General features: G+C 40.2%; 2 protein-coding genes and 1 long non-coding RNA gene across 7 annotated transcripts; 2 read left to right on the top strand and 1 right to left on the bottom strand.

Moving 5' to 3' along the window:
- Positions 1-13,896: 13,896 nt before the first annotated feature.
- GABRB1 (gamma-aminobutyric acid (GABA) A receptor, beta 1) lies at positions 13,897-92,963 on the top strand. 3 transcript variants are annotated; one of them, XR_001413374.1, is made up of 9 exons: positions 13,901-14,111; positions 44,417-44,499; positions 73,024-73,161; positions 73,268-73,420; positions 74,398-74,648; positions 75,823-76,099; positions 76,190-76,333; positions 76,588-76,754; positions 76,877-78,368. XR_001413374.1 is itself a non-coding variant. In XM_014954349.1 (6 exons), exons 1-6 carry the CDS (start codon positions 13,906-13,908, stop codon positions 88,758-88,760), a joined length of 1,164 nt encoding a protein of 387 aa, XP_014809835.1. In that variant the 5' UTR covers positions 13,897-13,905; the 3' UTR covers positions 88,761-92,963. The 3 variants fall into 3 exon arrangements, 1 of the variants encoding a protein (XP_014809835.1); XR_001413373.1 differs by having other exon boundaries at positions 76,190-76,754; XM_014954349.1 differs by lacking the exons at positions 75,823-76,099; positions 76,190-76,333; positions 76,588-76,754; positions 76,877-78,368 and adding an exon at positions 88,428-92,963 and having other exon boundaries at positions 13,897-14,111.
- LOC106895175 lies at positions 81,866-84,270 on the top strand. 2 transcript variants are annotated; one of them, XR_001413379.1, is made up of 4 exons: positions 81,866-83,119; positions 83,210-83,353; positions 83,608-83,774; positions 83,897-84,270. It is a non-coding gene; the product is annotated as an uncharacterized LOC106895175 (long non-coding RNA). The 2 variants fall into 2 exon arrangements; XR_001413378.1 differs by having other exon boundaries at positions 83,210-83,774.
- Positions 92,964-105,000: 12,037 nt separating the features above from the next.
- On the bottom strand, positions 105,001-111,816 carry COMMD8 (COMM domain containing 8). 2 transcript variants are annotated; one of them, XM_014954262.1, is made up of 5 exons: positions 111,743-111,816; positions 111,191-111,346; positions 108,913-109,065; positions 107,161-107,316; positions 105,001-105,482 (listed from the first exon to the last, which is right to left on the bottom strand). In XM_014954262.1, exons 1-5 carry the CDS (start codon positions 111,785-111,787, stop codon positions 105,462-105,464), a joined length of 531 nt encoding a protein of 176 aa, XP_014809748.1. In that variant the 5' UTR covers positions 111,788-111,816; the 3' UTR covers positions 105,001-105,461. The 2 variants fall into 2 exon arrangements, with proteins under 2 accessions (XP_014809748.1, XP_014809740.1); XM_014954254.1 differs by lacking the exon at positions 105,001-105,482 and having other exon boundaries at positions 107,113-107,316.
- Between the last annotated feature and the right edge of the window lie 8,661 nt (positions 111,817-120,477).

The raw sequence follows: 120,477 nt of genomic DNA, 5'->3' as shown, positions 1-120,477 counted from the left end.
TGGAATACTATTTCCAGTTCTGTGCTCCCCATTTGAAACGTGACAGGGATCTACTAGAAAGAGTCGAGCGTATGGCTACAAAGATGATTCAGGGATTGGAGCATCTCCCTTATGAGGAGAGACTGAGAGAGCTGGGACTCTTTAGTCTGGAGAAGAGAAGGCTGAGGGTAGACCTTATCAATGCCTACAAGTATCTCAAGGGAGGGTTGAAGGAGGAGGGAGCCAGACTCTTTTCAGTGGTTCCCAGTGAGAGGACGAGGGGCAATGGGCACAAGTTGGAACATAAGAGGTTCCACTCAAATATGAGGAGAAACTTCTTCACGGTGAGGGTGACGGAACCCTGGAACAGGCTGCCCAGGGAGGTTGTGGAGTCCCCTTCTTTGGAGATTTTCAAAACCCGCCTGGATGCAGTCCTGAGTAACATGCTCTAGCTCTGGGCAATCCTGCTTCAGCAGGGGAGTTGGACTAGATGATCTCTATGGTCCCTTCCAACTCTAGAAATTCAGTGAAATTCAGTGAAATTCAGTGAATGAAATAGTAGGGTGAGAGTTAGCAAAGAGAGGCAGAGCTGTCCCTAGTAGTTTCCTAAACACCATTCTCTACTCCATTCATTAGCTTTATGATTATTGTCTGTGAAGAGTCAATCTCCAGGGAACAGATGTTCGTATTATCCTGAGACACCTAGAGATGTTGTAATCAGCCGAAAGCAAGCAGGAAAATATATTATTTGGTAGTTCAGTAAATTTATTGTTGTACTCTAACAGATACAAAAGCTATTCCTGCTATAAATAAATGAAAAACTGAACATCTACCCAGATACAACAGATCCATCTGGAAAGTCCTGTGACTAGCCAGAATGTTTGTCTCTAAGCGTTCAGTGTCTACTGATGCAAACCCACTAATTCTGCAACTATTCAATCAAGCTTTATGCAGTTGGGTAAGGCAAATAACAGGCAATATATGGAAAAGGTTCATTCCACTAAAGCCGTACTTGACTACGTTTACGCCATATAATCAGGAACCCTAACTGAAGCCATTTGCTGTATTGCTTCAAAGCTTCTGTTCCTGCATGGCATGGTACTGTCTCCTACTTTATACTGGAGCATCACTTACCTGACCACCTTTATCTCTATCTAGAAGTGACCAGGCAGAGCCATTTTATCATACTGAAGGATAGTGAGACTCACCACCATTACCACAAAGAAGAAAAACCTCCCCATCACAGAATCATAGAATTGTCTAGGTTGGAAGGGACCTTTAAGATCATCTAGTCCAACCATCAACCAAACTATGATAGAAACCATCATCTCCATCATTGTTCATGTCATGGACAATGGCATGACTTAGTCATCTCTGCCATACACCAAAACTGCCAAACAGCTGGTCTTCTGCCCAAACTCATTTTCTTACTATCATCCCCTCCTTGCCACAGACCAGCTTTGTAGGTACAGTAGAGCTACAGGCATCCTATAACTTACTGCTGTGTAGCCAGGCTGCTTCACTGACATTAGTTTCCATTCATGTCCACAAACACCCCTTTTATCAACATTATCTTCAGAAAAGCCCAGCCTTCTGGACCTCTATATTTCATACACCTCCAACACCAACCCCTTTGATTGGCTCTGTAATAAGCTAAGCCAGTTGGGAAAATGTTACATTTTAGCTTGAAACTAGGCTTCACATAGCTTTGCCATCTGTACGGAGAACCTTTCTGGCTGAAAAAAAGTGGATTTCAGTGGAAAACAAGTTTTTCTACTCAGTGGAAACATTAAGGAAAAGAAACAGAAAAGCAGCCGTATTTGTAAGAAGAGGAATAAAAGCATTGGCACAATTTGAAATGCTCGTTTCACTCCTGAAAACACACTGGATTTCCATTCCACTATGGGATGGAAATTGTCTAATTTGCAAAGCAGTGAAAACTTACCAGTAACAAGCAGTTGTTTTCTTGTTTTGAAAAGGAAAAAAATCATGAGGACTTTTAGTTCACATGCTTAAGGCACTGCAATGATTCCAGGAATTAAAGCCCCAGAAGTAAACCATCACCTGGCCAACAGCCCATGGATTTAGGATCCCTCAGTCCTCAATAGCCCCTCTGGCCTGTATAATGTCAAGCTCAATAAATGAAGAACACACCAAATCTCTGCCTTCTCTGTCAGTAATCATTACATATAAGTCCCTGTGAGGTGTTTAAACTTCACCCTTCGCACTGTGTCCCTAATGTAATTTTCAAGAACACACTTTCCAAAATTTTCAGTATATTGGCACCAATCCTAACTTTCTGCACTTAGCTGCTCAGTTCTCCAAATAATTTCTATTCCTATGTTCTCCCTAGTTACTTATTTTGCAGGAAAGACAGCCTACACTTCCATATCCCAGTCAGTACTCAGGAGTATTATCCCCATGCCTTCAAACTGACTGATGAGTTATTATTTGCTCTTGCTTGTTTGTCTCTCTCCTAAAACGCCTACACATACTATAAAATGCTTTGAAATGTGGATTCCCCTGAAAGGGACAATGGAACTGGATTTGTAGGGTTTTAATCAGATTAATCACATTAAATTGGCGGACTAAACTAGTTATCCAATTGGTTATGCTACTAGTAAGATAGAAATAAAAGCGTCCTTTATTATCAACACTGTAAAAATACCCTGGATTCTGCTCTGAGGATTTAGTGTTGATGATACATGTATCCAAAGGCAAAGTGATTCCCTGCAAAAGCCAAAAGCAAGTTTTCCACAGAAAATTTGCATCGGTGGTGTAAAATCATCAACTATGATGTTAGATTATCATGTAAACAGATTAATATTTAAAATACGCAGCTCATGAGAAATCACATAGGGAAGCCTTTTCCTCAAGCTTGCTTTTGTAGAAACATCTCAGACACAAAGCAACTATTTACAGCACGCTTGGTTTGTAGTGACCACAAGATGGACCACAAGAGCAGCAGAGCTAGGACTCCGGGCTCTAGGACAGTAGATCTAGTTTCACTTGTTCAGGTAATTGCTAAGTAAAATTCCCCAGCAAGCAGTCATCAAGTGGAAATGGTGGAGGCTGACTTTTAAAGAAAAGCAGGAACAATCCACTCCATCCATGCAGGAAGGCAAGAATTTCAGCAGAAGGGCTGCCTGGCTAAGACAGGAGCTTCCCAATGAACTAAAACACAGAAGGAAGTGTACAGGAGATGGAAGCAAGGCAACAGAACTGGCAAGAAAATCAACAATTAAGAATTATTTGTTGTTGAACAGGCTGGGAAGGTGACGAGGGAAAGTTTTCCTCTATGTAAGAAAGCTCAAATGCATCCAGCTCTGCCTTGGGATGGGTCAGGAGTCAGTCAAGAGATTAGCAGGCAGATCAACATGGGTGCTGTTGGCCACTACAGACCTCCTGGCCAGGAAGATGTAGATGAGGCCTTCTTCCACCAGCTGGAAAAGCCTCATGTTCACAGGTCCTGGTCCTCATGGCAGACTTTAACCACCCTGATATTTGTGAGGTATCAGCAGGGTTCAGGTAACCTAGAAGGCTTCTTGAACACATTAATGACAACTTCCTAGCACGGGCAACTGAGAAGCCAACGAGAAAAGGTGCTCTGCTGGACTTCATAGTTACAAGCAAAGAACTTGTCTGAGATGTGAAAGTCAGAGGCAGCCTTAGTTGCAGTGACTGTGAGATGGTGTAGCTCAGCCCTGGATTTCCAGAGAGCACATAAGGCTACCTCAAGTCCTTCCAATCTAAAAGCATTGTTTCAAAGCCCACAGTATCCTGTATCTTCCCTCCCCTCAGGGACTGTGAGAAACTGGAAAGGGTCCGGTGGAGGGTTCTTGACGTAGTTGAGGTCTAGAGGACATAACCTATCAGGAGAGACAGAGGAGCTGGGCTTGCTTAGTCTGGCAGAGAGAAGAGCCAGGAGAAAATTTCATTGCAGCTTACTACTGCCTGAAGTGAAGAAGACAGTAAAACCACTCCCAGTAGGGGCAGATGATACAATGAAAGGCAACAGCTACTAATTGCACCTTGGGAGGTTCAGGGTAGGTGTCAGGAAAGACTTTTTTCACCAGAAAGGCAGTGCAATGCTGGAGGAGGCTGCCCAGAGATGTTGTGGGATTCCCATCCTTCAGGATCTTCAAGGTTTGCTAGAGAAAGTGATGTCTGACCCAAGACAGGGTGGGTGACAGTCCTGCTTCAAACAGGAGATTGGACTAGAAACTCCTTGAAGACCTTCCAACCAGCATGTCAGTAGTTTTATCATACTATGACAGCATCTAATACCCTTAGTGTTATCAAATCCAAATGCAAAAATACCTTCACTTTGAGAGACATTATAAAGCCAAAATGTCACGATGCTCCTCTATCCCCAGTTTCCAGAAGCAGCACAAAACATTACCATCCTTCATTTGAATGCATCAGGGAGACAGCCTGACCTTATGATTTATGGATTAGAATCTGTAAAGCAGTCAGGATGCCAACAACATACCAGGATGCCAATGGAAAAATTTCTCCAGCTACATAACAGTCTTCATTATCATCACCATTTTACACAATACGATTCAAGCATAAGCATCATGAACAATGAAACAAAATAGCAATTTAGAACAAAAAACCTCCCAAACCCTCAACCAAAAATAAAAAAAAACAACAAACAAACAAAACACCACACCCCAAACCTGAAACAATAGTTACATATAAAGCAAAAATCCAAACAAAACAAACAAGAAAAACACCAAAAAACCACAATAATGTACATACAAATCTAAAGATCTGGCAGCTAATAATTACAGTTTCTGTTCCAGGTAGAGCCACTGCCTCACTTCATGTCACTTCAACCTCCACCTGCTTCTCTTGAAGCCAAAGAAAATTCATACATTAGAATGACAACTGAGAACCAGCCAGGAAGAATCAAATAGATTTCAATCATCAGACCCACAGAATTAGAAATAACTCCTACCTAATCAGTATAGAATTAAATTGGTTAAAAAAAGTGTATTACATATATATGTATTGAAAGGCATTAAAGAAAAAAAAAATAATCAGTAGCTGTTGTTACAAAGGTAGCCCAACCTCATATGTCTAATTTTCCTACTCCATTGTCCAGCACCTTTTGGAGCCAAGGAGTCTGGCCATGGTTTGCTGTCTTCATTACTGATTTCTAACACAATCTTTGCCTAACACAAGTCCCTGCACAGCACAGAATTAAAGGTTGTAGGGCTTTTTCTTTTACTGTATATGCTCAGCTGGCTCGTCCTGTGACTCCAATTTATTTTTGACATTGCTGACATCCTCATGCTTGTGTTCTCTTCAACTTCTGTCCAGTGCTTATAAGGTTTCTGGTACTGTTACCGCTTACACAATAGCATTCAAGACAAAACTCAGCAGACCTCTCCCATCTGCTCCTAAGCGAGCAATCAGTTCAGCTTCGCCTGCAGTGCTGTGCACTGAGACCACAAGGAATTCTTCTGAGCTCTTAGCGCTCTGCCATCCTCCTTAGACATTCAGTGCTCTTCATGATGGTCTCACAGTTCACCCCTGCTGAGCTAGCTGGAAATTACAAAGAAAAAAAAAATAAAAATCAAGTGCTTCAGAAACAGCTACTGTTAGAAAAAAGCCTGCTTTCCAATTATCTTGCTTATAGGTAGCAAGGGAAGTCTGCTTTAATTAATTCTCCACTCTTCCACAATGTTTTGCCTTTATGGGAACTTTAAAGCACTGCAACCTTCCAACATATCTTTGATTTACTCCTCACACCGCATTCCATGTTGTAGACCCTCAGAGCTGATCTATGCCCATCTCATTAGGATTCCAGTCAGTAAGGAGCCATCTCCACATAGTCCACACAAGAACCTGGTAAGTACAGTTTCCTCCCAAATGCCTAGTGTCACTCCTGTGTAGTGGTGCTTCCAGTCCAAGCCAGCTGAAATGTTTTGGAATTGTATGTTAAAGCTTGAAACTTCTTTTCCTTGGAGTGCTTGCTCCACCTGCTTTGCAGAGAGAATGAAAAGAGCACTACTTGGGCACAACACCGCAGTCCTCAAGTATCATCCCACCATTCCCTCTCATATCTACATAGGAACAGACAGGTTTTTGTACAGATCACAGGAGAAGAATCCTAGAACATTCTTGTCTTCAGCATAAAGCACCATGTAATACCTAGAACATCTTTGCACCGTAGTTGCTAATACCTGGACTTGAACACTAACTGGAGTCCTCAGATACAGACAGACAGATGGGTATAGACCACTTGGACAAGTTTGGTTTGATTTGGATTGGTTTTTTTGTCAAAAACTTCCTTTCTGCTGACTCACAGAGGGAATTGCCTAAGAAAATATATTTGTCTCTTATTGCTCTCTACATTTGCTCTCACAAGATGTCTTTAGACATGGATTAACATATATTGGTCAAGAAGCTTTTCTATTACTTTGTTTTCCCTCCAATATTTTTTTATTCAACCTCAGGGGCATTCACTGGAGCCAAAATATAAAGGACATTATTGTTTGCTGCCCATAAAAACCTGTGTACACGTAGAATACAGTTACTCTGTATGCATGTACACTTGTAGTTGTTTTCTCAGCATTCATTACAATGCCATCTTACTTAAGGAGATGTGTCTTCTGTGCCATATTTTTCCAGTTCTCCACCCCTCCCCTCAAGCATCTTTATGGCAGTATTACCCTCTATATAGAAAAGATTAACAGCTTTAAAAGAAAAATAGAATAATGTGGGAATGTCATTGTCTCCTACAGGTACTAAAAGCAGTTCATTGATCATTGGACATGTTCTGATTCATAATGCCAGCAATTAGCATAACCACTTAAGACAGAGAGAGGAGCCCACACTGGAGCAAGGTTGCTGGCAGGACTTGTGACCCCACGTAGGACCCACACTGGGACAGTTCATGGTTGCTGGCAGGACTTGTGACCCCACGTAGGGCCCACGCTGGGGCAGTTCATGAAGAACTACAGACTGTGGGAAGGACTCACATTGGAGAAGTTTGTGAAAGACTGTCTGCCGTGGGAGGGACCCCAGGGAAGAACACGAGGAGTCCTCCCCATGAGGAGGAAGGGGCAGCAGAGATGATGCGTGATGAACTGACCATAACCCCCATTTCCCATCCCTCTGCACTGCTCTGGGGGAGGACACAGAGAAAACTGGGAGTCAAGTTGAGCCCAGGAAGAAGGGAGGGGTGGGAGGAGTGTGTTTTAAGATTTAGTTTTATTTCTCATTACCCTACTCTAAGTGTGGGAAGGACTCACATTGGAGAAGTTTGTGAAAGACTGTCTGCCGTGGGAGGGACCCCAGGGAAGAACACGAGGAGTCCTCCCCATGAGGAGGAAGGGGCAGCAGAGATGATGCGTGATGAACTGACCATAACCCCCATTTCCCATCCCTCTGCACTGCTCTGGGGGAGGACACAGAGAAAACTGGGAGTCAAGTTGAGCCCAGGAAGAAGGGAGGGGTGGGAGGAGGGTGTTTTAAGATTTAGCTTTATTTCTCATTACCCTACTCTAAGTTCTAATTTGCAATAAATTAAACCTGATTTGCCCGTGATGATAACTGGTGACTGATCTCCCTGTCCTTATCTCAACCCACAAGCCTTTTGTCACATTTCCTCTCTCCTGTGTCCAGCTGTGGAGGGGAACGATAGAGTGGCTTTGGTGGGCACCTGGCACCCAGACAGGGTCAACCCACCACGACAAGAAACGTTTTGCCTTTTGCTTTGCTTTTTGAGTAATGATTGAAGACACTGGGTGTAATTCCAATCCCATTGCAGTTAAGGGGACTTCTGCCTTGACTGCAAAGAATAATACTGGATCCCAATACAGTGATGATGAGTGCCTTCATTTCCAACATGCTACTCTTGTAATGAGTCTAATCTTGTTCCTGGCTGTGCTTTGAGCAATGAAGAGCATCATTATTACAGCTATGCGGACTCCTGCCAGATCTCTGCTTCTTTCTGTAAGACACAACTGTGATGCCACGTACTTAATTTAATTGTGAAGTTATAAGTGCCAACAAGGTTTATGAAACATTTCTCTGGATAATTATCAGCACATCTGAAAAACAGAAATGCAAGGCACTTCACTAGCAACTAGAGCTACCAGTTGGTTCAAACAAAATAACAATACCTTGCACAATTTCTTCCTCCTACAGAAATCTCATATCTACAGATTATTTGAATTTTCTGAAAACGTGCTTTCTGCAGAGCTGAAGCTTGCTGTGGCAAAATTCTTATCCTGCTAAAAAACCAAACAGCTTCTCTCAGGAAAATAGAAGGATTTTATTTAGAGTCCTGGAGTCAATGGAGCTTTCTATCTTGTTTCCCCTGACAGAAGTCCAGCCCACAAGAACCACAGCCTTCTGTGAACCAGGCCAGTGCACTGAATAATTTGAGTACATGCTGCTTCCCCCCTCCTCCTGCTGAATTGGACAGAGGAGCGAGCTGGATAACATATGCTGCATCAGTCCTCACTGAAAACAAAACCAAAAGGAACGCTGAACTATTTTGTTAAAAAGGAAGGCAAATAAAACTCATACACTAGCATGAGCATCCCTAACTCCCCGGCTTCCTTGCTTGGCTGGACCGCAAAATTAATAAAGAGATATAGCTGTCTGCAATTTTTAGAGAAGAGCATTAGTAGAATCAGTATTTTCTTCCTCCATAATTTGGGTTAAAATATTTTTCCCTAACTTCTGTACAGTATCTGGAATTGAGCACTGAGTATATATGGGAAATTACCCAGGTTTTAAAAACAAACAAAAAACCCCACAAAAAACAACCCCACAGCCCCCCAAAAAACACACATCATGATTTGCATTCCCTTCTCTTAAAACAACTCTTTTGCAGGTGAGGGTGTAGGCCTTCCCTAGGAGTTCCAAGTTAGGACAGCTAAGTGTTGCTAAACAAACGTTAACAGCTTTTTCTGATGCATTAACATACCTACAACATATGAGCGATTAAGCTTTTTTTCCGATTCACAGATTGAGCATTTACCATTGTCTCAACACTCTGCCCTTCCCATTCTTGTTGGTATCAGATTATCATGAAAAATATTCTTCTCTGATTAATGACAGTTTGCAGTCACAACAGATTTTACATGCATTGCTTTTCTACATTTATGGCCTTATTGCAGTCAATTCTGGTAATCACTCCATATTTAATTTTGAATTGCAATTTCAGTTATGTTTGTCTTGATTAAGTTACAGTATATTTGAATTGCATTACATCTCATTTTCTGTGATGCTGCCAGATATTTAATTATTTGATGGTTCCTGAAGATATCATTTAAATGTAAGATCCTTTGAGCGTACATTATGCATCCCACAGCTGGCAATATACGCTATTATCTATTAAAAGTATGACATTGATGTGTTTCGTGTATTTGTTTTGCTGCACAGTGCCTTCATGTGCAAACTCATCTAGAGATTCAACATTTGATATTGATTTGACCTAGAAAAAAACCTAAATATTCACAAAATATTCTTCCATTTACTAACTTTTGCTAAGATCTACATCTATATTGTTAATTTTTATCCGGTAAGACTTTCAAAGTGTGCTTTGATACTTGGTTATTATTTAAATATATCACAATATGCTATGCTGTTTTTCAGTACATGAAATAATAACAGAATTTATATTGGGTCCACCTTGGAAAGAGCATAAACACAAAAGGTCTCTTAGATCACAAAGCTGAACACTGCAAGTTAAAAGATTCCTTATTTTCCCCTTAAAATGCGTACGTTTGCAATTTGTGAAAGACGAAGTAACTGCCAGTACAGCAGACATGTCAACTCATCTTTTATTCTGCCAGTCCATAATTCAAGGGATAAGCATGGTGAAGTACCAATTCTTTTTCTCCCAGAAGGTTAGATTATAACATAACAATGTATTCCACTTTATATTCTGCTGTGCTGAACTGGTAAACCACACCGTGGAAATTACCAGCAAGTCCAAATTACCCAGCTATTTTAATGCATCTCTACTGGTTTCAGAGAGCTACTGAGGTTTATCAGGAAAGAAAAATCCCATTATTGCCCATGTCCCATCATCAATGCATATTGCACAAAAAAGAGAGATTAGGGAAACAAAAAAATAGAAATAAAAAGTAAATTTAGTGTTGTATGAAAACTCTCCAGTCTGTTACTTATTGGAACTATACATTTTTCTTCTAACTTCAAGTACAATATGGATCAGAGGTCCATTCATTTTCTTGACTACTAGAAATGTACATTACCCAAGATAACTGTGAGGCTTGGTGCCAATATTTATGAGGCTGCTTAAATTCAGAGTAAAGAATAATTTACCATTTTTAATAAAACAGGCCAGTTTCTCTTACTCCTATTTTCACAGAACCTCTCTGACCTAGGACAAGCATGTAAGTATTTGTCTTAGTAACCTAATGCACGTTATTAAAACACTTTTTGATACACAGATGGACTTACATGTTATAGTACACGCCTATACGCACTCATTTACTCTTTTCCAGTTTGATACAAAGAAATAAGAAATTTACACAATTACTAAGGGAGGAACAAAATCCATCTCATTCTAACTAATCAAAAATCATCACAAAAAACCCAATACACGTCAAAATACACTTTACCACTGGTGCTCAGACATTTACCACTAGGAAGGTTGACTGTGCCCTGGAAAAGCAGGGAGGCACTTATGGAAAGCCTAGACAGCTCAATTAAATCTACAGCAATATCATGATTTTTCAGCAGCATTTCAGCTTTTTCTTTTATTATAGGAAGTACAGTTAGGCAAAAAATATTCAGTGTGCTTCCAAAAACAAGTCGTTCAAATGAACAGTTATCCACAGAAACATATTTTCTTTTTTAATTTTCCCTTGGGCTCTGCTTTTTTAACTCATGATTAGAAATTCTTAAATACAAAAGTTAAACATAGCCTGATTTAATTTCATATCTAGACTGATGCTTGAGATCTTGGGAAGCTGTCATAAGAAGCCAAAAAAATTCTGCAGCCAATTACTACTATAGATATGAAAAATTCAGATATTATTCATAAACTCTAGAGCTTGAAACCACAAAATCCCCAGCAAATTCTACAGTGTAGAAGGCAAGTAGTCATTGAATTCTCACTTCACTCACACCACTGTAAAATCTAAAAAATAATACAAAAACTTCCAAGATGTGGCTAGCCATATGGCTTGCCAGCTTTCTTTCTTCACTGATGAAATATGGGAAAGGTAAGGCTGCATTACATTTAAAGAATTAGAAAATATTTAAAGACTTAATTTTTTTTAATTATAGCTCAAATACAATTTGCTTTTCATTAAGCTAAACTTGAATTATGCTTTTAAAGTAAGAACTTAGAGCAACAGGAACTCTCACAATCACGACATACAACTCTTCATTTTCTTCATTAAAATATTGAATGAGTAACAACCTCACATTTTGGGGAATGGAAAAAATAAATAGTTTTTTCTGAGTTAAGAAACACTGAGATTTCTTTAGGATTAAGATCCGATTTTTTTCTCCCTATTAGCACTTGTTGGCTTGCCACATACTTCTACATAGTATAGCACAATTGCAGGGCAGAGGATCACTCTACGGTAGCATTACCAACAGCAGCATTCTGTATACAGTAGCACAGCTGGATGAAATATGATTTCTAAAACAGACTATGTTGCTAAAAATAGAAACTCATTTTCTTCTAGTAGCCAGAGCCAAGAGACAGATTTTTAATTTATTTTACTTTTTTAAATTTATCACACCCCTTAAGATCTCTTGTAGCTTATCTTGCTGTTTTTCTCTCTTGGTTGAGCTTTGAGAACCATCACATCAGCACCACTCTCAATTGTTAGTTTTTTTTTTTCCAAGGATGGCATGATGACAGTTCTACAAAAGCACTTTGAGACCAAGTGAAAACATAAAGGAAAGCAGGAAAGGAAAAAAGATAATTATATACAACTGGAATTCCTATTCCATCTGTGCTGTAGGCTGCATAGAAGCTGCTGAATCAGGCAGAAGATGTAGAGGGTACCAAGTGAAGTACTGTGTGCTGAGGATTTAACTTGTATCAGCCATTTATAAAATCTTTTCTACCTAAAGCTTCTTGAAATAAGACAGGCTGGAAAGTATATACAACATCAGAAAACGGCATCAGAATAGAGATTTTACTTTTTTATTGGTTTGTTGTTATTTTTTCCTCATCCAATTCCCATCTGGTCTCTGGGTCTGTATACGCATAAAAGGAATAAAGGGCAGGGATTTAATTTCTGAAGTGTCTGCTTCTAACCCAACTCTATTCAAATCATACATTCAAAAACTTGCCTCCTTGGGATTCATGCTTCTCCATACCACTATTTAAATTGGAAATCACTAATTCATTAGAGCACAGCATACACCCCACTGCAAGTCAAGTTCCAGGCTTGACCAGCACAGTCTGAAAAACAAAGGAAACTGTCCTGACCTCTTCCTAGTTACCTGAGCCAGGATAAAAACCTATGCCTTCAGCTTATCACCTCTTGGCTCTGCCATGGGTAACCCTCATCTTGCAGACCTGGAAAAGGGCACGTGTATGAAATCCTTGCAAATGGGTGCTCAGAATGGATGTAATTGTCCTACTGTACATGACCCCTGATCACCAAGTCATGGCATTTCCTCCATACAAAACAACTACTACAGGCCCAGGGTAAGCAACAACAGTATTTTCATTAACTTCTTTTTCTGACGATAAGTCCGTAGTTTATACCACTGCTAGATGAAATATTTCAGGCAGAAAGTCTTTTCAAAAGGTAACAACTCTGCTTTGATTTCATGACAATGGTACAGTCTTAAGAAGACACTGAAGTTGAAGTGAGCAAATCACATCAGACTGCTTTTATGCTCTGTATTTCTTCAAAAATTATAGTCTAGGCTGGTATTTGTGACAATGACAGAGGTAAGGCTTTCCCAAACATAAAAGAAAATCTTACCCCTGACCATTTTTTTCAATAATATCTATAATTTTCCTGCATTTCTGCCATAAAAGCGTGTGACAAAATGACCTGCCACTTGAAAAGGGGCTGGGGGAGGAAATAAGGAAGAGAAAACTAATAGTCCACACACAGTCATTCCAGTCATCTTTAAAGAGCTCCATCAGATACAAAGTGCATGGGCTTTTCCACTTCAAAAATTTGACTACCTTTAAAATCACTAAATTCCCAGAAAGATAGACACAAGAGAATAAATCAGACCAGAAGCCTTTTAGAATAATTTCTTTTCAGACTAAGGGTAAAACTGAAGGACTGCATAAACGGTATTTCACCTAAGCCACAACGTGACAGTCAAGAAATGATGTTCATTTTCTCTGTGGTAATACTTGATTGCCAAGGACAGAAAAGACCGCTTTCCCCAGGCTGAGCTGAGAAGTGCCCAGCTATCTAAGGTCATTACATCTGGCAACTTCAGCAGGCACAGAAAGGGACATTGCCCATTATGCATTCTGAGGTCACATTTGCTCTTTTCCGGGAGGTCTAGGGACTTTCTGGATTGTGAGGGGAATAATCTTTCGCAACAAAGACAGGGAACACCAAAATGAGTGTCCTTAGTGGTATGTAATGCTATTTGGCTGAGGTCAGCTAAACCCTGCTCTTTTCACAATAGAGGAAACCTATCAAAAAACATGCAAGTGTGATCCAAATGCACTATGTATGTCCTCTCCCCCAGGAGGTTTTGAAAGCCCATAGCTGGGGGTGGTCACTGCCGTTGGTGAGTAGTGTGAAGGTCAACATTAAAACAGACAGGCCAAGACTTATTATCGTGGTTAATGACAATATCTTAAAGATCCTTAAACTTCCTATTGCTATTGATAGTCTGTTACTGAGAGTTGTCTAAAAATAAACTTCTGTTAATTGATACGCAAAACTCAAAAAGCCCTTTTTATTTCTTCTCTAGGACTACACCCTGACCATGTACTTCCAGCAGTCCTGGAGGGATAAAAGGCTCTCTTATTCTGGAATACCTTTGAACCTAACTCTGGACAACAGAGTGGCTGACCAGCTCTGGGTGCCGGACACGTATTTCCAAAATGACAAGAAGTCATTCGTCCACGGGGTGACAGTGAAAAACCGAATGATTCGACTCCATCCAGACGGGACAGTCCTCTATGGCCTACGGTACGTTGTGGTTTTTAATTGGATGTATGGCTGTCCTGGCAGAATGCGAGATCGGTAAGTGCAGGTAGTACCAATGCTGTTCTCCTTCCCCTTCTCTTGGTTTCTCAGTGCAGCTGTACGAGCCAGCACATACTCCATCTAGACCACCACAATACAGCCAAGAATTTTCCACAAGGCTTCAAAACTACCCTAAATAACTAACAAAGAGTAATGCTTCTGTGTTTTTCAGCTCCCCTGAGCATATTAACATTACTGACGAGCTTTTATTGTGGTTCCCACCTGATAATCAATCATAGCTTAGATAAACCCTTCCTTCTGAAGTTTCTCCAGCAGTTCTTTAGGACAATGTAAAATATAAAGTTGGAGTCATCTAAAGAAATGCTACCAGCATCTGTGGTAGGGAAGAAAGAGAACATTTGTAGATTTACATGAATTATTTAAGGATTATCCATACATCTGACTACAGGTTTTCTTTAACCTGCTTTGGTTTATGAAACCAGTGGCCTCTTCATACCACAACTGCTTCTTCCTACAGTGTAACCTATATTCCCACCTGCAGATAAAAATATATTCTGAAATCTGCACAGGCACACTCTAATGATAAGGCACACAAGTGAAAAATTAAAACTAAACCAGGTTATTTGTTATGTTGAGATTGCTGGAGAGCCTGAATAGGCTTAGCATTATTTTTGAAGTTAAGGTAGCTTTGCTTGGAAAGAAACCATTGCCTGCTTGAAATAACTTTTGATTGCTGTTATCATTCAACAGTGAAAATAGTGTCCAGAGAACATAAACGTGAAAGTAGACTTCAGTTAATCAGAAAAAAAGTCATAAAGCATAAAACCTAGCTGAAATACCTCAAAATTGTACTTAAGATCAGATTGAAAAAAGACAAACTGCTGCAGCAATTCAAAATGAAAATAATATTTGGGGAAATGACATCTTATCCTATAAAAACTTAACCTTTTGAAACACAACACTACCCATGCACTCAGAGGCAGCCTTCCAACCCATCAATTCCAGCTTCACAAGAAACAAAAAAGATCATTTAAAAATTATTACTTTGGTTCATCATAAGTTTTCTTTTGACCTTGTCAGATTTGCAGGTGGTACATCAGTTGCTACTAATGACCTCACAGGCACTTTGATACATCCAGATCTGTTCTGGTACAAACTGCTGCTGCAGTTTGGAAAAAGAAAACAAGGAACCCATGAGGAAATAGCTGATAGACTGCAGGCTGTCATCATCGTCTGCTAAACAGCATTTGAAAAATACATCTCTCGCATTGCATTCAGACCTCCTACAGTTCCTTTACAATCAAACTGGCTCCTGAAAACTGCAGAGCAGCTATCGTTAGAGAACTTTTTGGCCTGAGAACTTTTCAAAATTTTTTTTTTTTTTTTTTTTTTTTTTAACCTTTTAAGGTCAGGAACTACATTATTTTACATTCCAGGAGCTTCACAGTGGCAACAATGTCCACTAGAGTGAAGCAGTCCCTCCCAAGCAGTTGTACACAATACAAACTACACGTAGAAATCTATGCCGTGCACGTAGTTCTATACACTTGCTATAGATCTGGCATCAGTAACTGTCTTCTGCAGAAATAGCAAAAGAAGCTGTGACATCTGGTCAACCTGCTGCAAGTCCTCTCACGTGCTTCGTCCACAAAGCACCAGCCTGGCCAAGAAGCTGTGACCTTGCCCAAGCACAATGCCTGTGCTCTTCCCCTCAGAGGTGCTCGGGCAAACCTCCAGCACAACAGCAGAGATGGTCACCTTCACATAACGAGGTTGCTAGTTGATATATTAGGATATATTAGCTATATACCACACATTGGGCGACTTCCTTCTCCTCCCTCACCCCTGACTCGTTCATGCCCTTAATGCACACTGGCACAAGGGAAGCTGGGGCTGTCCCGGATTTTTGGGCTTCCCCACCTTCTCACAGCAGAGAAGGCAGGAGGGTCTCAGGGTGCAGCAGGGCCAGGTGTTGCCAGATGTGCCCATATCCACCACCACCATCGCCTGCACCAACCACGTGCAGAAAGAGATGCTCGGCTGTCAGGTCTTTTTCACAGCTCAAGCTGATGTGCCGTGTTTCCTCCGAGGACAAGGCAGCTACTTAGGCATATGTGGTGAGCAGACTTGGGTCTGCCAGCTGCCAGTGAAAACACGTGTAACGTCCCCATCCCACAAGAAAGATCTGATCCAAGACAAAGAAAACAAATGAGCAGAAGAAAGAACGAAGCTAAGAGACACCAAAACAGGTTTCATACAACAGATGGCAATTACTGCACTGTTTGCATCTATTAGCGGTCAGTTTTCTCATGGTAATAAATGTGCTTCTGTCAGCCTATAGATTACCTTCAGATCATACAAGCAGCAATTTCTTCACGTAGCAGATGACAGATACGCCTCATAAGAAATTAAACAGGAGAAAATGCCACAGAAGATGTTCTTAGGTAGAATTCAAAGCTGCCTGTTAGAAAATTGAGCAGTGCTACAATCTTAGTCTCACAGATAGAGAAGAAACTTTACAACACATTATCCTGCATTTAGTTTCTACACTATAGAGTGCATGGAGACAATACCACCAAACCTCTCACAGAGGAGCTGTGACCTGTGAGTTTCGCTTTCATTACAGAAGATGGAGCATTGGCCTGGCACGACTTGAACAAGACAGACAACACCAATTACACAGCAGACCAGGGTCTGAGTTCCCAGAAAATTAGGCAGGGCATTAAACCATCTCTCAAGGATGATTAAAAGGCCTGCTTTTCCCCATGCCTCCTATTCCCCACACAAATTTCCTGTTTTCAGTCCAGAGTTAAATGTTTCTTGCAGGCTCAGATATGAAATTTTACTGGCTTCTTTAAACAGGAATTGGAACAATCACAAAAGCTCTAAATAACCTGCTTCGCTTGCATCCATGTACTTGGCAGTTTGGCATTGATGCAATGTTCAGTCTCAACAGAGTTGAGGAAAAATAAAACAAGGTTAATTGTCTGGCTTTACAGATGAATAAACAAGGGAAATATGCACTGAATGCTCTGCTCTGGTTTTAGATCATATAGCAAAGGATTATCATTTCAGTATGTCTCCATTATAGTGTTATTTCTATGATGAAACAGAGTCCCTTTAGCTATTTTGTCCAGTAACTTTTAGCTGCTGTATCCCCACAGTTCAAAGAATGTTGTGTGCATATAAACTTGTACAGACACAGAATACTCCTAAACCTTCTGCCCTCTAAAATCGTGCATTATGTCTTTTATTGGAAATGCTACTTCTGCTAATTATTCACAGCAGTGAGTAATGCATGCCACTACTAACCAAATAACTCTTTCATCCTATTGCCCAAGCAAGTAAGCACACACAAACGTATTTAACTCCACGTTAATATTGCCACTAAATTCCACTTCAAATACACCAGGGATGTTGAGTGTCACTGTTAAGTATGATGTACCTGCAGCGCATGATTTTTCAGTTTCTATCACGTACTCCCACCAGAGGCTATTATTATTTTCTGTGATGTAGCCACCTGCTTCCTAAGAGAAATTAAAAAGATCCCGTTGAGTCAATATGCAAACCTGCAGCACTGTGAGGCTCCTGTCTGAAACAGCTCCAGCCTGGTCCCAGTACAGCTGGTAAAATACTGGATTCTTCTTAATTTTTTTTCCCCATTTTTATAAGTCATCAGATCCATTAGCTATAATCTTTTTGGCACTAGCAGAGTCTCTTATTACTTTTATTGCCTTTTCAAGTAAAATGCTCTAGAAATCTCTCCCAAAGCTCTAGATCATCAAACCACTATGTGCTGGTGTTTCTTTTGCCTGTCCTTTCTCCCTGTTTCCTGGGTAAGATGTTAGAGATGTAATCCATCTTTAAGATATTTAAGGAAACATAAGTAATTTATTGTTCTGAATTCTACATTCAGATTCTTATCTCACAATGTCAAGGATGGAAGCTCCGATTTAAACCATCCTTTCCTAGTATTTTTTTGCCACTTCTTAATTCTCAGCATTTCACTAACAAAACAATGACACCTTATTGCTTCCAAGACATCTGTTCTCTTATCATGGCATTGCCTCAAAATAAGCATCAGCAGAATTTAATCTGGTGTAGTGAAAGAAGCACATCCTTCAGAAGTGTTGATGGTCAAGAAATGCAACATACCTTCAGTGATACCTTTACACAGATTTCCCTCCCTTCTGATGTTCAGACACAAACCAGCCTTTCATTAGAGCAGGTCTTGATTTATTTCAAGGAAGGGGAGTGAGAGCATTGCCACAAGCATCTGAAGGTCTGGCTTGGAGCACCAACAACCTTCAGTTTTAGTGGGACCACCCGTTTTTATACTGCTGCAGCAGAGGTAGCTGCTTTGCTTGGGCACTGCTGGCACTGCAGGGGGGCAGGGCAGAAGGATGATCTTTGCCTTCAACATAAGGACTTATTTCACCACTTCTTACACAAATAAATTCCTCTGTGGTGTAAACACTATCAGACATACCCATCTACCTCCAGCCAATTCACAAGCGTGAACTAATCCATATAACATTGGATTTACCAACAACTTATTCATGCAATATCCATGGAGGCCCATCTAGAATATCCTGAAGGTAGTATACAATAAAAGATCCATCTAAATGCAGAATGCTTTGCTTTTAAATATAATCTTAAAAGCAAACTGGAGTGTAAACTTCCCTTCTTGACCTTCTCTATTTTGCTGACATATCTGAGAGTGTTACTAAAGAAACTTGCTAGCCAGGAGCTTTCATCTTGTAGTTCAGTGAAATTTCACTGCTTTTTTGGATTGATGTTGTATTGCCATCATTGGGGACTATGGAGTTCTGTTTTTTCTCCACACATCTTCATGGATTTTATTAGAGAGTCAGTTATTGGATCCTTTTGAGAACATCCCATCATAGCAACAAGCAGCCTACTTACACTGGTACTCAACAGGCTGTCCTCACCTGTGTTACTGAACAGCTCCAGCCAAAAGAGAGACTGCAGCCATTCTAAATGATAAAAACTGCTGTCATCAAACTGAAATAAACTACTTTTTATTTCACTCTACAGAAAAATACATAACAACTTATAAAACATTCATTTATCAGGTGATAGAGTAATTTTGAAAAGGATATAAAAAGCTAATTCTTCCATGTATCAATGCCAAAATATTTAGCAGCAGACATCTTTAAAAAAAAAAAAAAAAAGGAAATAAAAAGGAGTGTTATGCTGGGATAAAGAACCCAAGGAAGAGAAAAACATTGGATCACAGCTGATGCAGGAAACTTGACTTTCTCCTTCTTAGTGTTTTCATATGCAGTTACCTGGTATTAAGGCTCATGAGAACCAATTGGGACTTCCTCTGCATTTTTGAAACCCGAAGATATACAAGAACTTGGAAAAAAAAAAAAGTCAGTCAAATATTTGTCATTTGTTCCACCTCCCAAAGCTTTTCAGTCTCTGAGTTCATAGAATCATAGAATCATCTGGGTCGGAAGGGACCTTCAAGATCATCTAGTCCGACCCCCCTGCAGTTTTCAGGGTTCACAGGCAAATGAATATATTCCTCAACGCACAGCTTTTAGGAAGGGGTGGGGGCGAGGGGGCAGTTCACATGTGTGTTGTGGATGCCAGTTCAGGCTGCCACAGATCATGCTGGACCTGCCACAGATCACGCTGGACCTGCTGCAAACTTTCTTCCAACAGACTACCCTTAAACAAGGAAACGTGCCTGATGGGCAGCCAGCGTGGCCCCTAATCACAGGAGATGCACTGCTAGGAACATTTGTTTACCTATGAAGGAAAAAAGGAGACGAAAAGGATAGAGCAGATTGATCCTGAGGCAGATGGATTTTCCTCCTCGTCCCTCCTGCTGCTTGCAGACTGTTCAAACTGTCTGTGCTCCTCTATCAAACCTACTGTCATCTCCTCTTCCTAGTCTGTAGCCCAGTCCTTGGGCACAACCCAGTCCTTGGGCATGGCATAGCAGGTGCAAGGAGATGAGTGAGCAATGACCAGTCCCTAAACCCATGGGGAAAAAGCAGTTGGCACCAAGTCTGTGCACGGGAGACAGCAGGCATGGCCAAAATACAGCTAAATTTATTAACCAGGCTTCAGTAGCTGTAGGAGAAAGAGCTACTCCTCACCTTTGACAGTGACCAGAGAGCTTACGCTCTCTCATGCTTGGGCAAAGACTCCTCCAGCCTGGGTGTTTATAAAGTCATAACAGAAAACATCTGTATTTGCCTGGGAACTGCAGCACCATCAATATGTGACATTGCCATAAGCTAAAAAGGTATTTTCAGGATCGTTCTTACCATGTGCAAAACTGGTTAATTTGACACATTCAGACCTGGGTCACTTCCCACACACTGCAGTTAATTTGATAGAGATGGCAAACTGGTTTGTATAATACATACTGAGGAAAACAATTTTTTTTTTTTTTTTATCATTTCAATACAGCTACAGCCTACAATTTACTGCATGAAGCACAGTAGCACTCAAGCAGGCACCGGTGTACCAAGATATAGCTTATTTTTCACACAGAAGCTGAGGGATGTGCTTGTCTAAATACTGCTGAAATCACGAGGAGGCAGTACAGGTGTAGTCTGTCTCGTAGCTCTAGGCAAGAGTGGTGAAGGAGCGCCAGGGAATGAGACACTTCAGCATCACTCATTTTTAGTGAGGAAATCTAACTGAAGAATAGCTATATGTTCTAGCTGAGGGAAAAAATGGAACAGAACAAGAGTATCCTACCGAAATTGTGTTTGCTCGTTTTGTTTTTAAGATGCAAAAAGAGATTTAATTATATTTAGACACCAAACAGAAAATAGCAAGAATAAAATAACTGTAACCTAGCCCTACAAGCAACCACTGTACCACTCTAGTTCAAATAAAAAGTACTGTCTGATTTTATTTTTTTTAATGGTTGTCCCCTGCAGCCTCCTGCCCTGCTAGGAGCAGGCAACGCGGCAGGAGCAGCACAAAGCTCTGCTTCCCCACTGGGCCTATTGCATTTCAGAAACATTTTTTCAGGTCCAGCCAGACTTTTCTCCAGCTTAGATGTTGAAACCTGCATTTACACTCCCCACCAGCTTAACTGCACTCTCCTCTCCGGGGGTGAGCACTTCTCCCCAGACCTGCCTCCCCCGGCTGCTCCCAGCACTCTTCGTGCCCAGCCCGAGGATTCTTATTCCCCTACTTAATGTACAAAGATTGGAAAGGACAGAGTGCTACAGGATGATAAGGATGATAAATCAGTGGGGGACCAGCAGATTTAGCCCATTTGCCGCGTGAAGCTCAATTCATCATTGTTTAACTTCTCCAGTATTTGGTTGGGCACCGGTGGGAAACTCTATGTACCACATTGTTCTGTACCCATCCCCAGAGGCTGCTGTGCTCTTCACTGCTTAATGCCACAGCTGGAAATCAAAGAGACAACCTCAGATCAGGCACCTCCTTGTTCTGGAGTGTTTTGATTTGTAATGTTTATGCTATGTCCACGTAATGCTATATATACAGTGAAATGCGATCTCACCACTACTTTAGTCACGCCTTTACTTATTTACTTTACTTACTCATGTTATATATAAAGTAACATGCCAATCAACCTTAAGGTAACATGCCAATCAACACAGGGTTTTATCATTTCTTTAACACCATTTGCTGAAGAATACCTAAGACCAAGATCACTGTAAAAGTTTATCACTAAAAGCACACAGCCTAAACTGATGAAATTTAAGACAAAAGGTGAATACAGCCCTTAAAGCTTACGAAGCGTGGTTTATGGAAACCTTTACTACTGCGGGTAAACCAGAAAGCCTGTAACTGCTTATGGGCTTCTACATGCAAATCAAAAATATTGCTTCTGAAACACTGGGGTTTTATTCAGTGTCAGGCACAAACTGGAGCCCGCAGGCTTGATGAAGTTCAGTTGTAAATTGGTAGTTATTAAATAGGAAAAATGAAAATGGGAGACTGAAAACTATAAGAAAAAGGAAGAAAGCTAGGGTCCTAGGCAGGGTAAGGAGTTGCAAGTGTAACTGAGAGACAGCCTTGTTGTCTTCCTTTAGCACAAATGGCCTCACATACAGCAAGGAAGAAGCCACTGGTCGCACCAATCCCAAAAACCTTCACCACCTCAAGCACGCAGACTGGAACCCCTCCAGTGCTGTGCAAGGCTAATCTCCCCCCTCCTTTGCCCCCAGTAATCAGCAGATGGGGAAAAAACACTCAGCTCTAGGGGGAGCAACTATTCATGAACTCCTACTGAACTGTAAAATAATTGCCTGCATTTGATTTGGAACAATTTCAGGCAACTTAATTTTTATTCCATTTTCATGCAGCATTTTTTTAATGTGAAAATAACCTGGGGAAGGTGGGGAAACACTTCAGATTGAATGAGTCCTATAGACAGTATGCAATAAACCCCCCCAAAAAAATAATACCACAAATACTTAACATGGACTTAGCATTAAATATGTGAGCAGTGGCTCTTGCAATCAGTGGTTCTGTACATAAGCAGTCTGGTGGAGTCACAACAGGCTCCCAGGCTTGAATTTAAACACAAGCTTTAGATGCTGTAATTGATTGTGGCTATCAAGTACAGCACTTTGAAGAACTGAATTATAAGCATTTTGTAGAGCGAAGCCCACTAGGCTTTATTCAAAGACCACTTAATTCAAGCAGATTCTAGATCAAACTCAGATTACTGAAATTATATGTCACCTATTAAGTATATTAATATTGCTAAAATACTATTTAACCATAGTAATACTATCCAAAGAGCAATCAAAAAAGAAATTGGACAACATTTAACAAATGTTTAATTTTAAAGCTGAAGGGCACAGCAAGGTATGGATTTTCTATTTTCTATGCAGCACATCATCTCTTGCTGTCTTGGTATAAATTAGTTTGGGATGATTTTCTTATCCTCTATTTTACAGACTATGTTCTGCCTGCTAAATCTGAGCAAGTCCTCCCTTTCTCTCGTATCAGAAGTGCAAATGTCTTCCAATACTTTGGAATTATTACTCTGCCACTGTCAACCCAATCTGTATCAAAATTGTACTTCTAAATATAATGGTCTTTAACTATTTTTACTATTTATTTTTAAAAGAGCTCCACTCACACCAAAGCTCAGCTCCAGTGTGTATAAATAATGCTATTATTTATAGTTGTCTCAAACAGATTGGGAGACAGAAATTAAGTAAAAATAAATTTAATGGCAGAGATTAACACTGATGTACCTTTGATCAAGAAGAATTTCAAATAAATTTATATAAACTCTAAGAATCACTTCATCCAATAATAGCACAGGCATTTCTTTTTATGAGTGTTTCTTTCTTTACTTGCTTTTAGGGGTTAGGTATCAGATGAGAAAGGAACTTTTGTATATTTACCACCTCAGCTTTCTCCTCTCACACACCATAAAAGCTCATGCCTGGTATCCTGTTAGGTGCACAGATCTCATAATTGAGCATCCAGAAAGAAAATCCCCACAAGCTTTTCACAAGTGAACCATGGAACTCCTACTATATAAGCTTGGGCAGTTGCATACATACCCCTGCGGTAGCACGTTTCATCTTCATACTCTAGAAGTCAGTGCTTATAACTTTATATTTGCTTTTTCCCTGAAATGCTAAATTTTTAATACATTTCTTGCTGCTGATACTTTGCAACGCCAAAAGGACATTAAAGTTAAAGCACTTGTATTTTTGAAAGAAAAAGGACAAAGCTTTTCTACAAACCATTGCTATTTAACTTACAGAGCTGGTGTGTATTGTTAGCAGCACAGACTTTTTAGTATATGTTTTTATATAATGCTATATAAAGCTACATAACAATACAGATCTGTGCTGAATCCTAATATGCTGCCATACTTTAAGTAGCATATTTCATATAAGCATATGTGATATTTACCACAGTATGTGTGTTTTCCACATCTTAAAGTTGATTAAAAACATATTTACTAATGTAACAAACATTGGTAATGTAACAAACAAATTCTTTTGCCTCTAATAATAAAAAAGGAACAGTAGTTAAAGTTGTACTTTGCTGCAGATTTCCAATTTTCATGCTATTAATTTCAAGCATGCTGAGAACAATTATTATTTAGGGAGAAAACATCAGTTCTTAGCTGCTCAAAACCAACCTCGCTCTGATTTCATTTCTGTTGATGTTGATCAGTGACATCAGTGAAGTACCAGTTCAACCAAAGCCAGAGGGGTGGGGAATGAGAGATAAATCTGTACCTTTTCCAAGCAATAAAAGTATCAGGCAGGTAAATTAAGGTCCTAGGGGAGGCAGCAAATATTTTAGCAGACCTGCACCAGGTTGATGGATGCACCTAGATCCAAACGAGCAAGGAGTCTTCATTTAGGTATTTTCCCTCAGAGACAAGAACTCTCCTAACAAACACTATCCTAAAACTGCTGAAATCCTAAGCAAATGCTGGGACAGCCCATTCACTAACAACACAAAGTGGAAAATTGATAAACGGTGCCAGGTTGTGGGGGCTGCCGCTTCCCAGAGACACCCCCTTGGCTCACAAAGCTCACAGCCATCAGGCTGCTCCTGCTCTGCACCACACAGAAGGTTGGCTTGTGCCATACCAAGTTTAAAGGTGTCAGTATCAAGAGCAACCCTGCCTTGATTAATTCACTAAGGCAATCAAACACAGTGGTTTTAAGTAATTTTAACACAGATTAAGAACTGGGTTTTGAGTACAATGCTAAGACGCAAATAATCACGCATAGAAAAAATGTTTTCAGGCAATGTATTTTCTCCTTAACCCTCACTCTTCTACAAATATCTTAATTTAAAAGAAAAAAGATTAGCCTTTCTTCTCAAATATCATTGGCCTAATTTAGAAGTAGCTGCAAGAGGATTTACAATCTAGAAAATAGCCAAGTCCTTGAGTAGAATAAAATGTAAAATGAATTACTCTATAAAATACAATAGCACATTGCTTTATTCAGCACTTTTGCTGTAGTATCAACATACGTGGTCTCATAACTGCCAGGCCAGGCCAAAAAGTGCTCATTTTAGGAGGCAGAATGTGTGACAAGTAGAACATTTTAATTTATAAATCCATTAATAAAGTGAGATTACCAAGTTTTGCTATAGCATTAGTAATAAATACAATCCCACCTTAAACTGCATGCCTGACCTCTTTTTGTTAGACTGAGAAGTCAACCTGAGCAGACACGAGGAGGCAGGTGCTTCAAATGCAATCCACATAGTTTTGGGTGACATATTTGACTGCATTACAAATATAATTAGACATAATCTTTCAGGGAAGAATCTAGAAGCATCATAAGTACTGGAGCTACTCAGAGCCTAAAGCAGGAGTCAAAAGCACAGACAAAACAACTTGAAATTCACTCATCAGTTAAACCTACAGTAGGTAGATTCACATGGGAGTGACCTACACGAGAGTCTGAGCTGACTGCAGACTATTTCTTGATCTCTGGGTAAATCATCAGGCAGCAACATCAGCCTTGGCTCCCCCAGCCCAGGTACTGTATTGTCTACACCCAACATGGCTGGTTTCACCTTAGCTGAGATACCTGCTCACAAGCCAGAGTAACACAGCAGTCACAGCCTCCAACCTCAGTACCATAGAACCATTGAGGTCAGAAGGAACCTTTAAGATTATCAAGTCCAAGCATCAAACTAACACTGCCAAAGCCACCACTAAACCATGTTGCTAAACACCATGTCTACCTGTCGTTTAAATACTTCCAGGGATGGCAACTCCACCACTTCCCTAGGCAGCCTGTTCTGATGTTTGACAAGCCATTCAGTGAAGAAGTTTTTCCTAATATCCAATCTAAACCTTGCCTGGTGCAACTTGAGGCCATTTCCTCTTGTCCTATCGCCTGTTACCTGGGAAAAGAGACCAACCCCCACCTCTCTACAACCTCCTTTCAGATAGCTGTAGAGTGAGAAGGTCTCCCTCCCCTCAGCCTCCTTTTCTCTAGACTAAACAACCCCAGCTCCCTCAGCTGCTCCTCATAAGGCTTGTGCTCTAGATTCCTCACCAGCTTCGTTGCTCTTCTCTGAACATGCCATGAACAACATGTCCCGCTGACAGAGGCATTGGCTCCAATTCTTGACGTTCCAAACATAAAAAACAACCAAAACTCAAAAACAACAACAACAAAAAAAAAAAAAACAAAAAAAAACAAAAAAAAAAAAAAAACCCAACCCTGAAACATATATACATGAACAAAAACACCCCACACAGGTCCTTCCTAGTCAGGCCAGTAAGAGAATACACTTAGCATCTCTTTGGAAAGAACAGCTGAAAACAAAACAAAACCAGTAGAAATTATTTGTGCTTACTTTTTGCAAAACTGCATGTTTCAACACATGAAAAGTGTCCAGATCCTCACATTCAAGAAAAACATGCCAAAGACCAATTTTTCATAGCCAAATGCATAAAATAGGCCTGGTCCAACAAGACACTAATCGTCTTCCAAAAAGATAGATACATACCCTCTTATATTACCATCATTTCTACAGATCAGACAGAGAAGTTTATCATCTGAGAAGATAAGTTACGTACAAAGGGTAAGCTGACATCTCCCATGCATCATGGCACAGGCAGAAGAAATTTGGGAAAGTTTAGACCCCTTGGCACTTCTCAGGCCTGGGAAATTCAACTATCTGATGCTCTGATATCTGCTGCTGATGTCTCTTTTAGCAGAGCCACTCCAGCCATCTCACAAGAGACTGCAAATGCAGCATTTTTCATAATCTTTAGATAGATGGATTTGTAAACCATGTAAGACAGTGTGATCAAGTGGTTATATTGGAAGCATAAATCTACTTCCAGTCCTTTTCCCAATATATTTGTGCAAATTAAGAACCTGGAAAGTAAATCTGGTATGGAAATCTTAATATTTTTGGGTTTATTAGGTTATGTGGGATGTCTTAGACTCGCTCTAAGGTTTGATGATAAACCCTTTTACAAAGGAAGGGCCATATCTCTTAAAGATATGCATCTTTTGGTAAAATGGGAGATAATATTTAAGAGTTTTTCAAAGATACAACAGTTATCCAAGCAAATCACCTATATGTTCATAATGCTGTATTTATATAGTTTTAGTATGTTCTAACTGATCAAGGGACAAAAAGAAAAACATTGCACAGATTTATTTTATTGGTAAGGATTTAGTTCAAATAATGTCTTAACTCATTTCCCATTATTTCCTCCTTTCAGAAGGTATCCATGGAACACAGTTTTGGAGTCTAATAAAAAAAAAAACCAACAAACACTCAATTTCTATTTTATTAGCTCATAAACTATTCTACGAGATATTTCAATACCTGAAGAAGTACTTTTGATGAATCTCTAGTCAAACATTTTTCAAGTAGGAGGAGGGGAGAGAAGAAAAAATTGTCAAATTATTGCCTAAGAATTATTCCATTGACCCCAGCTGGCATCATTTGAAATACAGTTAGCTACTGGCCTACTTGTCTTGTTAGGTCTCCAAGTGTTGAGTCTTTCACTGAAATAAATAAGTGAAACAGCTATAAATTAGCTCTTAATTTTTTTTTTGTCAGGATTTTTTGTCAGTATAATATATCAACTTTTCATTTTTTTAAATTATTTCTTTACAAGTGACAGATAATTCTGCTCTTAATACAATTAATGCTGCTGCTTCTTCATATTCGGTATACACTTAAGCTGTTTGCAGAAAATTGCTAAAATGTAAAAGAATTCCAAGCTCTATCTGAGATGTTAGATGGTGTTAAGTCTAAATTGACAAAAGATCTGTACCAGCCAGATTTTTAAAAGATCTAGGGCAAAAATTTTGGCTTTTCACCATCTACATTTGGATCCAAGGAACAGTAATTTCCACTGAAACACTTTAAGATGAGCCAAAAGAGTTTAGCAAACAAAATGTTCCTTAAGTAAAATGCTTTAAAAAATTATTAAGCACTCTAAATAGTAATTTAACTCAAATTCTAGGAAGTTTTTAAATACACAGCTATCATCCAAGTGTGGGCAACTAGTGTGCATTAAGTCTACTAAAGATTTCTCGGTGTTACCTGGGAGCCCCCTGCTGGGACTCTGCCTTCAGAAAACAAGCAAAAAAAAGTTTTGTTTTGAAGGTATGTCACAGATGTTTCAGTAATATTTAATTACCCTACATATGGTATATTATCAACTTTAGAGTCACAGAATGCTTAATTTCTCATAAGCAAATCACAGCACAGGAGAAAAATAAATAATTTTTCCCTGCATAACAAATGCATTTGGTTGGCATAAGTTAAATACGTAAAATATTTTAAAATATTCCTAATTCTGGGAAATGCACAAAGATTCAAATGGACAGCCTGTGTACCAGATATAAAGAATCCAAACCAGCAGATGAGCTCTGTGGCTATCGTTAAAGGTACCATAAACAGAATTAGGTTTATTCAGCTTGATTTAAAAACAAAACACCAAGACAAAAATCAAACACACACAACAAGCAGCAACAGCCCAGAGAGAACAACAACAACAAAAAAACCCTACTAAAACACTTTTAGGACTGCAGGAAAAGAACAATGCCAAAATTCATCTTTGTCTTTTATGGAAGAATAGTATTTTTATTGCACCACTTGATTTAACTGCAAGAAAATAGACAAATTCACAGGAAGGTTTTCATAGAGTCATAGAATGGTTAGAGTTGGAAGGGACCATAAAGATCATCGAGTTCCCGCCCCCCTGCCCTGGGCAGGGACACCTCCCACTAGACGGGGTTGCTCAAAGCCCCATCCAGCCCGGTCTGATTCCACTTCAAGGGATGGGGCATCCACAAATTCTCTGGGCAACCTGTTCCAGTGCCTCACCACCCCCACAGTAAAGAATTTCCTTCTAGTATCTAATCTAAATCTCCCTTCTTTCAGTACAAAGCCATCACCCTTCATCCTATCACTGCACTCCCTAAATTTAGAGTCCCTCCCCAAAGGGAGGGAAAGGCACAGAAGTTCCTCTTCAGGCCAAAGCAAAGCAACAAATTTCAGGTTAAGTAAAGGTTAGAACAATTGCTCTGAACTCACAGATCCATCAGTATTTTCGTTCCTGAAAAAAACTCATAAAATATTTCAGCCCATACTGCAGTCGCTCCCTCCTCTGTTCCACCAAGTTCAGCCATTGGGAGCACTGTGCAGTTAAACTACGCGGGGTTATAAGCAGCAGCTTTTTCCACAGGTATTTTGTGCCCATATCATTTCACTCTTCTGGTTGTGAAGGGTACAGTCATAGAGCTTAGTTTCCAGATTAGTCTTTGAGGAAGTTTTGTCGGTCTCCCTATAATCTCAAGACGTCAATGGTAGAGTGCCTGCTTCACTGGAAATGTTTTCTCCATGGCAATGGGAGCTTCTGCCTTTTATGAGCAATGAGCTGATGGCTGTTTGATATGTATATGAGCTTTCATTCACTAGTGATCTTTTATTCCATTTCTAATTCCTTTTTCCTATTATTTCTTAATGGTAAAATGTCAGGCTTATTTTTAAGATGCCAGTGAAAATATCAAAGCATTTTCTTGAAAAAAATTCAAAGGCCTGCCCGGCCGCAAGATTATAAGTAAAGCTGCCTGAATACTGCACAGCATGGTCCATGAATTTTCACTCACATGGGTAATAACTCAATCTTCTGCCCTACTCAGTCACCTGTAGGATATTTTATCAGTATAAGTGAGGTATTATTTGCCAAATTGAGGAGCTATTAGCATACTCAAAGAGACAGCCCTGGCCATAGCAAGAAGAGTTAAATGTTCAAAGGAGGAAAAAAAAAACACCTTATCATAGTTCTTCCCACTATGCCAGGTATGCACTTACTTTGTGTAAATGTAACAAAAAGTAAAATTTATATGTAAACATTCCTCCTTCCAAATAAGCCTTAAATTACACCCAGGAAGAATGTATTAAACTGGTAGACACTTCAATATATAAAGTTTAAAATTTTCAAACCCATTTTTAGACCCCACTCCTGGAAAAGCTCCCAACTCCTTCCATCAATACGAAAATAAGGTGTCCATTGAAGGGAAAGAAATCTAACTGCGAAATCATAGGGTAACCAGTATGGAATTTAAGCAAAGTTTAATAGCTCCTTACAGCAAACCATTTGCAAAGTATAAGAGGCAGGGAAAAAAAAAAAAAAGAAAGAAAAAAAAAGTAAGCCTGTTCACCTGAGGAACACATGCTCTCCCAGCAGATTTTGAAACAGCAAAAAAAGGGGCAAACCCAGACTGCAAATCATTCCCTGTAAATTACATATTCCTTTTGCATCTTGATCTGCTTGGGGTAAGAGAGAAACTGTCTCTTCACTTAGCTCTGAAGTAAGACATCTTGCTCTTTGAAAATCTAGAGTTTATGAGCAGTCATCAAGGCCGTAGATGAGCACCTAGAGGACCTTTTCTTTAGTCTTACCTGAACACCAAGTCTTAATAATTACATGTTATTTCGCTAGTAAACATGAGAATAATAGCAAAAAGATTATACAGGATGGAATTTCTCTCTTGTCCCAGGAGAAAAAACAAGTAAAATTACCCAACCACTCTCGGGGCTCCAAGAACCCATGCAACAGACCAAGGTTGTGTTGTTTTGTCACAAAGTGAGAATTAAACACCATAAACAACCTGATTTTATCTGAAAAAGTCTCCTTAATGAGTCAGACAATTTGATCAGAAAGTAATTTGTCTGATTATATAAACCTCAATCTTAATTCGGTGTTTCAATATTATAGTAAAGAGCATCTCTATCATCTACAGAGGTTTTTGCTTATTATTCTGTCCTGGTGAACACTGCATGAATAAAAGGCACAGTCGCATTAAACAGGGTCTATCATACTGTGTTCTTAAAGCTAAAGATGGAAGAAGGTGCAAAAATAGATATTGACTGTGAGGAATTGTGTCTCGACTATTAGTAAAAAATCAAATGCAGATGTGTTGCTAAGAGAGAAAAAAAAGCCTGCAGAGTTTGAGCTTGCGAAACACTAAAGCTTATTTGAGGCAGGAGGAAAAAAGGTGAGAAGGCAGCCTGATATGGAGCAACACCAGAGCCTGAGCCAGGAAACTCTTAAAAGTACATGAATATTATCGGTCCTGATACTTAAGGAGCTGAGGAAGACAAGTCTTGCCTTCATTCAGCCATAGTTTGGGTTCATAAAATGTGCTCATTCTGTTCCTTTCATCAAGACTTTGATTGTCTCTGCTGGAAGAGCCAACAGGTAATACCCCCACACAGTCACACAGCATCCAGCTTCCTCACATTTCACAGGTATGTGCCATCTTGTCCAATGTATTCCCACCACCATTCAGAACGTAACTAACCTTCATGATTTTAGTGAAAAATCAGGTGTTTTCTATGAGAATACCCCTAAATGCAGCTCCGTAGACAAAATGAATACAGAAAAAGGTACCGTGAAATTCCATTCAAAACTCTTCTCGGATTTCAGATACAAATTGCCACAATTTTAGTTACAACTTGCCAGCCCTATGAAATGCTAAGTATCAAAAAGTATGTCTATACTGCACAATGAAGCTCGTAGCAGACAAACTGAACTTTAACACGTAGATGGACCTTTTACTGTCCTACTTGGACAGACCCACCCCTCTGGCTGTTCTGTATTTCATCCATTTGAAAAGTGTTCTCTGCCAAGGAGAAATCAGAATAGTTAGTGCATTTTGAGTACCTAGCTTGGATGACCAGGCAATCTTTTTATGAAACTTTTGAGACTTATGTATATGTTTGGGGGGGAAAAAAAAAAAAACAACAAAAAACAACAAACTTAAAAAAAATTAGAAAAAGCAAACAGAAAAAATAAGGTCTTCCAAGATATCATGGGGAAAGGATCTATACAAGTATATTATCTATAGGACAAACACACTTCTTTAGATTATGAAAAATATATGTAATTCCTGAAATAACACCCTTTATAACAAGCCTGTGTGCTCTGTTTATGAGAGATGTTCAGTTTACAGCCAAGCAGTGACAGATGTTGTGCATTCAAGATGCTACACAACTACATATCAGTCTGCTGGATCACTGGTGCATGCTGCAGTCTGTGAATATAAGAGAGCACTCGGAGTATTATTGTTTAAAAGTAAAAATAAATTACTTTTTTAATATAAAGGAAGTCTAAAACCAAATAAATCAAGAAAAAGCTTCAACAGCAGAGCAAGTTGTTCTCACCCCTATTAAAATATAAATAAAGTTAAATAAGTAAACAAACAAACATGTTCTGCTCTAGAACTGCCTACAATTTTTGTACATCTTTCTTCCCCCTGACTTTTTTGGTATACACAGCTGCTATGCACCTTGTAAAACAACTGTCACTGCTGAAAGAAAAGAAACAGTGAAGATATCCTCCCTTAACACATCCAAATACAAGATATCTGCCCTCTGCCAGTTCAAAGTTATCGATATTGGGTTTAGTTACCAGATCTTTTAGGATAAAAATATCTCATTGGAACAAACCCAGTTTTCTTTTCAAAGATGTGACCCACTCAGACAAAATCTGCATATGACTCATCAGTGTTGGCAGTCAGGAGAAACTAAATGCTCTAAGTATAATAACTAAGCCACTCGCTCTCCAGGGCTCGTTAACCTACTCCATCTTACCTAAGCCCAGCTGAAAAAGTGGGTGAAAAGGACAAACTCAGATGAAACATTCACACAGAGGAGCCCAGAAATGTACACATATATTCCCTCCCTAATCCACACTGTGATGGTTTAAAGAGGTCTCTCCCAGTCTGCTCCAATTTACCCATCAGTGTTTCTCTGCTAGATATTACAGCACTCTCAAAGAAGCTCAGGAAGGTTGCTTTGGTGAACACTTCCTAATCTATTTCAATCACTATGAGATAGTTACTGCCTTACCCACTTTAACTACCAGTCAACAAAAAACAGATCCACAAAGACTATTCAAGGTGTTTTCACATCAGTAGCTCTGCTGGTAGATAATAATGGATTTTAATTTCCAGGGAAGGAGGGATAAATTAGAAGATGGTAACCTTGTCATCTAGTGCTGCTGCAGCTGGGAAAGAACATATGTCTGCTTAACAAGGACAGAGAATTTTGTTTCACCCAGCAAAAGACGTACCAAGAGGAGATATGCGTGTTCTCCAGAAAGGGGAAGAACATCAGGCGAAAGTTCTGTGTTAGTCACAGGACAACACTGTCCCAAAGGCAAAGGGGCACACACCAGCCATAAATCAATTCAGACTACAAATTAGAGGGCTCACTATCAGAAAAACATGATTACCCAAAAAAATCCTATTTAATAGTTTGCCCTGCTACTCCCACATAGTTTAAGACACATGTTGATCAGGCTATGAAAGAAATATCATGGGGTGGTACTCGCAGTAGGACAAGCAATGTCTCAAAGATCCTTCCCTTCCCACTGTGTCCCAAATCTTTTCTAACTAAAATGAATGGCAGCGTACAATTTTTATTCCTATGCTTGTTTTAACTGAGTCAACAGCACAATTCACAAAGGAAAATAAGGCATAAGAACTACAGAAAAGCTGTACTGGAATACCAGAAACACCCTACTGTCCCAAGTTTATTTCAATGTTATAATTAATTTATGCTCATTCAAAAAGCTATAAGAATTATAAGCTGTTGTAACTAGAAATCTCTTTGAAGTAATACATGCCTTAAACTGATTCCCTGTCACAGAATCAGTCTTGGGCCACATGCACAGAAAACATTCATTTCTTCTCTGATTTATCTTGTTTTCCAATTAAGATATATTGACAGAGGATGATCATCAATCAGTTTTCTACACAAAAATCACATCAGCATTCATCCTAAGTCATGGATGTGCAAAACGGAAATCCAATTTCTTTATTCACACTTTACAGTGCCAGTGGGGTCAATATTTTGGCAAACGCAGAGATCCTCTCATTAAGGTCCTAGTGCAAGATTTTCATTTCACTTTCATTCCACTGAAATTAGTCACTGCACACACTAGATTAACTGCAGCAGCTCAGCTTCTTCAGATGCACTTGAGTTTCCTCACAACATATGTATCAAGACATAATTACGCTGCCAGCTTCGCTGACTGGAATTATTAGTTTTCACATTCAGCTATCTACCTGGAACAAATGAGGTGTACTTACTGTCTGGACAGGATGGGAGAACAGGGGAAAACAGTGAATACCAAAGACCTGAGAAAAACCTTCAGGAATCAATCACACTTTATATTAAGAATCGCTTGGGTGGTCTGTAAAGACTTGATAATTTAAAATCTTTTCTATAAGCAGTAAAAGTATATTTTAATGAATATTAGGTCTTGCAGTTCGTTACAAGCACAGGGCAGTACAATGTCATGCTGTAGGAAGCCATTTATTGCTACCATTGCAGTCTCTCCTAGCTGATACATGTCATTAACAGATTTCATAGGGCAGCTCATTATAAATAAGCGCAGCCATAAAACCAACCAGACTCAAGTGGAAGACTCTTTTCCTTTGCATCAGGGCTCCTCCTGCCTCTTACTTTTCCTTCTTTTCTCCACAGGACCCCTATAGAAAATGCTGCCTTCCCTCTCTGTTGAGCTCTCCTAGGAGCAGGGACCATAGTTTCAAACAACATAGGACCTGGAATTCCTAAAAGTATAAAGTCAAATTTCTCTACAATTGATTACTTACTGATTTCCCCTTTCTTGTAGCTAAAAAAGAAGTAGGGCTCACCTACCTTCAGGAAAAAGCCTATAATTTCACATCTTAAAAAGACACTTAGCCCACACAAAAAAACCCACAACATTTTCCACCAAAAAAAACCAACCCACAAACAACAATAAGAAAACAACAACAAAAATAAAACCAAAGCAAACCACATAAGTATAGCACTCACTTGTAATTTCTACCATTTTTTTCCAAAGCAGCTCCCCACTCAGTTCATAGTTCCAGAAGAAGCTAGCCATCAAGCCACACACTACCAACAAAACAGGGCAGGTACCCTTGTGCTCCCAGCTGCTCCCAGTTACTCTCTCAGAGCCCTGCCCTTCTGCTATCCCCCACAGGTGTTGTGTTTTAGTAGTAGTAACTGCATAACAGAGAGTCAGAGGACATGCCACATTCAAAATCATTCTGTTTCTCACACGTGTTTCACAAAATCAAGACAGAATTAAGCTTCTCAGATATGAAGGAGTTTCCATGCCACCCATGAAAGCTTGTAACACCTCATTTCTCTTCATCTAAAATCACTAGAGCTCTGTGTCTCTCAGCCAAGTTTGTTTAGTAGTGAAGCCACGGGTTTTGGCCCCCTTTTCCAGTGTGGTTCCACAGGTAACACTACAACTGCTGGAAAAGGAGCAGACTACCCCATCTTGGAAAATCCAACAGGCCAGATATCAGAAGAAGGCAAGAAATATGAAAGCGAGAATTTGTTTTGATCCTTGCTTTTGTTTGAGATGCATTGATATGGGTAATGTTGACATGTGGAAGCTACATGAGAAGTCACAGCTCCTGAAGAGCCCCACAGCACCTACAGGGAAATGACAGCATTCTCCTCCAGCCCCACCCCTGCTTCCAAAATCCAGGAAGATCTTCCTTAGTTACAAGGAAGTTAGACAGCAATGGGTCAATAAGGAGTATGTCTGATCCCAGAAACAATCTGGGTTTTACCATGCATTTTAACCAAGAATGTCCTGAAGCCTTCCAACCACAAACAAGGCTGGGTGTGGAAGAAGTTGCCTGGATTCCTCTTCTGCCGATGGAGGGGAGACATCTGAACGTGTGCGTGTCTTTCCTTCACGCACACACAATACACATCTTGGTGTCTGGTTTGGTTTTATTTTGGAAATAACAACAAAAAACCAAACCACCCAAAAGATGAAGGCACCAGATGACACAAACATCGCTGCTGCCATCTAGCAGACCTCTATTCCCTCCTGAGCAGGGTACTTCAGTCTGCGGATATTATCTGCACCTAGGAATTTAGTAGTAACATCACTCTTCTTGCCTTTAGTCACTTTCGGAAGGTTTGTATAGAGATACTGAAAAAGTTACAGATTTGGCACCTTTTTTTTTTTTAATTAAAACCAGATAGAAAGCTGGTTATCAGACTTGACTTCCCTCTTGGACTTTCCTTTATCCTAAGCGCCTCCCATCTGGCTCACTCTCTTTTTCTTTCTGGTTTGCAACATACTTGTGCTGTCAAACTAAATTACTTTCTGCAGTAAATTCCAGCGCCAACTCTCAGGCACTTTTTATTGAAGTATCTTGTTTGCCCTGGTATAGTTATACTTCTCTTGGGATTTATATTATAAAATTTATTTTCATGGTTTTATAGCTGTGTGGTAGAAAATCTCATTGCACTGAAATTTGGCTTACAAGCATCAAAGAGAGCTTTTTGCTAATACTTAAAAAGTTACATTGTAACATTTTAGTGATTTTTTTTAAAAAAAAAATCTGTATTTCTAGATCTTTACAAGCAAATAATTCATCTTCATTTTACTCTGAATTATTTCTGAGGCACTGTATCAAACCAAATAAGATTTTTATCTATAAAAAGTACTTATCTGGCTTAAGGGTTTGATTTTAAAAGTTTCTAGTTCAACCAAAGCAAAATATTTTCCTACAGGCCTTTTCTCCCAATACCTCTCTCCCCCCACTCCTCCACATCAGAGCTCTCCCTTCCCCACTGCCTCCTATTCCCACCGAAGTCCTGAGTTTCAGGGTCTCCTCCCTGGGGAAGGCAGAAGCCAGCGAGCCTTTTTGTCCCCTCTTTGGGTAATCTCCTTGCCCCATACCCATTTTGTGACAGTACTATGGAACCGTTGTCTAAAGCAGAGTTCTGGCAACTAAAAATCAGACTATTCAGCAAGTATTTGGTTTTTTTAAGAAGAAAAGAAAAGATGACTAATTACTGACTAAATCAGACTATTCAGCAAGGGTTTGTTTCTTTAAGAAAAAAAAAAAAGATTACTAACTTACTGACAATTACTTTTTCGTGCCAACGTAAATCTTTTATAGATATATATTAACACCTACTATATACTACTATAGAATATTTTAATGCCTACTGTACCCAAGTCCAAGATTACCTAAACCTTTGAGACACTTCTACTTGGCACTGACTATAGAAGTCTATGTTCTGTGTGAACAAAATATAAAAAAGTTGGCCAGAATGCACACATAGTATAGCGTAAGAAATCCTGGCTTTTTCCCAGGAATCAGACACTTTGAAAGGTGAGAGGCTGAAAACCTCTTCTTGTGGCTGTGGTTGTGCTGAGTTCTGCTGTATAGGGTTAGGCACTTTCACATTCAAAGATCTGCTTCATTGTGGGGACAGGAATTTTTATATTAAGGGTTTTGACTTTTTTTTTTTTAACATTCTTATTTCAAGCCAGTGCAGTTGATTGATTTGACACCCTGTAGCTTAACTTTTCATGCCTTTTTTTTGTTTGTTTGTTTGGAAGCAGACATTTGTATTTATACGGCAGAGAAAATTGAATATTCCTCCTCTACATTTGACAAGTGTATTCACTCTCAGGAATGTTACTGGGTACACAGGGATAGACAACGGACTCAGAATGACTCCTCCAGGTCTCAGCATGAATCCCAGTCCTTTACTGTACCACAGCACCAGCCAGCAGTACCACTGTAGTTAATTCTTCTGCTGATTTTTTCAGCAGTGTGTTTTTTGTTTGTTTTTTTCTCCTGACCACTGCAGCTCTTTTCATCTTAAAAATGTTTCAGCCTTTGAAAGGCATTGCAGAATTTGACCACGTGTCCAATTCTGGCTGCAGCTACGCTGGCTTAAGATACTATTGCCCCAGTCGCTCATCACTTTGATGCCTGAGGTTCCCAACCTTACTGCTGAGCTGCTTGCACTTCATCTGAGATCCAGTGTGGGCAACTAAAGGGGCAGACTGGGAGAAGAGGAAGGTGGTGGCAGGGGAGGAGGAAGCAATAGCAGGGCAGGCCAGCGGGAGCCATAGCCAGGACACAGACTGCATTTCAGGTGGGCTCCTGCCTGGCCAGAAGCTGGCTGTGCTGTAGGTTATGGTGACCGACCACTGTAGAACCACCATTTTGCTGGGGAGCTCTGCCTAAAATAATTACAAAAACAACATTCTCCAGTTTATTTATCTAGAGTGTGTTAAATCCAAATCCCTCTGCTAAATCCAAACTATAAATAGCATCTTTATTTACACATACACATGCGCATTCGTGCACGTATAAATATACACCTTTTTCAGAAAGGCACACCACAGAACTTTAAAAACACAGAATTTTAAAAAATTATTCTCTTCTTTTTGAATCTTAATCCATTTTTTGATTACTTTTTTTCTCAATGAAAACCAAAGATGAGGGAGAGGCAAATCAAGAAAACACCCGTTCAGGGTATCAATAAAACACAGTAGAAAGCCCAAAGTCTGACACATTTTTCCTGGCCTCATCTTGGCATGACTGAAGTAGAACAGGTCGCTTTACCTGGTATAATAAAGGTTTTTGGCCCTTCTCTTGGTAGACCCTGTTCTCAGCTGCTTACAGCTTTAACTCTTTGAGATGTATATTTCTCTTTACACATCTTCCTCAAGATGCTTTTTATTTTTTCATGTTTATGCAACTCTACAGTTTCTCTGAGCAAGATGAAAGGGAACTGTGTGTTGCACTTGCTAACCTAAATCCATACAAAACCTTCCCTTTTAAACTTGAGTGTTATCTCAAAGTGTGTAGTCTACTACAGTGACCTAGCAGCTGACTGCTTGTCTCCCTACAGATATGTATTTTACATTATATTTCCTACTGATTTTGTGGAGAAAAAAAAACAAAAGGGAAAAAAATAATTTTTTACCATTTTTAATTTAAAATCATTTTCCTATCAAAAAAAATTGGTTTACATATGCTAATGTACTCAGATCTAAATCTAAGTATCTAAATCTTTTACTGTATCTGGCTCAGGACCCAGTATTTCAATTTTTCTCTCAATTTCTAATAAGATCTATGAAAGCATTATTATTGAACCACCTATTGGCCCTTCCCAATTTTACTAATATATGCAACTTCTCTTTATTAGAATTTGACCAGACAAGGAAGACACAGACTGTTGAACACAGATTTCCCAAGTACACAGTACACTATATAAAATACACAATATCAACCCAAATAATGCTAATGCTCAAATATACCTCCTGTGAGTAGGCTCTTCCAAGCACGAGAAGTTGGGCATATTTTCAGGCTCAGTGACATTTTCTCCCAGGGAGAAGCACTCAGGCTTTGCTTGGAAATTTACAGTGTCAGCAGGCACAACAACTGTAAACCCTGTACGTGGACAAGGTTTTACATGGACAGAGAAAAAAATTTGCAGATTTAATTAACATTTTTCTGCCTTCAAATGTACATTTTCTCTGCCTTCTTCTGTTCCTTCAATAACTCTCCCTACAAGGCATCCCATTAAATCTTAATCATCAAGATTCTTCCAAGTTCCATAAAAATTAGGCCAATTACACCAGGGATATGGGGCCAGTTTCTGATGTCAAAGAGTTGCTATGGGATTAAGTTCCCTGATACCACTGAAGTTAAGTTAAGACTGCTTTAATAAAAGCAGTGTTTTACATGGGATATGAAAGTCTACTTCAGTGTGTACTAGAGTCCCAGCTCTGCAGTGGTTAAGAGAAGCATAGTTATTCCTCATTTGATTTGAAGATTTTATTTTCTTTTTAAGGAAAAAAAAAATTAGTCTATCCCAGATCATATATTCATATACATTTATAATTTATAGTCTGTTGACTGAGAGAAAAAGAACGAACATATTAAAATTTGATACCTGTCCTCCAAATGGAGGAAACGTTTCACAACAGAATTTGCATTGTTTAGCTCTGATCCTCTCCACATTTAGTTGTCATTGCTGTCTTAAATGCTGCTTCTATTTCTTCTTCAGGAATTGAGGAACAGCTTTTTGACAGCATTTTGATGAAATGCTCTAAGTACTGAACCATAACTCCACTTCCTGCACCCATTCTGAACTTACTTTAACTGCTCACAGATGACTTAACCCAAAATATTGAGGTTTACTGTTTGTTCCTATAAGATATGCTTGCCCTGCAGCGAATCCTCTGACAGTGTTACTTAAGGAAGTCAGTTGTGCAAATACTGGACATTGATACTTTCCTTCATGTTTGTTTTGTTTGGGGTTTTTTTGTTTGGTTTTGGGGGTTTTTTATTGGCAGAAAGCCAGTTGATTAGATAGTAAGAATATGGTATTCACAGAGTCAGACAAAAATAAAAGCTAAGCAGGGGATCTGATAACTTGATTCCCAAGCCACAGTTAAGGGAAAAAGCCCAGTTAATTTTCCTTTTTTGCAAATGTTATTTATCTTGCCTGTTGGCAGCTCAAACTTCATCTGAGAACGTCTGAGGACTGACATGAATGAAATTAAGTCGCATAATGATGTATCTCCACCTAACTGCTTGTCCTCTTTGCATAATCCCATTTTTATCATTTGCATTCAAAAGAATCTAAAGAATGTAAGGATAGTAAGGCAAAAGATACTGTACAAACAAACAAACAAAAAAAAAAACCCCAACACCAGAAAAATACATAACTTAAAACATATTACAAAAATGAAAAGCCTAGAAGTAATATATCTTACTCTGAGATATAAATAGCTCTGCTTCAAGTGTAGGATTAGTCCTCCACTTAAACTTTTACAGAGCCTCATGACATTCCACCATTGCTACAAACTGCTTGTGCCCAGGGATTTTCAGGACTAATCCTCTTGAACACAGATTTATCGCAGCTCTGCCCCATCTTCAGCCTATTGCATTCCCCTTCCTGCCATTACACCCTTGTATTCTGCATTTGAATGTCTTCATTTTTAAGCTTCTGGTGCATGTGCAAACCATCAGTTACTCTCTCCACTGAGAGTGTGCTGCCAGTAACAAGTTTGGGATTTTACTCTATAATAAAAGATTTTATTTTTTTTTCCATCGAGACAGCAATTACCATGATTGCATCTGGGTTTAATTTATCTCCTCAAACAAGTTCCATGGTTATCCAGAGCACAAATGCCATTAAAAATTTTACACAGCTGAGATCTATCATGAGGGAGGAAGAAATGCTTGAAAGGTAGATTTATGAACTACAGGTAATGAATGTCGCTGGATCCTGAAGCAATTACAAGCAGCTGTTTTCAAGGAAGCCTAAGATTCCTAATAAAGTTTAAGCACCTCGAGGTTTAGGAGGCATCACGCTGTTTTGGCAGGTTGGAGCCTCTCTCCCCTCTTCAGGGAGCAGCCTCCAGCCGGTACCCCCTGCCTTTTCCCACTCACAGGAGCAGCTCAGGCTCAGCTGGCTCTGGCAAATCCTCGGGCAGACATTGCTCATCACCCCTGCCCAGGGCACCGTATCACTTCCAAAGTTGCAGGTCTACAGTTGAAGCGGGATCCTTTCTTCTGCAGCTGAAAACCAGGAGCATCAAACTTCCTGCCAGCCACCCTCCGCTACCCGCCAGGCAACAGTCTCCAGTTGTCCTTCCTGTCTCATCTTATCCAGGAAAGCTTCAGCTAAAACCCTGTCCCTCCCCTCTTCCCTGGAAGCAACTGCTTGCTATGGCACCAGAGAGCTTCAGGAACCTTCAGCACTGCTGCTAAGGGGTTAAATTAGTCAGGAGGGGAAGAGCTGCTCACTGCCACCACCACCTTTGATTTTCCCTATTACTTTGGAGGCCCTACAGGGAATGCAAAACAGAGCTAAGAGAAGCAGAGGACATAGATTAAGTGTTTCTGGTTTACCTTTCCTTGTAGCACAGAGACAAGGAGTGATTTAGCAAGGATGAAGGATGAGAAATTACCAATGGACAGGCCAGGCAGATTAGTAGGACAAGGGGTAATGGCTTCAAACTGGAAGAGAGCAGATTTAGATTAGATATCAGGAAGAAATTTTTTCACTATGCGGGTGGTGAGACACTGGAACAGGTTGCCCAGAGAAACTGTGGATGCCCCATCCCTGGAGGGGTTCAAGGCCAGGCTGGATGGGGCTTGGAGCAACCTGGTCTGGTGGGAGGTGTCCCTGCCCAGGGCAGAGGGGCTGGAACTCTATGATCTTTGAGGTCCTTTCCAACCGAAACCATTCTATGATTCTATGGTCCTAGGATTTGGATCACTTACTGCTGACAGAAACCAGTACTAAGGGTTTACTATCTTTCTTCTGCACAATCCAAGTATTTACTTCCAGAGCCCACCTGCACTTACCGGTTCAGCATCTTAGTAACATATACATTCATTTTCATTCTTGGGTTATAGCAGTGATCTGACACACCACACACACAAAGAGTAAGAAAACACCACAGCTGTCAGGAAAAAAATAATTAAGTGGAATGTTTAAATCTCAGGTATACAACAATGGCATTGTTTACTACTGCACAAGTAATTTGTATTGAAGCTATCAAGAATAACAGATTGCTACTGCTTATGTAGGATATGTAAAAGTGCAGGAGTCAGCAGTGCAGGTACAGTGGCCATTAGGAAATAACTGGCCACGGTGACTCTGTGGCCCAGGAAACACTATGTCAACTTCTACTTCTGTACACACATTTAAATAATTCTGGTTGATACAGGTGAACTAAATTACCATAAAGGCTGATTTATGAATTGGGAACAAAACATTACCCTATGAAACCTTCATTAAAAATCATTTAACTGTGACTAATGTTAGTATATTTTTATGTATTATCTTAAGCATTATTAAGTAGGCGTCTGACAAATGATTACTGCATGTCTTCTCAATGCCTCTCAGTAAGGTATATTTGGTATACGGCTAAACTAATGAGGTCCTACCTCTGCTGATGCCCTCAACCTTTTCTATGACAAATGCGAAACTCATTAAGACACATACAATTCAATTTAATGTGACAAAAATCAGCCTGAGGAAAAGCATAAATACACCATTTCCATGGTACTTTACACAGCATTCTGGAGTAGCTTCGTGGACTGGTTCTCACAACAGCACTTGCTAGGTGGTCCTTATACACAGGTAGACAGATGGATTTTGTAGACTTAGAATAATTTGAAGCATGTCACGTAAGGAAGCATGTGGCTTTTTTTTTTCTTTTAATTCTGTCAGTTCTGTGACAGCAAGAATTATCACCCCAATACAGCATGTTAGTGTGCTTGACTTTCAACACATCAAAAGTAAAATCTCCAGATGTGTTCCTGTGACATTAATTAGCATGGAACTGGAACAACAGGACCAAATCCAGATCAAGAAAAGAGGTTATCTGCCTTTCTCAGGTAGGAATTATTTGAAAAGGGGAGGGAGAAACCCATAAAATTACAAGCTAAGTTTGCCCATTAACAACTTCAGAAATTTTATAAGCATTTAAGAACCCATCTATCAGAAAAAAAGGCAAACGCACACCATAACTCACTTTTGTGAGTTTGAAAGCACCACTATGAGTGTCTTTCTTAAAGACAGCTTTTAAAGGAGCTATAATTTGAACCCCTATCCTCGTGCAGTCACTTCACCTTCCTCCCAAGTGTCACAGGTTTATCAGCAGATGTTTGCTTAGATGCTCTGTGAATTCCAGTCTAACAAAAGGAGAGGAACTGCCTTGCAAAAAGGCATAGCTTAGGCTATGAAGAATACCTTCAGGGACTGAGTATCAACTCACCTGGCCTCCAGAAGGAGCAAGGATCTGGAAGATCCAGCTGGCATCCTAGCTACTCTCCATGTTCATTGAGTAACTACCATGCAATGTTATATTTCACAAGTGTTTGACTGCATCATGACATTTTTAAGAGGTGGTTTTCAATTATCATGGTTAATGATAAGCTGATTATGAAACCATAAAAATAATGAGTTAGATATTATTACCAATATTTCCACAGCATGGATGAAAACGCACATAGCCATCAGACAAAATTAAAACAGCAGTAGGTGACAACAAAATGAAAAAAGAAAGTAACCAGCAGTACTAGTTATAAATAAAACAATTTGCAAAACAATTTGAAGAAGTCTGAATTAAGAACATTAAAAATAACATGTCCAAGTAGAAATCTCACTAAATGTTCTTCAGAACACTGTACACTTTTGCTCATAAAGTTTTCAGTCAAAATCCTGCTCTACAATATTCAGCATATGGTTTGACACTTTACTGTAACCACTGTAATGTGCTATATAAATTATTTAATGGTGCTTTACAAGTTGTTTAAACCCTGTGTGTCAGGAATCCATGTGTATATCCATTCTGTATTTAAAGAAACAGAAAAACCACTACAGAAAATCTTGCCTTCTCAAACTAAAGTGTAGTTCCAAATCTCATTATTTTTTTCACCCTCCTCTTGCAGGATCACAACAACAGCTGCTTGCATGATGGATCTACGCAGATATCCTCTGGATGAACAAAATTGCACACTAGAAATTGAAAGTTGTAAGTTACTGGAGGGAGAGGGTTGGCCAAATGGCAGCTGGGGATTGAAAGCCATTCACAGGTTTGGTAAAACAGGAGCAAGTTGTTCAAAACTGTGTGTCCAGTGAGCCTGCACACAGAACATACCCAATATATTTCTATAATACATAACCCCAAAATGTGTTTAATTCACAATATTGGTTGATCAAAGCTTGTAAGATGTCTTTCAAAAACTCTTGTTGAGGAAGGGATAAGAGTATTTCTTGATGATTAGACCAGAGGACAGTAACTGTCCATCTTCAGCGCCTAATCACCACAGAACCTGAATTAATTACCTTACCCCGGTGAGTTCATCTCTCACATCAAGATTAACATTTGCCCCATGTGGTGGTGGGAGGATTGATCAATTATTCTTACCAAAACACTGGTAGGTAATAAAAGGAAACAAATTGATCCATCAGCACCAAGGTTAATGAAAGCTTTGCCATTGTCTTCCATGAGCACAAGATCAAGGCCTGCATTTGCAAATGTTTGTCATTAACATGTCTTTATACCTTTTACAATGCTAGTCTTTAGAGAAATGCCTATCAAGGTTTTTTAAAATAATTTTTATTCTGTTGTTGGTCAAACCAGCTGCAAGTTGGACCAGTTGGTCAAACTCACCACAAAGCAGTCAGTCTAAACAAACTGGTTAAAACTACATAGACTCCAAGGCAAAGTAATGAGGCAGTTTTACGAGAATTTCCATTTTTCACATTACAACCGTTGCACTGTTAGAGTTAAGTGGGTTTTTTTGGTCATAATATTTCTCTTTAAAGTATGAGGTTCTAGAAAGGATTAACGTACAGCTCAGTTTACTGCAGAGAAAGAACAACTTTAGGATTTAAACCTCCATTTTGATGGATAGTTTGAAGTGTTAAATAAACAGAGAAACAAGCTGATCCAGGATTAACCAAAATAATTTGCCAACACCTATGTCATCAACAAAAGTGATGTTTTCATTGTTTGTAGCACATCACATTCAAGGAACTAAAAGCTCTCAGAAGTCCATTCTGCAGAAGCTCATGATATAAGATTTTGCTGTGGACTGAAAAGAGGTTAAAATCCCCAAAACCTCACATCATCAGTTTTCAAAAGGATTCCATTAGTCTTCAGTTGCTTAGATTTGACAAATAAAAACTTTTCACAGTGTCAAAACAAGGGAATATTAATGTATAAATAGTTTAATAGTACTGTAACACAAATATAAAATAAATAAGTCTAAACCAAAGAAGACGAAATCACTTTAAATCTTAAAAAATGTTGCTGGGAAATAGTTAATTCTGGACTGAGGAGGTTTTTGTCAGTTGTATATATGTAAGTGTAAGATATCTCAATATATCTGTGAGGTGGCGATTGTTAGGCACCGAAAAAAAGCATTCAGTCAGTCTAGAGCACTGCTGAGAGACAAGATGGGCTCTCAGCCCAATGTTTATACTAGTTTATAATTTCTACTTGATGGCACCAGAAAATTGCCTTATTTAAAGCGCTGAAATGGACACATACCTTCAAAATTACTCTCCATAACGAAGTATTTTGTTTCTTTGTAAGTGCGTAATCAGTATCAGCCTTAATATAAGTCGGTGGAGGTGCAGCTTTTCATTTAGATTTTAAATTGTTTGGTAAGAACCTTGAAATGTTTCCCCCAGAATTATTTGCTTTTGCTTCTTTTCATGGAATGTCATTTTATAGTGATTTTTAGAAATTCTCTGCCAGGTTGAGAACAACAAACCTTTTCTTTCACCAGCAAAAGATTTCAGTCATGTAAACACTCACAGTAGGCTTCATGAAAATTATTTTTACTACAGAGCGTTGTCTGCACAGAACCTGCTCATTTATTCCTTCAGAGATTCAAAAACGGTGTTTATTACTTTTAAGATCCTCATGTTTTGGCACCATAGGTAGACATCTGGGAAGGAGAAGCAGGGAGGAAGGGTTGTTGCTAAGGTTCCCTGTGCAACACCTCAGCAGCTGCTGCCCCAAGTCACCAGAAGAGCTTATTCTCTGTCCACCGTTGGACACGTGCAAGTCTCTGGAAGGACACAGTGGTTGTGCACTGTAGAAAACACCCCGCAGCAGAGGCAGTAGCGTGGCAAGCTGGGCCAGGTCGATGTGCACAGCATGAATCCTTGTGCTAGACCAACATGCATCAACTTTCCCCGTATGTCTGCTTTCTGTTAGCCCCGTCCATACCTGCATTGCTCTAAGTTCACCCCACACCCCTGTGTAGGAACACGTATACAGCCATTTCCTTCTCATCGCCGAGAAGCAGAGGCAGCAGGCAATTGTAACCTCCCTCTCCAGTGCTGCCCATCACCCTGCTGGTCTCCCCAGTTACCTTCTGCTGGTGCAAACTCTGGCCAAATCTCATTATCCACCTACAGAGCCACTCATTAAGCTGCACAGTTGTCACGCTCATCCTTGGGCTTTGCAGTTCTCTGCCCTTTTTGGCACAAAGCAGTTTTCTGCTGCTTTGCTCACCTTCTATCTTAAGCTTAACCAGGCACGGGACGGGTCCATTTGGAGAACAACTCATTTCTTAATTTTCAAAAATTTTCAAAATTCAGTAACTTTTCTATCCGATCAGCAGAGGAAATGGATGTATATATTCAGTACCACAGCAATCAAAATGGACAACTTCATACTGAAGTTGCTTTCATACTGAATTCATACCAGAATTCATTTGCTGGGAGATAGTTGCTTTGAAGTCTCCAGCCCAATTGTGACTCAAGAGGATCAAACTACAGGAGCATTTGTCAGCCCAGATAACAAAACCAGGCTGACACCTGACTGGCTCATAACTCGTTATTCCCAAGCTTTCACATAAACAAAGCTTCGTAGGGATGAATGCTCGGTGAGAATGGACTGAGATACTACCACTGAGACCTCATCAAGAATCAAAATGAGCATCAGATGGAATAAGCAATTAAAATGCTAACACAATCGGGGATGAGAGAATACCGTATCACTCATGTGGCCAGTCACATATCCCCAAAAGAAAATTGCTTTTCAGACCTTTTGAACACTTGCTATAAATAATTCATGTCTCCAAATATACGTATGTTGACACGCTAATACTCGGTGAGCTGATCCACAGAAATTAACAAAATCTTTATTCACAATTTGCAAACAGGCCAAAATTGGCGGAGTGCATCACTTCTCGTGAGTATTTAGACCAGTTCTCCTAACAACTGCGTGACCTCCCCAAAGCACAAACACGACCACCAGCTACTGAAAGCCCACAGGTAGTAGATGTCAGGAGCAGTGGTCAGCTACTGAAAGCCCACAGGTAGTAGATGTGTCAGGAGCACTGGCGTCTTTGACAATTCTCCACCTAAAATATACCTTCTAATGCACCATAGCTTTTCTCCTCTGCAAGTCTAAACCCCTTGAAAGTTATTGTCCTTGTACTTGGCAGAAGCACAGGGTTCTGAAGAGCTGCCTACTTCTCTCTTAGGTATTTGAGTACAAGTGAGCCAGTTGTCCTGAGTACTCAGCACTTAGCAGTGCCTGTTAATCCCCTTGAAAGCTACCAGGGGACAGAGTGGAGAGGGTGAATAAAGAGGCAATAACCATGACCACCACCTCTCTGTTAGTGCCACATGCATTAGGCGTATGACATTTTCTTCCATGCTGGAACCAGTTTATGAGATTCCCACCCTCAACCTCTCCTTCCAGCTCCTGCATCACCCTTCAGCTTTCTGTTGTGCCAGGATACAAACCCTCACAGAGCTAGGATGGCAATCAATTTGTTAATATTTTCTTAGTTAAAAAATATCCCTTTGAAAGAAAGGCTTATCCACCTCAGTTTTGGAAGAGGCAGGAACTAAATAACCCCCAGGGCATTACTGTTCCTTAAATAAAGGGAGCAAGGAAGATGGTGCTGTAAGCACTAAGCAGTCCTGGAACTGCCCACGTAACAGCAAGCAGCATCTCTCACCGATAGACAGATGCTGTGCCCTGTGTGCACTGCCAGACCATTTTCAAAGCACTGGACAGTGATTTTGTTCATTTTTATATTGTATAACCCACAGGATACCAGCTTCCAGAACAGTACAGTTCATGGAAACCAGCACTGAATGATAATCGCTGCTTTGAGGAAATGTGCTCTAAGTTGCCATTGCCACTGAATTTCTTCTTCTGCTACCTACAGCCTTGATGGCTTCAGCAGGAATGTAACAACAGTAACATTGACCTTTTTTTCATCCTAACTTTGTTTCTTAACAGCATTTTTATCCTGCCAGTAATCCTGCAAGCCTGATGCATGCAGAAAGAAAACAATAAACTAAATTGAACACATATAGACAGAAAAAAGACCTGTATGGATGTGTAAATCATTGCAACACTAATAGCCCTAAATCTAGTAGCTCTCAGCAGCAGGTAATCTGACATAGGAGTAACATGTCTGATTTTCAGCTGGTGAAAACTGGCATGGCTCCACTTTGTCAATTAAACCACTGCAACTCATGCTGAGAATTTTCCCTGTCTGCTTTTTTATTAGTTGTTTCAAATGTTTGTTCCAAGTGAATGGCCCTTTCCTCAGTCCCACCCTTTAAATTAGATCTGATCCGCAGAAACACTGTAAATTAACTCAGAAATGAAGATAAATGTTTATGAGGAGAGTTTAACACCTGTAGAAAATGCACAAGACAATTGGGAATTTAGACCAAAAGACACAGGCTGGATATTAAACCCAAGACAAAGGTCTGTATGGGCATGCAAAATATCTATTATTAACCTGGTCTCCACTCTCCTGCAGATGTAAATGCATGGCTCACACCTGCAGGTGCAATCGCAGGCAGTTTGTGCAATAGAGACAGCAAGCAAAAGCCTAACAGATAAACCGATGCTGAGAGACTAGACCACGGCCAAGATGGACCACACGTTCCTCACACCATCATTAAATACCCCTAAATAACCCCTGAACTTCCTGAGCAAATCAGGATTGTTACCTGTTCTAATTCCATGTACAAGGACACTAGGGCTGCCAAGTGGTTCCCTGAGCAGCATCCTTTGGAAAGCGTGTTGGTTAACAGATTTTTCACTGGGATTCATAAGCATTACACGCTGCACCGTCCTGCCTCCCTGTGTTTGAAGTCCTCTCTGCTTCCTTCATTCAGTCTCACCCATTCATCCAGCATCAGACTGCATGAATGTGAGGTCAGAAAGCTGCTGCAGGTTGCCCCCAACTTCCTTCCCTGTTCCCCCTTAACGTGAGAGCTGCAGGATCTCCTTCATCCCTAAAGGGCAGTAGGAAGGAGGCATCTGGGTGAGTCCTCTCCCTGTCTTGAGGCGCTTCCTCCCCTCTAAACCCAGGAAGCTGGATACAGATTTAGCCCTCCACAAGCTCGGTGCTCCCCAGAGCATCCACAAGAGCTGTGCAGCTCTCCAGCAGTGCCAGAGCACACCCATACAGTCATACCCTCAACCTGGTCTTCTCTGGAGTTCCCTTGAAAAGGCAGACACTTACTCCTGCTGCAGAAGGAGCACACTCTAGAGGAACCACAGATGAATTGCTCTTAAGCGACTGGAAGAACAGATGCACATAGCACTATTGGTGAGCAGACAGGCAGTGAGTCATTACACCTCACAGGGATGCTGTGGAAATCAGCCAAAGACAGTCCCTAAAAAAATATAACGTGCTAAGAGTTGTCCCTTAATAACACTTGCTAGTGAGTAATTTAAGGCACCGCAAATAGCAGCAAAACAACTGTGCCACACAGGAATGGGGAAAAAAGCACAGAAGCTGCCCCATTATCAAACCCCTCCAGCAGAGCAGTCAATGCAGGGATAATACATGCTTATATTGAGCCAGCAGATTATTTTCATTAAAAAATTACATTTCCAGCTTCCCTGAAGCTATCTTACAGCACTGCAGAAGCTGTGTCTGCATAGCTGACAGCCAGAGAAATGTGTACATTTAGGAGGAGGAGAGCATTTTGGTTGCACATGTTCCTTCACTCACATTTTCATGGCTTTGCTCAAGCAGTCCACCTTATTCCAAATTCTGCAGTGACAGATGGGGAGACCATATCAGAGCCTTTACACCTGGTTCAGTGTCTAACACCGTGATGGCCACTGGAAACTTCTGTGTATAAAATCAAGGGATTTTATAACTGGAACTGCTTCCTCAGCGGAGCTGGGATCTGTAACAATCCATTTCTCACAGATTAGCATATAGTGGGACAGAGGAGACTTAATACTTGGCTGGCAGTTACCCAGGCAGCCCGGCACTCTCACGTGAGCTCTGAGGGATGTCAGCTTGGCAATTTAAGATGTTAAATCCCCCAGCTGTTAGTTCTGCTGCACCAGGTAGCCTCTGGCAAGGGTTACAACCACCCAGTGCCTTGGCACAAGCCCACCGTCCCCGGCAGCAGCTGCGGCAGGCTCTGGACCAGCAATGGGTGAGGTGCAGACACACATCTCGGGTGACAACGGAGCAGACAGATGGAGGAAACAAGTGACTGGAGACAGCAGCATCAAACTGCTGCAGCTGAATCACCCGGTGCTTGTCCGTCAGAGACTCCTGACCGCTCGCAGCCGCCCCACTCCAGTATCCCTCATGGCAACTACCACTTGCTGACCTCACTACACCACCTAAAAGATAAGACAGGATACTGTTATTCCTCTAATGCTCTTTTCCCCTTTGAAGTCACCAGTATCACACTCACAGTGCGACCTTGTGGACTAAGCTTTCACTCAGCGGAAGAAAATGATGTGCTGACAGCACCACTCCAACAATAAATTAAATCCCCACTTGGGGTTTCTCTTCCAGCATCCCCCAAACTTAAGTGAAATGTGTTTCACTGTCACAGGAGAGGGAGGGCCAGGCTGCACTCCAGTTTGGCAAAGTTATTTACTTATTGGCAAGCTACTATGTGTTTTACAACCAGTCTGAGCAGATTATGAGAACTGTCCCTTTGGTCTCAAAAATCCGTGTCTCTATGACAACTGTGATGCTGCGGCATGATTCAGGGATTGACACTGCAATGCTGAACCATGCGTTAGCCTCGTCAGCAGCACTCTTAGAAACCACTTCACTGGTGTGGGAGAACCAAGCAAGCCCACAGAAAGCTGAACAGAGCAAGCCGGGGAAAAGGAGAAGATTTATTTCATTGGTTACAGGATAGAAAATAGCAATTCTGCCTTGACTCCATTGTTTTTATGGCTGTCCCTGTTTCACACAGAAATAGACCTCACACTAAATATATGTAATGCTTTGATGAAAGCACAGCTGACTTGAAGTGAATCAATAAAATACTTCACTTGAACCTCTGCATAGTGTGCTGCCAGAAAAAACAACTGTTTTCATACCTAAACATTCATTATCACCTCTGTGGGCACAGACTGGTCTGACAGAATGAGATTTGAACAGATTTATCACAGCTCCCTGCTTGAGACAAGATTGCATTGATCCAGGGTATGATTGCATTTGAACTACCAAGGATGTAAGAACCTACACCTCAAACAAAAAGGGCTATTTTTATTAGAGATGAAAAACCTGTCTTAAATCCAAGCTTTCCCAAACAGCTTTTCCTTTGCCTGTCTGCAGGCACCAGATATCCAGTAATTTATTCATGCCTGGCAATAAAAATTGACTAATGAATATGACTGTGCTGGTACCTGAGGCAGCAGGAGCTTTGAGCTGGATCCACTCATGTCTTTTCCCTAAAGTATCCAAAATCACTGAAAGGGCATCTGGTCTCATCCTGCTTCTTCTCACCAAGCATATCAAATTGCTTCCACAGAAAGGATAATTTCTCCCCTCCCAAAGGAGCTAATTGCTCAGAGTATTCTAAAAACCAGTTGCAGGGCAACTGGTTAAAAAAAGGCTGGAAGGACGCTCAACTCTGCCTTTTTTTAAGAGATTCCATCTTTCTGATGTTTCTAATGAGGGCAGGTCCCACTCCACACAGTTGCTTAGGTTCTGCCACATGAAGTGAAGAGCTTCTCTCATTCCCTCGCCTGTCAGACACCCCCTGCTCCCCTACGAGACGTGTCAGCCATAAACCCCTGTCCCAGCATGTGTCATTTCCCCATGGGTTTGCTTCTCCCTGCAAACCCTGGGGAAAAAAACAACTCATTTTCTCCACTTCGACTCTCTTCTGTTTCTGGCCAATTCCTTTAATTGCTCTAAATATACATACTCAGCCTTAAATTTCTTTCAGACTTGGTGGACTATGAAGAGAGAGGGTGAAGTACCTGTTCCAAAACTTAGATCACTCAAACAGTGGGATCTGGCTGAGCTTAACTAACTGAATGCAAAAGGCAGAAGAGTTTCTGCCTGCCTACCTTGGCTTAATCTGCCAGCCATAAGCGATACGAGGTTCTTAGCATTTCATCCAACTCACAGTGTGCAGGTGGGTCTCCATCCATGCCTTCTTCTGTACTCCCATTGCTGCCTGCTCTACGACATGCACAAAATGCCTTATTTCACAAGGGCTCTGCCATGGATCGAATGCCATATTCAAACAGCCAGCTGCCAGAAACCCTGGCAAGAGAAGAGTTAACACCAGAAAAACAGAAAAGCACCCATTATCACAGCACACTCATAAAACAAGCAGGACAGTACCAGAGGAAATATCCCAGCAACAGCAGGAAGGGAGATGAGCACACGCGGGCTGATGCTGTCGTCCCATACACAGCCCATTGGGACAGCAAAGTGACTGCTCTCCGGGCAACACATTTTGCAATTTGCAACACTCTTCAATCATTTCTAAAGATGTTCAGGTAATACACCCTGGGGCGCCCTGTATAGCCTGTGCAGAATGCACACTCTGGGCTTGTATCGCTGCAAGGTCACTGTCGGGAGGATGTCCTGGGGAGACTCTGGTGATCTGTGGACCCCCATTAGGTTCCAACACAGCCAAAACCCCATCCTTCTGAGCTGCAGGGGACACACGGGCAGCAAAACAGGAGAGGTTTTAAAAATTACGGCATGAGCAGCCACTGCAGCAGATTTAAACATCACGGGGAGAGAAAGACTAGCACAGAGCCGTGGAGCCGAGCGAGTTGTTTTTTTCAGACACTCCGAGAGGCAGATTCACAAATAGCTTGTTGATACTGAAACTGAGAAATTAACCAAACAGGACTGCGTGTTTCATTTTTTTCACATCAAAATTTAAAATGTATTTTTGGCTCACTTAAAAGATGAGTGGTAGGGAACGACTTAAAAGTCAGTCACTGAGCTAAAATAATTCATTCTTCACACTACACTAGTGTTAAGCCACAGAGACTGCTCTGTTTCCACATTTTAGAAAGATTTCTTTCCCCAGAGGATTATAAACCAGTTACTTTACTTTCACAACATATTTTCACAGTGCACACAAATTTAGAAGTTACTCAGATGCTGATAGTATAGTCTATATGTCTCTTCCTTTTAATTTTCAAAAAGACGGATGGCTTGTTTCTCTATAGATGCATAGATTTTAATGGCAAATACTTGACACTCGATGATTTCAGTGCGTGAGCACATGAAATTAGCCGAGTCACCTGCCTGGTACATCTTCAGCACTCTTCTGTTTCACATGGAGGAACATAGAGTTATTCTCACTGACTGCTCTTCTCATTTTATCGCCATCTCAGTAGCTTCAGAGGTACCAACACAGGGCCCAGGCTGTCCCCTGGTGACCTTAGAGGACAGGAAAGCTGGGGCCAGGTCACCTCCCAGCACAGCCTCACCAGCTCTCAGTCTTCAGCCTCTGACAGCCCTCAGCCAGGGGGACAGCAAAAGGAAAAGCTTGGTTTGCTTATCAAAAATCAGAGTTCATTTCGAGAAGGAGCTGATTTCTCAGGAAACAGCTGTGCTCTTAAATGAGTCTGTATTTCTGCAGTCAGAGCAGCAGGAAAAATAATCTCTGTGCCTGGTCATATCACATTTTTGGAAGAGCTGGCATATTGTGCTTTGAGATAATGCAATTTTCCTAGGATGCTACAGCCATAAGTACAGCTTATATATTTACTTGTCTTCTGCCAAGGTGTGAATTGCCATATAAAACAAACAAAGCCCAGAACAAACTGGAAGATTCTGGTACTCATGGATCCATGTCAATTTGTGAGAATGAAGCCTTGCCCCAAATGCACCCGAGTTTACAGATATTATAAATCTTGAGAAATTTTCTGTTCAGTGCCTATGCACTCTGTGTCTTTATTTATACTTGTAGCTCCTTGGCACCATAATAACACAAATAAACAAAACACAATGCCTCGAGTCTCTATGTGGAAAGACTGCTTACCTGACCTGGCACAACACTAGCATGGAGCTGTTTTATTAAGCAGCATTATTCTTACATTTAAGTCCTCCAGGGCTCAGGAATCTGCTCTACAGAACTGAGACCACAATGGAGTCCTTTGGATAAAATTATTAATCCTTCCTCCATTAGCTTTCTGCTACCACTTCCAACAGCTTTATTTATTTTCTTATTCATCATCCTCATAAACTTAAAGCAACAAATACTAAGTGCAGGGGTAGCCTGGACAACGTAACCATCCTTATGAGCAAACCACAGTGTCTGGGAAACTTCAAGAAGAAAACATTGAGCAATTCAGTTGTGTTTGAAGAGTTCATTCATAATGATATGATTTTTTGCTGAATTTATCTTTTCTGGTGATTGGCAGCCCTTCAGTTCATCAGGAAATTGCAGCACCAAGTTCCCCAGAGTGCCAGCCCAGATCTCCCTGGCCATGCAGGAACCATCTGTGCAGAGGTGCATGTTTGTCCCCCTCAGTCTTTCAAGTAGCTGGTGCCACTGGAGTGCAAGCCCAGTTTGTACAAGGGACAAATCTCCATCAGCATGTGGATGGAGACCGAGTTAGACAATGATTAGTTTCACACTGGACACCAGAATCAGGGCTGCATAGTGCTGATGGCCAGGGAAAATGGAAAGGCTACACAGCCACTCTAAGCACAAATCTGAGCTAATGAAGCAGCACCTAAAGGTTACTGGAGTGCTATCCAGTATATCTGTTCCTGCTGGTAAGGTGCAATTTTGGCTAATACCCTCAATGACTTACTTTTAACTCAGAATATATGGCTAATCTCCTCCCCAATCTATCTCCATTCTCCTTCATTTATATTCTGCAAGTGCCTACGTACACGAAATTACCTACGGAGAGTTCTTCCTGAGAAAACACACGGTTATTTAACATATTACCATTTCTAATCCCAACCACACAGAGCATGACTGCCTTATTTGAATTTGTGGTTAGGGTCAAAGCAACAGAACCTGTGATTCAAAGATTTCACACACTTACTGTGGACAGGAATTTGTATCAACAGGATGAAGTGCACAGAAAATTATTCAGCATCCTTTGATTGTAAGACCTTGGACCTTCTCTCTCTAAGGAGCACTTGCTCTTCCATTAACATCTCGTATTAGTCCACTAATGAGTGTGTGCGCCGCGTGCCTGCCTCCACACAAAGCTGCAGACACCAAGCAGACTTTGTACATCAACCACCTAAAAAGCCTGTTCCTTGACTTTAGCCTGCACTTTTAGCCACAGAAATCCCTTGCTCATTCTTTAGCGTTTAAAGAAAAACGGTAGCCATACCAGTATCATGGACACCTTGGTGTCCAAGAAGCCATTCAAGTCCTCGGTGCAGGACCATACTCTGCTCCTGAACCCAGCCTGTTCATTGCCCAAGGGAACATCCAACTTTATAATTCTGATTATTGGCTGGAGCTGTATAGTCATACCGGACTAGCAAGGTCTAACATTTCTCTACATACCCTGTATTGGGTGAAATGAATAATGCAACATGTTGGTAAAGTGATATATTCCTTCTATATTTCCCCTTTATGTATTTCACGTCTCCCTGCAAAATGGAGATGGATTGATTCTGTACAGCATTAAAGTCTAGGGATGAAAAGTGGTGTGTTTTCTCAGGAGCAACAGAATTTTGCTATTTTCTACTGTACTTTTGCTATTTTGCTCCTAATCATTGCTGGCACAAAATCAGTCTCAGCAACACAGGCAGCCCAAAAAATGCCGGGAGCTTGCGCTGCTTAGCCCAGCTGTGGGCCTGCAGTATGTGTCAAGGTGTTTAAAATGATGGTGGCTTATCTCAGTGCCTTAGTGGAGGTAAATTTCCTCAGAGAAGTCAATGCCATTCCACCTTCATAAGCAATGGGAGTCATCTCTGTAGAACCTAGACCAGCTTCAGTCTGAAGGTCCTTTTATTTTTTTTCCGTTACAGCGATAAATCTGTTACCAAGTACAGACCTGGATGTACTGTTTCCTAAGTTTTTGTTCTTTGTAGGACTTTCTTGCTCCAATTTCTTGGCACTACAGAACTAGCATTTACTTATGGTTACAGAAGTAAAGTGGATCGGTGACAAAGTTTTAAAACAACAGTCAAATCTAAACTTCCTTTGATGGTCTTGTAACAATGTCAAAAAGAACAACATGGTATTTTTCAGGCAAGGATTTTTCCACAGTGAATTGTATCGATTCAGTAATGTGTGACTATTTTAGCAAAATATGCATGCAGAAAAAATGTAATATTTTCTAAAAAGAGTCAATATTTCCTTTTCAAAAGTCAAAATAGTTGGTATTTTTATTTGAAATTAATATTGTTTAGAAAAGCACTGGATTTCATTCAATTACTCTTAATTTTGCCTGAACAAAAAATTTCGTGCAGCTCAGTATAGCTTTAAATCTTTCTACAATTGCTCATGAATTAAAAATTCAGCTACTTAACAGTATCAGAACAGTGACTGAGACCACCATGAAAACTTCATTCTCATCGTTTACCTAAAAAGCCCAAGCGCACTGGTCTCGTACTTACCTCAGTATTTACCTCTCTGAAAAATTTAAGCACCTGAATTAAGTAATTACGTTTTTAAAAGGAGAACACAATATTGCATGGGAATATAAGGTGTACTTGCACAAACCATGCTGGCATAAGTGGGAAACACAACATGTCCTCACTCATATGCAGCCCGAGTCCTCCTGAAAGCAGAAGCCCTACTGCCTTAAACAGCAGCAGGTTTTGGCCAGACACGATGGAGCACAAACCAGATGGACCTGGATTTCAAATGTCTTTTTCACCGACTACAACAGCTGTATCTGAAATTGAGGGAGCCTGCCTGGCAACAAAATGGGAGCACTTAGAAGTAGATCTTAATTAGTCAAATGAAATAAGTACTCAAGGGCAAGATGTGTTTACAATACGAGCAAACAAAACTATGTACCATGCAATATTGACTGAACCAAATTAATTGAATGCTAAGCAGCTGGACCTCTGGTGCTAATGTTTACATAATGTACTTATAAATAGTGCTGTTCTCTTTTCAACTTTGTAAAGCAACACAAGTCAGAAAAAACTTCCAGGATTACGGCTCAGACTGGGACAGCCATCTATTGTACAGCGCTTCTAGGAGGAAACCGAAGGATGAAAGGGGTGATTTGCATTGGACTTATAACCTCTACATAAAGAGTGCTCCTGACAGCACTGCAAACAAACTCATGAAGGTGTGGAAGTCCTTTGAGGTAGCAAAAGAGGTGAAGGACTGCACCACTGGGCTTCCAAGAGAGGTCAGGACCCTCTCGACATCCCAAGTCAGGCACTCCCAGCCTGCACTGCCAGAACCTGAGCAGAACATTTAGTGATCTGCATTTTGGTGCTCCTGAAGATGGATTTTTTTCCCCTCCTCCTCAAACTAGGGGGGAATGAAGGGTAGAAGATAAAGAGGAAAAAAAACAACCAAGAAAACTTCACCAGAAGAGGTCAGGAGTTTCTGTTCAACCTTCCGCAGGTTGGGATACAGGCAGTATCCAGCAGAAGTGTCCAGTCAAAAGGAAAAGAAGAAAGAGACAAGGAGAAAGCTTAAAACAGGTTCATGAAAAAGCATCTCAGAATGAAAGCAAGAGAAGATGACTGGGATTTCTGACACATGCTACTGGAAAGAAACAACCCCCCTCTTCCCAACTCCAAACTCTCAAGGACAGTCTGGTACCAGCAGCAAGTGAACCTGGATGCAAGGCAACAAAGCTATGGGGGTTAATCTCCTCACACATAGCTTCTGCCCTGATTGCTGTTGACTAGCCTTTAGATAAGAACATGATGGTGCGATTCAGAACTTTGCTGGTTTCAGCCCCACAGGAGAAGAAAATTCAGCCAAAGAGGCCAGAAACATGGAAGCAGTTGAACAAACAGATCCTCAGCGGCTGTGACTACTAAAGTACCATTTTAAAACTCTATGCTTCAAAGCCACTCAAACTAGATTATAAACCAAGAAACAACTTAAAGGTCTATAGAAACTGATGTATGATGGCTGTCCTTCTTAGGGCTGATCTGTTAACAGCAGTTGTCCATCTATACACTACACATACAATTACACAAGTGTCTAGCCTAGACAAGAAGACAACAGCCAGTAGCACATACTGCACACTTACTTTGTTAAAAAAGTTTAAAAAGCAATATTATTGCTCCTAATTTTGAGGCAAGTCATCAAAATGTCTCAAGCCCAAAGCTAAATCACTGGCACTGCTCACTGAGGATATGAGAGAGCTCTGAGTTTTCAGTGACATTTTGACCACTTCTTATTACTACACAATATGCATGGGCATAAACAGTAGTTTCTAATTGCAAATTAATTCACATTAATTACACAAAGATGTGTAAAGTCAGAGGCTTTCAACATCAGACCAAAAATCATCACTCCAGGGATGAAGTAAAAATACAAGTTGTAAAGGTGAAAGACACAAAATGGGCAAACCAGGGGGCAGTGGAAGATGACAGACCCTCAACTGCTGTCCTCAGATGAATGTCCATCTCACCCATCATCTTGTCTCTGACAGTGACCAGCACCACACATATATGACACTAGAATAGGATGTACATGGTGATATTTCCCCAGTAAAGTCCTCCAATAAGTGTTCTGCCCTTTGTTACCTCAAGTCAGAAATGGTATCATTGTATTTAATAACCTGGATAGTTTCTTATTCTGCAAATATATGATAGCTTCTGAACAAGGTCAACATCTGCCATCTGCCTATTGAAAGTATTTCTCAGTGGAAAAAAAAAAATTAAAGTCACTTATAGCTACAAACACTCACTCAAACACAGGTGGCAGGGAGCCTTTTCAAGCCATTCTATCACCTTAACTAGTTAACTAGTGACACTACTTTCCAAAACACATCTTCAGATTTGCTGTGTCCCCTTCACATGTTGGGTTCAAGTTGAAATAGTGCAACAAATCTACCCCTGTATGGCCCACCTCAGTGGTGTGTGGAAGCAATGCTTTATCTCGCTGTTTGAATACAGTTGTAGGAATAATAACTGTGAAACAAGAAAAATGATAGTGTAAGAATACATGCAGACTAAGTTGTTAGGAAGGGGATGATCCAGTAGCGGTGGAGGAGGGTTGGGTTTCAGCCTCATGTTCTTTACACAAGGCTAAATGCTTTGGGGGCACACAGAGTAGAAATATTCTTTTGAATTGATTGATTCAGACTCCCATCCCTGAGGCAGAGACCCTGTTGCTGGGTGTTTCGGAGCTGCCTGCCCTGGAGAATCAGAAGGAAAATGAGGCTCCGTTTGGGCATCCCTGTGGAATTGGTGGTGATGGTAGAACCATGACTTTACTTGTTGAGGTAATATAGTACAGATCTTTGTTTATCCCAGGGGTATTTGAGATGGTAAGTGCTGTGCTGGGAAATGAAACAGCCTGGTGACATTAACATCTAATACACTGTTAACCTCAGCTATATCACAATGTCAGCAACATTTCTAAAATATTTTTTCCTGCGAGCAGCAAGATTTATACATAACCTATTTCTTGCAATCTAGTTACTTTTTAGATCTGTGGTATTTCTGCCTAAGTGCTCTCACTTAAACTCTCAGCTGCTGGTCGAGAAGTAAAAAAAAAAAAGTGTTGGCACATCAAGGACTATATTATCATTTCTAGACACTATTTTCTAGGAAGAAGTTTAATATCTTGAGGGCAATTAAATATATTTGAATGGGTTTGAAGCTGGAAAAGAATCTAGCAAGTAAACAAAGGCTTAAATAATTTTCATGGGAGCTTTATTAATAATAATAATAAAAAAACATCTTAGCAATTACTTATTATTTAGGTCAACAGAAGCACACACAGAAATCCTGGGGAATTTGTTTTGATTAAGTGGGCTGGACTGCTGGGGATGTCAGCCAGGAAACCAGAAATATGGAGGAAATGTGTTTAAATCCCAAGGCACTTGAAGATACGTGTTTAAATCCCAAGGCACGCTCCGTACAGAGTCCGAGCCACCCAAAGCAGCTGCTGACGCCAAGCACATCCCCACCCCGAAAACTCGGCGTCCCTCTAATTGACGGCCCTCTAATTGCCATAACCTGGCCCCGGGGCCGGCAGCGCTGGGGACCGGACCGGCCGCGGAGCGTGGGCGCCCTCCGGTGGCCACCGGGAGGGGCGACAGAACCACGCCGGAGCTCGCCCACCTTGACTTTAGCCTGCACTTTTAGCCACAGAAATCCCTTGCTCATTCTTTAGCGTTTAAAGAAAAACGGTAGCCATACCAGTATCATGGACACCTTGGTGTCCAAGAAGCCATTCAAGTCCTCGGTGCAGGACCATACTCTGCTCCTGAACCCAGCCTGTTCATTGCCCAAGGGAACATCCAACTTTATAATTCTGATTATTGGCTGGAGCTGTATAGTCATACCGGACTAGCAAGGTCTAACATTTCTCTACATACCCTGTATTGGGTGAAATGAATAATGCAACATGTTGGTAAAGTGATATATTCCTTCTATATTTCCCCTTTATGTATTTCACGTCTCCCTGCAAAATGGAGATGGATTGATTCTGTACAGCATTAAAGTCTAGGGATGAAAAGTGGTGTGTTTTCTCAGGAGCAACAGAATTTTGCTATTTTCTACTGTACTTTTGCTATTTTGCTCCTAATCATTGCTGGCACAAAATCAGTCTCAGCAACACAGGCAGCCCAAAAAATGCCGGGAGCTTGCGCTGCTTAGCCCAGCTGTGGGCCTGCAGTATGTGTCAAGGTGTTTAAAATGATGGTGGCTTATCTCAGTGCCTTAGTGGAGGTAAATTTCCTCAGAGAAGTCAATGCCATTCCACCTTCATAAGCAATGGGAGTCATCTCTGTAGAACCTAGACCAGCTTCAGTCTGAAGGTCCTTTTATTTTTTTTCCGTTACAGTGATAAATCTGTTACCAAGTACAGACCTGGATGTACTGTTTCCTAAGTTTTTGTTCTTTGTAGGACTTTCTTGCTCCAATTTCTTGGCACTACAGAACTAGCATTTACTTATGGTTACAGAAGTAAAGTGGATCGGTGACAAAGTTTTAAAACAACAGTCAAATCTAAACTTCCTTTGATGGTCTTGTAACAATGTCAAAAAGAACAACATGGTATTTTTCAGGCAAGGATTTTTCCACAGTGAATTGTATCGATTCAGTAATGTGTGACTATTTTAGCAAAATATGCATGCAGAAAAAATGTAATATTTTCTAAAAAGAGTCAATATTTCCTTTTCAAAAGTCAAAATAGTTGGTATTTTTATTTGAAATTAATATTGTTTAGAAAAGCACTGGATTTCATTCAATTACTCTTAATTTTGCCTGAACAAAAAATTTCGTGCAGCTCAGTATAGCTTTAAATCTTTCTACAATTGCTCATGAATTAAAAATTCAGCTACTTAACAGTATCAGAACAGTGACTGAGACCACCATGAAAACTTCATTCTCATCGTTTACCTAAAAAGCCCAAGCGCACTGGTCTCGTACTTACCTCAGTATTTACCTCTCTGAAAAATTTAAGCACCTGAATTAAGTAATTACGTTTTTAAAAGGAGAACACAATATTGCATGGGAATATAAGGTGTACTTGCACAAACCATGCTGGCATAAGTGGGAAACACAACATGTCCTCACTCATATGCAGCCCGAGTCCTCCTGAAAGCAGAAGCCCTACTGCCTTAAACAGCAGCAGGTTTTGGCCAGACACGATGGAGCACAAACCAGATGGACCTGGATTTCAAATGTCTTTTTCACCGACTACAACAGCTGTATCTGAAATTGAGGGAGCCTGCCTGGCAACAAAATGGGAGCACTTAGAAGTAGATCTTAATTAGTCAAATGAAATAAGTACTCAAGGGCAAGATGTGTTTACAATACGAGCAAACAAAACTATGTACCATGCAATATTGACTGAACCAAATTAATTGAATGCTAAGCAGCTGGACCTCTGGTGCTAATGTTTACATAATGTACTTATAAATAGTGCTGTTCTCTTTTCAACTTTGTAAAGCAACACAAGTCAGAAAAAACTTCCAGGATTACGGCTCAGACTGGGACAGCCATCTATTGTACAGCGCTTCTAGGAGGAAACCGAAGGATGAAAGGGGTGATTTGCATTGGACTTATAACCTCTACATAAAGAGTGCTCCTGACAGCACTGCAAACAAACTCATGAAGGTGTGGAAGTCCTTTGAGGTAGCAAAAGAGGTGAAGGACTGCACCACTGGGCTTCCAAGAGAGGTCAGGACCCTCTCGACATCCCAAGTCAGGCACTCCCAGCCTGCACTGCCAGAACCTGAGCAGAACATTTAGTGATCTGCATTTTGGTGCTCCTGAAGATGGATTTTTTTCCCCTCCTCCTCAAACTAGGGGGGAATGAAGGGTAGAAGATAAAGAGGAAAAAAAACAACCAAGAAAACTTCACCAGAAGAGGTCAGGAGTTTCTGTTCAACCTTCCGCAGGTTGGGATACAGGCAGTATCCAGCAGAAGTGTCCAGTCAAAAGGAAAAGAAGAAAGAGACAAGGAGAAAGCTTAAAACAGGTTCATGAAAAAGCATCTCAGAATGAAAGCAAGAGAAGATGACTGGGATTTCTGACACATGCTACTGGAAAGAAACAACCCCCCTCTTCCCAACTCCAAACTCTCAAGGACAGTCTGGTACCAGCAGCAAGTGAACCTGGATGCAAGGCAACAAAGCTATGGGGGTTAATCTCCTCACACATAGCTTCTGCCCTGATTGCTGTTGACTAGCCTTTAGATAAGAACATGATGGTGCGATTCAGAACTTTGCTGGTTTCAGCCCCACAGGAGAAGAAAATTCAGCCAAAGAGGCCAGAAACATGGAAGCAGTTGAACAAACAGATCCTCAGCGGCTGTGACTACTAAAGTACCATTTTAAAACTCTATGCTTCAAAGCCACTCAAACTAGATTATAAACCAAGAAACAACTTAAAGGTCTATAGAAACTGATGTATGATGGCTGTCCTTCTTAGGGCTGATCTGTTAACAGCAGTTGTCCATCTATACACTACACATACAATTACACAAGTGTCTAGCCTAGACAAGAAGACAACAGCCAGTAGCACATACTGCACACTTACTTTGTTAAAAAAGTTTAAAAAGCAATATTATTGCTCCTAATTTTGAGGCAAGTCATCAAAATGTCTCAAGCCCAAAGCTAAATCACTGGCACTGCTCACTGAGGATATGAGAGAGCTCTGAGTTTTCAGTGACATTTTGACCACTTCTTATTACTACACAATATGCATGGGCATAAACAGTAGTTTCTAATTGCAAATTAATTCACATTAATTACACAAAGATGTGTAAAGTCAGAGGCTTTCAACATCAGACCAAAAATCATCACTCCAGGGATGAAGTAAAAATACAAGTTGTAAAGGTGAAAGACACAAAATGGGCAAACCAGGGGGCAGTGGAAGATGACAGACCCTCAACTGCTGTCCTCAGATGAATGTCCATCTCACCCATCATCTTGTCTCTGACAGTGACCAGCACCACACATATATGACACTAGAATAGGATGTACATGGTGATATTTCCCCAGTAAAGTCCTCCAATAAGTGTTCTGCCCTTTGTTACCTCAAGTCAGAAATGGTATCATTGTATTTAATAACCTGGATAGTTTCTTATTCTGCAAATATATGATAGCTTCTGAACAAGGTCAACATCTGCCATCTGCCTATTGAAAGTATTTCTCAGTGGAAAAAAAAAAATTAAAGTCACTTATAGCTACAAACACTCACTCAAACACAGGTGGCAGGGAGCCTTTTCAAGCCATTCTATCACCTTAACTAGTTAACTAGTGACACTACTTTCCAAAACACATCTTCAGATTTGCTGTGTCCCCTTCACATGTTGGGTTCAAGTTGAAATAGTGCAACAAATCTACCCCTGTATGGCCCACCTCAGTGGTGTGTGGAAGCAATGCTTTATCTCGCTGTTTGAATACAGTTGTAGGAATAATAACTGTGAAACAAGAAAAATGATAGTGTAAGAATACATGCAGACTAAGTTGTTAGGAAGGGGATGATCCAGTAGCGGTGGAGGAGGGTTGGGTTTCAGCCTCATGTTCTTTACACAAGGCTAAATGCTTTGGGGGCACACAGAGTAGAAATATTCTTTTGAATTGATTGATTCAGACTCCCATCCCTGAGGCAGAGACCCTGTTGCTGGGTGTTTCGGAGCTGCCTGCCCTGGAGAATCAGAAGGAAAATGAGGCTCCGTTTGGGCATCCCTGTGGAATTGGTGGTGATGGTAGAACCATGACTTTACTTGTTGAGGTAATATAGTACAGATCTTTGTTTATCCCAGGGGTATTTGAGATGGTAAGTGCTGTGCTGGGAAATGAAACAGCCTGGTGACATTAACATCTAATACACTGTTAACCTCAGCTATATCACAATGTCAGCAACATTTCTAAAATATTTTTTCCTGCGAGCAGCAAGATTTATACATAACCTATTTCTTGCAATCTAGTTACTTTTTAGATCTGTGGTATTTCTGCCTAAGTGCTCTCACTTAAACTCTCAGCTGCTGGTCGAGAAGTAAAAAAAAAAAAGTGTTGGCACATCAAGGACTATATTATCTTTTCTAGACACTATTTTCTAGGAAGAAGTTTAATATCTTGAGGGCAATTAAATATATTTGAATGGGTTTGAAGCTGGAAAAGAATCTAGCAAGTAAACAAAGGCTTAAATAATTTTCATGGGAGCTTTATTAATAATAATAATAAAAAAACATCTTAGCAATTACTTATTATTTAGGTCAACAGAAGCACACACAGAAATCCTGGGGAATTTGTTTTGATTAAGTGGGCTGGACTGCTGGGGATGTCAGCCCAGAAACCAGAAATATGGAAGAAATGTGTTTAAATCCCAAGGCACTTGAAGAAATGTGTTTAAATCCCAAGGCACGTTCCGTACAGAGTCCGAACCACCCAAAGGAGCTGCTGACGCCAAGCACATCCCCACCCCGAAAACCCGGCTCCCCTCTAATTGCCGTCCCTCTAATTGCCATAACCCGGCCCCGGGGCCGGCAGGTCCCGAGCGGGGTTGCCCCGGGGCCGGCAGCGCTGGGGACCGGACCGGCCGCGGAGCGTGGGCGCCCTCCGGTGGCCACCGGGAGGGGTGACAGAACCACGCCGGAGCTCGCCCACCCCCAGTTCAGGTTTTTAGGGAACGGGCGTAGCTGAATTAGATCAACTCGTATTATTACATCAGCTAAATGATATTTATTTCATGGCATTACGTATTTAGGGAAATAACTCTAGACCCGTGCAGTGTGGCCCTTTAACCCCACGGCAGCTGGGGCCACACAGCCCCGCTCCCACTCCCCCCAGTTGGGATCGGGGAGAGAGTAAAAGTGAGGAAAAAAAACCTGAGATAAAAACCACCCCCAGTTCAGGTTTTTAGGGAACGGGCATAGCCGAATTACATCAACTCGCGTTATTACATCAGCTAAATTATATTTATCTCATGGCATTACTTATTTATGGAAATAACTCTGGACCCGTGCAGTGTGGCCCTTTAACCCCACGGCAGCTGGGGCCACACATCCCCGCTCCCACTCCCCCCAGTTGGGATCGGGGAGAGAGTAAAAGTGAGGAAAAAAAACCTGAGATAAAAACAGTTTAACAAGCAAAGCAAAACAAGGAATTCACTCACAGCTTGCCACGGGCAGGCAGGTGTTCAGCCATCCCCAGGAGAGCAGGGGTCCATCATGTGTAATGGTTACTGGGGAAGACAAACACCGTAAATCCAAACGTTTCTCCCTTCCTTTTTCTTCCCCCAGCTTTATATACTGAGCCTGATGTGATGTGGTATGTAATCATTTTGGTTGGAAGTGACCTTTAAGATCATCAAATCAAACCATTAACCTAACACTGCCAAGTTAGTACTAAACCATGTTCCTCAACATTATATCTACCCATCTTTTAAATACCTTCAGGGATGGTGACTCAACCACTTCCCTGGGCAGCCTGTTCCAATGCTTGACAACCCTTTCAGTGAAGAAATTTTTCCTAATATCCAACCTAAACCTCCCCTGACACAACTTGAGACCATTTCCTCTTGTCCTAAATATCCCTTTGGTCAGCTGGGGTAAGCCGTCCCAGCTGTGTCTCCTCCCAGCTTTTTGTGTCCCCCAGTCTGCTTGCTGGTGGGCTGGTGTGAGGAGCAGAAGAGACCTTGACCGCTCAGAAACAGCCCAAAAACATCAGTGCGCTACCAATAGTATCCTCATCTCAAATCCAAAACAGAGCCCCACAGCAGCTGCTAAAAAGAGAGTCAACTCCATCCCTGCCAAAACCACGATATGCAGTCGAAGTTACCACCACTCTGGACAGCTATTATGAACATAATTGAAATATTTCAGGTTCCCAATATTTGACTTTTATGAAATTTGTGTTCAGACATCACCATTCAGTTGTAAGTACTGCTCTCTCTGTCACAAAAGCAGAGGTATCCCTTTAGAGCAGTGACATGGATACATATGCAGAGGGAAAAGGATCACATGGAAAAAAAGCTGCTGAGGGAATACCTGGGCAGTGCAGATAAGTTCAGTGAAAAAATCAGCACGTTAGAGCTGGCCACTGCGCAGACTAGACCCACTTATTTATCATTCAAATAGCTTTTCTGCCATCGCAAACGTTGAAGGCATATGCTGCCAGAAATGAGGGTTTATCATTGCCTGCTGGCCCGAAGCTAGTGCTGCTCCACACTGAATGTTTCTTAACTTATGTGACTGCAGCTCCTCACTGGAAGGCACCATCCACTTCAGAAAGGAGGAGAGATCTGTCCTCTGCTAACCCTGTTCACAGCTGAGATCGGTTCCAGTCTTTAAACCGCAGCCAGCTGTGCTCCTCCTGAGTTTGCTAATTTGGAAAGCCAAAAGCAACATCAACACCTGTGGAACATGGAACACGAGGGCCTCTAAGTCCTCCTTCTGTGAGTCATCATCAGCCATGAAAGCAACGCCTCTCACACAACGTGCAAAGCACTTAATGAAGAGCATCACACAATAAAAATCATATCACGTCAGGGAATGAACTGCCTTGTTAGTGTCTACCAGAGTTACTACAATGACTGTCAAGGCAATCATGATTGTACCGGGGCTCTCTCTGCACAAAACCCCAGGAAGATGTTCCTGCTCAATTACTCTTCTAAAAAGAGCGCTAACAAATGGGAATGCTCTTGATTGAAAGACATCACTATCCCTTTCTCAGAATTTCCCCCAGCTTTAACTGGAGTAAATTCAAGGAACAAATCAGCATGTTAGAAACAGCAGTACCTCACATTACATCCATTTTTTTGTAACCCGGCCCCGGGGCCGGCAGGTCCCGAGCGGGGTTGCCCCGGGGCCGGCAGCGCTGGGGACCGGACCGGCCGCGGAGCGTGGGCGCCCTCCGGTGGCCACCGGGAGGGGTGACAGAACCACGCCGGAGCTCGCCCACCCCCAGTTCAGGTTTTTAGGGAACGGGCATAGCCGAATTACATCAACTCGCGTTATTACATCAGCTAAATTATATTTATCTCATGGCATTACTTATTTATGGAAATAACTCTGGACCCGTGCAGTGTGGCCCTTTAACCCCACGGCAGCTGGGGCCACACATCCCCGCTCCCACTCCCCCCAGTTGGGATCGGGGAGAGAGTAAAAGTGAGGAAAAAAAACCTGAGATAAAAACAGTTTAACAAGCAAAGCAAAACAAGGAATTCACTCACAGCTTGCCACGGGCAGGCAGGTGTTCAGCCATCCCCAGGAGAGCAGGGGTCCATCATGTGTAATGGTTACTGGGGAAGACAAACACCGTAAATCCAAACGTTTCTCCCTTCCTTTTTCTTCCCCCAGCTTTATATACTGAGCCTGATGTGATGTGGTATGTGCAGGTGTTCAGCCATCCCCAGGAGAGCAGGACTCCATCATGTGTAATGGTTAATGGGGAAGACACCTTAAATCCAAACATCTCTCCCTTCCTTTTTCTTCCCCCAGCTTTATATACTGAGCCTGATGTGATGTGGTGTGTAATCATAGAATCATTTTGGTTGGAAGTGACCTTTAAGATCATCAAGTCCAACCATTAACCTAACACTGCCAAGTTAGTACTAAACCATGTTCCTCAACATTCTTCCCCCAGCTTTATATACTGAGCCTGATGTGATGTGGTGTGTAATCATAGAATCATTTTGGTTGGAAGTGACCTTTAAGATCATCAAGTCCAACCATTAACCTAACACTGCCAAGTTAGTGCTAAACCATGTTCCTCAACACTGTATCTACCCATCTTTTAAATACCTTCAGGGATGGTGACTCAACCACTTCCCTGGGCAGCCTGTTCCAATGCTTGACAACCCTTTCAGTGAAGAAATTTTTCCTAATATCCAACCTAAACCTCCCCTGACACAACTTGAGACCATTTCCTCTTGTCCCAAATATCCCTTTGGTCAGCTGGGGTAAGCCGTCCCAGCTGTGTCTCCTCCCAGCTTTTTGTGTCCCCCAGTCTGCTTGCTGGTGGGCTGGTGTGAGGAGCAGAAGAGACCTTGACCGCTCAGAAACAGCCCAAAAACATCAGTGCGCTACCAATAGTATCCTCATCTCAAATCCAAAACAGAGCCCCACAGCAGCTGCTAAAAAGAGAGTCAACTCCATCCCTGCCAAAACCACGATATGCAGTCGAAGTTACCACCACTCTGGACAGCTATTATGAACATAATTGAAATATTTCAGGTTCCCAATATTTGACTTTTATGAAATTTGTGTTCAGACATCACCATTCAGTTGTAAGTACTGCTCTCTCTGTCACAAAAGCAGAGGTATCCCTTTAGAGCAGTGACATGGATACATATGCAGAGGGAAAAGGATCACATGGAAAAAAAGCTGCTGAGGGAATACCTGGGCAGTGCAGATAAGTTCAGTGAAAAAATCAGCACGTTAGAGCTGGCCACTGCGCAGACTAGACCCACTTATTTATCATTCAAATAGCTTTTCTGCCATCGCAAACGTTGAAGGCATATGCTGCCAGAAATGAGGGTTTATCATTGCCTGCTGGCCCGAAGCTAGTGCTGCTCCACACTGAATGTTTCTTAACTTATGTGACTGCAGCTCCTCACTGGAAGGCACCATCCACTTCAGAAAGGAGGAGTGATCTGTCCTCTGCTAACCCTGTTCACAGCTGAGATCGGTTCCAGTCTTTAAACCGCAGCCAGCTGTGCTCCTCCTGAGTTTGCTAATTTGGAAAGCCAAAAGCAACATCAACACCTGTGGAACATGGAACACGAGGGCCTCTAAGTCCTCCTTCTGTGAGTCATCATCAGCCATGAAAGCAACGCCTCTCACACAACGTGCAAAGCACTTAATGAAGAGCATCACACAATAAAAATCATATCACGTCAGGGAATGAACTGCCTTGTTAGTGTCTACCAGAGTTACTACAATGACTGTCAAGGCAATCATGATTGTACCGGGGCTCTCTCTGCACAAAACCCCAGGAAGATGTTCCTGCTCAATTACTCTTCTAAAAAGAGCGCTAACAAATGGGAATGCTCTTGATTGAAAGACATCACTATCCCTTTCTCAGAATTTCCCCCAGCTTTAACTGGAGTAAATTCAAGGAACAAATCAGCATGTTAGAAACAGCAGTACCTCACATTACATCCATTTTTTTGTAGTATTTGGAAGTGTTTTTAAGTTTGTAAAGGTTAAAGACATGGACTGCCAGCTGTCATGGCTTGTCATCAGCTGAAGTCTTCCGTGTAAGGTTTTTGCTTTTGGTCAATTGACTTTATAACCTTGTAATTCTACTTTTTATCTAGCAGCCAAAGTCATAGTAACCTTTCCAAGACTAGTGACAAGCACATTTGCTATGTTACAAAACTCCCGTGGTTTGTTTTTGCAGAAGTCCAGCATTACCACATGCTGTACCAGTACAGATCCTTCTGTAGGAATATGTACCTGCCTTCCTTTTGAAATCTGCCCTGTGATATCCCAGGGGTTTATTTGGGATCTTTGTGGTTTTAACAACTAAATCTACAATAAAATTTCCTTCCCCAAAGGTGAATTATCTGCAATAGCTACTCCCTCTTCTGTCAAGAAGGCAGAGGGACTGCAGAGAGGCTGGCAGAGGCTGCCTAAGGAGACCTCAAGTAAAGTTAGGACTTGCTGATCACTGGGGATGACTGCTCTCTCTGCCACGGGTGCCAGCACACACCAGCTGAGGAAGCAGCACAATTGGAGCAGAACTGGAGGGAGGGTGTGAAAAGGGCCCCAGGTAACACTGGCACAGAATAGAAGAATCAGAGCCAGCATTTTCTTCCAAACTCTGAAGCAGAATCCAGGATTCTCACATCTAAACCTTCACCTGGGACTTTGCAGAAAGTACTGGTGAAACTTCTGGGTAGTGCTACACCTTTATTCTTTCTAGCCCCTAAAGACAAAGAAATAACTATGACTATATATCTTCATGTAGAGGATAACCAATACCCTTTTAGGATGAGATGACTGTTTACTCTATTTTGCTGCATCTTTTTCAAAAAGGGAGAACATTCAAGAGATATTTTCTATAATAGAGATTTGCAAGAAAACAAAGTTAACACCTCCTTGACAATCTTAGTCTGTTAAACAGACTTAGCAGTCTTCATCCCCTCCTTCAATCACTGACACCTCACTCGTGGCTCTTGTTGGCCCCATGGTTTGTGTGCAATGCCTTCAAAGCAGACACTGAAGCTCCACTACCAAGCAGTTACCCTGACCTTTTGCAGTGAAAACCTTTTGGCTTCTACCTGGAAGGAATGAAAACCAGCCACACAGAGAGCCCTGTGTGACAGCCCCAGGATGGTTCATTAAAAAAAAAAAAAAAGCATTAATTAATGGGAAGCACAGCTTTAAGCAAACAGCAGTGATCCATAAGACGGTTTCGGGGGCAATTCAGACAGTTAGCAAACCATGGCACTGAGCAGCTCACAAATAAGATACTTCACCTTGTTCGCATCAAACGATAGCTGTTCGATACCTGCAGACTTTCCAAGCAGTCCCCTTGAGCCCAGCAACGAGTTGTGAGAGTTTCTCTGGTGGTCACCAGGGAAACTACAGACCTGTTCTGCATGCAGTCAGCCTTCCAGAGACGAGGTGATTACCAGGCACTATCACAGGAAAAGACATCCCAAGACTTATTTCCCTAGGTAGAAATTGCATTACTGGTGCATATGAAAGGATAAGCTCCTAACTCTGCAGAGGCTTCCACAGTTGGCTCAGCTGGCAAAACCACTCTCAAGTTTTCTGAAGCTTTGAGTTCAAACACGTGTTTTTATTTGATCTGTGCTATACGATTTAAACCTGATTAAATCTAACACCTGAAGGGAAAGTTTAAAAATAGATGAGATCTTGTTCTCTCCTTTGGTAGATATCCGGAGAAAAGTAGTAAAATGCAATAAATTGCAACCAGTTTAAATATTAGCTCAAAAATGTCATCAGTTGTGAGTTTTTTTTGAAACTCAGTCACTTTTGAATTTAATCAAAATGTTTTTGAAAATGGTAACAATAATGTTAATTCCCAGTGATAGAACGACAAATTAATTTTTAATTAAATGATAAAAAAATCAACATTGCTGTTATAAGGGAAGAAAAGAAACGTGCTAGTTTTGAAGTTGATAGGAAATAGTTCTGTGATAACAGAAGATCAAAGATGGCATAGTCTAATTAAAATATAAAATGCTTCATGAATATCAAAGGGATACCTACAGCTCTGACAGACATTGTCAGGTAATAGCACAGGCAGCTGAATTCTTCTAGAATCATCTTTGCCTCCACTGGCTCCACACTCTGTATTTTGCCACAGTCTGTATAGGAAATCAAATGCAAAGCTGGGAACTGAACCTGGTTTTACTGTCAGAGCTCCTCCTAGAGAGTGTAGAAGTTTTGCTGATGTTATATCAGTCTGTTGTTAATTTGAGCAACTCAAGTCTGAACAAAAAGTAGTAGTATTAGAGCTCGCTAAAAATTGCTCTTTAATCTTAAATACTGTCCTTGTTTTCTGTCTTCTCCCTTTCCACACCTAGAAGCTCCCCCAGGTACAGAGGATACTACCTGGCTTCTGTATAACAGAAATGTCCCATAACAAGGCTGAATTCCTGATCAATTTCAGCTCCTTCCACTTTAACCACAACTATTTAAGTCAAGTAATAAAACAAAAAGAAAAATCAATAATCAAATTGTGCTTCTGTTTCAGATGGATACACTACTGATGATATTGAGTTTTACTGGAATGGAGGAGAGTCGGCAGTAACGGGAGTTAATAACATTGAGCTCCCACAATTTTCTATCGTTGATTACAAGATGGTATCAAAGAGAGTGGAATTCACAACAGGTAAGCACTGGCTACTTGAAAAACCTCCCCTCCCCTTCCCCGACCCAGAAATATCAGTGTCTAACTTTTGCTAGGCATTAGTCATTATATGACTTCTTTCTTTCAGGAGCGTATCCCCGATTATCGCTTAGCTTCCGGCTTAAAAGAAATATTGGATACTTCATTTTGCAAACCTATATGCCTTCCACACTGATCACAATTCTGTCGTGGGTATCTTTTTGGATCAATTACGATGCCTCTGCAGCCAGAGTTGCTCTAGGTAACTTCTTTTCAAACTCACTGAACTACACAGATACTTAGTGCCTTTGAATAGAGTAGCACTAATTCCATCCAGCTGATTGCAGCAGCATTAATTGTGATCTTACACATGCAGCGTAGGGTCTTCATTGTCAGGAAGGCAGGCAGGTGTCACCCTGCTTTCTGCAGTTAATTTGGGAGCCTGACTTCCAGCCATTTTGTCCCTCTATTTTTTCCCACCTCTCTGTAAATTCAACTCATTACACCTGTGCCTAGAGCTATTCTCTAGATGCACTAATGACATGGGATTGCAGCAGACTAAAAAATTAATTTCATCCAGTTGAAACAAAACACACAAGAAAGAAAGAATCACATAAGTGACGGATAACACAATGAGATAGAAATGCTTTACCTGCAATGCTACCTGCTTTACCCTTTAATAGGAAAACCTGTTTTGGCACAAGTAGATATATCACTTGGTCTTCATCAAAGATCATCACTTTATCATAAAGCTTCCTGTTTTCCTTTCAATCCTCTGTTTTCCATCAACAGCTAAATACTTATTCCAGTTCCCCAGAGCAATGCAAGCCACCCTGTGGGGTCAAGCAGGGCTACTGCTGTAAATAGAGAAGCATTTCCTCACATAGAAAGACCAGTGATCAACTCTTTGCTATCCAGGTCAGCTAACACCATCTTTCCTAGCAGAGTTATTGTAAAAATTAAGGAAAGATGTTTCAGGATAGCCTGGGATTTTGGAGGCTATTTCGTTCATCCTCTATTGCATGGAAAGCCAAGAAAGGTGCTACCAGCAGGCCTGCAGGGATATCTTCCTTTCCATTCCAGCAAAAAATCATTCCCTTGGCTGTTAAGAATCTGATCCCATAGTTAATCCATCTGCATGAGAAGTGCACGGTAGCTGGGCAATGCTGCCATTACACCTTCCACGCTCAAACCTCCTTCCTGGTCTTCTTAGTCCATGTCTTCTTCTTCCTTTCACAGGAATCACAACTGTGCTGACCATGACCACCATCAGCACCCACCTCAGGGAGACATTGCCAAAGATCCCTTACGTCAAGGCAATAGATATTTACCTGATGGGGTGCTTTGTGTTCGTGTTCCTGGCCTTGCTGGAATACGCCTTTGTAAACTACATATTCTTTGGGAAAGGACCCCAACGTCAAAAAAAGGCAGCAGGCAGGGCAGGACACGCTACGGGCGAGAGGGGCAGACTGGAAACAAATAGAGTCCAGGTAAAACGTTCGAGCTAACATTTTAAGCATTATTTCTGCTGTGACAATGTTGATGTATATAACAATAGAGATAAATGCAGTTTGAACACACATGCAAAAGCATTTAAGATTGTCTAAGGAAAAATTGCATTTTAAGGAGATTACAGCAACATATGGTTTGTTTCGTCTTCAACTGAAAACAGAGTAAGAAACTACAGAAAATGCAAATGAATATTCAGCACAAGCATTTCTTTGCAGCACAGAATAAAAACAAGGGGGAAGTTAAATATTTACCATTTCAACTGTATTTTTCTTTGCTATAGAAGGTGGTATGTAATAAATATTTATTCTAGAGTTCCTCTTTACCCACAGAAACTTCACCAAAAATAGAAAGCAAAGACAGACACTGTTGCTTCAGTGAGTCTTGAATGAAGCTCACGCCACTCAGCTTCCAGGAACACAAGGAGGATGCTGCTAGGTTCTAACAGCTTCCACAGATGTCAGGATTTTTCCCTCAGCCTCAACTCAAGCAGACCACAGCTCCCCCCTTGTAAAAAACAAGCCAGACAAACTCCAGGAAAAAAAATACCATGGGCACTTTTTTAACAGAGAAAAATTTAATTTAGCAGTACGTCACCAAGTACTCGCAAACTTCTATAAACTTATTCTGCTTTTCCCCGTTTTTCAGAAATAAACACCTCCCTGAGCTGTATTTAGTTCAGTCTGACTCAGAAGAAAATACATACCCTAATGAGACAAAATTTTTCTTCTGTTCACTGCTTTTCTTACAATATATTACATCCAAGTATTAATGAGCTTTTACCCAGGCTGTCCTATAAGCTTCTGTACCGTTGTACCGACACATAAAACTCTAACAGGTAAGGCTTTAGCTTGATGGATGGTGGTGATTTCACATACATGCCAGGAAGTGCATTTCAGAAACTCTGTGCTACTTTGTTAGTTCTAGAGTTGTGGGTCTTGTGTCCCTGCAGCCACACCACTACAGCTAAATATCATTAACAGAGTCATCGTGTCATTGGTTTCAGTGAACTCAGGAGCCCATTAAAAGTCCTCATCCACACTTGCCCCCTGTACCAATGTGTAGGAAACGTTTTATGACAGTGGGTGCACAAATTCAGTTCAGGTTTGCAGCAGTCTCCCAAGATCCCACAAAGTGTTGTCCTCCACAGAGCAGAGGAGACAAGCCACCCTGTTACGGATTGTGGTGTACAGACACTGTCTATCCACTTCTATGGAAGCTAAGGAAGGGGAAAAAACCCCAACAAAACCCAAAAACTCTGACCAGCCACCTCAACAGCTCCTGAGATAACCCAGCCTAGGTGAGAAGCAGCACAGCAAAGGTTTACGACGAAGAGGGAAGCCACACTTCTTCAGAGGTCAGCCTTGGCTCCACAGGCCCCAATGCTCTGAACTGAGTAAAGGATGAGAAAATGTAAAGGATAAGAGTGCAGGTAAGCTCTTTTTCCTACATATTTGGAGAGTTTGTTTAACTAACGAAAAGCCCTAACTCATGACTAAAAGCTTTTGTCTAAATGTTACAGTGGCAAAGATTATGCTGAGACCAGGACTCAGAATGTGATGGAAAGAATTCACAACCACACCTAAACTTTTCAGAGCACCACACGCATAAACTGGCATTTTTTCTGACAGAAAATGGAAGGCATACAAGCTTTGTGCCAGGATTTGTAAGTGTTCACACTTTAAACTGCAATTCCATTCTGAGAATGAGAATGCTTTCAGCGAACAGACTGCTTTCTGCCTGTACAGTGCAGGGTTGTGATTTTAGATACTTTTATATATATATATACACACACATATGTATGGGTATTTATGGATTTTGTTGTCCCACTGGAGATACACTCATGTGGAACCTTGTGAGCATTCATTTTACTCAGCATGGAAATGCTGGTGTCCAACAGTGTATTTCTGTCTTTGGCAGGAAGAATGCATGCGACCGGAGCAATGGGACACAGGAAGGTTACGGGATCTCCAGTGAAAACAACTCCCAGCCCCTCTCCACCATATTTTGAGGTTTTTCACTGGTATTATGATGTCTGTACCTGAGCAGGGGAAAGGTTTTTTTCAGAGCACAAAAGTAGTACAGCTGTAAGTATATATACAGCTATAGGATATTTTTTCCCCTTTTACTCTTGACCCATACCACTTATCCATAGAGGGACCTATAACCAACGGAAGGTATGTAACAGTGTTTCCTCTCTTTGTGCCAGGTGAAGATATTGCTCATTCCCTTCTGACATTCAACTCCTACGACTAAAAAAGTTCAGGTTCCTTCACCAGGTAACAAAAGTTTTAGACACGTCAGCGGCACTCAGCAAACTGATCATGATATTAACACAGTACAGAGAAGATCAGATGGAAACCATACTGCTGTTTCATATGCAGCTGTTCCTTGCTCTACAAACTGAAGAAGGTGGAACTAAAGCCTCTCCGGTTTCACAATTTATGCTATTTTCATTTTTAACATGCAAAAACCAATTAATTTGTAGTGAACAATCTTTCTGTTTCTCTAAATAAAGCATAAAGACTGTTTATATCTCTTTGTCCATTTGTCAAAACGATATGTCAAAACGATAGTATGGGGAAACCACCATAATTATGGATAAATAGGACAAACTCACCCAGCAAGAAAATATTTAGATAGTCCATGCAGGCAACCACTTGTCTCCCCAATTATCATGTGACTAGTCACTACACAGAAGACATTTCTTAAGCACGAGGAAGAGGTAGGATGCAATCATAACATGAATGGAAACAAGGTTGAGCCATCAAGGGGTTCATAAATGGCCACACATGGCAGGGGACAGATGGTCTCCTGCTCCCCAGTTCTGCACAGCATCACATGTTCCCTTCAAACCTTCTGTGCACCACAAAATACCTGGGATGGAAGGCCAAAGACCAGTCTCAGGGTCTGAGGAAAACATACTTTTCTCCAGTACAGCGGCTACTGGAAGGAAAGGAGAGAGCACATCACCTCACAACCAGCTCAACCTTCAAATCCACACCTGAATAAGTATACCCCCGCTGAGCACAACCTGCTTCTACACAGATCAGATTGTGATAACACCACTGCATTTGTTCCGACAAGACAGCCTGTATGAGTAACATGGCCCTGAATCTTTCATCTTAAAAGAAAAGATTTTTTTCTACTGAGACAAAAGTTCTTACCTTTTATCTCCCAAAACTTAACACACACACAAAAAAATATGTAGATAAAAATCCATTCTAGACAGCACTGAGCATTTGAGACTCATCTTCTATCAAGGAACACCAACATGCTCTTCCCCTGGAGCTGACTGACTATATTTTATGTGGTCAATACAGAACTGCTGTTCTCGGGTATTTTTATCACTATAACTATTTCACTCTTACAGTATCATTTGATGTTCCTAACCAGGAACCTCAGTTTCTAAGTAAACATACAAGCCAGATTGTTATCTCTTTTTATGATGTTTCCTGAGCACACATCAAGGCTTTTCTATCACTGATGAAGACTCATACGTAAGTACCTGTGCTGATTTAGGCTTTAGGTAGTTCCAGTGCAAATGAAGAATTAAAAATCTACAACCTCAATATAGATACACACTTAATATAGATGCAAGTGTCATTACAAGAAGCATCACCACAAATGCATCTGAAAAATATTTAAACTTCATTATACCAGATGACTAACACAACATCAGCTCTAGATGCATTGACATCCTCCTCACACATTCTTCATGATATGTTCAGAAGACAAAAAAAAAAAAAACAACTCTTCAGCTTTCCACAACTTTATGGAAAATTTATGCATTGTACAAACAAGGCAAAGTGTATATGTTCATGCAAACACACATTTAGGCTCAGAATACCTGTTAAGCAAGAAACATTATTTTCATCTGAGCAATAGTCGGTTTATGTAATAAAATTCATGGCATTCCAGTTAAAGAACAAGGTGGTATTTGAAAGAATCAATGCATTCTATCCAAGCAAGGAAGAACTGCTCTGGATTTGATGTGGCTTATCTTTCCTACCAAAGGAGGGGACTGAGATACTCTACTCCTAAGTAGGTAGCCAGCTAGTCTCTTTCAGGAATCTCTTAATTTGTACATTTTCCAGATTCCTATGGAAATTTATAGAATTCCTGTGCTTCAGTAACAAAACCGCAGCTGCACGAGTTTTAAGAATAATTTGGAGTGAACTTCAGTAAATTCTGAAGGGGTTTTAACGATATGGGAAGTTAACTATTAGTCCAGTTTCATGTTGCGCAAGCAGTCAATTTGACCCAGGTACTTAAGAAGGCCTCGTCTGCTTCTCTGAGCTAATTTATTCAAGATCACTACGACTAAAAAAGTTCAGGTTCCTTCACCAGGTAACAAAAGTTTTAGACACGTCAGCGGCACTCAGCAAACTGATCATGATATTAACACAGTACAGAGAAGATCAGATGGAAACCATACTGCTGTTTCATATGCAGCTGTTCCTTGCTCTACAAACTGAAGAAGGTGGAACTAAAGCCTCTCCGGTTTCACAATTTATGCTATTTTCATTTTTAACATGCAAAAACCAATTAATTTGTAGTGAACAATCTTTCTGTTTCTCTAAATAAAGCATAAAGACTGTTTATATCTCTTTGTCCATTTGTCAAAACGATATGTCAAAACGATAGTATGGGGAAACCACCATAATTATGGATAAATAGGACAAACTCACCCAGCAAGAAAATATTTAGATAGTCCATGCAGGCAACCACTTGTCTCCCCAATTATCATGTGACTAATCACTACACAGAAGACATTTCTTAAGCACGAGGAAGAGGTAGGATGCAATCATAACATGAATGGAAACAAGGTTGAGCCATCAAGGGGTTCATAAATGGCCACACATGGCAGGGGACAGATGGTCTCCTGCTCCCCAGTTCTGCACAGCATCACATGTTCCCTTCAAACCTTCTGTGCACCACAAAATACCTGGGATGGAAGGCCAAAGACCAGTCTCAGGGTCTGAGGAAAACATACTTTTCTCCAGTACAGCGGCTACTGGAAGGAAAGGAGAGAGCACATCACCTCACAACCAGCTCAACCTTCAAATCCACACCTGAATAAGTATACCCCCGCTGAGCACAACCTGCTTCTACACAGATCAGATTGTGATAACACCACTGCATTTGTTCCGACAAGACAGCCTGTATGAGTAACATGGCCCTGAATCTTTCATCTTAAAAGAAAAGATTTTTTTCTACTGAGACAAAAGTTCTTACCTTTTATCTCCCAAAACTTAACACACACACAAAAAAATATGTAGATAAAAATCCATTCTAGACAGCACTGAGCATTTGAGACTCATCTTCTATCAAGGAACACCAACATGCTCTTCCCCTGGAGCTGACTGACTATATTTTATGTGGTCAATACAGAACTGCTGTTCTCGGGTATTTTTATCACTATAACTATTTCACTCTTACAGTATCATTTGATGTTCCTAACCAGGAACCTCAGTTTCTAAGTAAACATACAAGCCAGATTGTTATCTCTTTTTATGATGTTTCCTGAGCACACATCAAGGCTTTTCTATCACTGATGAAGACTCATACGTAAGTACCTGTGCTGATTTAGGCTTTAGGTAGTTCCAGTGCAAATGAAGAATTAAAAATCTACAACCTCAATATAGATACACACTTAATATAGATGCAAGTGTCATTACAAGAAGCATCACCACAAATGCATCTGAAAAATATTTAAACTTCATTATACCAGATGACTAACACAACATCAGCTCTAGATGCATTGACATCCTCCTCACACATTCTTCATGATATGTTCAGAAGAAAAAAAAAAAAAAAACAACTCTTCAGCTTTCCACAACTTTATGGAAAATTTATGCATTGTACAAACAAGGCAAAGTGTATATGTTCATGCAAACACACATTTAGGCTCAGAATACCTGTTAAGCAAGAAACATTATTTTCATCTGAGCAATAGTCGGTTTATGTAATAAAATTCATGGCATTCCAGTTAAAGAACAAGGTGGTATTTGAAAGAATCAATGCATTCTATCCAAGCAAGGAAGAACTGCTCTGGATTTGATGTGGCTTATCTTTCCTACCAAAGGAGGGGACTGAGATACTCTACTCCTAAGTAGGTAGCCAGCTAGTCTCTTTCAGGAATCTCTTAATTTGTACATTTTCCAGATTCCTATGGAAATTTATAGAATTCCTGTGCTTCAGTAACAAAACCGCAGCTGCACGAGTTTTAAGAATAATTTGGAGTGAACTTCAGTAAATTCTGAAGGGGTTTTAACGATATGGGAAGTTAACTATTAGTCCAGTTTCATGTTGCACAAGCAGTGAATTTGACCCAGGTACTTAAGAAGACCTCGTCTGCTTCTCTGAGCTAGTTTAATCAAGATCAGTGTAAGGTCCTTTGCTCTGAATTGCAAAGACTGCAATTCAAAAACTGAATTACTTCATGATATATACAAATCATCCTGCCAAAAATGATTTAAATAAAACTCATTTTAAAATAACAGGTTCATTCATAACACTTAAAGCGGGAATTCATATGCTGCTTGGCTTACAATAAACTGAGCAGGCATATTAGTTTAAGAAACATCCCCATGAATCACTTTCCATCGTAGGCAGTTATGAGTTGTCTTCACCAAAAAAAAAGCCATAACAACTGCTTAATGATGCCTGCACTACTGTTACTACTATTATAACACTAAAGTCAATTAGCGTAAACGTTAGATTATGTAATCAGACAACTCAAAGAGCTATTTTGTAAAACTGGGAAGAAAAGGTTGACCTATCAACACTTCTAAGAATTAAAAGTAAAAATCTCTTTTTACACAGAGACAGCTCTGAGGTCATTGCTTTTTCCACACAAAATGTCAGAACTTAGGAGTAATGAATACTCCCCTAGTTATGTCAGTCCCCTGGAGAGCAGGAAACTCTCGCTTAGATCTTCCTTCTGCTTAAATTTGAACACTTGACCTAAAAAGTATAGACTAGGTAGCCCATCTCTCAAGTAAAGAATGCAAACACCTGCTGGTTTGACCAGCTGGACTATTTAACCCAGAACATGTGAGATTCTCCCACCAAAACAGTGATGAGAACTGGGGTGTTCCCACTGAATGCTCAATTCAGCATGTACAGATTAAGGAGATTACAGCAACATATGGTTTGTTTCGTCTTCAACTGAAAACAGAGTAAGAAACTACAGAAAATGCAAATGAATATTCAGCACAAGCATTTCTTTGCAGCACAGAATAAAAACAAGGGGGAAGTTAAATATTTACCATTTCAACTGTATTTTTCTTTGCTATAGAAGGTGGTATGTAATAAATATTTATTCTAGAGTTCCTCTTTACCCACAGAAACTTCACCAAAAATAGAAAGCAAAGACAGACACTGTTGCTTCAGTGAGTCTTGAATGAAGCTCACGCCACTCAGCTTCCAGGAACACAAGGAGGATGCTGCTAGGTTCTAACAGCTTCCACAGATGTCAGGATTTTTCCCTCAGCCTCAACTCAAGCAGACCACAGCTCCCCCCTTGTAAAAAACAAGCCAGACAAACTCCAGGAAAAAAAATACCATGGGCACTTTTTTAACAGAGAAAAATTTAATTTAGCAGTACGTCACCAAGTACTCGCAAACTTCTATAAACTTATTCTGCTTTTCCCCGTTTTTCAGAAATAAACACCTCCCTGAGCTGTATTTAGTTCAGTCTGACTCAGAAGAAAATACATACCCTAATGAGACAAAATTTTTCTTCTGTTCACTGCTTTTCTTACAATATATTACATCCAAGTATTAATGAGCTTTTACCCAGGCTGTCCTATAAGCTTCTGTACCGTTGTACCGACACATAAAACTCTAACAGGTAAGGCTTTAGCTTGATGGATGGTGGTGATTTCACATACATGCCAGGAAGTGCATTTCAGAAACTCTGTGCTACTTTGTTAGTTCTAGAGTTGTGGGTCTTGTGTCCCTGCAGCCACACCACTACAGCTAAATATCATTAACAGAGTCATCGTGTCATTGGTTTCAGTGAACTCAGGAGCCCATTAAAAGTCCTCATCCACACTTGCCCCCTGTACCAATGTGTAGGAAACGTTTTATGACAGTGGGTGCACAAATTCAGTTCAGGTTTGCAGCAGTCTCCCAAGATCCCACAAAGTGTTGTCCTCCACAGAGCAGAGGAGACAAGCCACCCTGTTACGGATTGTGGTGTACAGACACTGTCTATCCACTTCTATGGAAGCTAAGGAAGGGGAAAAAACCCCAACAAAACCCAAAAACTCTGACCAGCCACCTCAACAGCTCCTGAGATAACCCAGCCTAGGTGAGAAGCAGCACAGCAAAGGTTTACGACGAAGAGGGAAGCCACACTTCTTCAGAGGTCAGCCTTGGCTCCACAGGCCCCAATGCTCTGAACTGAGTAAAGGATGAGAAAATGTAAAGGATAAGAGTGCAGGTAAGCTCTTTTTCCTACATATTTGGAGAGTTTGTTTAACTAACGAAAAGCCCTAACTCATGACTAAAAGCTTTTGTCTAAATGTTACAGTGGCAAAGATTATGCTGAGACCAGGACTCAGAATGTGATGGAAAGAATTCACAACCACACCTAAACTTTTCAGAGCACCACACGCATAAACTGGCATTTTTTCTGACAGAAAATGGAAGGCATACAAGCTTTGTGCCAGGATTTGTAAGTGTTCACACTTTAAACTGCAATTCCATTCTGAGAATGAGAATGCTTTCAGCGAACAGACTGCTTTCTGCCTGTACAGTGCAGGGTTGTGATTTTAGATACTTTTATATATATATATACACACACATATGTATGGGTATTTATGGATTTTGTTGTCCCACTGGAGATACACTCATGTGGAACCTTGTGAGCATTCATTTTACTCAGCATGGAAATGCTGGTGTCCAACAGTGTATTTCTGTCTTTGGCAGGAAGAATGCATGCGACCGGAGCAATGGGACACAGGAAGGTTACGGGATCTCCAGTGAAAACAACTCCCAGCCCCTCTCCACCATATTTTGAGGTTTTTCACTGGTATTATGATGTCTGTACCTGAGCAGGGGAAAGGTTTTTTTCAGAGCACAAAAGTAGTACAGCTGTAAGTATATATACAGCTATAGGATATTTTTTCCCCTTTTACTCTTGACCCATACCACTTATCCATAGAGGGACCTATAACCAACGGAAGGTATGTAACAGTGTTTCCTCTCTTTGTGCCAGGTGAAGATATTGCTCATTCCCTTCTGACATTCAACTCCTACGACTAAAAAAGTTCAGGTTCCTTCACCAGGTAACAAAAGTTTTAGACACGTCAGCGGCACTCAGCAAACTGATCATGATATTAACACAGTACAGAGAAGATCAGATGGAAACCATACTGCTGTTTCATATGCAGCTGTTCCTTGCTCTACAAACTGAAGAAGGTGGAACTAAAGCCTCTCCGGTTTCACAATTTATGCTATTTTCATTTTTAACATGCAAAAACCAATTAATTTGTAGTGAACAATCTTTCTGTTTCTCTAAATAAAGCATAAAGACTGTTTATATCTCTTTGTCCATTTGTCAAAACGATATGTCAAAACGATAGTATGGGGAAACCACCATAATTATGGATAAATAGGACAAACTCACCCAGCAAGAAAATATTTAGATAGTCCATGCAGGCAACCACTTGTCTCCCCAATTATCATGTGACTAATCACTACACAGAAGACATTTCTTAAGCACGAGGAAGAGGTAGGATGCAATCATAACATGAATGGAAACAAGGTTGAGCCATCAAGGGGTTCATAAATGGCCACACATGGCAGGGGACAGATGGTCTCCTGCTCCCCAGTTCTGCACAGCATCACATGTTCCCTTCAAACCTTCTGTGCACCACAAAATACCTGGGATGGAAGGCCAAAGACCAGTCTCAGGGTCTGAGGAAAACATACTTTTCTCCAGTACAGCGGCTACTGGAAGGAAAGGAGAGAGCACATCACCTCACAACCAGCTCAACCTTCAAATCCACACCTGAATAAGTATACCCCCGCTGAGCACAACCTGCTTCTACACAGATCAGATTGTGATAACACCACTGCATTTGTTCCGACAAGACAGCCTGTATGAGTAACATGGCCCTGAATCTTTCATCTTAAAAGAAAAGATTTTTTTCTACTGAGACAAAAGTTCTTACCTTTTATCTCCCAAAACTTAACACACACACAAAAAAATATGTAGATAAAAATCCATTCTAGACAGCACTGAGCATTTGAGACTCATCTTCTATCAAGGAACACCAACATGCTCTTCCCCTGGAGCTGACTGACTATATTTTATGTGGTCAATACAGAACTGCTGTTCTCGGGTATTTTTATCACTATAACTATTTCACTCTTACAGTATCATTTGATGTTCCTAACCAGGAACCTCAGTTTCTAAGTAAACATACAAGCCAGATTGTTATCTCTTTTTATGATGTTTCCTGAGCACACATCAAGGCTTTTCTATCACTGATGAAGACTCATACGTAAGTACCTGTGCTGATTTAGGCTTTAGGTAGTTCCAGTGCAAATGAAGAATTAAAAATCTACAACCTCAATATAGATACACACTTAATATAGATGCAAGTGTCATTACAAGAAGCATCACCACAAATGCATCTGAAAAATATTTAAACTTCATTATACCAGATGACTAACACAACATCAGCTCTAGATGCATTGACATCCTCCTCACACATTCTTCATGATATGTTCAGAAGAAAAAAAAAAAAAAAACAACTCTTCAGCTTTCCACAACTTTATGGAAAATTTATGCATTGTACAAACAAGGCAAAGTGTATATGTTCATGCAAACACACATTTAGGCTCAGAATACCTGTTAAGCAAGAAACATTATTTTCATCTGAGCAATAGTCGGTTTATGTAATAAAATTCATGGCATTCCAGTTAAAGAACAAGGTGGTATTTGAAAGAATCAATGCATTCTATCCAAGCAAGGAAGAACTGCTCTGGATTTGATGTGGCTTATCTTTCCTACCAAAGGAGGGGACTGAGATACTCTACTCCTAAGTAGGTAGCCAGCTAGTCTCTTTCAGGAATCTCTTAATTTGTACATTTTCCAGATTCCTATGGAAATTTATAGAATTCCTGTGCTTCAGTAACAAAACCGCAGCTGCACGAGTTTTAAGAATAATTTGGAGTGAACTTCAGTAAATTCTGAAGGGGTTTTAACGATATGGGAAGTTAACTATTAGTCCAGTTTCATGTTGCGCAAGCAGTCAATTTGACCCAGGTACTTAAGAAGGCCTCGTCTGCTTCTCTGAGCTAATTTATTCAAGATCAGTGTAAGGTCCTTTGCTCTGAATTGCAAAGACTGAATTACTTCATGATATATACAAATCATCCTGCCCAAAATGATTTAAATAAAACTCATTTTAAAATATAACAGGTTCATTCATAACACTTAAAGCGGGAATTCATATGCTGCTTGGCTTACAATAAACTGAGCAGGCATATTAGTTTAAGAAACATCCCCATGAATCACTTTCCATCGTAGGCAGTTATGAGTTGTCTTCACCAAAAAAAAAGCCATAACAACTGCTTAATGATGCCTGCACTACTGTTACTACTATTATAACACTAAAGTCAATTAGCGTAAACGTTAGATTATGTAATCAGACAAACTAAAGTCAATTAGCGTAAACGTTAGATTACGTAATCAAAGACAGCTCAAAGAGCTATTTTGTAAAACTGGGAAGAAAAGGTTGACCTATCAACACTTCTAAGAATTAAAAGTAAAAATCTCTTTTTACACAGAGACAGCTCTGAGGTCATTGCTTTTTCCACACAAAATGTCAGAACTTAGGAGTAATGAATACTCCCCTAGTTATGTCAGTCCCCTGGAGAGCAGGAAACTCTCGCTTAGATCTTCCTTCTGCTTAAATTTGAACACTTGACCTAAAAAGTATAGACTAGGTAGCCCATCTCTCAAGTAAAGAATGCAAACACCTGCTGGTTTGACCAGCTGGACTATTTAACCCAGAATATGTGAGATTCTCCCACCAAAACAGTGATGAGAACTGGGGTGTTCCCACTGAATGCTCAATGCAGCATGTACAGAACCAGTTACTACACCCGATTGGAGCATTTTGCTGTCTGTGGTGACTTATTACTCCATTAAGAAGCCTCTTTTACCCCACAGCTCTCCTGGGTGGCCGTTGTACAAATAGCCCCTTCGCTTCTTTATTTTCAGATATTAAGTGCTTAGTCTGGCACAGTGTAGAAACGCCAGCTGCCACAACACATTTTCTCCTTCCAGTGACAAGAAGGAACACTTTCTACACTGCCAGGCAGACCCGAGGCTTCCTCTGGCTTCCCTCTGCAGCAGCCCCAAGAGGCTGAGTTTCCTTGTGTATCTGCTTGGAGTTTTTTCTTGAACGTACTTCAAACCTGCTGTAGACTATTATACCATTTCCTAGCTCTGCTATTTCTTGCTAAAAACGTAAATCTTGAAGTGCAAACAAAGCATTGCATATCACTGGTGCTTCACAAGACTGGATATTGTCAATAAGTTACTTAATTATTTTTCCTTGGTATAAACGCATTCCCAGACAGCCATGGTGTGGATTGCAATATATTTGGGGTAGGTCCAATGCTGCAGTTTACAAAAAACTATTTTAATACTCAAGCCTCAAAGCAAAGTCTTTGAGGTTTCATTTAAGAAGTCTGTGTCCTGATGGGTATTTCCCTCATATGAGCTACAGTGGATGTTTAAATGAAACAGCTGGGAAGTTTTTATGGATAACTCAGTAGTTACCCTGCAAACACCCCAAACCATTTCCTAAAAGAGGCTTTAGTATGAACACATAAAAAAGTTAAAGATAAGTGAAGATGTAAACACTTTGTAGTAGTAATGCAATCTTTCACAGTTAATTACATTAATACATAAAAAAGGCAATGATATTAAAATATAGTTTTATATATATATATATATAATTGTTTGCGTGATACCAGTTGCAGTTTCCAGTTCTTTGCTTAGGCACTTAAAACAGTGCCCTGACCAACAGCACAAATAAAGTAAGTGATCAACATATTTGAAACAACTGCCTCTGGTACCAAAATGCAACTGAACATAAGGCTACATTGAGTAAAATGGATTATTCTGTCTGCACATGAGCAAGTTAATGGTATGCTGCGGGAAGCAGTGATTTCTGCAGTATAGTAATTCTCCAAAATTAATTCTTATCACAAGCATTTTACAATAACTGATAAAATGCACATGTACCCATCTGCTTTTCATACTATGAACCTAATCCATTCTTACAAAACTGTTTTTGAAACTAACCTACAGCACTAAAACTGTACAAAACTGTATAAAATGGGCAAAGACAGCAACATTCTATTTTCACCTTGAGTATGTGAAAGCTTTGGGTATCGCCTCACCAGACAATAAAAATCAGTATTTCATAAAGACCGTTATCTAAGAAATAAAATTAGAAAAGTTTTACTTTACAGGGGATGAGATAAACTGAATTAAAAGGTCCCAGATGAAGAAGCCAGCTCAGGATGGAAAGTACTTTGATGCTTAATAGCTAATTTCACACTACTCAGGACAGCGTATCCAGTGTCTTTTCACTTCTGTCAACGCTACACAAGACATGCCCCAGGAGCACCTTGGCAACAGAGTCAGAAGGTTCTCATCCATCTGGGAAACACCTTGGGCTGGCTGAGGAACTTGTCTAATTCACATTCCTTCCTTGACACAGGTTGACCCCCAGGGAAACATGCTTCTTAGCCCGCTTGAAATACGAAATGACGTCAGCAGCAGCCTCCGCGACCCCCGAGCCACCACGTACACCTACGACAGTGCCAACCTGCAGTACAGAAGAGCCACTTCCAGCAGGGACCTCTACAGCAGGAGTGCTCTGGACAGGCACAGGCTTCATAACAAAGGACGCTTACGAAGAAGGGCATCCCAGATCAAAGTCAAAATCCCTGATTTGACTGATGTTAACTCGATAGACAAGTGGTCCAGAATGGTCTTTCCCATCACGTTTATTCTTTTCAATGTTGTTTACTGGCTGTATTATGTCCATTAATTTATACAATAATGTTGTCATCTAACATAATTGGACTTGTTTCTTTTCCTTTAAACTTTGTTAACTCTGAAGAACTGCAGTAGCCATAACATTACAAGTCCAAGGTAAGATAACCAGCCATCAAATACTTCTAAATTTAAGCTTTTAAAAAAAAAACACCAAACAACCCAAATCAGCATGACCACATTCAGATCAGAATAGTACAGATCTGCTCTTAAAGATCATCTTCAGCAAAAGCACTATAGCTTGATTTTTACAAAGAGTTTGTACATCGCTCATGAGGTGTCTGTACCCACTTTTTTTTTTAAATGGAATAAAAATTAGTCCTACTGTATTTCTTACCACATATTGGCAGCCCACAGCAGCATACTTCCAAACAAGACAGTCTTTCAGCATTTAGAATGCAGTTATTGAAGACATAACTGTTTGAAGGATTAAAACTACTACATCATGCATCATTTTGAAGTTAATAGTTACACTAGGAAGTATTTCCATAGTATCTGCGAGAAGTCAGTCAGTTCACATTTTCAGAGAGGCAGGGATCTTCAAAAGAAAAGAAAAGGCAGCAAAGACAAATCCCACTGAGTTTCCAACTAAGGAATCAGCTGATTGGATCTAACTGGAATTTTGTTATTTCCAAAAAGTAGCAAAGTTGAAAATGATGAGAACAATTGTGCCATCTGTAATTTTGTATTAAAAAGTAGAAAACAGACACGCGTTCATTCCTAGAAGCAACTACTGAGGGACACCCCAGCTCAAGAGTGGCCACTTTTCTTGATGCCCATGGCTGGTAATTGCAACACATTCTCCCAAAAGTTGGCAGATGTCAGGGAAGAGACCTGAGAGCTCTGCACACAGTTTCCTACAGATTTCCTGACTCCACTGAGGAGCAGGAGATACAGCTGAGTCCCATAGCACCCTGGTGATGTTGGGTACACTGCTCCTGAGGAGTTGCCTCTCCTTACCCAGCTCCTTACTCAGAACCACAGCCAAGGAGCTGTGGGAGAAGTGCTACCAAGCTGCATCCAGCTGAGGAGTGATAGGTCAGTCATCTCCTCCTATCTATGTCTGTATCAAATCCATTTCCCTTCTCTACTGCCAGCTTCAGATCACCACAGTCCAAAATATAGGGTCCATTCTCATGTACTGGGAGTCCTACAACACACGCCACCAATACAAACCTCATCCCTGCTGCCAGTATTGAACAGCACACATCAAGGCCTGGCTGTATCGAGAGCTGGAAGTCACGATCTTGAGAGAGAAAACAGCTGCCAGCTCTTGGCATGAAATTTTGCATCAGGGGCTAATAGTCGCACAACATACAGAGGCAAGAGCCACTTACTGCAGGTTGGCAGCATCTTAGCCCAGAGCCAGCATCTCCTGCCTCCCACTGAGATCCTCTCCACACATTTAACTACTAACTCTGGTAAAGAAAACAGAATTTGGCATACAAGCTCACAAGGCACACTGGATTTAAACTAAAGCCTCTTTTAAAGCCTCAAAAGAGAATTAAAACCAAAACTTGGGAACAGGGTGTAAAACCAGAGCTAGCACATTTTCCACTTTCCACTACTTTTAGAAAAAAAGCTTTCATTTGAGAGCAATAGCTTGGCAGCAAGGAAAAAACAATTATCAGAGGTATGGGATGGAAAAACGTGGCAATTTATGGGTTACCCATATACATTGCTATCTAGAGCTAGGAATTAGTGAGCACAAAAGAGAAACAACCTCATCAGTAGGTTGGTTTGACTCGTTTTAAGCAATAAAGGGGAATAACACAGTGATGGAGCTTGGCATTACAGTCGAATTTTGGTAGTTACTTTGCCTGCCCATAGGAACCACAAGCTCAGCATAGGTAAGGTCCTATTGCTAATTAAGTTTCAGGTAAAGCACCTCACAATTTGTGCTGCTGTTTCATGCAATTTGTGAGTTTGAATAGATTATTTAAAGAATTTTGCAAGTCCTTTTTAGCTAGCTTTCCCAAAGACAAGAGCTTCTACTGTCACTGAGTGTGTGCGTTCGTGTGCTTGTGCTAGAGTCTCCCAATAAAATTTGAATCTATTAGCAGTTTCAATCAAAAGATAACAGAAGAGTATGGATCCAGGAGATAACACATTCCTTCAAGTTTCAACAAAGCAGGTAGCTGAGCAGAGGATAAAGCTCCTTCTTAATCCATCCCTTTTCTCTGGGAGAAAGGGATTCAATGAACCCCAAGCTTATTAGTCATCACAGAACCCACATGGGAGGGCAATTCAATACCCAGATACATGGGGAAATAAGGTTCATTGGTTTCCATGATCCTGAAACTATTTATTCCACACTTACAATGATCTTTTAATCTCGTTCTAATCTTACTTCTCTTCAGCAGTATCCTACCCTGACTATGAAGAAGCAGTCAGTGGCTAAACCAGCAGCATCTTTGGAGCACCTATTTCTTTGAGAGCAGAGTAAATTAAATAGCTCCTCTGTGCTTGTCCAGGGCTTCAAACTAGGATGGAGCCAGCCAGGAGACTGCAGTGATTTTGGTCACCTCTCTAATATCAATCCAGCTGAGTAGCCAGCCTGTGAACCCTCCTTGGATGAGCAAAACCATGGATTTACAAGAGCCTTATCACTGTGATGGCAGGCACAAGAGCTGGGATCAGCCCAAAACTGTGTGAGAGTCAGCTCCAGTCACTCTGAAGGATAAACCAAAACCCTTCCACCTCACACAATTCAAACAATTAAGGAGGAATAGCAATAGTGGTAGATAAGATCTTAAAACACCACAAAAAAAGGACCTTTTCAATATCACAGGAGTATTTATGACAACATTCCTTTGCTCGATGCTACCACTGAACAGCAGAAGCTGCTGTTTCAGAGTTATCCACTGGTTCACCTTGTTCACCCTTATACAAAATGTTCCATCCCCTTGTGCTGCTAACACCGCCTTGGAAGTATTTGTCAAAAAAGGGCTGTGTTATATCTGTTGCATACAAAAATATTTTAAAATGGTTTCTGCATTGAAAAGCATAAAAACAACATCTGTGATTGTATAAGTAAGTTTCTTCCAACCCCATAATCCCAAAGAAGACAGGAGGTCATAGAACAATATTTAATTTCAGAATGTGATGATACTGAAATGTATATGCACAGGGTGAAAGAATTAAGAGACAAGTGAGAAATCTGGCATTTTTTAAAGGAAGACTGCGTGATTTTGATCTACTTACTGTCTTAGGAGTGCAGAGTGAATTATGTTGTCTGCTCCTTGGCATGTTTGTTTCTCAATTTTAAGTCATTTTGAGTCTCCAAGTGTTAGAAAAACATCACCTAGTGCCAGTCTAAGAAATGGTATGGTAGTCATTCTTTTACACTTTTATTCTTGGCAAAATCATGGAGTGTTCATTACCAATTAGGAGCTAAGATAACTACATGGCAGCAGAACCATGTTATCTCTCTGAAGACGGTCTCTGATCAATAATGTCTTTTAACTCATCACTGCCTATCTGTATATACACAGTCTTAAGAGGAAAGCATAAAATATCAACCACGAAAAATGTTCATAAAGATGGCTTCCTTTGGCAGATTATGCATTTCAGTGAGAGCATCAGCAACCTTGTTGGAATCTCTGAACATGTCAGTTTCCTCGTTCCCATATCTGAAATGTCATTTGCTGTTTTGATGCAGCTGGCAACATATTATCTGATTTTTTTTTTTAGATTCTCAGAAGCAACCAACTTTGAATATTGTGTGCTGCAGAAAATAGCAGCATTACAAAGGAAAGGTAGCAAATCATCATTTCAAGAAAGAGCTCGATGAGACTTTGGCATAGGTAAAGAGTTCGGGATTACATTTTACAAAGGCAGTTAATAGCAGCTCTCATCACATCATCCATCTAAATCAATATTAAAAGAAATATGAGAGGTCTGAAATCTCTGCATTCCCAAGAAACAAAAATTCCTTCTTTTACTGTAGCCATTAAAATAAAAGTTATTTAATCTATACGATGCTAGGGATCCTTCCCCCCCTCAAGACAGTCCACCACCAAAGCAGTACCTGTGGACCTGCAGTACTTTCCAGTTAAAGTCTCCATACTCTCTGGTGCCTTTCATTATCGTATTGGCTAAATCAGCTGACTAATCTGATACTAAAAAATAGCCACAGCCCTCTCGATGTAGGACTCTCATTGGTGTTAGCACATATGAAGAGTACCTTTGAGTAAAATTCCCAGCCGTAGACAGCACGAAGAGCTGATCATCCAGTATGTCCTGCGCAAACCAGCATCCAAACACAAGGTTCTGCTCCTGCAATGATCTCTCCACGGAGCAGCCTGATGATGTGAACCACGCAGGCTAGCAAAAGTCCAAAGGATGAATCTTTGTGAGATTTGTCTCCTCCTCTACATTTTGGTAGTAGTCTCTTGGTCTTTCTGGAGAGGTCCTGAAGAAAAATATAAACTATAAATTTACAGAGGGAAGCACAATATAATGCCAAATGTAATTAAGGTGGATTTAAAAAAGTAAAAAACTTTATAGACTACCTTGAGACACTTATGAAAGCATTCTCCAGTAGCAGAAGAATAAAAAATCCCTTTATTTCTGCTACTTCATTATGATTATTAATTCACAATGCAAAGTGATAGCAAAGCTTGCATACTTCAGGACAAGGTGTTACTGGTTCCTAAAACCACCTTTCAGATGAAAGCATAATTATGATTCAGTGTGTTTCTTATTAGAAAGGCTTGCTCCAGAACTCAGAAAGGTTCTAAAGGCTTATATATATATTTTAAAAACACACCTTGACATACACAATTGCTTTGTTGCGCCTTTATTTCTGCTACTTCATTATGATTATTAATTCACAATGCAAAGTGATAGCAAAGCTTGCATACTTCAGGACAAGGTGTTACTGGTTCCTAAAACCACCTTTCAGATGAAAGCATAATTATGATTCAGTGTGTTTCTTATTAGAAAGGCTTGCTCCAGAACTCAGAAAGGTTCTAAAGGCTTATATATATATTTTAAAAACACACCTTGACATACACAATTGCTTTGTTGCGAAAGCAGTTTTATTACAGCAGTCACTTCCATATCGACAGTTCACTGGTCAGATCCAATTCTGATTCACTTCAGTGTGCCAAGATCAGAGATGAAATGGTTGATTAAGAAAAACATGTTTTTTCTGAAGTCAAGGGAAGATTTCTATGAAATGGAGAGAAGTGCAAGGAACGCCAATGGAGGGCAAGTAACATTTTTATAATTCACTTTTATATTTTGTATCAAGATATGCTGCATTTTCTGATTCAAATTACAGGTCTGTTTACGCAGCGTGAATTTCTGTAGGTGCTTTTCACATGTTGAAATTAAAACTTCATACAGCGTGTCCATTATATGTACTATTTTCATTAGTTCAAAGGGCCTACGCACAAAAATTTTGTTTCTGGTCTTAATTACATGCTTAAGAGGTCCCTACATAGTACCTGCAAAACCACAGAGGTTTCACCACTGTATTTATGATAGTTTTTTTTCTTTTTTTTGGTCTATGCAACCATGGGATCCAGGAGTGAGCTGCTCTGCAGGGGTAAACACCAGGAGAATACGAGCACATGTCCCTGAAGTACCTAATTCTCAGGACAGCAACAGAAGGAAACCAGCTACTGACAGACAGTACAAAGTACAGAGCAGCAAGCTGTCTTCTCCACTTTGTTGTGTCCTTTTCCTTTCCAGCTACTGGAGGCCATTACATCCTTTGTGAGGACAGTTTGCTCCTCTGTAGGCATGTAAGGTGAGGACACACCTCTCAAATGTGGTTCCATGACAATCATGTTTTAGCTGCTCAACAGCCTGTCAACTGGTGCTCCTCTCCCTCTCCAGCCATTCACATGGTGGTGTTATGCTCCCTGTCAAAAACATCATTTTGATAGTTATATAAATAACAGTCAGACTTTCAATAAAGTCTAACACCCACAAAAAAGCAGCTCATTGCACATTTATTGCTGTCACTGTAACAGAAATTGTCTTGTATTCTTTTTTTAAAGCAAAAGAATTCATTGAAAGACTATTCTTCAGCCTTTCCTGTTCAGTGCTGCAGCAAATACAGGACAAACATAGGATGATACAAAAGATTAACCACCACCATATACCTTTAGAGTAATTATAAATGCATTTTTCCATAACTTGCTATAAAATTTCAAATGAAACTATGTAAACTTTAAGTCTCTAATACTAAGAAACAGTCACAAATATTTTTAAATAGCATTGACATTTTTAAAATATTATTTTCTATCAGCTAGATATGGGGCAGATTTTGCAAGAGAAGTTTCATATGTTGAACATAAAAATGTAAGTTATCATTTGTGGCCTTTTATTGTTGAGAAAATGGAGAACTTCATTTTGAAAAATGAAGTTCTCCAAGAGAAGTTTCATATGTTGAACATAAAAATGGATGTTATCATTTGTGGCCTTTTGTTGTTGAGAAAATGCAGAACTTCATTTTGAAAAATTTACTGTGGTTTTGAACAATTGATCTTTGAAAACTAAGAGGTAGCAACACGGAAGTTCTCTTCAGCAACATACTGCAAAGTAAGTTTTAAATATCCACCTTAATATTCTTCGAACTGCAGACTTTCTAGGTATCTGCTTTCTTAAATGTGTTCACATTATACATCTATAAATTGTATGAATGGATGAGCACACAAGCGTCTTCTATTCAAAAAATACATCCCAAACTTGATAGTGTACTTGATGAAATAAATTGCCAGCTCTTTATTATTTCTGCTGCTGTAAAGGAATAATTTTCAGTCCTTTTGTCCTAAAAGATAAAAACCGTGCCAATAAAAAAGTCAGTTAAAAAAAAAATCAGATACCAAATATTAAGCCTCTTTTACTTACAAAAGCCTTTTAGCAACAAACGCTGTCACAGTGTAATGAAAGCTAAAGCAGCTACACCTTCAAGCTGCATCATATGACTCACGAAGCATTTAAACACATAAGGCCATATCAAAATAATATAGTCATTCTTCTATAAAGTGACTAGATCTAGATCAAAGGGAGAAGTGGGATCATAGCAAATCTATCTATGAATAAATAGACCTGACAAATTTATTCCTTAAAGTCACAATTTAAAAAACCAGCACGCTCCTGAAGGGACTACTGGACAACCAGCAGCACCACGAAAAATGTTCATAAAGATGGCTTCCTTTGGCAGATTATGCATTTCAGTGAGAGCATCAGCAACCTTGTTGGAATCTCTGAACATGTCAGTTTCCTCGTTCCCATATCTGAAATGTCATTTGCTGTTTTGATGCAGCTGGCAACATATTATCTGATTTTTTTTTTTAGATTCTCAGAAGCAACCAACTTTGAATATTGTGTGCTGCAGAAAATAGCAGCATTACAAAGGAAAGGTAGCAAATCATCATTTCAAGAAAGAGCTCGATGAGACTTTGGCATAGGTAAAGAGTTCGGGATTACATTTTACAAAGGCAGTTAATAGCAGCTCTCATCACATCATCCATCTAAATCAATATTAAAAGAAATATGAGAGGTCTGAAATCTCTGCATTCCCAAGAAACAAAAATTCCTTCTTTTACTGTAGCCATTAAAATAAAAGTTATTTAATCTATACGATGCTAGGGATCCTTCCCCCCCTCAAGACAGTCCACCACCAAAGCAGTACCTGTGGACCTGCAGTACTTTCCAGTTAAAGTCTCCATACTCTCTGGTGCCTTTCATTATTGTATTGGCTAAATCAGCTGACTAATCTGATACTAAAAAATAGCCACAGCCCTCTCGATGTAGGACTCTCATTGGTGTTAGCACATATGAAGAGTACCTTTGAGTAAAATTCCCAGCCATAGACAGCACGAAGAGCTGATCATCCAGTATGTCCTGCGCAAACCAGCATCCAAACACAAGGTTCTGCTCCTGCAATGATCTCTCCACGGAGCAGCCTGATGATGTGAACCACGCAGGCTAGCAAAAGTCCAAAGGATGAATCTTTGTAAGATTTGTCTCCTCCTCTACGTTTTGGTAGTAGTCTCTTGGCCTTTCTGGAGACGTCCTGAAGAAAATATAAACTATACATTTACAGAGGGAAGCACAATATACTGCCAAATGTAATTAAGGTGGATTTAAAAAAGTAAAAAACTTTATAGACTACCTTGAGACACTTATGAAAGCATTCTCCAGTAGCAGAAGAATAAAAAATCCCTTTATTTCTGCTACTTCATTATGATTATTAATTCACAATGCAAAGTGATAGCAAAGCTTGCATACTTCAGGACAAGGTGTTACTGGTTCCTAAAACCACCTTTCAGATGGAAGCATAACTATGATTCGGTGTGTTTCTTATCAGAAAGGCTTGCTCCAGAACTCAGAAACATTCTACAGGCTTATATAGATCTTTTAAAAAACACAGCTTCTTGACATACACAATTGCTTTGTTGCAAAAGCAGTTTTATTACAGCAGTCACTTCCATATCGACAGTTCACTGGTCAGATCCAATTCTGATTCGCTTCAGTGTGCCGAGATCAAAGATGAAATGGTTGATTAAGAAAAACATGTTTTTTCTGAAATCAAGGGAAGATTTCTATGAAATGGAGAGAAGTGCAAGTAACGCCAATGGAGGGCAAGTAACATTTTTATAATTCACTTTTATATTTTGTATCAGGATATGCTGCATTTTCTGATTCAAATTACAGGTCTGTTTACGCAGCTTGAATTTCTGTAGGTGCTTTTCACGCGTTGAAATTAAACTTCATACAGTGTGTCCATTATATGTACTATTTTCATTAGTTCAAAGAGCCTATGCACAAAGTTTTGTTTCTGGTCTTAATTACATGCTTAAGAGGTCTGTACATAGTACCTGCAAAACCACAGAGGTTTCACCACTGTATTTATGATGGTTGTTTTCCTTTTTTTTGGTCTATGCAACCATGGGATCCAGGAGTGAGCTGCTCTGCAGGGGTAAACACCAGGAGAATACGAGCACATGTCCCTGAAGTACCTAATTCTCAGGACAGCAACAGAAGGAAACCAGCTACTGACAGACAGTACAAAGTACAGAGCAGCAAGCTGTCTTCTCCACTCTGTTGTGTCCTTTTCCTTTCCATCTACTGGAGGCCATTACATCCTTTGTGAGGACAGTTTGCTCCTCTGTAGGGATGTAAGGTGAGGACACACCTCTCAAATCCAGTTCCATGACAATCATGTTTTAGCTGCTCAACGGCCTGTCAACTGGTTCTCCTCTCCCTCTCCAGCCATTCACACGGTGGTGTTATGCCCCCTGTCAAAAACATCATTTTGATGGTTATATAAAAAACACTCGGACTTTCAATAAAGTCTAACACCCACAAAAAAGCAGCTCATTGCACATTTATTGCTGTCACTGTAACAGAAATTGTCTTTTTTTTTTTTAAAGCAAAAAAATTCATTGAAAGACAATTCTTCAGCTTTTCCTGTTCAGTGCTGCAGCAAATACAGGACAAACATAGGATGATACAAAAGATTAACCACCACCATATACCTTTAGAGTAATTATAAATGCATTTTTCCATAACTTGCTATAAAATTTCAAATGAAACTATGTAAACTTTAAGTCTCTAACACTAAGAAACAGTCACAAATATTTTTAAATAGCATTGACATTTAAAAAATATTATTTTCTATCAGCTAGATATGGGGCACATTTTGCAAGAGAAGTTTCATATGTTGAACATAAAAATGTAAGTTATCATTTGTGGCCTTTTATTGTTGAGAAAATGGAGAACTTCATTTTGAAAAATGAAGTTCTCCATTTTGAACAATTGATCTTTGAAAACTAAGAGGTAACAACACAGAAGTTCTCTTCAGCAACATACTGCAAAGTAAGTTTTAAATATCCACCTTAATATTCCTTGAACTGCAGACTTTCTAGGTATCTGCTTTCTTAAATGTGTTCACATTATACATCTATAAATTGTATAAATGGATCAGCACACAAGCGTCTTCTATCCAAAAGACATCCCAAACTTGATAGCGTACTTGATGAAATAAATTGCCAGCTGTTTATTATTTCTGCTGCTGTAAAGAAAAGGAATAATTTTCAGTCCTTTTGTCCTAAAGAATAAAAACCGTGCCAATAAAAAAGTCAGTTAAAAAAAAATCAGGTACCAAACATTAAGCCTCTTTACAAAAGCCTTTTAGCAACAAACGCTGTCACAGTGTAATGAAAGCTAAAGCAGCTACACCTTCAAGCTGCATCATATGACTCACGAAGCATTTAAACACATAAGGCCATATCAAAATAATATAGTCATTCTTCTATAAAGTGACTAGATCTAGATCAAAGGGAGAAGTGGGATCATAGCAAATCTATCTATGAATAAATAGACCTGACACTTTTACTTACAAAAGCCTTTTAGCAACAAACGCTGTCACAGTGTAATGAAAGCTAAAGCAGCTACACCTTCAAGCTGCATCATATGACTCACGAAGCATTTAAACACATAAGGCCATATCAAAATAATATAGTCATTCTTCTATAAAGTGACTAGATCTAGATCAAAGGGAGAAGTGGGATCATAGCAAATCTATCTATGAATAAATAGACCTGACAAATTTATTCCTTAAAGTCACAATTTAAAAAACCAGCACGCTCCTGAAGGGACTACTGGACAACCAGCAGGAACTCTTTCCAGATTTTTTCATAAAGTTAAACAAATATCAATTCCAATCTGAATTTTTAGCTTGAATTCGGTACCATTTATGCAAGGTCTTTATCTGTTACCTGATCCATTATCAAATTTCTGTTGCTTACGTATATTCAAGACTATCATTGAGCCAGATCTGTTAGATTGCAGTCCTTTCACTGTAACATAGTTTTCCAGTCTTTCAATCTTACAACTCCCTACCCCTGACACTGACCAACGTGCACATCTTACTAAATGCAGCAGTACCAAAAGGGGGGAAAAAAAAAATCTGCATTTTATACACACACATTTTTTTAAAGTGTTCTCTGACCCATAAAACTTCTAGTGCTAGCTTTAATATTATAAACCTACTTATATTCCTATCCATAAAGCCTACCAAAATCCCTTTCATAGAGGCCTTTCTACAAGAGAGCCCTCTTAAGTTCGATTTTTTGTACAGATGTATTACTTTACACTTTGCTTATACAAAAACCTATTGCACAACAAAACATAGATGAAATACAGGACCCTGATTTTGGATCTATGAAGAAGATAAGCCATCAACACTTTTGCCTTTTTATATATACAAAATGTGTAAAACACATGCATCTTGAGAAGTACACATTACTATTTATGTAAGCATTGCAAATAAGCTGATCTTCACCTATGGAAGGATGCTTTAACAAATAGTAGAAACTGTAAGATTCCTGGTGTGCTCCTCTCTAGTGTTATGGTTTCAGAAAGATTTGGACTTGAACTTACCCCTTATCTGCTGTATCAAGTGGGTTGGGATTATCCTTTTCATGCCCTATGTAGGTCAGCTCCTCTCCAGCGCTGCAGCCTCTTTTGAAAACAAACATACTCAAGTGAAAAGCCATCAATTAGGATACAAAACCAAAGCTAAAAACCGAAACTTCACTGCAAGTAAAGCCCCAGTGCTTTTTCCTCAACTGCTGAGCACTGAACAGGTTACCTACAGAAGTTGTAGTGTCCCCATCCTCAGGAGATATTCAAAAGCCATCCGTGCATGGTCCTCTGCAGGCTGCTCTAGGTGGCACTGCCTGAGCAGGGAGTGGGACAAGACGACCTCCAGAGGTCCCTTCCAACCTCATCCATTCTGTGACTCTAGACAGCTTTTGTTTGTAAAGCTGGATTTTACAAAGGCAGTTAATAGCAGCTCTCATCACATCATCCATCTAAATCAATATTAAAAGAAATATGAGAGGTCTGAAATCTCTGCATTCCCAAGAAACAAAAATTCCTTCTTTTACTGTAGCCATTAAAATAAAAGTTATTTAATCTATACGATGCTAGGGATCCTTCCCCCCCTCAAGACAGTCCACCACCAAAGCAGTACCTGTGGACCTGCAGTACTTTCCAGTTAAAGTCTCCATACTCTCTGGTGCCTTTCATTATCGTATTGGCTAAATCAGCTGACTAATCTGATACTAAAAAATAGCCACAGCCCTCTCGATGTAGGACTCTCATTGGTGTTAGCACATATGAAGAGTACCTTTGAGTAAAATTCCCAGCCGTAGACAGCACGAAGAGCTGATCATCCAGTATGTCCTGCGCAAACCAGCATCCAAACACAAGGTTCTGCTCCTGCAATGATCTCTCCACGGAGCAGCCTGATGATGTGAACCACGCAGGCTAGCAAAAGTCCAAAGGATGAATCTTTGTAAGATTTGTCTCCTCCTCTACGTTTTGGTAGTAGTCTCTTGGCCTTTCTGGAGACGTCCTGAAGAAAATATAAACTATACATTTACAGAGGGAAGCACAATATACTGCCAAATGTAATTAAGGTGGATTTAAAAAAGTAAAAAACTTTATAGACTACCTTGAGACACTTATGAAAGCATTCTCCAGTAGCAGAAGAATAAAAAATCCCTTTATTTCTGCTACTTCATTATGATTATTAATTCACAATGCAAAGTGATAGCAAAGCTTGCATACTTCAGGACAAGGTGTTACTGGTTCCTAAAACCACCTTTCAGATGGAAGCATAACTATGATTCGGTGTGTTTCTTATCAGAAAGGCTTGCTCCAGAACTCAGAAACATTCTACAGGCTTATATAGATCTTTTAAAAAACACAGCTTCTTGACATACACAATTGCTTTGTTGCAAAAGCAGTTTTATTACAGCAGTCACTTCCATATCGACAGTTCACTGGTCAGATCCAATTCTGATTCGCTTCAGTGTGCCGAGATCAAAGATGAAATGGTTGATTAAGAAAAACATGTTTTTTCTGAAATCAAGGGAAGATTTCTATGAAATGGAGAGAAGTGCAAGTAACGCCAATGGAGGGCAAGTAACATTTTTATAATTCACTTTTATATTTTGTATCAGGATATGCTGCATTTTCTGATTCAAATTACAGGTCTGTTTACGCAGCTTGAATTTCTGTAGGTGCTTTTCACGCGTTGAAATTAAACTTCATACAGTGTGTCCATTATATGTACTATTTTCATTAGTTCAAAGAGCCTATGCACAAAGTTTTGTTTCTGGTCTTAATTACATGCTTAAGAGGTCTGTACATAGTACCTGCAAAACCACAGAGGTTTCACCACTGTATTTATGATGGTTGTTTTCCTTTTTTTTGGTCTATGCAACCATGGGATCCAGGAGTGAGCTGCTCTGCAGGGGTAAACACCAGGAGAATACGAGCACATGTCCCTGAAGTACCTAATTCTCAGGACAGCAACAGAAGGAAACCAGCTACTGACAGACAGTACAAAGTACAGAGCAGCAAGCTGTCTTCTCCACTCTGTTGTGTCCTTTTCCTTTCCATCTACTGGAGGCCATTACATCCTTTGTGAGGACAGTTTGCTCCTCTGTAGGGATGTAAGGTGAGGACACACCTCTCAAATCCAGTTCCATGACAATCATGTTTTAGCTGCTCAACGGCCTGTCAACTGGTTCTCCTCTCCCTCTCCAGCCATTCACACGGTGGTGTTATGCCCCCTGTCAAAAACATCATTTTGATGGTTATATAAAAAACACTCGGACTTTCAATAAAGTCTAACACCCACAAAAAAGCAGCTCATTGCACATTTATTGCTGTCACTGTAACAGAAATTGTCTTTTTTTTTTTTAAAGCAAAAAAATTCATTGAAAGACAATTCTTCAGCTTTTCCTGTTCAGTGCTGCAGCAAATACAGGACAAACATAGGATGATACAAAAGATTAACCACCACCATATACCTTTAGAGTAATTATAAATGCATTTTTCCATAACTTGCTATAAAATTTCAAATGAAACTATGTAAACTTTAAGTCTCTAACACTAAGAAACAGTCACAAATATTTTTAAATAGCATTGACATTTAAAAAATATTATTTTCTATCAGCTAGATATGGGGCACATTTTGCAAGAGAAGTTTCATATGTTGAACATAAAAATGTAAGTTATCATTTGTGGCCTTTTATTGTTGAGAAAATGGAGAACTTCATTTTGAAAAATGAAGTTCTCCATTTTGAACAATTGATCTTTGAAAACTAAGAGGTAACAACACAGAAGTTCTCTTCAGCAACATACTGCAAAGTAAGTTTTAAATATCCACCTTAATATTCCTTGAACTGCAGACTTTCTAGGTATCTGCTTTCTTAAATGTGTTCACATTATACATCTATAAATTGTATAAATGGATCAGCACACAAGCGTCTTCTATCCAAAAGACATCCCAAACTTGATAGCGTACTTGATGAAATAAATTGCCAGCTGTTTATTATTTCTGCTGCTGTAAAGAAAAGGAATAATTTTCAGTCCTTTTGTCCTAAAGAATAAAAACCGTGCCAATAAAAAAGTCAGTTAAAAAAAAATCAGGTACCAAACATTAAGCCTCTTTTACTTACAAAAGCCTTTTAGCAACAAATGCTGTCAGTGTAATGAAAGCTAAAGCAGTTACACCTTCAGGCTGCATCGTATGACCCACGAAGCATTTAAACACATAAGGCCGTATCAAAATAATATAGTGATTCTTCTATAAAGTGACTAGATCTAGAGCAAAGGGAGAAGTGGGATCATAGCAAATCTATCTATGAATAAAATAAATAGACCTGAGCAATTTATTCCTTAAAGTCACAATTTAAAAAACCAGCACGCTCCTGAAGTGACTACTGGACAACCGGCAGGAAATCTTTCCAGATTTTTTCATAAAGTTAAACAAATATCAATTCCAATCTGAATTTTTAGCTTGAATTCTGTACCATTTATGCAAGGTTTTTATCTGTTACCTGATCCATTATCAAATTTCTGTTGCTTACGTATATTCAAGACTATCATTGAGCCAGATCTGGCTCAATCTGAAGGATTGCAGTCATTTCACTGTAACATAGGTTTCCAGTCTTTCAGTCTTACAATTCTCTACCCCTGACACTGACCAATGTGCACATCTTACTAAATGCAGCAGTATCAAACAAAAGGAAAAAAAATCTGCATTTTATACACACACATTTTTTTAAATGTTCTCTGCCCCATAAAACTTCTAGTGCTAGCTTTAATATTATAAACCTACTTATATTCCTATCCATAAAGCCTACCAAAATCCCTTTCATAGAGGCCTTTCTACAAGAGAGCCCTCTGAAGTTCAATTTTTTGTACAGATGTATTATTTTACACTTTGCTTATACAAAAAACTACCGCACAACAAAACATAGATGAAATACAGGACCCTGATTTTGGATCTATGAAGAAGGTAAGCCATCAACACTTTGCCTTTTTATATACATAAAACGTGTAAAACACATGCATCTTGAGAGGTACACATTACTATTTACTCATAGAGGCCTTTCTACAAGAGAGCCCTCTGAAGTTCAATTTTTTGTACAGATGTATTATTTTACACTTTGCTTATACAAAAAACTACCGCACAACAAAACATAGATGAAATACAGGACCCTGATTTTGGATCTATGAAGAAGGTAAGCCATCAACACTTTGCCTTTTTATATACATAAAACGTGTAAAACACATGCATCTTGAGAGGTACACATTACTATTTACGTAAGCATTGCAAATAAGCTGATCTTCACCTATGGAAGGATGCTTTAACAAATAGTAGCAACTGTAAGATTCCTGGTGTTCTCTTCTCTAGCGTTATGGTTTCAGAAAGATTTAGACTTGAACTTACCCATTATCTGCTGTATCAAGTGGGTTGGGATTATCCTTTTCATGCCCTATGTAGGTCAGCTCCTCTCCAGCACTGCAGCCTCTTTTGAAAACAAACATACTGAAGTGAAAAGCCATCAATTAAGATACAAAACCAAAGCTAAAAACCCAAACTTCACTCCAAGTAAAGCCCCAGTGCTTCTTCCTCAACTGCTGAGCACTGAACAGGTTACCTACAGAAGTTGTAGTGTCCCCATCCTCGGGAGATATTCAAAAGCCATCCACGCACGGTCCTCTGTAGGCTGCTCTAGGTGGCACTGCCTGAGCAGGGAGTGGGACAAGACGACCTCCAGAGGTCCCTTCCAACCTCATCCATTCTGTGGTTCTACACAGCTTTTGTTTGTAAAGCTGATTTTTCCCAGCATCTCAAAAGAGCGAGTTTAGTGATTAATAAATTAAGAAACAATTTACTGCAATTATTCACACACAAAATAAAGTGTTTATTTACTATTTACAAGTATAAATACATTAATGCTACAAGTACTCTATCACGTTCTTCATCATCACAGCACCTTAGATAAAGGTAACATTATGCAAGTAAGACACCTTAGTTTTAGTAGGGTCCTGTGCAGTCACTGCCAGAGTTTAAGCAAAACAAATATGGCACACGTCATAAATGATACTTTTCTATAGTTCTACAAATCTTTAGTACTAAAAGCAACTTACATTGGATTTTTATGTTTTTGGTCAAACAGATAATACAAGATTTTATTATTTTTTTATCAAAGGATTAGTAGTTTATTTGGTCACAAGTCATGACAGCCTTCTCACTTCAGTATTTTACAGCATCAACTTTTGGTTTTGAAGAGAACTTCTTTCTTTTTTTCCACATCAATGGGGGAGTCACCACCAGGAGATACTGTCAATAATCTGAATTCCATCATTTCAGTTGCAAGACAACCTTCAAAAAGGAGAGAAGGGATGAAATTAAAGCTGGATGACACCAAAACTTAGGCAGCCTAGGAAATGCAGCTTTCTGCTTTCTGTTACAGTACAATATGCAATTGTATAAACTATAAAAGAAAAAACACACCATCTTTCTCTTGGCATTCTTTTGCAGCCTCACGCAACTATCACTTCCTATAACTTTCTTTAGCATTTACTGCACGCAAAGCATCCCTCAGCTCCCAGTAATCAAAAAGCAGAATGGCCATTTCCAGGCCCAGTGAGATTCCTGCTGCACAAAGCAGAACCAAGGGACCATTTCTATGCGTGTACGAGGAGGAATTCACTCTAGAACTAAGGAAGGAGATGACAACATCCCACAGCTTCCACACAGACCTTCAAGCAGAACAAAAGGCATGTGGAGTCTCAAGTATGCCTCAGAAGAACCCTTGTTTGCACAGTGTAGAGTTCATGACAAGCTACTGTTTTTCTTTAGTTTTGGAGGAAAAAATCCAGGGGAAAGCAAGCTGTTAAGGACCCTCGTATCACAAGACCACCTCCTGTATCTGGACAAAAGCTTCTATCTTACTGGGCACTGTGTAGTTATTCAGAGGTCTCACATCAGCCTCATTAAAGCAACTCGTAGACATAATCTTAGTGTCTTTCATAATTCAAAATATTAACAGTGGTATTACAGAGTTAAATACTAAGTTCTGAGCCATAAAAGTGTTATTTTCAGTTGTTACATACTAAGATTTTTTTTCTAAATGTTGGCATCCAGATTCCAGCTAAAGCATTGTAACATTACATAAAACATCTAAAGAAACACCCTGCTTGCTCAATGTCGTGAAGCAACTAGATACTGACGACTTCTAAATCATGTTGATACAATACTTTCACATCCGTCCTACAAGACATTAAGAGAATTCCATCTCCCAGGTAACAGACTTCTTAAGTATCTGAAGACATTTTCAGATTTAAAAAAAGAAAATACAGAACTCCCACATATTCCTTTAGAACAGAGGCAGAATGAATCATGTAATGTAACTGAACAGGGAGAGTCTCTAGGGTCTGCAGTTGGCACCAGGATGCAGGTGAGATGATGCTTCTTCCTCTAACGATTTTTCTTGAAATCCTCACTTCCCTTAGTCTTTTCTATTAAGAAACCCGAGACACTCCAAATAAAGTTTCACTTGAAGTTTTCTTCTTGAATTACTGGACTGGAATCTTTCTAACTTTCTTCCTGACTTACTGTGCCATGGAAATTACAGGACTAAATTTGAACCAAACAACTCTCCCATATGCATTCCCAACTGCTGCCATTTTGCAAAGCTGAGGGAACACTGGGGTTCTCTCTCCAACCTTTCAAAGTCATCTCTCATCTGACCCTTTGTCCTTTCATTTGCTTCTCCTCCCAGTCTCAGATGACTTTTTAATGGTGCTCTGAACCAACTATTATGCTTACCAGGATTCTAATTACGGTTTTTAAGAATTCCACACTAAACTGTGATAAAACACCCCTGAAGTCTATCCAAGACAATCAGCCTTATGTAAGGCTTTCTGTAACTTTATAGGCATTTTACCAATGAATGATTTACTTTGGGTTTTCAGCAAGATACCTGGAAGAACTTCAGTTAAAATATGCTCAGTACACAAGAAAGTCAGGAACAAAGGATGATACCAGTAAAAGCTACCTTGTTAGCGGCTTCCAGTGCATTTATAAGGTTCTGCAACTCTTCCTTATTCATCTCTATAGAAATTGGTTTAATTTCACCATTTTCTCTCACGTCCAAATCAAGATTGAGAAGTGGCATTTGCAGCATGGAGATCTTATCGCTGGAGAGAGCAAGCTATGCAGATTGATCAAAAAACAACAACAGAAATGTAAGGCGGAGCCGTTAACTCTTCAGTCTTTCACAGCATCACATCTGAACTTTATATTGAATCGGTTCTACCAGAACAAATATCAACTTGACAAAACTAACTTCTCACAAATCATCTCACCCAGTTTTTGGGTTTGCTTATCACCATCACCCTTGTTGTGATTTTTGTTTATTAATACCAACAATATACTGAAATTACTAAACTCCCTCTTCCTAGCAAAACAACGTCAAAACAATTTGTTCAAATTGCTAAGCCGCTACATTATTGTATTCTAGGTGAAAAGGTTATATTTGATCATGACTCCTTTTAAAAGTGAAGTATATGAATTCTGAAGCCACCATATTCAAATGGTTCTGGTAATCAACAAGTAAGAAAGGTTTTACAGAAAGGGGCAGTTGGGAGAAAGAAGACACCTTTGTGAATTTTTTAACTCTACAGCTGATCATTGTCAGGTATCCGATTTGACAATCACTGATAAATAGGATTACATACCAATTGTGCTTTCTTTTTTGTTTACTACTATATTCACTCTAGTATAGATAAGGCTTTTAAAATATATTAAGATCAAAGGTCAGTTGATAATACTATAGGTCACTATTGTACACACCTATCTTATTTATTTAGAGAACAGAATGCGGGACAGCAAAGGAGACACAATGTCCTTGGTAGGATTCAACTATGGCAAGCAAAAAAAAAAAAATCACAACCAACTCAAGGGAAAAAAACAAATAAGTGGTTTAAACCTAAATGAATACAATACTTCATACACGTAGCAGAAATTTGTATCACAAAATAGAATGAAACTCAAAAAAATCCTCCAGAGGAAAAAGTTAAAAGAAACCACAAGCAAAAACGAAAGAGTTCATGTAAGTCTAGTTTGTATTTTTGTCAGCAGTAAATGCAGTTAGTGAGAGATCAATCCCTGGCTGCAGTTCATCTGAGGCACATTATGATGCCATACTTGCCATATTTCTTGCAAAATCTTGTCTATTGTGGGTATTGCTCTTTGATTTCCAAAACTGCTTTCTGCACAAATTATTTAATATTTGTTGAAACTGAAAACTATTTAACAGCTCTACAAATCTGTTTAACAGCTCCCATGGACTAACTAAACAACATTACTTACACTGCTCCTATTTTAAGTCTCTGATAGAGCTTAATTTAAAGCAGCTGTGTCTTCGTAACCCCAAAGCACCATCCAGCTTCAGGCACCACAGTTATCATTGCCTTATTACCAAATAAATCAAAGATAAATTACTTCAAACTAATTATTTAATAACTGTTTATTGCAGGAATCTAAAAGTTTGAAAAAAGTCAGGGAAATACATCCCGAATCAGTGTACTACTCTTAAAGTTAAGCAAATATTTCTTTTTTGAGTAAAAATACTGTCTAGTCAGGCCTCAAAATCATAATAGCACATGACACTTTCAGCTGCTCCTGCATAATGCTTACTCTCCGTTAAGGAAAGAGATAAACATTGGACCTTTAAAAGAAAGGAGAAGGAAAAAATAAAGAATAATCTTACTTTTACAGTCTATACTATATAGGACAACAATCTCACCTTTAATTGCCAGTCAAAATCTTGCAGCTGGGCAGAAGAGATTCCATTTACTCTTTCCAATAGTGCATTCCTGATTTCTTCCTTTCTGCCCTTCAGACATTTTGTGATTGCTTCTTGATAGTTTGGATTTAACTCATTTATCTGCTGAGCAGCCTGCAAAAATAAAAATTGTGATTGCTATGAAACTATGAACTACAGAAATAACACACTCCACCTGTAATAGCCGTGCTCAGTAGGTATCAAAGCTTCTAACCAGACAGCTGTTATAGAAGACTCCCTAGCCTCATCTTTTTTATACTGCTCTCACTGGCTGCTCTTTTTGTTTGATAGTTACAGTCAGTCATGCCCTATGTAGGTCAGCTCCTCTCCAGCACTGCAGCCTCTTTTGAAAACAAACATACTGAAGTGAAAAGCCATCAATTAAGATACAAAACCAAAGCTAAAAACCCAAACTTCACTCCAAGTAAAGCCCCAGTGCTTCTTCCTCAACTGCTGAGCACTGAACAGGTTACCTACAGAAGTTGTAGTGTCCCCATCCTCGGGAGATATTCAAAAGCCATCCACGCACGGTCCTCTGTAGGCTGCTCTAGGTGGCACTGCCTGAGCAGGGAGTGGGACAAGACGACCTCCAGAGGTCCCTTCCAACCTCATCCATTCTGTGGTTCTACACAGCTTTTGTTTGTAAAGCTGATTTTTCCCAGCATCTCAAAAGAGCGAGTTTAGTGATTAATAAATTAAGAAACAATTTACTGCAATTATTCACACACAAAATAAAGTGTTTATTTACTATTTACAAGTATAAATACATTAATGCTACAAGTACTCTATCACGTTCTTCATCATCACAGCACCTTAGATAAAGGTAACATTATGCAAGTAAGACACCTTAGTTTTAGTAGGGTCCTGTGCAGTCACTGCCAGAGTTTAAGCAAAACAAATATGGCACACGTCATAAATGATACTTTTCTATAGTTCTACAAATCTTTAGTACTAAAAGCAACTTACATTGGATTTTTATGTTTTTGGTCAAACAGATAATACAAGATTTTATTATTTTTTTATCAAAGGATTAGTAGTTTATTTGGTCACAAGTCATGACAGCCTTCTCACTTCAGTATTTTACAGCATCAACTTTTGGTTTTGAAGAGAACTTCTTTCTTTTTTTCCACATCAATGGGGGAGTCACCACCAGGAGATACTGTCAATAATCTGAATTCCATCATTTCAGTTGCAAGACAACCTTCAAAAAGGAGAGAAGGGATGAAATTAAAGCTGGATGACACCAAAACTTAGGCAGCCTAGGAAATGCAGCTTTCTGCTTTCTGTTACAGTACAATATGCAATTGTATAAACTATAAAAGAAAAAACACACCATCTTTCTCTTGGCATTCTTTTGCAGCCTCACGCAACTATCACTTCCTATAACTTTCTTTAGCATTTACTGCACGCAAAGCATCCCTCAGCTCCCAGTAATCAAAAAGCAGAATGGCCATTTCCAGGCCCAGTGAGATTCCTGCTGCACAAAGCAGAACCAAGGGACCATTTCTATGCGTGTACGAGGAGGAATTCACTCTAGAACTAAGGAAGGAGATGACAACATCCCACAGCTTCCACACAGACCTTCAAGCAGAACAAAAGGCATGTGGAGTCTCAAGTATGCCTCAGAAGAACCAAAAAAAAATCTTGTAATTTAAATTAAAAGAAGATGAATAATTGAGGCTTTAAGGGCCTTCTTAGAAGCCACCCTAAAATCAAAACACCATCAAAAAAAATAAATCACACACTCAAACACCACAGGTTTATCTCTGAAAGTTTCTGAACTTCAGAGTGGAGACAAAATACATGAGCTTAGCTGAAAGAGACACAATGATGTATGGACTATCCTATGTCTACACAAGTATCTTTCTTTGATCTAGCCATTAGCAGGCAGTCAAAATAAAAGCAACGGGCAAAAGATTATGCATTTTAAGAAAAACAGATTTAATTTGATGGTATACTTAGATTATCTGTTTACGTGAATAAAACAGGACTTAAACAAACATTATCCAGTTCTATTTAAAAAAAAACAAAACAAAAACAAAAACTAGAGAAGCAGTGTCAATTTCACTTTTGAAGTCTTCCCAATGTATCTCTAAATACTGCTGACCTACCTATTTAGGCTTAATCTGCTCCTATTCAAGTGCTACACTATAAAATACTTTAGTACTAAATAAACTACAAGACTAACCACTCTACTATGATCTCTTAAAGTCAAGCCCAATCAGCATTGAGCCCTTACCTCTTCATCAGATAGGCTTTTGCCAACTGCAGCTTTGAAATACGTTACTGTTTCTTCCAAAACCTCCATCCACTCCGACAAACTCCAAATGCTGCCATAATCCTGGTACCGAGGATAGGCGCGGCCACATATGCCGTCAATTATTTTATGAAGGAACTGAAACAACGTGATGCGTAACTTAAGAACACGAGCCTATCACAGGTAACCCAGAGCAGATATGAGGCTGATCATGCAACTCAGTTATCACATTCCCCTTCACTGGGTACTGTTCTCAACGCTTCCTCTAAACACAAACTATGGACCATCCTAAAAAGCCTCCCCCCTCTCCCCCGTTGTATTTTGAGCCCGTACTTTCGGTTCTGCTCTGGGGGGGGGCCCTCCCCGCGGGAGGCCGCTGAGGGGAGCCGCACCGGGCCGGCGGGACCGACCTCCCTCACGGCTGCCGGAGAGCGGCACCTCAGCCGCCCCAGCCCCGACAGCCGATGCCGGGGGACACCCCCCTGCTCCCACCGCCGCGCCCCCGGGCCCCGCTTCCCTTCCCGGCCACCCCACCTCGAGGGCCCGTCCCGGCGGGAGCTTCTCCAGCAGCCCCAGCATTTCCGGGTCTGTCCCCCTCCTCGGGCGGCAACGCGCATGCGCGCGGTCAAAGACCCCGCCTCGCCCGCTCCAGGTGACGGGTTCGAGACCCGGCCCCGGCGCTTCACCGCCCCTCTGTGCGACCTCCGGCCGGGCGGTGAATGAAGCCGAACCCCCCCCAAAAAATATACGAGCTAAGAAGGCAAATAGTCTCCTGGGGCGCATTAAAAAGAGCGTGTCCGAGCTAAGAAGGCAAATAGTCTCCTGGGGCGCAATAAAAAGAGCGTGTCCGTCAGGTCGAGGGAGGTCATCCTCCCCCTCTGCTCTGGTGAGGCCCCATCCGGAGTCCTGTGTCCAGTTCTGGGTCCCCCAGTTCAAGAAAGACAAGAAACTGCTGGAGAGAGTCCTGTGGAGGGCTGTGAAGGTGATCAAAGGAATGGAGAACCTCTTTAGGAGGAAAGGCTGAGAGACCTGGGTTTGTTTAGCCTGGAGAAGAGAAGACTGAGAGGGGACCTCATCAATACCTAAGGCACGGGTGTCAAGGGGATGGGGCCAGACTCTTCTCAGTGGTGCCCGCTGACAGGACAAGGGGCAACGGGCACAAACTGGAACGCAGGAAATTCCATCTCAACATGAGGAAAAATCTTCCTTACTTTGAGGGTGGCAGAGCCCTGGAACAGGCTGCCCAGAGAGGGTGTGGAGTCTCCTTCTCTGGAGATATTCACAACCCACCCAGATGGGTTCCTGTCCAGCCTGCTCTGGGTGACCCTGCTCTGGCAGGGGGGTTGGACTAGATGGTCTCTGAAGGTCCTTTCCAACCCCAGCCATCCTGTGATTCTATGAGCTTTCATATGCAAAAACACGTCAGCTATTTCGCTTTCCACTCCTAACAGGGTAACTTTCCAACCGGTGGCAGGGGAGGACAAGGCATCCTCCTCAAGGCATACAATAGGCACCACCTCTCTGATATTAAATGAAATTAGGAGAATTACTAACTGCAAAAGTCCATGCTGCCAACACAGCGTTGACAGGAACAACTTGTTTCTGCTTTGCCAAAGCGTTAATCAGGCCACACAGGAGGTTTATGGAACAGGGTTTAACACCAGCAATGACCTTTCTCTGCCATAAGTTGATTTGAATGTGGACGTGAAGAAGCCAAAACGCCTCGACCACTTGCATGAGGAAAGCAGTACAAATTCAAGTCGCAGCAGAACACAAAACTGCACAGAAACTGAAATACCTGTAGGCGGACCTTATTTCACCGAAATCGCTAGGCCAATTCACAGGCAAACAATTAGGCGTGCGTAACTATAACACTGGGCTGTAAGAATGCAAAAGCAGCTACAAGTCCATACTGGTGGAGAGAAGGTCTGCGGAAAACCCAAGGCTGGTTAAGTCAGTTTGCAGCATGACTTCTCCAAAGACAGGTATGTGTCCGTGTAGGAACAGCGTGATGCGTGGGAGTTTTGGAGAAGAAACAGATGGGGAAGAACTGATTTCATTTTTTGCTGACACAAGTTCTCTCAGGGTTTGCTACTGACTAGATTTTTAATAAAGGCTTCTGCAAGATATATTCAATTTCATTATGGAGAAATTACTTGAAGTTGTTGTTAAATTCAGGAATAGCTGAAATTGCAAATAAAAAAAAAATTATATCATTTTCAATAATAATTTGCTTTATTTCCCAAGAATTTGCTTTGTTAGATAACTGGAAAACTTTCCAGTTTCTTTCGACTGTACAATGTTGCACACTACAAAATAAAGCAGCAGGGGGAGCTTCTGCTCCAAACAAAACAGACCCAGAGAGAACACTGGAGAAATATGGAAACCATCCAGACTTGGAAAAAAATAAATTACAGGGAATAAGGAGAAAGGTAGTGAGCGTCCCACTCAGATGAAAAGGATCAAACAAGTGGTGAATGCAAGAGATCAAAGATGTAACACGTGAAAGACAGGAGCACATAAAAGAGGATGGGGAACCACCACTGTTCTGCCTGACACAATCTCAGTGAACACTTCAAAGCAGCTTGGTTTCTGCAGGTCCGAAGAATAAAGAGTTTCACTTTTCACAGATGTGTAGTTTAAAATAATGTTTTGGATTCAGCCTACTGACATATGAGGAGCAGAGTCAGACCACGCAAGGAAACCACAGCTGGGTTAGCTGAATCCATGTCTGGGAGCCTATCTACTACTACAAAATGTGAGGGTGTACAAAGCTGGCCTGTGGCAGTTCGGAGTTTGTTTGGACTTGCGTTATTTGAATCCACCATCAGGTTTTAGGCCTTAAAAATACCTGCTTTTCATGCTTCTGTACTGCAGCAGCAATAACCCACCCCACCCCTCTGAAGGTAAGCTGTCAAATAACCACAAAATCAGAGACAGGGAGTGAAACTGGCAGAATGGTACATTGGTAGCCAAGAGACTCCAGGATGGCAAGAAAAGCACCAGGTTCGCGAGAGAGAAGTGTGGAATGAAATTTGCATTGTGTTCTGCCCACTGCTGCTGACTTACAGAGGGTTTTCTTTGCTAGTACTGATAATCCACAAGATAAACTGCAGGAATTAAACCCATTTTAAAATTGATCCTTTTGTTGCCCTTGGTTTTGGAAGAATGGCAATAATTAAAACATTGGGAAATAATTTCATAATCAGAGGTTCTCCATATTATAGTGGCATAAAGATGTTCTACATTCCTCCAAGTGTATCCAGTTGGACAGAGCATCTGAGCACCAGTTTAACTCTGTCCCACAAGGAACTACTAAATTGGTGTGTAAGTATAAATAAATAGATAATTCTGTATTTTACCAACATGGAGGGGGCAGTAGATGGGTTTTTTAAATGCAGAGGAAACATAGGGTTGCAGTTCAAATTATGCTGAGCTAAATGTAGGATGCCACAGAAAAGGATGCCACTGGTCCCCCAGCCCCTGTTGCCAGCTCTGTATCCTGTCCCCATCCCTCATGCCACCGTTAGGGTGCCTGGGGCTGCAGGATGAAACTGCGGCTGATACGGCTGAAAACTAATTGTTATTTTTGTATCCCTTTATTTTTTTCACAGGTTAGATTTCAGCCAGGCTGGAACAGAGTAGCACTTCTGACAGAAGAGACCTTTGTGGTTGGGACAGAGAGGGAAGACAAAACTACCCCTTCTGGCAGCCCACACTTAGATCAGATGAAATTTGTTCTGAAGTTTGATGTAACAAGCGAGACTTCCTTAAATGTTCTTGTTTTCACTTCTCTGAAATTTCAGAATCCTCTTAGTTTTTTCTGTAGCAGTTATGTCCTTCCAAGAGATTGCACTGAAGATCTAGCAATAGCTGTGAGGGACATTCTCGTGGTTCATCACCTTAGAGACACACAATTTATATACCAAAGTCTGTACTGCCTTTCACAGACAAAAACATACTAAAGAGATCATTCAAAACAGCTCTGCTACACTGCCAGATTTTCAGAGGGAAACTCCTATTCCTGGAGACTCTCTGAGCATACTTTGAAGTACATATGGAAAAAATCTTGTATATATTATTCTAAATCAAACAAGTTAATATCATAGCAAATTTTTTTTTAAATATCTGTACTGTATGCATCTTGACACCTGCCTGGCTGAGGCAATGGGAGGGCCAGGAGCTGGTATCACACCCAGTACTCTGCAGGACAGGCAGGGGAATAGCTTGGAGCAGAAGAGTGACCTACTGTATAGGCCAAGGGGCCTGTAGTTAGCATGAGCCATACACCTAGTAAAGTAACAGCTCATAACTCCAGACAAACTGGAGTCAGTAACTGGGACCATATGCTTACAAATCACCATCTTCTGGAGATCCATCAGGTGGATCTTCTGGTCACCATCTTCTGTCCACAGCTAGGCAGGTACAGACTTACTCTTGTCTTTTCTCTCCTGTCCGCAACGCTTACAAATCACCATCTTCTGGAGATCCATCAGGTGGATCTTCTGGTCACCATCTTCTGTCCACAGCTGGGCAGACACAGACTTACTCTTGTCTTTTCTCTCTCCTGTCCACAAGACACACTTCTTTGCATAAGCTTCTTTGACTGGAGAGGGAGTGCCTTCAGAGTCTCTATGAATATCCTCCTAACTCTCCTTTCCTACAATTCAAGCCCATTATTTCTTATCCTGTGCAGACAGTTTATTTCATCTGATCTATTGCTACCATTTTATAAGGAAAAATCTATTGTTACCTTTTCTATTCTTCTAAGTCCACTTTTTTAATGTTTACAAGTTTTAGGTAAATTAAATACCAAGTACACGTCAGGACTAGAATTTTACTCACCATATGCAGGTCTAATGATTGTAATGGCTGGAATGCAAAAAGACAACAACAACAGAAAATTAATAATCCCTTGTAGGGCAGATGCAGTAAAACCACAAGCCAAATATTCCTCCCCTTGTCTAAGCCTAACCTTAAGATTTTAATATTAATAATGGACGGTAAAAGTGTGTTGGTGCTTTTCAAAATTCTTTGGACATCATAAAAGATAAAAGAAAATGCCCTGTGGGTAGGTTGTGGTGACTCTTAGCCCTATTAGTAAACAACAATTAGTAGACACTGGAATATGCTGCATAGCAAGTTGCACCAACAAGTCATAATAGCAGCGGGGAGAAAGTATTCCTAAAATAATAAACACACTTGTAGGCACATCTCCCCTCATCCACACAAGGAATTCGTGGACTATATTTATTATATGACTCTGAGTTGAGAGCTACTATGATAGCTACTGTAGATTTTATTTTTATCCCATAACATTTTAAGGTACTGAAAACAGCTGTTGGTCAAATAGCTGGCAAAACCCTGGTTTTGCTGACAAAGGTTGTTTCAACCATGGGGAAATAAAGAGAAGTTAATTTTAATAGACTAAGTAAAAGCCGTTTGTTGATACGGATACATGTATGTTAAGAGTGCTTTTGCCAGTACAGCACAGCAGTGCTTTTTTACCACTAAATCCCTTCCAGGGTAAATGCAGCCAACTTGCTCCCAAGGGAAAAGGCCTTGGGAGTCTTTGTCAGTCTTGTCAGTCTGTGTCGTGCTGGCCAGAATGCCTGGACTTCTTTGGGGTCTCTAAATAATATTTAAGGGGCAGCTTTTCACAGCTACCTCCTACTGCTGCCCTTCTCTTTCCATGGGAAATAACAATTGAATAGACATCACTGAAGGTGTTCCCAGACTCCTATTAAAGAACAAATCCCATCTATCCCTGCCTGTATCCAAGCTCAGGAAAGTGGAATCAGTTAGTACACTATAACTTTCCTTGAAGGATATTTAACATCTGTTCCCATTTTTTCTTCTCTCAGACTCTGTGACCACCATACTTTGCACAGAACTAGGATATAGAAAAAATTCCAGCCCTGCCACTATATTATTTCCTACCCACTTCATCTTCTTGCATCTGAGTTTCCCCACCTGCAGAATTAATACTAATATTAAGTGATATCTGACTGTTCCTACAGGTGGTGTGGAATCCATTAAGTTTGTGGCTCCACACCATCACATTTATGAACTTTAAATAATATCTGATAAGAACCAGCAGTTCTTTTGTATTTGGGAAAAAGTATGACCATGGCAGGAAGCCAAGTGTGTGTCCAGAATAAAAGAAGTTATTTTTTTCTTAGAATATTCTTTGATACCATACAAACAGTATGGTATCAAACACAGCAAATGTAGTGCTCATGAGGAATACAAAGAAATACATTGCAAAAGAGAAGAAGGGCAAAAGAAAAAAAAAAATTGAAAGTGACATGTTCCCACAAACCTAACTAAATATTCATGTATTAATTTGAAAAGTAGATTTTGGGAAGCAGTTGTAAGAGTCCTGTGCAAATTCTTTATAGTTACCAGCTTTTTAAACTTTGCTAACTGTTACACTGCTGCTGCAGTTGTATAATCTCCATGACCCATGGGCTCCATGACTCCTCGGACAACTTCTGCTTTGACTCATATGGCTGCAATTCCCCTCATTCTTCAGCATGAGAGTGTCTCACATTAACGAAGACACAAAAAGAAGAGAGGCACACTGTTTACTTCTTTGCAATGGCGAGCAATTTTCTTATGGCTTAGTCACTGATGAGTAAGAGAGCCATGTCCATAACATCATTGTATCTCAGCCTGCTCATGTATAATTTCTCTTTCTAGGTACAAAAAAAATGTTCTAATTTACCTAAAAGCATTACCAGCCAGCTGAAAAAATCTGAAAACTTTCATGTTCATGCACAAGTGCAAGAATTTTATAGGAAAATGCATGTGTTTATGAATAGGGTTTGCAATAGTGAAATAATGAATCTCATTATGCAGGTGAAAATAGCTTTGGTTAGTATTTTGCTCACAACAGATTTGCAATGGTTTAATGTTATTGCATAGGTAGAAATAACTCTTAATTTTCAGAGAAGTATCTGAGATGTTAATTGCTTTTATTTAGAGTTACTCTGGAGCAAATTCTGGAGAAGGGCTCTCCAGGTAATTTCTCTTTGCACTGCGAAGACATGGTCTACTCATTCTTCCACAAGCCACTGTAGCACAAATTTTTCCTTTCACAGTTTGGAGAATATTTCAGGAGAAATCCTGAGTGACTTAAAATAGAAAATTTACAACTACATTAATTTTCCTAGTTTTCCTTAAACAGTTCCTCTACCTATAAGAGGAAAACAAGGAGAAAATATAAATTGTTCATTCAAAGACAGGGTATGTTTTTTCATATGTTAACTACAGTTCATTGAATGACACAGAATCCTAGCAAAGAGCAGTTATTCTAATATTGTCATATATAGTACTAGTTAAAAGTAAACCCTAGACTTCCTTCTAAATTTGAACTTGACCTACAATACCTGTGAGAGAATAAATCTCTCTTGTCTTTACTATGGTCATGGCTTTTCATTAATTAATATTGTATCTGTGATGTACTGGGCTACCCAAGTGGATCAGAAACATGCATACGTTTCCAAGTCTTCCAAATTAGCTAAAGCCATACTTGTATTGGGTCTTGGTCTATACTTTATCTTCATCTTGGTTTACACTGGCTTTAGAAGGTGAGATGATCAGATATAAAGTCTGCTGGGACAAAGTTTCACCTTCAAGAATGTTTAAAAACTTGTGAAGCATAAAAATGAGTTTTTATCAGTGTGGTGTCTTGTGGACACTTTTTATCTGAAGTTAGGTTTCCTAAAATTAGATTAACCATCTTATGAAACAACAGCCTTGGATTTTCCCTTGTGGAAATAGCTGAGAGAATCAAAAGTCCAGCTGGCATCTTCATCTCCATCTGTTGGGTTATTTTTATTCAAGAAATGGATATAGTAGTTGTGACGTAAGTAACTGTTAAAAAACTGACCAATTTTGTTAAGCGAGTTGGAATCATCTGTTCAGTGGAAATTATGTGTTAAAAAAACTGTAAAAAAATTGAAAGAGAAAAAAAAAAGCTTGAGAAAAATTATAACCCAGGCAGTAACTTTCTACATGGAAAGAGAGAGAGAAGCAACATTTACTAAATAGTTCATTTGATGTCACTGACTCAGCTCATTCTATTAGCTGATAGAGTGGTTTGATAAAAAAGAAGATGCAGAATTAAGGTTATTTAGTGGATCAGATAAAATCAGCAAGTCAAATAACTTGTTTATGTATACAGTGAAAAGGAGGGCACGTAAGTACGTATCATAAGTGCATACCAAAAGTGTTCCGATGCACAATAAAACTGTAGCAGTGTAAACAAGCTAATAACAAGTCTACAGCTGTAGGTAAGATAAGGCTGAAGATTAGCCATGGGAAATTGCCACAACACAGTAAACAGAAAAAGAAGGGATAAAGCAATTCATCCCAGCGCATCAAAGCCGCCTGTGTAGAACTCCACTCAGCTAGGTCTATTTTCCAACCGTACACACCTTCCCATCAGCCTAGAACTTGCAGCGTTAGATGGTGTTGCTTTTTTTAAAAGTTGCAGTTTTGTCTCTTCTTATTCACTGGGCCTGTGTTAGTTCAGCAGAGTAGTGAACCTGGATTGTTAGAAGCTGGAGTCTCACTCTAGATTACCAATTCAACTTCCCTATTGTAGAAAGTACTAACGCCAAGGTAAGAGGTAAATTCCTGCTGCATTAGGAGCTGCAGTAAGATGATGATATCTCATTTAAGATGTTTTCTGCTTGTCCTGGTAATTCAGAGCCCCTTAAAAGTGAAAGACTCTTTCAGATTCTTTGTTAAATTCCAGTTGGTGATTACTTTCTGCAGAACGGGCAACAGAATGAAAATCCCTAGAACAAAAAGTCCCATCATCTTAGTGACTTTCAGGGTGAAAGTTCCTAATACACACGATGGCCACAGCACAGTGAGTGGTGTATCAGTAAATGCTGCACCAGTAATAACAACCGCTACTGAGTGCTAATAATAACTGCTAATACTGACTGCCCTCCAGAACTGGGATATGACGCAAGCTTCCCGATTCCTGGCATTCTGCAGTTGGCTGAACATAATGGTATAAACCACAGGCAAAGCACGAGGACTGCATGAGTGAGTACTACAGTCAGTTACTCCCTTAAAAAATGTCTACACAAGCTACGTCAGGGAAAGTTATCCAACATTAACTAAGGTCTGAATGGATTTGTTAAACAGCAGCACACCTTTGGCTGGACACTTATATTCAGAATTTAGTTAGTCTTCGTTTGGTTTGATATAATTCATTCTTATCTGGTTTGCTTTAGCAAAACAAAGGTGGA

This window comes from Calidris pugnax, unplaced genomic scaffold (assembly GCF_001431845.1).
Source record: "Calidris pugnax isolate Ruff unplaced genomic scaffold, ASM143184v1 scaffold67, whole genome shotgun sequence".
Lineage (NCBI taxonomy): Eukaryota > Metazoa > Chordata > Aves > Charadriiformes > Scolopacidae > Calidris > Calidris pugnax.
This window is presented reverse-complemented; position numbering and strand designations above follow the sequence as displayed.

What these genes read in the sequence shown, in the direction of transcription:
- GABRB1 (XM_014954349.1), top strand. Translation starts at nt 13,906, where the DNA reads ATGTACTTCCAGCAGTCCTGGAGGGATAAAAGGCTCTCTTATTCTGGA. An exon ending in CACACTAGAAATTGAAAGTT is followed by an intron (nt 44,500 to 73,023) that starts GTAAGTTACTGG and finishes CTTCTGTTTCAG; the next exon opens with ATGGATACACTACTGATGAT. An exon ending in GAGAGTGGAATTCACAACAG is followed by an intron (nt 73,162 to 73,267) that starts GTAAGCACTGGC and finishes TCTTTCTTTCAG; the next exon opens with GAGCGTATCCCCGATTATCG.
- COMMD8 (XM_014954254.1), bottom strand. Translation starts at nt 111,787, where the DNA reads ATGCTGGGGCTGCTGGAGAAGCTCCCGCCGGGACGGGCCCTCGAG. An exon ending in AAAGCCTATCTGATGAAGAG is followed by an intron (nt 109,066 to 111,190) that starts GTAAGGGCTCAA and finishes TTATTTTTGCAG; the next exon opens with GCTGCTCAGCAGATAAATGA. An exon ending in ATTTTGACTGGCAATTAAAG is followed by an intron (nt 107,317 to 108,912) that starts GTGAGATTGTTG and finishes CAATCTGCATAG; the next exon opens with CTTGCTCTCTCCAGCGATAA.